This window comes from Geotrypetes seraphini, chromosome 12, assembly GCF_902459505.1.
Source record: "Geotrypetes seraphini chromosome 12, aGeoSer1.1, whole genome shotgun sequence".
Classification (NCBI taxonomy): Eukaryota; Metazoa; Chordata; class Amphibia; order Gymnophiona; family Dermophiidae; genus Geotrypetes; species Geotrypetes seraphini.
This window is the reverse complement of record NC_047095.1, coordinates 67,586,357-67,723,726: the sequence shown is the minus strand read 5'-3', so window position 1 is coordinate 67,723,726 and position 137,370 is coordinate 67,586,357. Positions and strand designations below refer to the sequence as shown.

Sequence of the window (137,370 nt, the reverse complement as noted above, 5' to 3'; positions counted from 1 at the left end):
TAGCAATTAATGACAATACAGATTTAAGGGGGGTATAATACAACAGGAAAGCTAGTATAGTTTTAAAGGGACAGTATGAGGTAGAATTTCCCTATTGTGCAGTTTCTAAAGTGAGACAATCTACTGCTATCAATGGTGTTAAAGAAGGTCTATTTAGTGAGGCTATGAGGTGGAGAGTCGTTATAGTCCATCATTGGGTGATTGAACTGTGCACTTGGTGCAGTATAGATTATAGGGCGGTTTGAGGGCGTACTGGTCAGTTTTCTTGGGTGAATATGGTGTCAAAGAGATCTGCCTGTAGATTTTTTTCAGAATGTGAGGTAGTTTGGTTCAGATCTGATGGTTTTATTTATTTATTTCGATTTCTATCCTGTCCTCCCAGTAGCTCAGAATGGGTTACAAGCCAACATTCACAGTGGAATACATTTGGACAGTACAGCGGAATACATCTGTGGGGAGGTTGTTCTGAAACTTTGCACCGATATATGTAAACGTAATGTAGGTACATTTGTGTTTGAGGCCTTTCGTTGGGGGATAGTTCAACTGAAGTTTACTAAGATTTCTGTTCAAGGTGGGCTATAAGGGACTGAATAAGTCCGAGTGGTGTTGCAGAATTTCCATGGAGGATGCGGAAGATTATATATGATACCTTGAAGTTTTTTCTGTTTGAGGTAGGTAGAGATTGGAATGTATTTTTTCAGCTTGAAGATGAGTCTGATTGCAGTGTTTTGAACTAGTTGTAGTTTGCAGGCCAATGTTGTGTTGATACCTATGTAGAGGAAGTTGCAGTAGTCATAAAGACAGGACTGACTTGTAGCTTTTCGGGAGCTGGGGGAGGAGTTAAAACCTTTTGTAAGGACTGTAGCCTTTTCAGAAGTACTGCCTTCGGAAAGAGTACAAAATACTGAGAACTTTAATAGGTGACTCGGAGCCTGGTGTCACTGAGAAGCCTTTAGGTACATAGGATGATGGGGCAACACATGGAAAAGCAAAAGCCTATACAGTATTGTCATGATGGGCAGCATTTTACTATGGCAGGAAAAAGAATCCTTGCTGAGAAATTTAGGCAATCACATTTCTAGGCATTTAAACTAGAAGGTGGGGGTGGCATACAGATGCAGGCCACCCCAGCAAAAAAACAGATAACACAGTAATAAAGATAGCAATGTACTGTCATGCTCCCCTATGTAATTTCCTATCACGTCATGATTACATTACATTACATTACATTAGGGATTTCTATTCCGCCATTACCTTGCAGTTCAAGGCGGATTACAAAAGGTTAATTTAAATAAAAAACAGAGTTACAATGATTAGCTAGAGAGGTAAGTTGTAGATCTTTTAAACATTTAACGGGTTGTTGAGGGTGAGGTGGTTTGTAAAAGAATTAATAGGTGGTCATAGTGGAGGTTCTTTTGTTATTATTAGTGCAGTGATGGGTAGATCAGATGTCAGTTTTAGAGTTACAAAGAGGTCGTGATGTTATTGCTGCTTCAGGAATTTCTTGAAAAGTGTGGTTTTTATTTCTTTTCTGAACGTCCTATAGTCTGGGGTGGTCATCAGAAGGTTGGAGATCTGGTTGTCTAGCCTTGCGGCTTGAGTGGCTAGGAGGCCGTCGTGTAGTTTTGTCCTTTTTACTTCCTTGATTGGGGGTGGTATGAATGGGGAGTGCGTTTTTCTGTGTCTGGTAGTGGGTGCTTGGATAAAAAATGTACCCACCATGTTATGTTTTATTATGTATGTAAACTTGTAACCCATTCTGAGAGTGCTGAGAGTAGGTCAGTGCAACGGATGGCCACCAGGATGGTCTCGGGGCTCAAGGATCTATCGTACGAGGAAAGGCTGAAAAATTTGTGGCTGTACTCACTCGAGGAATGTAGGGAGAGAGGAGACATGATTGAGACGTTTAAGTATATTACCTGCCGTATCGAGATGGAAGAAGAGATTCTCTTACTCAAAGGACCCTCGGCCACAAGAGGGCATCCACTCAAACTCAGGGGCGGGAAATTTCATGGCGACACCAGGAAATATTTCTTCATCCTTCACTAAAAGGATTTGACAAAATAGAGCAAGAAACATCGTTATTCATATTGTCAAATGTGACTCGGACAAGAGGTCATGGACTGAAACTGAGGGGCACCAGGCCCAGGACAAATATTAGGAAGTTCTGTTTCGCACAACGAGTGGTGGACGCTTGGAACGCTCTCCCTGAGGAGGTCGTGATGGAGAACAGCATTCTGGGTTTCAAGAGCAAGTTGGATGCACACCTTCTTGCAAATCACATTGGGGGATACGAGTAAACAAGGTTTCTCATCAGGGAACACCTGGCTTGGCCTCCGCGGGTGCGGGTCGCCGGACTGGATGGACCTAGAGTCTGATCCGGCGAAGCCATTTCTTATGTTCTTATGTTCCTTGGAACGAGCTCCCGGTGCAGGTGATCGAGGCAAACAGCATGCAAGAATTTAAGAGCAAATGGGATGCCCATGTGGGATCCCTTAGATGGTTAAGCCAAGGGAACCTGTCACCAGGAGTGGGATCCCTAGGATAGTAGACTTGGGGGTGGGTCAGTATAGTGGGCAGACTTGATGGGCTATGGCTCTTATCTGCCGTCATCTTCTATGTTTCTATGTTTTCTATGTTCTGAGCTCTTCTGGGAGGACAGGATATAAATCCAAAGAAAGAAAGAAATGTGGTCCTATTTTTGCAGTTAATCTAGTTGATAAAGTGCTAATTCCAACCCTGGAGGGCCCCCAAAATAGCCAGTTTTCAGTTCAGTGCTTACTGGTTATTTTCAGTGACACTCACCAATGAAGTGCTGCTGACTATTAGTTAGCCCCAAGCAGGTGATTTAATTGGCCAGTTCAGGGGTTCATGTTCACTGAGACACACAAATAAAAACATTCTCTTGTAACCGAATAATACACTTACCTGAAAATTTAGCAAAGAAAGTCACACCCAGGTTGAACACACATTTGTTGCATATTCAAAAAAAAGGTCTTTGCTTTAATTGGGTGGATTTGGAAAAAAACTGGAAATATTCCAACTTTCTTAGTGACCAGACCACACTAGTTCTGAACCTGCAGGTTATGTCTATCAACCAGTGGATGGAGACGGAGAAACAAAGTAGTTCTGTGTGATTCTCATCTTAAAGGCACCATGCAGCCTTAGAATGCTCAGTATTTCTCTGCCTCCAGTGGATGGGGCCAATTGACTTGCAGCTCCTGGACTGTGTCTGAGAAGTTTCTGATCCAGTTTCTTAACACAGAGGACCTCTAATCAGAAAATAATGGGTATACATTGAAGGAACTAAGGCTAGTACTGGGCAGGCTTGTACGGTCTGTGTCCCGTATATGGACATTCAGTTAGGCTGGAGCGAGCTTTGATGGAGACTCCAGTAGATGGAACCTAAACACACTAACAGGCAGGGCACTGGGTTTCTGGCCCAGAAATATCTACGAAAAGGACTATTTAAATTAAATTAATTTATGGAACATGTATGGTTGGGCAGACTGGATGGACCGTTCAGGTCTTTATCTCCCATCATTTACTATGTTACAAAGTACCATAGGTTGCAAAGATATTTTGGGTGTTTAAGTGCTTTATAAATGAGCCCTTTTATCACTTTGAATATCGAAGCCAAGAACTGGAAGGTAAAAGTGATCTTTATTTTCTGTACTCCAGCTCAGACTATGTTTTGAGTCAGCTAGTCTGAAGACATGATGGGATTGCCGCGGTGTCTCCTCTTTCTCCAGCCTGGTCAGTCGGAGAGGAAGCTCAGCTGCTTACAGCTGTTGTTGAATCAGCCCTGTTACAAAAGGCACCTATGCATGATGGAAAGTAAACATATGGTACAGAGAACCCCAGGTCAGGGACAGGTGGGGAGAACACAGGCCCTGGAGGCGCTGTCCTGTGTTCAGCTTAGCTTGTGGATGTTGCTGTTCGCCATTAGGAGAGAGACAGGGGCATGCTTGCTAAGAGCACTCTTCTGGGGTTGGGAGAGCTCTCTTCCCGAGAGCACTATGTGCATGTAGACTTTGGGCTCCTTTTACGAAGGTGCGCTAGTGGTTTTAGCGTGCGATTAGCGCATACTACATTGCCCTGCGCCTCACGCTAACGCCTCCATAGAGCTAGCGTTAGTATTTTCCATGTAGCGCGGGGTTAGCGCACGCGGCATTGTAACGCGCGCTAAAACCGCTATTGCACCTTCGTAAAAAGAGCCCTTTGAGTTCCCGGATGATCCAGTGGGGAATAAGCACCAGCTGGCCCGCTTGCTCTGCCTGTTGTCCCTGCCTGCGCTGTTCCACCTAAGGATATCTTCCAGCTGTGAGCAGTAAAAGTGTAGTCACCAAACCCCAACCTATTGCATGTAAAAATGATTATATATAGAAAGAAAACACTCCGTTTAAAAGAGCTATAATCATCTGTGCCAATTTCTCAGGGGAACCAATTCAAGCTTGTAGCAGTTTCAATAAATTTCTGAGTATTAAATTTCAATCAGTATATAAATAGTTGTTTATCACATTTTTCAGATCTCGGAAGTGAATCGATATTTCATGCCGCTAAAGATGTTACTCATTAAATCTTCATCGATCCAGTTTTCTATTGTAATTCTTCTGTATCTCATATAAAATCAAACTATTTTCACTTTATAACATAGGGGAGTCTTTTGCTGTTTAACGATATGGAAGGACTACAGATATACACTCATGGAGCCTGTGGCAATTGCCAGTGGTGTTCGCAGACAACATACAGAAAAGAAAATAACTATTACAAAAATCTATTGCTACTACTTATCATTTCTATAGCATTGCTAGATGTACATAACACTGTACATTAAACATGTGAGAGACAGTCCTTGCTCCACAGAGTTTACAATTGTAACAGGTCGAGCGGTCACCTCCTATCACTTCATCACCACCAAACTCCTCTAGTCTTATTTTCCTTCAACCACCAGGTTCTTCTACATACTTCACTAACCTAAGCTCTTCTAAAAACACAACCACACTCCCCTGTTCAATGTGGCCACCAAAGATCGCTCCAGTCTCCACTAGTCCCTCTGGCGCCACTGGGTCCTCTTCAACCCTCACAGGACTCCTGGGTCTTCTGGCTGCTTCCGGTACTATTACCAATCTCTCCACTGGTTGCCACCGATCCTTCTGCCAGCCACTCACTAGGCACCAACAGACAGAATACTGCCGGTATATTGGTCCCCAATGGACCCTCTTGGTCACTCAGATACTCTCCACCAATCACTGCTGGTTGTCAGGCTTGAGCACTCTCTGGTCAGTCTAATATCTATTGGTCAGGGGCTGGTCAAGATCAGTCTTACTGAGGGTTAGGCTTTTGCCAGTATTTCTCCCGTTGAGGGTTGCCTGAGCTCCAGAAGATTCTTCTGGAGGGCTTGTCTTCAATTCCCTTTTTCACTCAGGGTGAGTAGAGAACTCCCAGATGTTTTTACAATATCAATATGCAAATGAGCTCCTTCTCCTGTTGCTGAGACTTCCCTCTGCTGGCCATTGAAGGGATACATACCCCATCACAACAATCTAATCAAAACAGGACAAATAAGGGATTCAGGATTAGCATTTTAAAAATCTAAAAATACTAAAAACCCACATCTTAATTGGCCTAATTCACTATAAAGATGTCAAAAAACAAGAAAAGTGTGATAAATCACACCATACCAAGCCTCAGCTACTGGATATTAACAAAGACTTGCAAAACAGATGTATCTTACTGCACTGGGAAGCAAAATGTATATGTTTGTGTTAGGAAACCATGCATGACTCAAACAGAAGGTAACTGCATTAGCCTCAGTAGATGTAATGTAATGTAATGTAATTTATTTCTTATATACCGCTACATCCGTTAGGTTCAAAGCGGTTACAGAAAATATACATTAAAAATTATGAGCAAGAAAGGCACTTTGAAATTCCCTCACTGTCCCGAAGGCTCACAATCTAACTAAAGTGCCTAGAGATTAGTAAAGAAGTGAAGAGTTCAGAAAAAGGAAAAAATAAGAAAGAAAACATTCTAACAGGAATGTATTGAATTAAGTATTATGGAAGATAGAGGAGAGGAGAGAAAGAAATAGTTTGATAGTTAATAAGGTTGATAGTCCCAGGAAGCCTTGTCTCCTCCAATGTGATGGTCTAAAGCCAGTTCAGTTAAGTCCATATGAATAAATCCATTCAACTATGTCGAGAGCCGCTAGGGTGGCCAATGCCAGGATTACTTTTTTCCATTATATTTATAGTTTAACATAAATAAAAGAAACATGAACTTCCAAACTAAAATCAGGTTCAAGAACGGGTGCTTTAAGATTAGTGATGAAAAATCGACAGAACAAGTTCTGAGAGTGATACCCAAGAGGCATCATCCCCAACTGACACTTGGAATTTCAGTGTTTGAGAACTCAGGTCCTTACCATTTGGGGATCTTCAGGATAGTGAGAAAATATATCTTTCCCTGAGATGCACAAAGCCTTTTGCCAGGAACAGTAACAGAAAAGGCCATCCTACCTCACCACTAGTGGCCAGAGAAGGCATTGGAGGATGGCTGCAGTGGAGGTCAGGCGATTTAAAATATGATCTTGATCAGGAATCTCAAAGTCCCTCCTCGAGGGCCGCAATCCAGTTGGGTTTTCAGGATTTCCCCAATGAATATGCATTGAAAGCAATGCATGCACATAGATCTCATGCATATTCATTGGGGAAATCCTGAAAACCCGACTGGATTGCGGCCCTCGAGCAGGGACTTTGAGACCCCTGATCTTGATGAAGAATTTATGCTGAAAATTTAGAAGGTAATTTTCAAAGGGATTCCTGATGGTAAAAAGAAAACCATTTTATCCCCATAAATTGGCTCTCTAAAAACTGCCTGCCTTTGTTGAATTGAAGGGAAAATTGACTGGTATATGTAGATAGTATCACCACGTGTGTTTTTATGCATTGATTGGCTAAGCCAGGGGTGTCCAATGTCGGTCCTCGAGGGCCGCAATCCAGTCGGGTTTTCAGGATTTCCCCAATGAATATGCATGAGATCTATGTGCATGCACTGCTTTCAATGCATATTCATTGGGGAAATCCTGAAAACCCGACTGGATTGCGGCCCTCGAGGACCGACATTGGACACCCCTGGGCTAAGCCAAGACACTGTTAGCCAAATACATCCTAGATCAGTGATTCCCAACCCTGTCCTGGAGGACCACCAGGCCAATTGGGTTTTCAGGCTAGCCCTAATGAATATGCATGAGAGAGATTTGCATATGATGGAAGTGATAGGCATGCAAATTTGCTTCATGCATATTCATTAGGGCTAGCCTGAAAACCCAATTGGCCTGGTGTTCCTCCAGGACAGGGTTGGGAACCACTGTCCTAGATAATAGCTGCTTACCCTTTCAAATAGTACTGAGATTAGGAGATAATTGCATGAAACGAGTAAGATTTAAAGCACACTGGAGAAAAGGCCTTTTTAGCCAGTGCCTGTTGATTGAAAAATGCCATAAAACCCAGCAGTGTTGAAGTGCCTACCGATGCCTAAATAAAATACGGCTAGGGAGCCTCTTTAAGCCGCAGAACACCAAAGTAGGCATGGCCAACGCCAAGAGTGGCATTATGCGGCTATGTAGCTACAATTCCTGGCAAGATAGGCGGCTGATACTTATCTGGATTGGCCACTCTTGAAAACAGGTTACTGGTCTTAATGCTTATGTTCTTATGCAGTGCTACTGGCAACCGTGTTTTTCAGATTGCATATACAATTGTGCATGCATCCACATGTGTACTGAAATGTAATTCTGGGCATTAAACACTCATATTAATTTATAGAATACATTCCAGTATATACTTTGATGTATACGCTTGCAATCTAGTGAGTGCTGATACCCATCTGCTATAATAAAACCCTTAGCGCGCATGTGCAGTTGAAACTTCGTGCGGCCATGATCCCTGACCCGTGGCTCCGTGTTGCCACACGCGCAGTAGGAGCCTTCTGTGGTTTGAGACGCGTGCGGCGGTTTCCCTAGCAATGTTCCTGCCCCGATCTCCGACGCCGGCTGACTTCTGACGATGCCTCTCCTTCTCACCCCCGGACCATGAGCGGCAGTAGCCGCGGGGTATTTGCTAGGCCAGCCCACTTCGATAATGCGAAGCGTGCCGGCCTAGCAAAAGCCCCGAGGCTGCCCGGCCTAGCGGATGCTGGACAGTGAGCAGGTAAGGGAGAAGGGGTGCTGCTGGACAGGGGGGAGGTAAAAGTAAGGGAGAAGGGAAGACAGACAGGGGGCAGAGAGAAAGAAAAAAAAGAAAGAAATGCCTAAGTCTAGCATCCGTTAATGTAATGGGCTAAAAAACTACCGGTAGTTTGTAAATAATCTGGCACTTTACTTTTGGTTCAGCACCTTTCCATCAGATCCATCTTTCTTTTTTTATTTTTATTAATGCTCTTCATGGCAGAAAAAAGCTGTGGGTCCCTATGCTGGCAGTAAAGGGAAGAAACTTCTTAAGACACTCATGCAATAGTGCTTGTATCCCTGACCTCTGTTTTTTTATCTGTTATGGACTTGGTCTTGTAAGACTGTATGTATTATAAGCTGCGCATGTGAATTGTGAGCCGCTTTGGTAAAAAAAGCGGATTATAAATGCTTTAAATAAATAAACAGGCATGATATCCTCATCGGCTAATCATTTACTCCTCCTCAGATCTTGCATTACAGCTCTGCCATTGTGCTCAGCTTTCTCGTCTTCTGCATCAGCTCTGAATAGCTAATAGCTTCATTAGCATGGATTTAAATGTGCCGTGGAAGCACTGTTCATCTGGCCTTGTCTTTCTTTTTATTTCGTCCCCGTTCATGGTTCTGGTTCCAGCTTGATCCAGAACTGTTCCTGGAGTGTGGCGCAGTGGTTAGAGCTAGAGCTAGAGCCTTAGCACCCTGGGATTTTGGTTCAAACCCACGCTGCTCCTTGTGACCCTGGGCAAATCACTTAAACCCCCCCCCCCCATTGCCCCAGGTACATTAGATAGATTATGAGCCCGCTGGGACAGATAGGGAAAAATGCTTGAGTACCCAAATAAACTCATATAAACTGTTTTGAGCTCTCCTGGGAGAAAATTGAATAAATCAATCAAATTATCTCCTGGTTTTCTGTCTTGTACCTGGTTGCTCCACTGTTGCCTGATTCCTGATTCAAGCCTAACTCCAGTGTAGAAGTTCTGGGCCTAGCCTCCTAGGTACACTGCCACTACAGGGTGCAAATGCACTCCTCACCAGGAGGAGGACCACAATCCCCCCCCCTTTCCTTCAGAGCATGTTTGGAAGAAGAAACCCCCCCCCCTCTCCACAGTTATAATTGACATCATATCATTAGAACGGGTCAATCCATTCTTGATTTTACCCTTTGTAAGCATAGATTTCTTGGAAAACTCAATGAGACAATCAAAATGCAAGTCTATGTATGCAACAGAGAGAAGACCAGAACTGTTGTTGTTCCTGTGACTTAGATTCAATGGCACTGACTCTAGGAGCCTGTGGATGACCGTGGGTGGTGAGCACTAGAGGGAAGAATAGGATGGAGACAGTGGGAAACCCAAGGAAATCTGCAGGATGGGGCCAAAAAAGTCATTACTACCACAGGGAAGGGAGGGGATAGATCAAAAGTGAATGGGGATGGGAATCAGATTATGTCCTTCTGTACACGTCAACTCAGAAACTTGACTTCAACAACTCAGCTTTAAAAAAAAAATTGAAAGAGGAACTCACCTTGATCAAAACTGATGCATGTGTTTGGTAACTTTGTCAATGAAGGAGACCACTGATAAACTGGTTAGAATATTTGTTGATTTTTTTTCAAGTATTATGGCAGAGTATAAGATCCACCCAGCTAGTCTCATCTATGTGACTGATAATGCAGCCAATACACTGTCTAGTCACATTATTATGACCACTTGCTAATATCCAGAATAACCACCACTGGCAGCACGGACGGCAGCTAGACACTGTGGGAGTGACTCAATAAGATGCTGGGTGGCTGCTAGAGGTATGTGGAGCCATGCAGACTGCAGTGTATCCGACAGTTGATGACGGGTTGCATGGTGGTGGATCCAGTCATCGAACCTGTCGATCAAGGGGGTTCCAAATGTGCTGAATTGAGTTAAGGTCTGGGAAATTCGGAGGCCAGGGAAGTGGCTGGAAGTCTCGGTCGTGCTCTACAAACCACTCGTTAACAATTCTGGTGGTGTGACATGTTGCATTGTCCTATTGAAAGATCCTGTCGGCTATAGGGAAGACCGTCAACATGTACAGGTGCACTTGATCAGCAAGGATGGAGAGATACCCATATCGGTTGAGAGTGTCTTCCAGAGGTATCAAGGGACCCAGATCATACCAAGAAAACATTCTCTAGAAGACCATAATGCTGCCGCCACCAGCTTGTGTACATCCATTGGTTGCTGTGAGTTTGTTCTTGGTGGTTTCATGCCTTAAGCACCAACGTCCATCCATTCGATGGAGCTCAAAATGTGATTCATCAGAGAAGGCAACCCGTTGTTAGTCGGTGCAAGTCCATTGTCGGTACTACTGTGCAAATTGCAGCTGTTTTTTTGCGATGAACCCTCATGAGCATGGGTGCAGTCACCAGCCATCTGCTCTGGAGCCCCATTCGCAACAGGGTTCACTGCACAGTTGTTTTGGACACACATCTGGAAGCTCCCTTGTTCATTTAGATGGTGAGTTACTCCATGGTAGCATGCCAATCAGCCCATGCCAACTTTTACAGCCAATGTTCGGTTGACAAAAAGATTCCATTCATCCACTTGTAGTACACTTTAACCACAGCAGCCCGTGAACAGTTCACAAACTCCACCGTTTCCGAAATGCTGCCGCCCATGGTCCGGTAGCCAATGATCATGCCTTTTTCAGTGTCTGATAGATCACGCTTTTCCCCCATGACAGTCACGGTTATTGGCAACTTGCTGAGATCCCACCTTATAGGCCCACGAAGTCTGCACACAACACGTGCATTTGTTCTTTGGCTGTGTGTCCCTGATGTCAGAGATAGAGGGGTTGGTCATAATAATGGCCTAGATTCACTAAAGTCACTGATCTGGGTGATCCGTGGCCAAGTCTTGCCGGGCGACCGACCCACTAAAGAGTCCCCATGCAAATTATCTGATTGGATGCATACCCCAAGGATCACTGCAGAGCGATTGCGATGCACGCGCAGACCATCTCAGTCATAATTTGGTATCCCAAGCAGCCCTTTATGATAAATAATTTCAAACTTTACTGCTCTCAGCTTACTCTTATATAAACTTTAGAACAGTATTTTTCAACCTTTTTACACCTGTGGACCAGCAGAAATAAAAGAATTATTCTGTGGACCGGCGGTTGAAGAACGGGGCTAAGTCGTGGGCCAGACCCCGCCCATCTCTACCCAATCTCCACCCAGACCCCGCCCCCATAATAGTACTAATTGCACCTTGCACGTCCCGTGCCTCATCTGGAAGCCTTCCCTCTGACGTTGCAACGTCAGAGAGAAGGTTTCCGGTTCAGGCGCAGGATGCCCATAGGAGCCACTGCCCGTGGCTTTGTGCACTGAATCAGTTAGGAAGAGGGAGCTGGCTCGAAGATAACGCTGCATCGATCGCACCGTGGACCGGCGGCTGAAGAACACTGTGTTGGGCCTGATGCACGTGCTGGCCCTGTGGTCTGGCAGGAAATTTCTGTGGACCGGCACTGGTCATTGGACCGTGGTTGAAGAGCACTGCTTTAGAATACAATTGAAAATCTATCTATTTTATAAATACTTGACCAACTAATTCTCTTCATTCCATGTATTATGATTATTATTAGTCATTTTTTGTAAACCGCGTTAAACTAATGGTTACGCAGTTAACAAGTATAATGTTATGTTATGTTATCCGCGCATGCGTTTGGTCTTCAAGGTGAAAACAAAGGGGAGGGGTAGCTACAGTACTCGCTGGCCAAAAAGAATTTAAAAAAAGAAAAGTTTCTAATTTTTAAACGCTTTCAGAGAATGAGCAGTGTGTGAGAGGCTAGGTTTTTGGGTAGAGTGGGTGCAAGGAGCTGTGAATATGGGACACAGTGAATATGTTACTGTGTTTAGGGGTACAGTGATGTTTTGGTTGTTTAGAGGGTTATTGGGGTACTAGATGTATTAGGGACAGAACATGCCATAGTGCAGCCCCGCTTTAAACCCCTGGGTTAAAATCACGGGCTCGCAGAGAGCAGGGTGCTTTTTGCACAAGGGAGCTGTTTTATGTTGATGGTTTTATTTTTGATACTGGGATTTCAGGGCGACAGAGAGCAGGACAGTCAGCAAGGACGTGAGACACTGGTCCAGTCCGTGTTCCTTCTTCTGTTTAGTGATTCAAGGTCTTCTTTTTTTGTTCCCTTCCTCTTTTTGTGTTTTTTTCTTCTTCTACTATAAAAATTGTAACTTTTCCCTCCTGCCATCACTTCTCATGTTTGTCCTAGAATAAAATCACTTATGATATTATGTCCCTTTCACAACCTATGCTTTTATAAATTGTACATCGCTTAGCAAACTAAATAAGCGATTCATCAAATACTAATACACTTGAAACTTGAATCGCTGCCTTCCTACTTATGCAGGCAATTTCCCCTCATTTGCATGTGCGGATCGGACCGGAGATTGATCGCACAGCTGTTTAGTGAATTGGGCCGGGAAACGATCGCAAAACCATCGGTACACGAACGGTAAGTATAGCGAATCGAGGCCAATGTGATTTGACCATGTATGATAGCAGCTTTTCAAGATGAGGTCTGAATAGGTTGCGCAGGGCATGATCTCAATCGCATATTATCTCACGGACTCCAGCCATCAAAAACTGAAGTTGATCCTCAGCAATATTACTTACATTGGGGTGTTTTTTTTTTATTTTTTTAAAAAGGGTGATACAATGCCATAAACAGGCTGCAAAGACTAAGGGTTCCTTTTAGGTGCGCTAGCGGTTTTAGCACACACTAAAATGCCGTGCACGCTAGCCGCTACCACCTCCTTTTAAGCAGGCAGTAGTGTTTTGGCTAGCGCACAGTAATCGTGTGCATGCACTAAAAGCGCTACTACACCTTTGTAAGAGGAGCCCCATAAGCAGATCCTGCTGTATTCAAGGTGGTTAAAAGCTACAGCCTCAGCACCTTGAGGTTATGAGTTCAAACCCACGCTGCTCCTTGTGACACTGGACAAGACACTTAATGCCCTCATTGTCCCAGGTACATTAGATAGTGTGAGACCCCCAAGACAGACAGGGAAAAATGCTTGAGTACCTGAATAAATTCATGTAAACCATTCTGGGCTCCCCTGGGAGAACAGTATAGAAAATTGAATAAATAAATAGTGTGAAAAGCTTCAGCCTCTGATAACCAAAGCTGGTATTGTGACATCATAATGCCTCAATCCACCAATGACTATGAGCCAACCTCATGAGTGATGTCACAATGGCTTGATTGTCCTATACTTGGCTCACTTTTACTACATTATGATTTCTAGAGTAGCTTAGTGGTTAAAGCTACAGCCTCAGCACCCTGAGGTTGTGGGTTCAAACCCACGCTGCTCCTTGTGACCTTGAGTAAGTCACTTAATCCCCCCATTGCCCCAGGTACATTAGATAGATTGGGAGGGAAAAATGCTTGAGTACCTGAATAAACTCATGTAAACCCCTGGGAGAACAGTATAGAATATTGAAATAGTGTGAAAAGTTTCAGCCTCTGGTAAACAGAGTTGGTATTGTGACATCACAATGCCTCATTCCACCAATAAGAGCCAACCTCATGAGTGATGTCACAATGGCTTCATTGTCCTATACTTGGCTCACTTTTAATATATTATGATTTCTAGAGTGGATCAGTGGTTAAAGCAACAGCCTCAGCACCCTGAGGTTGTGGGTTCAAACCCACGCTGTTCCTTGTGACCTTGGGTAAGTCACTTAATCCCTCCATTGCCCCAGATACATTAGCTAGATTGTGAGCCCAACAGGACAGACAGGGGAAAATGTTCAAGTATCTGAATAAATTCATGTAAACTGTTCTGAGCTCCCCTGGGAGAACAGACAGGGGTGTCCAACCTTATGGCTTCCCTGGGCCGCACTGGCCAAAAAAAAAATGTTTCTGGGGCCGCGCAAATGCTGCAGCAAGACAGAGGAGGGAGCCGGCAACATAGTAAACACCCAGGGGCAGCAGAGGAAAACACTCCATCACCCTCGACCGGGGCCACACAAAATACTTCACGGGGCCGCAGGTTGGACACCCCTGGACTATAGAAAATTGAATAAATTAAAAAAAAAATAGACTTGGAGGCAGATTAAAAAAAAAAAAAAAAAGATTTATTTACAAGTCAGGAAACGACTTCTGTGACTGAACTAAATACAGACATATCAAACTCAGACAAGGAATTCTCATCTCTTACTACCAATTTGCAACACTGATATGTGTTGCCTGCTCCCTGCTTCGAACTCCTGTCACCAGCACATCATCAGAACATGCTTTCCAGTTTCAGGATGAACTATCAAGGAACGTAAAATAGATCTGAATTCTGGCTCTTTAGATGTTTTTTAAAATTATTTTTATATATAGTTTGAAATGGTTGTTTTGTCACAGCCTGTGTTAATAAATATGTTTTTCCTGCCTATTAAACACAATTATGCCTATTGTGTTCAATTTTAACAAGTTATAGCAGGGGTCTCAAAGTCCCTCCTTGAGGGCCTCAATCCAGTCGGGTTTTCAGGATTTCCTCAATGAATATGCATGAGATCTTTGTGCATGCACTGCTTTCAATGCATATCCATTGGGGAAATCCTGAAAACCCGATTGGATTTTGGCCCTCGAGGACCGGAGTTGCCCACCCCTGCCCTATGTGTCCAGGGAGGGGCAATTTGCATTGTTTCCGGCATCCCCAGTCAGTCTTATGGCACTGGCAACCCAAGAATGGAGAACAAACTGCTATCAAGTGTATTTAATTACCAAACCTCAAACACCCAAGGTATTACTTTTTTAATTTTTCATAACCTAGCTGGGGTGATGTGTTCATTATCGGTATTGGTAAATTGTCAAATGTACAAATCTTTTTAATTGTAATTCACTCTTTAATTTCAGGCTCTCTAGAGCAGTAGTTCCCAACCCTGTCCTGGAGGACCACCAGGCCAGTCGGGTTTTCAGGATAGCGCTAATGAATATGCATGGAGCAGGTTTGCATGCCTGTCACTTCCATTATATGCAAATCTCTCTCATGCTTATTCATTAGGGTTATCCCGAAAACCCGACTGGACTGGTGGTCCTCCAGGACAAAGTTGGGAACCAGTGCTCTAGACCAGGGTTGCCCAAGTCTGGTCCTCAAGATCTACTGGTAGGCCAGGTTTTCAGGATATCCACAATGAATATGCATGAGAGAGATTTGCCTGCACTGCCTTCTTGGTATGCAAATCTCTCTCTCATGCATATTCATTGTGGATATCCTGAAAACCTGGCCTGCCAGTAGATCTCGAGGACCGGACTTGGGCAGCCTTTCTCTAGACCAGTGATTCCCAACCCTGTCCTGGAGGAACACCAGGCCAATCGGGTTTTCAGGCTAGCTCTAATGAATATGCATGAGAGAGATTTGCATATGATGGAAGTGATAGGCATGCAAATTTGCTTCATGCATATTCATTAGGGCTAGCCTGAAAACCCAATTGGCCTGGTGTTCCTCCAGGACAGGGTTGGGAACCACTGCGCTTAACCTCACCGAGGTCCTCCTTCATTCTATCTAGCATCCCTCAATGTGGGCGCGCACTAGGAAATATACGGTAGCAGAAGAGCGGCTCCGGCAGGCCCCCCTATTCGGCGGAATGCGGTAAGCGCCGGGCCAGCCATCAGCCGCTCATTTGCCCGCAGTGTTTGCATGAGGCAGGTGGAAGGGGATCGCGGGAGGGACAAGGAGCCCGGCCCCAGCCCGATCGATGGGCGCAGCTGCATCTGCCATGCTCGCAAGCGGACCTTCCCCCCCGTCCCGAGCGCTGTGAGCGGCAGGGGATGGAGGGCTTCTGGGCCGACCCCCTCAAGGACCTGGAGAGCAAGGTGGGCAGGAAGCCCCCCGAGGGACTGCTGCGATGGCTGCGGGAGGACCCTGCCCAGCTGCAGGGAGAAAGCCCTGCCCTGCTGGGGGAGAGCGGGAGCCAGCAGGGCCTGGGAGCCAAGATCAAGGCGTTAAAGTTGGAGCTGGTGAGTCTCTGGCCCCGAGAGCTTCCAGGGAGGTGAAGTGAAGGTCGCCACTATACCAGGTGCCAGATATAATGAAGGGACAACTAAATCTTGCTATTAGCAGAATTTGATCATTAAAGCTTGCATCCCCCCCCCCATCACCCTAAGATAGCAGAAAATCAAGGTTCAATTTGGCATAAAACTGGGGAGTATTTTCATGGGTTTGGACTGCCTGCACCAAGGCTTTTCCTACTCTCTAGTAGTCTGAAGGGGGGAAAAATGTAGTATTTGACAGGACATGTTAGTGAAAGTGACTCTGCTGCATCACCTGCATCCAGGATAAAGCCTCACCTGGGCGGTGCTGCTCTTTTGAACTTGTTTCCAAAAGCCAAGTAATGCAGCATTGAGAGGTTCTGTGCTATCACGAAAAAGCTTGCATCTCTCTGTTTGCTTTTCCGCCTTCTGCTGGTAAAAAATAAGATTTGGGATGATTACTGGGTCTTAAAAACTGGCACATTTATGACTGCTGAAAGGCTGCTTTGCATGGTCTTGTAGGCATGTTATTGACTGGGTGTCAAAAGACCTCCTCTGAACCCTGGGCGGTGGTCTGTACCCTCCTGACACTATGTCCCTCTTCTGGTGGGAAATGCGAATCCACAGTGTGTCCGGCTTGGACACAGCCTGTCATGGGAGTTTGCATGGTTTCTGCAAAAGAACGCCGTCAATACTGCAGTAAAGATGAAACAGGGCTAGCCCAATTTTGGGAAGAGCTTGGAATGCCTCTTCATTCTGCCACTTGTCTGCAGCAAAGCAAGCAGGGCCTGATTTGTCCAGGGATTTTCCGTAGGTGCTGAATTCTCTATTTAATCCCTCTTTCCAAATCCCCATCCGATGACCCACTATGTCGCTTGCAGCCTTTCACCCCCTCATTTCGCTTTCTCTCTGTCCAGCCTTCAGCAGTAGGGTTGAACCAAGGGTGTCTGATGTCCAGGAGCAAGGGAGGGCAACCACAGTCTTTGAGGTCCACAACCCGGCCAAGTTTTCCACAATGACTATGTATACAATGTAGTGTCCCTCCCCCCATTGGGGAAAGGTGGGATATGGCAGTGGTTGAGCACGTTCGGTTTTATTTAAGCTTTGGACTGGCCTGGGAATGGGTAGAGCGGGGTATTCAGACCCTGTATTAGGAGTCCAGAGGCCAATCTCTAATGAATATGTAAATCTCTCTCATGCCTATTCATTAGGGATATCCTGAACACCCAGCTGGCCTGGTGACTCATTTGAGTACTCGGATGGCGGTGTTGGGTGTGGGGGAAGGGAAGCAGGAAAGTCAAATCCCGCTGCCCTAGGCAAATGCCTATTTTGCTTAGTGGCAGGGCTTGTTCTTACTGGTCAGTGAAGGGACACCCCAATCCCTAATTTGCCTGTGTGAAAATAACCTCCTCGGTCCAGGTGACAGTAAGCACAGGCTTCCATAGCATGACCACTTTGAATCCGGATACTGTGCTGTTTTCCAGATAATTTCTGGCAGCAAGATCCACTAGTGCAGTCTATTCACAGGCAGTTTTGAAGGTGCAGTTTTGCAAATTAGCTACCAAGTTAGATTCTGGGTTGTTAGGAAAGACTAGGCAGTCGCCTAAGGCAGCAAAAAGCAGCTGCAGTAAAAGCAAAGCAAAACAAAAGATTTTGATAGCCAAACAAACTCAAAGGATCAACATGTACTTTTACCTGCGGAGAGAGTGGGCATTTTAACGAGCTTATTATCTGGGTAAATGACCCTTATTATTTATATGTGACAGGGAAATATACATTTCCAAAACAAATGACTTTGGAGACTGATATTACTGAGGTAGACTTTATTGGAATAAAGTAGTCAATAAAACATCCACAACTTAATATATAGAACCCTACACGGACCGTGTTTCGACATAAAAGTCTTCCTCAGAGGTCTAAGTGTGGTTTCCTCACAAATAAGTGAAAAAAGCTACATCCAGTAGGAGCTGGTCCTTTATCGTGCAAAGATTTTGCGCTTTCAATCATCAGTTTGTCCACACAGCTGAGGAAGAGCAGCGGCGCAGGAAGCACTCCCGCGTGCCCTGTGCTTTCTCTCAACCCGCGGGACAGGGGTAGGGTGTAAGGCTGAAGGTTCTCCCAGGGCCCCTATAACCTTGCACCCGCTCTGGAAAATACTCACTTTCAGGCAGAAATAGAGCTCTTGAAAATTGTCCAAGACATAGGCCAGTGTATCGCAAACTGTGTGCCCCGGCAGATTCCAGGTGTGTCGCGAGATGCCGGCACCGGCTGACTGCTTACGGGACGTGCTTCTTCTTATTTAGATTTTAGGAAATTACTGAAGATTCAATTATTTAATAGGCTGACATCGTAATGGCTTTCTTTACCTTTTCTTTTATTTCAACCATGTTTGCATTCTATTCTTATGTTTCTTATCTGCATGATTTGCATTTTCATCTTGATCAATTTTATTGAAATGTTTGTACCTTTTATTCTGATCAATTTTATGGAAATGTATGTACTGCCTTTTATTGTATTTTATCGCGATTTTTACTGAAAATGTATGTATGTATTGTTTTTCTCATGCTGTGAGCCGCTTAGAACCTCCCCGGTATGGCAGCATATAAATAAATAATAATTATTACACTTCTCCCTCGTTATTCGCGGGGGATACGGGCAGAGCCGGACAGCGAATGGCGAAAAACCGCGATTATCCAGCTCTGACCCACCCCCACCTCCCTGCCGCCTTCCCGGCCTTACCTGGTGGTCTAGAGGGCTTTCGGGGCAGGAGTGATATTCCTACCCTCCTGCCCTGTGCAGATCGCCATCAGGAAATGGCTGTAGGGAGTTCCCGACTTAGTCTCGAGAGACTACGGGAACTCCCAGCAGCCATTTCCTCATGGCGATCTGCACGGGGCAGGAGCGTAGGAAGATCGCTCCTGTCCCAAAAGCCCTCTAGACTACCAGGTAAGGCCGGGAAGGCGGCAGGGAGGAAAAAAAGATGGATTTTTTTACATTTTTTAATTTTCCCCCTCCCCAGAAAAAAAATCACGATTATGTGAAATCGCGAGTGCAGAAACCGCGAATGGGGAGGGGGAAGTGTATTATTATCTTGTGGCAAGAGGCATGTCCTGTAGAAAGCCAGCTCCTCTGCTCCTTCTCACCTCTCCTTCTGCAGCACCCCCCACCGGCGGTAATGGGAGGCTCAGGGCCATGGCATGTGCAGATGTCGACACGTGACATCACATTGACGTCCGAGCATTTCTGGGCGCCCTCCAGCTGCAGCCGTGAGATTAGTGTGCCACTCCTTTAAAAGTTTGCAACACACCGACACAGGCACATGTTTGGGAGGAATACCGGAGGGTGGGGTTGAAGCGTGGCACACCCTTACGTGCTTGCATCCAGATTTCCTAAAGTCTGCAGGGAATAGTGAAAATGCAGAAGTCGGAACCAACCAGCAAGTTGTAGGCGATTGAACTTGTGAGTTAACGTCTGAAAATTCACACCAGAAACCACCCAGACGTGCAAGAAGTGCAGCGGACTTTTCCCGAGTTGTTTATCAATTTCAAGTACTTTTGATTGAAACATGCAAAAAAATGTATAACAAAGTACATCGTACGAGTATTGCATTTTCAGTGTGATAATTGTGAAAAAATTATTTCAAGAAACAAGTACTCGATAGATGTGAAGTCTATTGGTGAAAAATATCTGTAGACTATACACAATTTTTTTTTCTTAATCTTTATTCATTTTTATTAATTTTTACAACAAGTGTATCAATAAATTGACAATTGAAATTAAGTACATCACTTGAATTTCTTTCATATTTAACAGTAATACATAAAATTTAACCCCTTCCCTCCCACCCTTACCATAACATATGTAATATTTTTTTTAAAACATATACAATAAGTGAAATACAGAGTAAATTAATCATTTTACAATATAGACATTACTTAAAATTCTTAAAAATTCATACTTAATACCCTCCCCTCACCCACCAAAATTTTTCCAACCATTTCCAACCTTATTTACCTCCCATCCCTCCCCCACCCCCCCCTGGATGTGCATATTATCTTATGACAAACCATAACTATAGAGATTCTACAAAGGACGTCAATGGGCCCCGAATTAATTTTAAATTTTCATTATTCCCTAATATGTCAGCATTCATTTTCTCATATTTATATATTAGACATAAACTTGCCCACCAAAATGTAAAGTTGAGGCGATCCCAATTTTTCCAGTTTCGTGTAATCAATTGTATAGCTGCACTTGTCATAATTGAAAAGAGACGTCTTTTATGTTTATCTAGGGGATCTTTAATATGCAAAATAGTTTCAAGTTCAAGTTTCAAGTTTATTTTTGACTTATTGAATCGCTTAATTTAATTTGCTAAGCGATTTACAGATAAAAAAAAGGTAAGTACATCAGATTAATTATAATACATAGGTTTGACACACTATCATACAAAATAATAAATAATGTCATACAAACTAACAGATACATGGGGGAAGAAGGGTTAGAACTACAATTGTATGTATAAAAGAGAACATAAATAGTAAAAACAACAGGTAGGGTAGATATTGGGGAAATAAAAAAAGGAAAAAATTTAATAATTATTATTTCATAAGTTAAAGGAATCTCAGAATTTAAAATATTGTTTATTTCATTTTCCACATAATCGCCCATTGCGCGCCACTCTGCTTGTTTCAAGCCATTCTCAGGTTTTCTGCTCAAAGACGCGTGCATTGTTTTGCTCATATTCTTATCTTTGCTCCCTACATCGTCCGGACCCCTGAGGAAGGCGGTGTCGCCAAAACGCGGACCGTGTAGGGTCCGTCAGGACAATCGTGCATGTATTACTAATTCAAACTTGTATTTGTATTTTTATTGTGAAGAGCGAATGAAATCTTCTTTCAGGACATCCACAGTCTGTTGTTTTTATCTTTGCAAAACATTTTTCCCATGACATTCTACGACATGCCCTCTTACCCCCCTCTCCCAAAAATATGAGAGTGCAGAATCTTTGTGAAGAACCCTCGTACACGCACGCTGCTTCAGCTGTATGCAAAGCCATTGTAAGCATATTCAATAAGGATATACTGGAAGCTAGAGGGTTTGTGGCCCTCGAAGACTGTCCTTGGATACTCCAGCAGCACACATGGCCTTACCGTGGTGGGACTCTGAAGAAGGGCAGCAGACAAGCCATACTCGATGAATAATTAAAAGATGGCTTAGCAAACACAAGGTGTACAACAAGTCTGATGTGTATAGCTTTGTTACACTGAAAACCAAGACTGGATCAGTATTTTTGAGTTAAATTAAGAGAGGTGGCAACCTTAGCAGCAAGTCGGACAACCCCAAGACCCTATAAAGCAGGGGTCTCAAAGTCCCTCCTCGAGGGCCGCAATCCAGTCGGGTTTTCAGGATTTCCCCAATGAATATGCATCAGATCTATGTGCATGTACTGCTTTCAATGCATATTCATTGGGGAAATCCTGAAAACCCGACTGGATTGCGGCCTTCAAGGAGGGACTTTGAGATCCCTGCTATAAAGCTAGTACAGAGTCTCTTGTGAGACAGATGGGCAGTCTCCACTTATCTGTAATGAGCATTTGGGCGGTATGAAGAGCTGTCTTTTCAGGCAGCCGGTGAAAGGGAGGGGGGTGCTATTATTATTTTTGCAAAGATTAAAAGGACAGTGGATTTAATATACCTCCTTCTATGGGTACAAGCAGAGTGGTTTACCTATATCAGGGGTAGGCAATTCCGGTTGTCGAGAGCTGAAGCCAGATGAGGTTTTCAGGATATCCACAATCAATCAGATTTTAAGGGCAAATGGGATGCCCATGTGGGATCCTTAAGAGGGTGGAGTTAAGGATGGGTCATTAGGAGAGGAATCTCCAGGAGAGCAGACTCAGGGGGGTGGGTCTGTGAAGTGGGCAGACTTGATGGGCTAAGGCCCTTATCTGCCGTCATTTTTCTATGGGGTTTTTTTTTTCTATGTTTCTAATATGCATGAGATAGATTTGCATCTCAAGGAGGCAGTGCATGCAAATCCATCTCATACATATTCATTGTGGATATGCTGAAAACCTGACCTGGCTCCGGCTCTCAAGAACCAGAATTGACTACCCCTGGGTTCTTCCTCTGTCCCCAACGGGCTGATAATTTGAATTTTGTGCCTGGGGCAATAGAGGGTTAAGTGGAAATTGAACCCAGTTCCTCAGGTTCTGAGGCCACTGCACTAACCATGAGGATGGGCAAAATAGACGGGCCATTTGGCCATGTTTCTGTGTTTCTTAAAAGTATGCTTCTTGATCTTGCTGCAGGATGCCTGGCTCCACAGAGGTTGCAAAGGCTCAGTGGCCACATCCCACAGTTCACGTTTTCCCACTATTTTAGGTTTGTATTCATCAGGGACTGGAGTTTTGTTTGTGGCAGCTGGGAATGTTTGCGTATCTCTGTACCACAGCATTTCACCCCCTATTCAGAAGCAAATAACCCATCTAGAGAATGACACGGGGACAAATTTTTCCCTGTCTCCGCGGGAACTCATTTTCCCATCCCGTCTGGTGTGAGTTCTTTTCCTGTCCCTGCCCCAATCCTGCAAGCTCTGTCCTCATCTGTACAAGCCTCAAACAGTTTAAAAATATGTTTTGAGGCTTGGTTAAAGCAGAGCTTAAAGGAACGGGACATGGACAGTGACAAAAGTCACAGGGACGGGAAAATTGAGTTCCTGCAGGGACAGGGAAAAATTTGTCCCCATATCATTCTCTAAACCTACCTTATCCCACAAGGACCTTCTCATGTCCATTTACCATCTCTGCATAAGAACATCACCATCCAGGCTCAGAGAGTTTCGTATTTTTAGCCAAGCATCCATAAAACAGAGGATCTCTAATTAGAAAACAAAAGAAGTAAATTAAAGAACTAAGGCCGGTATTGGACAGACCTGCACGGTCTGTGTTCCATATATGGTGATTCGGTGTAGGGTGGGCTGGGGAGGGCATCAATGGGAACTCCAGTAATATGGAACAGGAGGATGTTATTGGCCAGACTTTACGGTAGATGTCCTGCAAACAACGGGATGGTTGGATAGGCTGGAGTGAGCTTGGACGGCAACTTCAGCATTTGGAACCTAGGACAATACCAGGTGGACTTTATAGTCTATGACCCAGAAATATCAAAGAAAAGACAAGTTAATCTAATCATGTATTTTTGAATGAGTATAACTTATGGGCAGACTGGATGGACCGTTCAGATCTTTATCTGCCGTCATTTACTATGTTACCTGGCAGAAACCCAAAGAGTAGCAACATTCCAGAGCTGAGATTGTGATGTCATAATGCCTCATTCCACCAATGCCTAAGAGCCAACCTCAGCAGTGATGTCACAATGGCTTGATTAGATGGCAACGTCAGCATTTGGAACCTAGGACAATACCAGGTGGACTTTATAGTCTATGACCCAGAAATATCAAAGAAGAGACAAGTTCATCCAATCATGTATTTTTGAATGAGTATAACTTATGGACCGTTCAGGTCTTTATCAGCCGTCATACACTATGTTATTTATGAATATATCCAGCCTTTTTCCCCAGGTATTTCACTTAATACATCCTGGCCCTGCTCTTCCAGTCCAGTAAAAGTCTTTGATAGACCAGAATCGGGACCACTCTCAGGCTGCTAACAGAGATATCAGGGAGGTCCCATTCTCAGTGAATACACCACATGGACTAAAAGGATTCTGGCTTCATAGGCACTTTCAGGCTCAGGTTTATTTGAAAGTTGATAATATCGCTTATAATACTTCTAAGCGATGTACATTTTAAAAATTCAATATTACAAATTAAGAACATAGACAAGCTCAAATAATGACCGACATGATGCAAGACTTTGCTCGTTTAGAACAGTCACTACACGCCCGCAGCGTCAGAGAGAGAAGAGCCATCGTCTCAGTTGTGATGATGAGACACGTGTACTTGTATTGCAAAACATTGCTTGTATATCAAGTTAAATTTTAATGAAATGTTTTGCTTGTCTTGCAAAACACTTGCAAACCAAGTTACTTGCAATCCAAGGTTTTACTGTATTTATAATTTCAGCTGCTGTCCAGCCTGAACACACCCCAGGTTAGATGAAAGGACGTACCAGCCACAACCCCACATTTGGCATGTAAAGGAGAGCGTAATTATGCTTCGTATCTTGAATAACCTGTCGTGGATTTATGTCTTATGGATATAATTATAATGAATGAGTCTCAAATTATTACTCTGTAATCCACTTAGTATTTGACAGTATTAATCAGTCACCTCTCTCCTTGTCTTTGACCCAGTTTAGGGGTCAGTTTTCAGGGACATGGAGAGACTACAGAACCCCTTTATAAACGCGGCTTTAATTTTACCAGACATCCTTCAGCTGGTGAAAGTTGAGGAACTCTGCCAGTTTTCTCTATGCACTTCTCCCTCCGTATTTGGGGTTTCAGCACTCGCGGTTTTGCTTATTCGCGATTTTTCGTATGCTGACTCCTTCCCCAAAATTACGTCTTGAGTAAAGTACTGTATCGATAAAAAGTTTGGCACTTCCCAGCTTTCACCCATTGGGGAGGAGCTGATGGTGTCTCCAGATCCGTGGAGTGGGGCCATGCCGTGGACTCCTCCTCCCGGTTGTCCGCCGATGGAGGCAGAGTGCTATATTCTTCGGGATGTGTCCATGAGCATCCGCCGTCCACCGAGAGCAGTGCAGCCCGGTGATGGATTCTTCTATCTCTGTACATCTTCTGCCTGGAAGCGATGAGTCAGGGCTGCAGCAGCTGGAAAGCCCGAGCTGTTATCTGTCCCGTCTGGACTTTTGCCGTTGGGATTATTTAAAATATGCTGAGGCAACAGAGCTGCTTTAGGAAATTGGATTTCTGTCAGATTTATTTGATCTTTTTTTTTCCAGTTTGTGAATTATTTTAAATTTTATTCCATTGTTTTGACCCCTATTCTTTTTTTTTTTTTTTTTTTCCTTTATCAAGTTTTCATCATTAACAGTTTTACAGATAATAATAAAGAAAGGAAAGATTACAGAAAAATAAAACATTTCCAATATAATTCACTATCTCCTCTAGCCCACATCATGGGAGAATATATCCTGATATAACTATCCGATACATTCAAACATAATCATGATAAAAAAAAAATCCAATATTTATGGTGCATCATAAATCTAAACTCCAAAATACTATTAAAATCAGATGGCGGCCTTACAAGTTTCATGAAGTTGTAAAAATTGTTCCAATTGGATAGAATCCCAGTATCCATATTCACTTTCTTTAAATTTAACTAAGCTTTTACATAGAAACTTCAAATAAAATGTGGCTCCCAACGCCAACACCCTTGATTTCAAAGCTAAAAAAGCTTTTCTTCTCAATTGTGTGGCTTGGGCCACATCTGGAAAGATCAATACATTATCTCCACGGAATTTAAGAAGCTTATTCTGAAAATAAGCTTTCATAAATAAAGATTTATCTATCTCTCTTGCACATGTTATCAGTAGGGTAGATCTAGTTTGGATTATATCCTGTGTGTCTTCCAGGAAACCGATTAGATCAAACTCTATCTGTTCCAACTGATCTATGCCCAAATCTGCAGGAATTTTCTTTTTCTGTGGGATATAATATAGATTTGTTTTGGGCAATTTCTCTGCATCGGCCAGCCCCAATACTTCCTTAAAATATTTCCGAATTAAAATTTCTGGGGATAATAAGTGAGTTTTTGGGAAATTGACCAATCGTAAGTTTTTTGTCCTTAACATGTTTTCCATTTTCTCAAAGTTCGTATGTGTAATATGAAAATCTTTAACAGCTGATGAAGATGCCGCTTGCAATGCAACTACATGAGATTCTGTTGTTGTAATATGTTTTTCCATAATCTTCAAATTTGAATCAACATTTTCCAACTTATTAACTACTTCCTGTAAAAATTTTACATTTTGTGTCACCACTGACATTAATAACCCCTCCACTCTAGTATTAAAATTTAGGCGACCTTCAAAAAATAGGTGGTATGCATGGTGGGCGTGGCTTCGTGGTAGGCGCCTTGTTACAGAACCACTGCTCTTAAGCGTGCTAACTTTTAGTTTTGCCTAGAGCTGGCCTATTTCTTGGGCGCCTCCAAAATAGGTGCCGCTGGGCGTGATTCACTGCAAAGCACCCAATTTGACTTGAATCGCGCTGAACGGTGCCTATTTCGACGCCTGATTTTTGGGCGCTTCTTATAGAATTTGCCCCTGCATGTCAATATTGTCTGAGAGGATTTCATGTCCTTGGGGGAGGTTTAATGCCACTTTCCTTTGGTTTCAAGCATAATAGTTCTGCAACTTTTGAGACGGAGCGGGAGGTTATGGGCCTACTACAGGTCCTAGCGGGAAAAACCAGGAATGTTGTTCTTGGCGTAAATATCATCATTGCGACATATTTTTGTGATGCTATTTACATGTGCGGACGAGCGCCGACTCTTTATTTTGCTCAAGACGTGTGCACAGCACTGGCTGCTCTTAGCGCAGAACCTTGCACATGTGTCTGACGGTCTTAGCCTGATTAGCGCACAAGCTCTGCGCACTTTGAATTTGCATATGATTAGCTTACCGGCTCGACCTACACAACTTTCTTGCTAAGTTTGCGTTAAAAGCCATGTGCTCGGCCATTCACACATGGCTCTAATGTGTTGCTTTTTGCATCTCCTCCCTTGTGTTGTGACTTCTTGAGATTTGGGATTTTTTTTTTTCTCCTGGTCAATGCTGATCCTGCCAAATATGAAAGCCCTTATTTTCTAACTTCTGATACTCTATCTTTGTGCTCCATCTTTATTAAAATGTTTTCTTGCATATTGTGTTGCCACTTTAGCCTTTCCTTATAGGGCTCTTCAGCAGGGAGAAGATATGATGATGATAATAATAATAATAATAATAATTTATTTCTTATATACCGCCAAAGCCGTAGAAGTTCGAGGCAGTTTACAATAAAGAAGGGCTGGACAATCAGCGAATGGGTACAATCAGAGAAAGGGTACAGTCAGCAAATACAATCGGTGAATGGGAACAATCCGTAAAATAGATACAATTAATAGATGTAAGTAGGGGAGTTGGTACAATATAAGGGGTTAGGAGGGAGGAGAAAGGAGATCTAGGGGGCAAGGGTAGGGAAGGGGTCTTGGGCTACACATCGGTTCAATAGATTTGTTTTTAATAATTTTCTGCAGTTTAGGTAGGATGAGGAGCGCGAGAAAATAGTGCACAGCCAGTGATTTAGATGACCTGCTTGGAAGGCTAGAGTTCTGTTCAGGTGTCTTTTGTAACGGCAGGCTTTTAGAGTTGGATGGCTGAAGAGATGAGGCTTTGCGAGTGGGTCTGGATGGACGATCCATGGTAAAGTGGGGGACCATGTGTAAGGGGGCCGAACCATGGATGGATTTGTAGCAGAGGTCTATGAAATACTGAGTGGCGTGGAAAGGGTAGATGTGAATTGCTTTTTGCACTTTCCAAAAATACTAGGACTAGAGGACATGGGGTGGAGCTACTAGGTAGTAGATTTAAAACAAACCAGAGAAAATACTTTTTCACACAACGTGTAAATAAACTCTGGAATTCATTACTGGAGAATGTGGTGAAATCAGTTAGCTTAGCGGGGTTTAAAAAAGGGTTGACTAATTTCCTAAAAGAGAAGTCCATAGGCCATTTATGGAGGTGGCTTTGGGGAAATCCACTGCTTATTCCTAGGATAAGCAGCAAAACATCTGTGTTACCACTTGGAATCCAGCTAAGTACTTGGGACCCGGGTTGGCCACAGTTGGAAACAGGATATTGGGCTTGATGGACCTTCGGTCTGTCCCAGTATCGCAATTTGTATGTTCTTATTTATTGGGATTTGTTAACCGTCTTTTCATGAAGAGATTCACCCAAAGCGGCTTTCAGTACTAAAGGGCTCCTTTTACGAAGGTGCGCTAGCGCTTTTATTGCACGCACCGGATTAGCACGCGCCAGCCGAAAATCTACCGCCTGCTCAAAAGGAGGCGGTAGCAGCTAGCACACCTTCGTAAAAGGAGCCCTAAATGTCCTGGCAGGCTCACAGTCTAACTGGGGTACCCGGGGTAATGGAGGTTAAATGACTTGCCCAGAGCCGCAGGCTGGGGTCAAATTCACAACCTCGGGGTGTGGAGTAGAGGTCTGCACGGGAACGGGGATCGCAGGAATCCCCCCTAACCCACAGGACTCCCACGGGGATGGAAGGCTTTGGAAGCAGGGTTCGTCCATAGAATATAATGGACACATCAGCCTTAGTAAAAGAGGGGGTTTATAAGTTAATTACCTGAACAGAAAACAAAAAAAGGTTCCACCACAGAGATTCCACAAGGAAAACAGCAGCACAAACACGAAAGAAACTGTGGAATTGATGATCCTGTCAGAAGTAATTGATGATTTTTATGGGGGATGGGTGGGGGCGGAGAGGATCCTGGCGGGGATGGGTGGGGGCGGAGAGGATCCTGACAGGGACGGGTGGGGACGGAGAGGATCCTGACGGGGACGGGTGGGGGTGGAGAGGATCCTGACGGGGACGGGTGGGGGCGGAGAGGATCCTGGCGGGGACGGGTGGGGATGGAGAGGATCCTGGCGGAGATGGAGAGGATCCTGGCGGGGATGGGTGGGGGCGGAGAGGATCCTGACAGGGACGGGTGGGGACGGAGAGGATCCTGACGGGGATGGGTGGGGGTGGAGAGGATCCTGACGGGGACGGGTGGGGGCGGAGAGGATCCTGACGGGGACGGGTGGGGGCGGAGAGGATCCTGACGGGGACGGGTGGGGATGGAGAGGATCCTGGCGGAGATGGAGAGGATCCTGGCGGGGACGGGTGGGGATGGGTGGGATTTCTGTCCCAGCGCAACTCTCTTGTGCGGAGGCAGCAGCTCTAACCACTAGGCCATTCTTATTCTTGCTGTACGTTGCCTTGAATGAAATTCTTCAAAAAAAGCAGTAAATAAATCCTAATCAATAAAATTCTGGGTTGGGTTGCCATGAGGGTTGGGGGTAGGGGTGGGGGGCAGAGCTGCCAAGAGGGTGAGAATTTTCAGAGGGAGATTTAAACTAAAACTAAATGACTATAGTTTCACAAGATCACACAGATTGTTCCCATGAACTTACCACACTAAACACAGAAAAGCTTCCAGAGTCCTTGGAATAGTACTAGACTTCACTGACTCTTACGAACCTCAAACGTCCAATCTTTGGGGGGAGGGGGGAAAAACCTTTTACAGCTTAAAGCAACTAAGACTGATCAAACCTTACTTCGACTGCCATGCCTTTGCAATATCCTAATACAGCTAGACCAGTGGTCCCGGAGGACCATCAGCCAGTTGGGTTTTCGGGATAGCGCTAATGAATATGCATGAGAGAGATTTGCATATAATGGAGATGATAGGCATGCAAATCTACCCCGTGAGTGATTCATTAGGACTATCCTGAAAACCTGACTGGCTGATGGTCCTCCAGAACAGAGTTGGGGGACCACTGAACTAGATTACTGCAATTCACTCTAAGCTGGCATAAACTCTGCCCTAATGCACCAAAACACTGCAATCAGATTGATCTTTGGCCTAAAAAAATACACACTATCCCTGACTATTATTGCAAATTACACTCACTACCTAAAAGCACTAGAATTATATTCAAACTATCCTGCATCATGTTCCACACAACAGAACAATTAAGTCTTTTCTCCAAATCCTTCTTCACATCACCTAGAATCAACAACACATAAGAACTGATCGTTCCCTCTTCCAAAGGAGTCAAATATAAACATATATTGAACACCCTTTTTACCTATATAGCTACAAGAATCTGGAATGGCCTTCCTACAATATTGAGAACTGAGTCAACTACCTCCATCTTTCGGGAAAAAAAAAATGAAAAGTCCTCGCAACCCATCAACTCAACCTCCCATCCAATCTAAGAATTACATACATCAACTTACCTATGATTGTCCTCATCTCATTAACAGATTGTGCAATAAAACATCTCGGAAAACCAAACCCACTGACTATACAATCCTTTATTCAAACTAAATACTTTTTATCAATATTTTACTGCCTCAATTTATTTTTTTTCCCTTCTGTGAACATGCGAGCCCCCAGATGTAATCTTTTGTGTGTGGTGGGGGGGGGGGTTGCCTAGTCATTTTTTGGGGTTCCAGGTTCATGCCTCGGAAACCAGCTGGAAATAAAATTAAACAATAGCCAGGTGGTATAGAAAAGTTATATAATATAATATAGAAATAAGCGTATTACAAATATAGAGCATAATTTGGATACAAAGCAGCTTCTGTGTGTTTGTATAAGGAAAACTTGTCTATCCTTCTGTAAATGGCTGAGGAGGGGAGGGGAGAGAGAGCAGGGAGAGTATGTCTTGCCTGAATGAATGAAGTGTGTGTCTGAATGGGTGGGTGTATAGGTGTGAAGAGGCTGAAGGAGGAAGAGAAGAAAAGTGAGCAGAGAGGGTATGTTTATCTTTTATAAATTTGAATTCCCTGTTCCACTTGGTTTCTGTGACTCTCTTTTGAAATGCTTCTCCATGCCCCCCTTCCCCCTACTACTTTCCCCTTCCTCTTTCATCTGTCGCCTTGAACCTGCATAGGTATGTGCACTCACAAATGGAAGATTAGATTATGAGCTGGTTGAAAGACAGAAAACAGAGAGTAGGTTTAAATGGTCAATATTCTCAATGGAGAATGGTAAATAGTGGGGTTCCTCAGGGGTCTGTGCTAGGACTGCTGCTTTTGGACATATTTATCAATGATCTAGAGATGGGAATAACTGGTGAAGTAATTAAATTTGCTGATGACACAAAGTTAAAATCACAAGAGGATTGTGAAAATTTTGTAAGAGGACCTTGTGAGACTGGGCATCAAAATGGTTGATGATGTTTAATGTGAGCATGTGGGAAAGAGGAACCCAAACTATAGCTACATGATGCAGGATTTCATGTCTGGAGTCTCTGTCCAGGAAAAGGAGGTATGACTCTCTCTTGAAATTAGGGTCCATGGAGTCAGGCTGTCTAGGTTCTTATAGGTTCTTGTATTCAAGCACCTGCATGGAATAGTCTCCCAGAAGAGGTGGTGGAAGCAAAGACTGTGTCTGAATTCAAAAGGGTCTGGGATAGGCCCGTGGGATCTGTCGGAGAGAGAAAGAGATAATTGTTACTGCGGATGGGCAACTAGATGGGTCATTTGGCCTTTATCTGCTGTCATGTTTCTATAACCATAAAGCTCTATGACCTCACAATGCAGGTGTAAAGAGCCTTAGCCTATAGGAAGAGGAGATGCAAATGTTAAGAGCCTTAGCCAATAGGGAGAGGAGGAGATAGTGGATGCTGTGGATGGGCCATTTGGCCTTTATCTGCCATCATGTTTCTATAACCATAAAGCTCTATGACCTCACAATGCAGGTGTAAAGAGCCTTAGCCTATAGGAAGAGGAGATGCAAATGTTAAGAGCCTTAGCCAATAGGGAGAGGAGGAGATAGTGGATGCTGTGGATGGGCCATTTGGCCTTTATCTGCCATCATGTTTCTATAACCATAAAGCTCTATGACATCACAATGCAGGTGTAAAGAGCCTTAGCCGATAGGAAGAGGAGATGCAAATGTTAAGAGCCTTAGCCAATAGGGAGAGGAGGAGATAGTAGATGCTGTGGATGGGCCATTTGACCTTTATCTGCCATCATGGTTCTATGTTACCATGTCTTTTGAAAGTCCAGGGCTTGAAGGATCCTCCCAAGCACTAAGCAAAAAGTCCAGAAGGTAGGAGGCCTCTGGTCTGCTTGCAGTGGCATTTCCAAGGTTCAGATTGTTTAATATCCCAGGAACCTTTTCTGATACTCTGGGCAGGCCAGCGCAAATGCTAACAATACCTTCTTGTAATTACTGTAACCATAAATTTATGATAATGTAACTAATTCCCCATATTACTATATGGGCCCTCTTAGCTATAAATCAGCTTGAACCTATACAGTAGTGGTTCCCAACCCTGTCCTGGGACCAATCGGGTTGTCAGGCTAGCCCTAATGAATATGCATGAGAGAGATTTGCATATAATGGAAGTGAGAGGCATGCAAATCTGCTCCATGCATGTTCATTAGGGCTATCCTGAAAACCCGATTGGTCCCAGGACAGGGTTGGGAACCACTGCTAAATAGGACAAGTGCAATATAGAAATTCAGATTAGATGTAGAGAGCGCCCCTAGCCCTGCCCCTCTTCACCTGGCCTTATCCATCCTTAACCCACAGCTCCACCTCAGCACACCGTGATGTTGCTGTCCATGGTGCCAGCATCTGTCTCCCTTTCCAGCATCATCCGGAGATACCTTGATCAAACCTCATCTCCTGCTGCTGTGGGACCGGTCCCGCAGCTCTTATTACGAGACTGGTCCAAAGTAGCAGGAGATGAGGTTTTATTAAGGCTTCTCCTGTTGATACTGGAAGGGGAGGCTGCTCAGCGGGAAATCCCAGCTCCCTAGCAGGAGTCTGGGAGATGACCTGCAAAAGGGGATGGATTGGATGGGATTTGATAGACCACCTTTCTGTGGTTTACAATCAAACTGGCTTTCAAGAGGGGAGAGGAAAAAGAGGCGTGGGAGATGCTGTCAAGAGTAATAAGGTGAAATGATGAGGGGAGTAGGTGATGGGTTTGTGTAGGGGTGAGAAAGCCAATGAAGAAGGCATTCGAGGCTATAAAGCTTCCCTGGTCCCTCTTATAAACATAGAATAGGAACAAAGGCTTAGTAAATCATTCTTTGAGTGCTGTAAAATCTGAGCTTCAGTTTCAAAGTATTAGAATATTTTAAGTTAGGATTTTATTTAGTTTCAAAATTCTCTTTATTATCCTGGTCCTTTGTGAGCCCTGAAAGGAACTTATCTAGAAAGTAGTTCCCTCCCAGGGGTGTCACTCTGCAGTATGTTATCTTATGACTGTATGTTTAACTTTGACCTGTTCCACAGATGTAGCCGCCCATGTCATATCTCCTAACAGAATAAGCCCCTTTCTGAACACAGTCAAGAAGTTTGTTCCATGTTGGAGGTGCTCGAACACTCGCAGCCCCCACAGACCTGGCTCCTATGTTGGTTTATATACTGTATCCACAAAAGAACTATATGGTGATTTTTATACCCAATGCCTGACCCAAAAGACAAAGTCAAAGTGCTAATTGTCTTTTTCAAACCAAAGGCTACAGTCCCATGGTCATCTCTAGGAAAACTGCAATTGCTTATAACACATACCTGAAAGGCAGTATAATGCCACTGGAATGATAGCACAAAGTGGGCAACTCTTGGAGGAAATATTTTTCACAGAGAGAGTGGTGAAGAGAGGTAATTTGGAAAGGTAGGGGACAATCCAGAGGATCTCTGGTAATTAAACAGGCACTAGGGCAGTCTGCATGGAGTGGTAGTAAAGATTGCAACATAAACAATATTAGCAACTCACTTCTTAGCATTGCAACAGGAAGCGAAACGAAACAAAAAAACTATACAAAAAGAGAGATTACCACTGAAAAATAGCTGGAAAGCAATGACCAAAAACGCTTGCAATCCAAGTAACAAAGCTCATGATCTGCAAGCCCTGATCTTAGAGGCAGACCTGGATATTGTTGCTATCACAGAGACATGGTTCAGTGAATAACATGGATGGGATGCAAACATACCAGGATATAATCTTTTTAGGAAGGACAGAGATGGTCAAAAGTGGAGGATTAGCTCTCTATGTAAAGATCGATATCAAAGTGACTGAAATGCAAGGGACCAGGGGAGAGGAAGAAGCGATATGGATCGCTCTGAAAAGAGAAGATGGAACTTCTATCTACATGGGTGTAGTCTGCTGACCTCCGACTCAATCGCAGAAAATTGATAAAGATCTGATTGCAGATATCCAAAAGTCTGGAAAAAGAAGAGATGCTGCTTGCTGTTGGGATATTCCAACTTGCCGGATGCGGACTGGAAAGTTCCATCTGCGGCATTCGAAAGAAGTAGGGAGATTGTGGATGCCTTTCAAGAGGCCCTGCTCAGACAAATGGTGACAGAACCCACGAGGGAAAAAGCGATATTGGATCTGGTCCTCACAAATGGGGAGAGTATCTCTAATGTTCGAGTGGGTGCCCACCTGGGAAGTAGCGATCATCAAACGGTTTGGTTTGATATAACAGCTAAAGTGGAGAGCGGCCGCACGATACTTAAAGTCCTAGATTTCAAACGTACGGACTTTAATAAAATGGAAGAATACCTGAGGAAAGAGCTGTTAGGATAAGAGGAGTGGAAAGACAGTGGCCTAAGCTGAAAGGAGCAATAAAAATGGCTACGAACCTTTATGTGAAGAAAATAAATAAAAAGAGAAAAAGGAAACCGATATGGTTCTCCAACCTAGTGGCTGAGAAAATAAAGTCGAAAAAGTTGGCATTCATGAAATATAACAGAAAGAAGCCAAGAGAGAGATACGTCTGGAAAAAGTGTAGGCAGAAGAGCAAATGGCTAAAAAAGTGAAAAAGGGAGACAAAGATTTTTTCAGATATATTAGTGAAAGGAGAAAGACGAAAAATGGAATTGCGAAACTAAAAGATGCTATGAACTGATATGTGGAGAGTGATGAGGAGAAAGCAAACGTGCTAAACAAATACTTCTGTTCTGTGTTCATGGAAGAAAATCCTGGAGAAGGACCGAGATTGTCTGGCAAAGTTACACGAGAAAATGGAATAGATTCTGCGCCGTTCAAGGAGGAAAGTGTTTATGAACAACTTGAAGGTGGACAAAGCGATGGGACCGAATGGGATCCATCCCAGGCTAATGAGAGAGTTCAGAGAGGTTCTGGCGGGTCCTATTAAAGATTTGTTCAACCAATCTTTGGAGACGGGAGTGGTTCCTGGAGATTGGAGAAGAGCAGATGTGGTCCCTATTCACAAAAGTCACAGAGATGAAGCAGGAAACTACAGGCCGGTGAGCCTCACTTCAGTTGTTGGAAAAATAATGGAAGTGTTGTTGAAAGAAAGGATAGTGAACTTCCTAGAATTTAATGGGTTACAGGATCTGAGGCAACATGGCTTTACTAAAGGTAAATCATGCCAAACGAACCTGATTGAATTTTTTGATTGGGTACCATAGAATTGGATCAAGGACAAATGCTAGATGTCATTTACTTAGATTTCAGCAAAGTCTTTGACACGGTTCCTCATAGGAGGCTCTTGAATAAACTTGACAGGCTGAAGTTAGGACCTAAAGTGGTGAACTGGGTTAGAAACTGGTTGAAGGTCAGATGCCAGAAGGTGGTGGTTAATGGAATTTGTTTGGAGAAAGGAAAGGTGAGTAGTGGAGTCCCTCAGGGTTCGGTGCTGGGGCCAATCCTGTTCAATATGTTTGTGAATGACTTTGCTGAAGGGTTAGAAGGAAAGGTTTGCTTTTTTGCAGATGATACCAAGATTTGTAACAGAGTAGACACTGAATAGGGACTGGAAAACATGAAATAGGATCTGCAAAAGTTAGAGGAATGGTCTAATATCTGGCAACTAAAATTCAAAGCAAAGAAATGCAGAGTAATGCATGTGGGAATTAGTAATCGGAAGGAGCCGTATGTGCTGGGAGGTGAGAGGCTGATATACACGGACGGGGAGAGGGACCTTGGAGTGATAGTGTCTGAAGATCTAAAGGCTAAGAAACAGTATGACAAGGTGGTGGCTGTTGCCAGAAGGATGCTTGGCTGTATAAAGAGAAGCGTAATCAGTAGAAGAAAGAAGATGTTGATGCCCCTGTACAAGTCGTTGGTGAGGCCCCACTTGTAGTATTGTGTTCAGTTTTGGAGACCATCTGGCAAAGGACATAAGAAGACTTGAAGTGGTCCAGAGGCGGGCGACAAAAATGGTAGGAGGTTTGTGCCAAAAGACGTATGAGGCATGAGTACCTAGTTTGGATATCCTTTCCTGTTGTTTCAATAAGTCAAATTTGAGAAGGCAATGCAACCGTCTCCAGTCACAGCTCCTGATGACGCCATTGAGCGAAACACAGGCCTGTGTCAGCGTGAAAATCTTTCTGAAAGTTGGTATCGAACAGATTATTATTTATCATGTTTGATGATTGTGTTATCACAAAAGACGGAGTGAAGACTGGATTTTCATCAGTTATATTTAAACTGAACCTTGGATATGTGATACGAAAGACATTAGCAAGAGCATTCTTATCACCAACTTTGGATATTCAAGGAGAGTTTTGGGTCTTTTGGGTCAGGGAGAGATCAGTGGGGGAGGGGGGACAGTATTTCACTAGGTCAGATCAATAACCTTATAGTTAGGACACTGAAAAAAACCTTCAGCACCACCAAGAAACATAAGCTATTTAAAATGAAAATCACCCACTTTTGAGACTAAAACAGTGGGACATAGTAGAGATGGTTTCCTTGGCCACTAGCAGATGTGGTCCTTCTGTGATTGATCTCCATGAGCTTATTCACCCTTTGTTAAGCACATCACTCTCTCCTCGGCTCCACCCATTTTAATTTGCAACCCTTTATAGCCTCTGAAAACAAACACCAGTCAATTTGCTTGTATATTCAGGCTACATCATCTTTGGCTCGTTTCCCACGGAGTTGATAACAGGCACGTAGCTCTGAAAAGCTGATCAGAGAAGGGTATTAGCCAGGTGGCTGCAGACCTCACAAAATACTACAGCCAGATTGATTTGTCGTGCAAAAAGGTTTTTACAGTATTGGCTTCCATGCCGTAGGACAGGGGTGTCAAAGTCCCTCCTCGAGGGCCGCAGTCCAGTTGGGTTTTCAGGATTTCCCCAATGAATATGCATGAGATCTATGTGCATGCACTGCTTTCAATGCATATTCATTGGGGAAATCCTGAAAACCCAACTGGATTGCGGCCCTCAAGGAGGAACTTTGACACCCCTGCCTTAGGATCTCAGCCCATTCTGAGGACACACCAAACCAATCAGGTTTTCAAGATAACCACAGTGAATATGCAGGAGAAAGAGATTATGGGGCTCGTTAAAGGTCATTGGTATAAGGCGTCCCAGCTTTGGAATTCACTCCCCATCTATCTCAGAGAAGGAGCTATACTAGGAAAATTTAAAATGGCCCTTAAAACCTCTTTTTAAGGATGCAATTGAAACCTGATTTTGTTTTTTATCCGACCTTAGACCATCCTTCAAAATTTATCACAACCAAATTAATGTGAATTTTTCTTTACAATATTGTAGCTCTTCCCTTCCACCCCTCATGTACCAGTAAGTCATTGTGCTAATAAGTCACTGTCTATGGAATGTTATCTAAGTATTTTGACTTTTTGGAATAATTTACTTGTATTTTTTATGAATGTACTGTACCCGATTTAGTATGTACAGCGCATATCCTATTTTCACGAACGTTGCTCCAAAGTTCAAGCAAAAAACGAAACTGCTCCTACCATACCACAAACATTTGGAATTCCTCAAGGTTCAATCTTATCTCCTCTACTTTTCAACTTATTTCTATCTCCACTTCTTACTTTGGCGCAATCTATAGGATTTACTATCTACGCTTATGCCGACGCAATGGTCAGACCTCACTTGGAATACTGCGTCCAACATTGGTCTCCCTACCTAAAGAAGGATATAAAACTGCTGGAGAGGGTGCAGAGACGAGCAACTAAACTAGTGAAGGGTATGGAGAAACTGGTATATGAGGATCGACTTAAAACACTGGGATTGTTCTCCCTTGAGAAAAGGAGACTGCGGGGGGATATGATCGAGACCTTCAAAATACTGAAAGGAATCGACAAAATAGAGCAGAGAAGATTATTTACATTGTCCAATTTGACACGGACAAGAGGACATGAAATGAAGCTAAGGGGGGACAAGTTCAGGACTAATGTCAGGAAGTTCTGCTTCACACAGAGAGTGGTGGACATCTGGAATACTCTCCCAGGGGAGATTATTGCGGAATCGACAGTCCCAGGCTTCAAAAGCAAACTAGATGCATATCTCCTTGAGAAAGGCATATAAAGATATGGTGGCTATAAATAAACCAGGTGTATACCTGGCGGGGCCTCCGCGTGTGCGGATCGCCGGACTTGATGGACCGAAGGTCTGATCCGGAGATGGCGCTTCTTATGTTCTTATGTTCTTATGACATACAACTCCTTCACCCAATCAATACTACTAACGCTTCAGACATAATCGAAATAAACAATAAATTAAATATCATAAGCGATTGGTTACATTCAAACAAACTCTCACTTAATATCGATAAATCTTGTGGACTTCTTTTTCCCATCAAAACATCTGAATCTTTATTAGGAGCAATCTCAATGAAATCTTTACCTTTACAAATGCTAACTAAAATAAAACTTCTCGGCGTCATCTTCGACAGAGAACTATCTTTTCACGACCATATAAGTTCGGTCGTTAAAATTTGCTATTTTAAACTTCGGATTATTCGATCACTCTGTCCTATCCTAAATACTGACTCAATCAACATCTTGACCCATTCCCTAGTCATTTCCCACTTAGACTACTGTAACTCCCTCCTTAACGGACTCCCTCAAAAAGAACTACGACGACTCCAATTAATACAAAATTCCGCAATAAAATTAATATACAAAAGAGGTAAATTTGAACATGTCACTCCCCTTCTTAAAGAGGCCCATTGGCTTCCCATCATTCATCGCATCACCTACAAAATCATCCTACTCTCTTTTAAAATTAAACTTCTCCATCAACCACTATTCCTTGACAAACTACTAATTCCACAAAGTTCCCCCCGTATATTAAGATCCACCGACCAAAAACTCTTGTTTATTCCCTCTTTAAAAGAATTCTACTACACCCGAAAAACCAACTTCGCAGTAACTGCCCCCACACTATGGAATTCTCTCCCACAATTTCTACGGGACGAACAAAATCTAATCAAATTCAAGTCTGGCTTAAAGACTTTCTTATTTCAAGATGCTTTCAATTGAACCTAGATCACTCTTGTTCACCTTTCAAATCTTCTCTTTTTTGTCTCTTTCTTTTTCTACCTCTTACTGCGAATAAGTACTTGCTTCAACAATGCCACCCTATCCCTAACGTCCTATCCCTTCCCCACCCCCCCTTTTTCACTAAATTTTGTAACTTCTCCCCTCCTCCCCTCACTTTCCTCACTGTCCAGTTTGTCTAGTCTATGTCATCTATGTTCACTCTATTTTATAACATTTTTAGCCTCTACAAAACATTGTTAACCGGCCAGATATTCGCTTGATGGTCGGGATATTAAAAACTAATAAACTTGGAAACTTGGCATAGAAGGTTTTTTTATAAGCGTTTTTATTAAATTTTAAATAAACTGTAATAATCAAAACTTTAAAACGTCCAAACTCCGGTCTAAGTCGGCACTTGGATGTCTTAATAACGGTGACATCCAAGTGCCGATAAAACCAACTTTCTGGCCGTGCAGCAGAACTTCTAAGCTGCTGTGTGTTCAGAGTGCAAAGGGGCGTGTTGGGAGGTGTGTTATGGGCGGGGAGGGAACATTGACACTGTCAGACCTGTTTGAGTTGCGTCTTAAGTTCCACAAAGGTGCCCAAACTGACAAAAAGACCACTGGAGGATTTAAGGCATGACCCCCCCCCTTTATTCCCCCAGTAGTCATGACCCCCTCCCACCACACAGAGTGAGACCCCCCAAAAAAAACATCGGCTTCCCATCAGCTGATCATGGCAGAAGGAATCCCCATCACCTGAGATGGATTTAGGGATTCCTCATTGCTCAGCTGATTGGGATGCCCCCTGCCAGGATCAGCAGAGTCACGGAGCCCTACACCCCTCCCCCTGACATCCCGATATCCATCTGACATCCCCCCGATATCTCCTACCTCCCCTGACATTCCCTGACATCTCTGCCCCCCCACCCCCACATCCCTCCAACATTCCTGGGCCCCCCTCCCACATCCCCAGAGTCCCCCCATACCTTCGGAAGAGCAAACGGCAGGAGGGAAGCTCACTCCCTCCTGCCTACAGAGCCGCATGCTGCAAATGACAGGGCTTCCCCCTCCCACTGCATCTTGGGATGCAGTGGGAGGGGCCAAAGGCCCTGATTGGCTCAAAATCACAATGTCTAAATCCGTCCTCCTTTTTCTGGACCAATATGATAAGCCCGTGCACTCACAGAACCACAATTGAAGCTACAGTTCAGGAGGGTGTCCCAGGCATCCAGCTCTCTTTCTATGAAAAAATATTCCCTAACATTGGTTTTGAGCCTCTCCTCCTGGGCAGGCTATGCTGCCTCAGTTTCTTTGGGTAAACCTTTGGAAATGTCTTTAGCTTTCATAGCTTTAGATCAGCTTCACATAGCATCTGATAATTTAATGCAAAATGGTTTTCCTTTGCTATTGATAAAAAGTGTTTAAATGCTTCCTGTGACCTGCAGCCCAGCCCTATTCCCCAGGGAACCAAGTAAAATGAAGGCTTTTGTGCTAATTTGATTTTCCTGATGGACAAATTGCTTTTGCCGAATCAATACGCTGCCAGCATGGGATTCCGATAAGGATTGCTATCATCCTGGCTCTGACTTACTTGGCTGCAGTAGAGCAGCTAAGTACCCAGCTTCCAGAGAAAAGCTTCTTTCTCAGTAGATGTAGTTGAACTGCCCACTACGGTCAGGATTCTCAACCGTGCTGAAAAGCGATGGTCTGCTAATGTAGCCATTTTGATAGCGAATTGAAAAAAAAACGAGACTTCTAAAAAAATCACGCATTCAAATAAGGTCGGCGGACAGCAGCGAAGATTCTCTAAATTTGCATGTGCCCATTGCTGGTGATAGCGATAGGCACATGTACAGAAGAAAAAAACAAGTAACCCTCCCCCCCCCAAACACAAGAACAGTGGGAGAGGGGAGGTGTTTGCTGCCGCTGCAGGGGAGGGGTATTGTGCAGCATGGAGAGAGAATGATCATCCCTCCCCCTGCATCACAACACGGCTTTCTAGCAGTTTTTGACACTGTCATATCTGTACCGGCACCCTTGGACAAGTCGCTTATTTTTATCGGCAAAAGCCATCGCTACTTTTTAAAAATGGCTTGGCTTTTTTTTTTTTTAAATCCACTGAAATGGGCTCATTTCAGTGTTGAAGAGCCCATTTGCATATCATTGTCGGAGACTGCTAGAACGCTCGCGATTGACCGAAATAATCTGTTTTGATAATCCGCCACTAAAAAGCGTACAGACGTTAAAGTTTTGAGAATCTGGGCCCATGTTCTCTGAGCCTTCTTATTCACAGCCTGCAGAGACTATTGCCAGGGTCTGGGGGAGATCACGCATGCTATTACCGGCACAGATCTGTGGGTGCATTGTTTTCTTTGCCAGCAATGAAAGCAGAGCTGCTGCTGTAGTTACCATGTTGGCCTCCAATAGTTCCCCAGGGAGATCGTTCCAAGCATCCGTCACCCTTTTTGTGAAGATATATTTGTGTGTATTACTCTGCCTTGTTCTATGGCCACTACTGAATTTCTCTCCCTCTCATAAGGACTGCTGTACTGGGTCGGACCAAAGGACCATCAAGTCTAGTATCCTGTTTCTAATAGTGGCCTAATCAAGCCACAAGTACCACGTGACCTACCCTAAGGAATAAGCAGTGACTTTCCCTAGGTCTACCTAAATAACAGATTATGGACTTTGCATCCAGGAGTTTTTTCTTTTTTTTTTTTAAATCCAGCTATGCTAACTTCTTTTAACCCATCCTCCAGCAGCAAATTCCAGAGCCTAACTCTGTTGAGTGAAAAAATATTTTCCCCAGCTCAGTTCATGATGTTTCCCCTAGTCTTTGTAATTTTTGAAATAGAAAAAAAACAACCCAATTTATGTTTACCTGTTCCATTCCACTCATGATTTTATAGACGTCTATTATTAATATGAGACTCATTCCATCCCCTTAATCATTTTGGTCGCCCTTCTTTGAACTTTTTCTAGTTATGCTATATCTTTTTTGAGTTGTGGTATGGTAACCAGAATTGCATATGATACTCAGGATGCAGTTGCACCTTGAAGCAATACAGAGGCATTATAATACATATTTATCATTCTTTTCCTATTAATTCCTGCCACCCCACACTGGGCAGAAGATTTCAGTGTATTGTCCACGATGACACTTGGATCTTTTTCTTGGGTGCTGACACCTAAGGTAGATCCAAGCATCAAGTAACAATGATTTGGGTTATTCTTCTGTCCACATTAAATTTCATCTACCTTCTGAATGCTCAGTCTTCCAATTTGCTAAGGTTCTCCTGCAATTTCTCACAGTCTACATGCGATGTAACAACTTTTGAATAGTTTTGCGTCATCTGCGGATTTGATGATCACGTCACTCAAAATTCCATTTTCCAGGAGAGATTCCTGTGGCACTCCATTATTCTTTTTGAAAATGCTTCCATAGCTTTTCAGTGATTTTGGTTACTCCGGCATGTTAGTTGGACCGAGCGTTCCTCAGACGCCGAAACACAGTGCTGTGTCGGGTCCACAGCTTTTGCTTGTGTCCTTTTCTGAAATAAACAAGTTGGTTCTTCATCAGTGATCTTCAGTGGAGTGTTCCCACTTCCTTTTGCGCTGTTTTATACCCGTGGGTTCTCTGTCCTGTTGGACTTTTTGGTGTTGACTGGCACTCCACTATTCACCATCCCCCATTGAGAAATTTAACTCTGCTCTGTCTTTTCTCTTGTAGGCAGTTCCTAGTCCACCAGAGAACATTGCCTCCAATCCCAAGGCTTTCTAATTGATTCAGGAATCTCTCGTGAAGGACTAAAAATCCAGATACACTACATCAGTGTTTTTCAACCGCTGTTCCGCGGCACACTAGTGTGCCGCGAGATGTTGCCTGGTGTGCCGTACGGTCAGGGCCGCCATCAGGGCAGTACCACCAGTCTAGGGAGAAGGGCGGTCCGCCCCACGTGGACAGGAGAGAGCTGGACAGTGAACCCGCGGAATTCAATACATCTCGAGCCGCAAGGCTCGTCTTCTGTTCCTGCCTGCCCTGCCGCGCACAAATAGCCGATCGCAAGCGTTCCCCGATGTCAGCGCTGACGTCGGAGGGAGGGCTTAAGCAAAGCCTGCCCTCCGACGTCAGCGCTGACGTCGGAGAATACTTCCGTTCGGCTATTTGTGTGCGGCAGGGCAGGCAGGAAGCAGAAGACAAGCCTCGCGGCTTGAGCTTCGTTTTGCTGAGAAAGTTGCAAAGATGGGCTGGGAGGCAAACACGGAACACAAAAGGGGGGAGGGAGTGCGTTTTGGACACAAGGCATGAACTTGGGAGAGAGGAAGGGAGGGAAAGAGATGCTGAGGTGGGGGAGGGAATGGGTTTTTGGACACAGAAGGCATGGACTTGGGAGAGAGGAAGGGAGGGAAAGAGATGCTGAGGTGGGGGAGGGAATGCGTTTTTGGACACAGAAGAAATGGACTTGGGAGAGAGGAAGGGAAGGAAAGAGATGCTGAGGTGGGGGAGGGAATGCGTTTTTGGACACAGAAGAAATGGACTTGGGAGAGAGGAAGGGAAGGAAAGAGATGCTGAGGTGGGGGAGGGAATGGGTTTTTGGACACAGAAGAAATGGACTTGGGAGAGAGGAAGGGAGGGAAAGATGCTGAGGTGGGGGGAGGGCGGTCTGCCCCACCCCGGGATTACGTCCCAAGGGGGTGCACAGCTGGCCACCCTCCAGTGTTGTCCCTAGGCCGGCAAACTGCGGCTCTTTAGCCACTTGAGTGCCACCGCCGCCAACGGTGTTGTTGGCGGTGGCAGCATTATAAAATACTTTCTTTGTGTTTATTTGATTCCTATTCAAGAGAATTACTTTATATATAGTCAATATAGGCACAGAGTTAAATTTTTTAACATTTTCTAATGGTGGTGTGCCTCGTGATTTTTTTCATGAAACAAGTGTGCCTTTGCCCAAAAAAGGTTGAAAAACACTGCACTACATCAACCCACATGTTTATTAACACTTTTAAAAAATGTAGCAGATTAGTGAGATTTTTCCGTGGCTGAATCCATGTTGACTCATCCCATGTGTTCAGTCATTTTGTTCTTTATAATAGTTTCTGTCATTCCCCCACACTGCTCGCCGGTCTGTAGTTTCATTCTAATCTGGAGTTGTGTGCCGTCCTGGGTCCCGAGAGGAACTAGTGGGGAATGGGATAGATACACGCCAGCCTTGAGACAAACAATCTTTTATTTCTATAAACTTAAAATAAAATACATTTTGAAACGCATGAATAAAAGTCCTATAAGCGTAATGTCTTTATTGTGAAAAGATCTAGTTGATGACCCGACACGGTCCGTGTTTCGGCCTCCAAGTGAAGGCCTGCCTCAGGGGTGTGTTTAGGCCGAAACACGGACTGTTTCAGGTCATCGACTGGATCCTTTCACAATAAGGACATTATGTTTGTAGAACTTTATATTCATGTGTTTCTACATGTATTTTATTTTACGTTTATAGAAATAAAAGATTGTTTGTCTCAAGGCTGACGGGTTCTATCCCACTGCCCACTTGTTCTCTTTCTGTTGGATTTTTCGTAGAGTTTCTGTTCCCTTTCCTTTGTTCTACATTTGCTCCCGAGAGGAACTGCCACTATTGATTAGCCAGCATTAGAGGTGTCTCATTTGCACTTTAGCGGTCCCGTATTGATGAACTGCTGCTGGAAAGCCAGCTGAACCGGAAAACCCTTTTTCATTTACACCTGGCTTCCAAAAGGCAGATGTATGCACTGCGGAACCCTCTCTCTGCTGTATTTGAAACGACCTCGACCTCTATTTAAAGACAATAAAAGCATGATTTCTCCTGTTTAAAATTCTCCTACTGTTGTTTGATCCTTTGTGCTGACTCAACACAAAGATCCCTCCGATGTACCAAAAAGCATGTGGCATCCGAGTTCACGTGCATCATTCTTGTGACCCACTTAGATTGTGGTGATAATGCGTGATAGAAAATTGATAAATCGGTCAATAAAGCTTTAGATAATTCTTCCAAGATCTGGCAAGCTGCAGAAAATCCAGTTTTCTGAGGCAAACTAGTTCCTTTTAAACGCTTTAATTTAGCCATTCCAGAGGTTGAGATTCTGACGACTGTTATCTCATTTCTGAGAAAATATTATTGTTTCAGCTTTATCCCACTGTGCTTTCTACGAGGGCTGATGGAAAAGTAATTAGACTGCCTCTGTTTTTCTTTCCAAGAAGTAGACGTGGCAGCGCCGTGCTGGTTCTTGTGAAGCTCGTACATTGACGTTTCTGAACCTGCAGTTGGGCTGCTGCATTCTTCATTGTTAGGTTACAGCGAGAGGAAGAACTTTGTACGTTTCGTCATGGCAGATGAGGAAGACGTGTCTGTGAGAGTACGCCAGAGATACGTGATTGAATTCCGTGTTAAACTTGGAAAGTGCAAAGTGATGCATGTCGGTAACAAAAATCATATGCACGAATACAGGATGTCCAGTGCTATACTTGGAGAGACCCCCCCAGGAAAGAGACTTGGGAGTACTTGGAGACAAGTCAATGAAACCGTCTGCGCAATGTGCGGCAGCGGCGAAAAGGGCAAACAGAATGCTAGGAATGATTAAGAAGGGGATCACAAACAGATCTGAGAGGGTTATCATGCCGCTGTACCGGGCCATGGTACGCCCCCACCTGGAATACTGCATCCAACACTGTTCGCCGTACATGAAAAAGGACATGGTACTACTCAAAAAGAGTCCAGAGAAGAGCGACAAAAATGGTTAAGGGACTGGAGGAGTTGCCATACAATGAAAGGCTAGAGAAACTGGGCCTCTTCTTCCTTGAAAAGAGGAGACTGAGAGAGGACATGATCGAAACACTCAAGATATTGAAGGGAATTGACTTAGTAGAGAAAGAGAGATTGTTCACCCTCTCCAAGGTAGGGGGAACGAGAGGGCACTCTCTAAAGTTAAAAAGGGATGGATTCCGTACAAACGTAAGGAAGTTCTTTTTCACCCAGAGAGTGGTAGAAAACTGGAACGCTCTTCCGGAGGTTGTTATAGGGGAAAACACCCTCCAGGGATTCAAGACAAAGTTAGACAAGAATGTACCCAGGTAAGGCTAGACCAGAACATACCCAAGTAAGGCTAGTCTCAGTTAGGGCAATGGTCTTTGACCTGGGGACCACCGTGTGAGCGGACTGCTGGGCACAATAGATCACTGGTCTGACCCAGCAGCGGAATTTCTTAAGTTCTTGAAATGTTACAGCAAAGAATACGGTGGTGGAACAATTAGCTGTTCCCTTCAGATGATTAAGCCGCAGCGCTAAAAGCAGTAAATCATTTTGAAACGCTGCAAAAAATTTATTGAAAGTGAAGGACGCTACTTTGAAAAAGAAAATGTTCAGATTCTGTGGAGTCATCTGATTCTGAATAAAGAAAACCAGTCTCATTACTTTTAAATCAACCATTGTATATGTCTATTAAAATGCTTGATGTGCTTCAATTTCCGACTAGAGGATCTTAGCGGTTTACAATACAGCTAAAACAGCATGGAATAAAGAAGGAATGCCCCTTTTAACTTTAGAGAGCACCTTCTCGTTCTCTCTACCTTGGAGAGAACCTTGGAGACAACCTGTCTTTATCTACTAAGTCTATTCTCTTCATTATCTTGAATGTTTTGATCATGTCCCCTCTGTCTCCTCTTTTCAAGGGAGAAGAGGCCCAGTTTCTCCAACTCTCACTGTACGGCAACTCCTCCAGTCCCTTAACCATCTTAGCCGCTCTTCTCTGGAACCTTTCGAGTAGTACCATGTCCTTCTTCATGTATGGTGACCAGTGATGGATGCAGTATTCCAGGTGAAGGTGTGCCATGGTCCGGTACAGCGGCATGATAACCTTCTCCGATCTGCTCGCGATCCCCTTCTTAATCATTCCTAGCATTCTGTTCGCCCTTTTCACCGTCGCCACGCATTGCGCGGACGGCTTCATTGACTTGTCGTCCAGTACTTCCAAGTCTCTTTCTTGGGGGATCTCTTCAAGTACCGCACCGAACATCCTGTATTCGTTATAAGATTTTTGTATACATGTATAAGACGGTAATTAGAAGTGATAGATCCAAGAAGTAGTGAGCCGTCTGCTACTTGTGACCTGGATTGGCCCCTACTGGGAGCAGGATACTGGGCTTGATGGACCATCAATTAGACCCAGTATGGCTGTTCTTAGCTTCTTATATGCTGCCACTCCATTCTCGCTCACTTTTCATTTTCTCTTGGCAAATGGCTAAAAAAAAATCACCCTTGATTATAATTGCCACATAACAGCATGGAGATGGTAGCCAAAGCAAGTCGTCCAATTAACCACATTCATCTTCCTGATTTCTGGTTTGGCCTGAAGCAAAATCCTCTGCCCTTTGCTGTAGCTTCATTTGTAATCCAGGTCTGCCGTGAAACGGGCAAGACAGCTGCTGCTCCCGCCTGGAGCCTCGATCACAACAACAAATGACTCTCAGTTCACTGCTGTTCAAATAAATACACAGGCTGACCTCCAGGCCTGTACCATTCTGCTCCTGAACCAGTGCAAAGGCTAGAAATTAAATACGCAGCCCAAGCGGCACTGCTTGAATGAAATGCCCTTCTGGATGGAAGCCTATTCACTTCATGCTCCAGGGGAGAGTGCCTACGAGAGGAATCTGTAGACAGATGGCCCCCAAAAGGGGGTCAAGCACCATTTGGATGGTTTATTCACTAAACTGATAGGGACTGAGGGAAATACGGAGGGCGTGGGGCTGAGTAAAGGAGGGATGGTCAGTTGGCATGTGTAGCTTCTCTCCATCTGCCAGAAAGAGTTTTCTATGTATAATAATAGACCTGTAGCAAATGACAGCAAATGTCCAAATGGTCTTGTTCTGGGCATTTGGGACCTGGACAAAATTTTGGTCGAAAATGTGGTATAAAGATGAACGTTCTGGCGATCTGGACGAACAATAGCCTGGATGATTTTAAAAAATAAATAAAATAAATATTCTAGACCAGGGGTTCCCACACTTTTTTGACTCGCGAGCTACTTTTAAAATGACCAAGTCAAAATGATCTACCAACAATAAAATTTTAAAAAAACACAACGCACACTGTACGCATAGAATTGTTAATTATCATTCCTATTCCGGGGTTTTTTTCAAAGAGGTCAAAGCAGATGACTCTATGCATTGTCACCTCAGTAACAACCATACAAAAATAGACAAATACCCACCCCCCCTCCCTTTTTACTAAACCACGATAGCAGTTTTTAGCGCAGGGACCTGCGCTGAATGCCCAGCGCTGCTCTCGACGCTCATAGGCTTCCTGCGCTAAAAACCACTATTGCAGTTTAGTAAAAGGGGACCATATTGTAAAATATAGACAGCAGATATAAATTCAGACACATTTTGATCACTAAATTTAAAATAAAATCATTTTTCCTACCTTGCCTGGTGATTTCATGAGTCTCTGGTTGCACTTTCTTCTTCTGACTGTGCATCCAATCTTTCTTTCAGCCTGTATGCTTCCTCTTCTCCACACCTCATTCCCTCCCCAACTTTTTCTTCCTCTCTCCCTGACCATTTCTTTCTTTCTCTCTTCATGCCCCCTTTCTTTTTTTCTGTTTCTCTTCTTTCCTTCTGTCTCTCTGCCTGCCCCCTTTCTTTCTTTCTCCCTGCCCTTCCCCAAACCACTGCCGCTGCCATCGGGGAACAGGACCCAAATGCCACCAATGGATAACAGGCCCCGACGCCGACGCCGCCCCACGCTGTCTCTGCTTCGGGCCGATCAATCTTCCTCTCCCCGACATCAATTCTGCTGTCGGAGAGGAAGTTCCGCCCAGCCAGTGATTGGCTGGCCCGAACTTCCTCTCCGACGGCAGAATTGACGTCGGGGAGAGGAAGATTGATCGGCCCGATAGATCGACTCACTTTGCCTTGGCGAGCTACCGGTCGATCGCGATCGACCTATTGGGCACCCCTGTTCTAGACGTATTTTTAAAAATTGGGCATTTTCCCACTGCCGACTTTGAGCGTCTAGCCCATACGTCCGAATCGGACTTAGACGTTTGTTTTGATTATGCCCCTCCACTTGCGTTAATCCTTGGTGGGGGGGGGGGGTTGTTTCCCTCTGAACATTCTGCGCAGATTAACACCAGCACTAGCATCAAGTTCCGGGCACCGGCCCACGAGGAACATGGGAGGGATTATTCATCTGGAGAGGGAGGCTGGCTCTTCTAAACACTGTAACCAGGGGCAGTGCCAGCATTCGACCGAAGCAATTCGCCTGCTGACACGATCCCCTCACCCTCTTCCCGCCCACCATCACCATCAAGCGGAGAAGCCAGTGCTCTGGAAGCAGTTCTTGCTCCCCTTCCTTGTTTGTGCCTTGTGTAGTCATGTCCAGCCACAGGGTGTTTAAGAGCTCTGAAATGTGGGCCCATAGATCCTCCCCCTTCTTTTCCCCGGTCATCGCACAGATTCTGAGAATTAAATAAGCGCAATTGCCCGGCAGCCCCGATATCGTTACTGTGCACATTTTCTTGTGTTTTGCTTCCTAGCATTATAGGTGAATTAAAAAAGCCAAATAAAAGGAATGAATAAATACTTAAATACTTCCCACCTCCAGAGCACCTCTTTTCCTAGCCACTCCCAACTCTCTGCATGCCATCCTTTTACTCCCACCATCTCTCTTCATCTCTCTTAACCTTGCAAGCCTGTTTCTCTTCCCCTCCTGTCCTCCGTACTGTTCTCTGCCTCTACTCAGCTCCTGCAAGGTTTACATTTGATTCCTTTGATCACCCACATTTCATTAAAAAAAACAAAACACGTTGACTCCCTCCTTTCCCCCTTCCTATGGTGTGCAGTATTCTTTGTTCTTCTTATGTTCTTAACATAAGAACATAATAAGCGCCATCTCCGGATCAGACCCTCGGTCCATCAAGTCCGGCGATCCGCACACGCGGAGGCCCTGCCAGGTATACACCTGGCTTATTTTATAGTCCTGTTATCGATAGCATGGGCCCATTCATACCACATTAACACAGAACACTCATTAACATCATCACACCATCAATATAAGAAATTATAAGACAACGGAGAAAAATAAACCTCAAGTGTGAGAGGCCGGGACTACACAAGTACCCGAGTCTACTCACATCATCACTGGTTTATAAAAAAACTCCGTGTACATTTAAATCAATACTTTTTCAATCACACTCAATAATTTCTTAGGAGTTTTCAAAGAATTTTTTCAAAAGTGTTTCAGAGTAATGTGTAAAGACATATTCATGGCATGAACCAGATCCCAGGCTAATCATAAACAGTACGAGGGCTACAGCTCAACTAAACAGGTGTGTGCAATTGTTGAGGCATGGAATTATGGAACACAAGAGTGAGAACAAGCAACAACTCATCTGGAAAAACGGAGTATATCAAAACGATTCTCAGTCCTTCATCCCGACAGAAAAGTCCTTCTGTTTCGCCTAAAAGGCTACTTCAGGGGGGAAATCCAATGTCCAAAAAATCCTGCTTCTTCCAACGCCACCGATATAATGCTGGCTCCTCTCAAGAGTACTATCTTGAGAGGAGCCAGCATTATATCGGTGGCGTTGGAAGAAGCAGGATTTTTTGGACATTGGATTTCCCCCCTGAAGTAGCCTTTTAGGCGAAACAGAAGGACTTTTCTGTCGGGATGAAGGACTGAGAATCGCTTTGATATACTCCGTTTTTCCAGATGAGTTGTTGCTTGTTCTCACTCTTGTGTTCCATAATTCCATGCCTCAACAATTGCACACACCTGTTTAGTTGAGCTGTAGCCCTCGTACTGTTTATGATTAGCCTGGGATCTGGTTCATGCCATGAATATGTCTTTACACATTACTCTGAAACACTTTTGAAAAAATTCTTTGAAAACTCCTAAGAAATTATTGAGTGTGATTGAAAAAGTATTGATTTAAATGTACACGGAGTTTTTTTATAAACCAGTGATGATGTGAGTAGACTCGGGTACTTGTGTAGTCCCGGCCTCTCACACTTGAGGTTTATTTTTCTCCGTTGTCTTATAATTTCTTATATTGATGGTGTGATGATGTTAATGAGTGTTCTGTGTTAATGTGGTATGAATGGGCCCATGCTATCGATAACAGTGTTATCAATACGTTTTTTTGTTATATAGTTTGATTTATACGATTGAATTCCCACATATATTTGGTTATTTTATAGTCCACCATATCCTTATATGCCTCTCTTAAGGAGATATGCATCTAGTTTGCTCTTGAAGCCTAGGACGGTCGATTCCGCAATAATCTCCTCTGGGAGGGCATTCCAGGTGTCAACCACTCTCTGAGTGAAGCAGAACTTCCTGACATTAGTCCTGAACCTGTCCCCCCTTAGCTTCATTACATGTCCTCTAGTCCGTGTCAAATTGGACAATGTAAATAATCTTCTCTGCTCTATTTTGTCGATTCCTTTCAGTATTTTGAAGGTCTCGATCATATCCCCACGCAGTCTCCTTTTCTCAAGGGAGAATAATCCTAGTGTTATAAGTCTGTCCTCGTATTCCAGTTTCTCCATACCCTTCACTAGTTTAGTTTCTCGTCTCTGCACCCTCTCCAGCAGTTTTATATCCTTCTTTAGGTAGGGAGACCAATGTTGGACGCAGTATTCCAAGTGTGGTCTGACCATTGCCCTATAAAGCGGCATTATAACTTTCTCCGATCTACTCGAGATTCCTTTCTTTATCATGCCCAACATTCTATTTCAATGATATTGATCTTTCTTATTCCCACTCTCCCGGAAGGCTAACGCAAAGGCCACTAGCACGGGCTGAGCTGTGTGTGTGTGGGAGAAGGGGGGGGGGGGGTTATTAGTGTATAGGGGATGCTTTGAATTTGAAAAGATATAATATTCTCTGCTGCTCCCCTTTCCCAAGCCCCTCCTTTTCTTCTTTCCCTCTCCTCTCATTCACTCTCTCATTTATTTATTTACTCAAGTTTCTGTACCATTCTCCTAGGGGAGCTCAGAATGGTTTATGTGAATTTATTCAGGTACTCAAGCATTTTTCCCTGTCTGTCCTGGTGGGCTCACAAACTATCTAATGTACCTGGGGCAATGGGGGGATTAAGTGAATTGCACTGAGATTTGGGACCTGATCCCTCATGCATCTGATGCTAAAGATACTCTTGCTGTGAGATGTTACATTTTTAACATTTTCTCGTGTGTTTACACTGTGGCAGTGATTGAGTCTCTACAAACCCTGTGGATTGTTCTGTGGGCAGATGAGTCTTTTGTGGGCTGGGTTTAAGGAACTGCTGACTCCTATATGGTGGGTTTCAGGGAGTTGCTCTACAGATAACAACATCTTCGCTTGGTTAGCAGACGCTGCATCATGTGAGCAGGAATGTGCTGGCAGGCAGGGTTTTCGAATGTTTTAGTCACCAGTAAAGTGCAGGTCTCTCCCTTCTGAATTGTTAACACTGTTGGCTGTAATAGGAACATAAGAATAGCTGTACTGGGTCAGACTAATGGTCTGTCAAGCCCAGTAGCCCGTTACTAGTACCTGGCCAAAACCCAAAGAGTAGCAACATTCCAGCATCTCAAAGAATGGCAAGATTCCTGAACCCTAATGAGAGCAACATTCCATTCAGAATCCTAAAGAGTTACAAAAGATTCCGGAACCCTAAAGAGTAGCAACATTCCATTCAGAATCCTAAAGAGTAACAAAAGATTCCGGAACCCCAAAGAGTAGCAACATTCCATTCAGAATCCTAAAGAGTAACAAAAGATTCTGGAACCCTAAAGAGTAGCAACATTCCATTCAGAATCTTAAAGAGTAACAAAAGATTCCGGAACCCCAAAGAGTAGCAACATTCCATTCAGAATCTTAAAGAGTAACAAAAGATTCCGGAACCCCAAAGAGTAGCAACATTCCATTCAGAATCTTAAAGAGTAACAAAAGATTCTGGAACCCCAAAGAGTAGCAACATTCCATTCAGAATCTTAAAGAGTAACAAAAGATTCCGGAACCCCAAAGAGTAGCAACATTCCATTCAGAATCTTAAAGAGTAACAAAAGATTCCGGAACCCCAAAGAGTAGCAACATTCCTTGCTACCAATCCAGGGCAAGCAGTGGCTTCCCTCATGTCTTTCTCAATAACAGACTATGGACTTTTCCTCCAGGAATTTGTCCAAACCTTTCTTAAAATCAGACATAACAGTGAGGAATTTTCTTTAGGAAAGCAAAGAAAGGGATTCCCACTGGCCAAACTCTAGGGCCCTACATCTTAAACATTTTTTCTATAGTCAGACAATGGGGAAAAAAAAACCAACTTCAGTGCACCAGGCCCTCTGAGGGGACAACAGGACTAAGGATGTTGTCTGGATTTCCTCTTCATCCAGAAAACTAAAGTATGAATCAGATTGCCTGACGTGATCTCCATTTCTCAGTCACAAGGAGACCAGATGCTTTAAGATCTTGGATACTCGGTGAGTCGAGTGGGGTACTCTTCTGCATGAACCTATATTGTGGGATTTCTAGGTGTTCTTTTTGGTGCAGTCAGCGAGTCCCTTGCCTACTGTGCCCGCGATCGGAGTTCAAATCCCACATTTGGCTATCCATCCAGTTGTGCTAAGTAAATGCGTATCTGGCCTTAGCTAAGGGGTAAAGATGACTAGGGGAAAGCAACAGGAAACCATCCATGCGTGCAGGAGAATCCTCCAGAATCTTTCCAGGCTGTGATCTCTTTTATGTGAGCAGCAATTAAAACCCCCAAAAAGATTTTTATGACTGAGCTAGAGGGAGCTCATAGGTTTTGCTCCCTACTTTCCTCTGGTCTGTCTGAATTTCGACGTTGCAGACTGCTTTAATTTCCATTTTGCGGGTGCTCGAGGCTGCCGTGGACAAAGTCCGTCCAGGTTTGTAGACCGTGGCAGAGCACCTGAGAAGCATGTACAAGTCTATAATTAACCGCTTCTCCCTGACCAATAGCAGGGCCAGCTTTTTGGGCTTTCTTTGCAAATCCAAGAGGAAGGAGAAGGGGAATTGGAGACACTTAAAAATAACCTTGTGGAAAAGACCGCAGACAGCAGATGATAATATAACCCCATGCAAACGCTGCTCTGCTTGGGAGCGTCCTTTGGTGATGAGAGCACCGGGGATCGAGGCTGGTCACAGACTGTGTTTAGCTTAAGCTGTTGCTAGGTATTGAAGACAGGCCACTGGGAGAAGCCTTCACATCAGGCTGTAATTCCTTAGCACTGAATTTGCTGGAGAAGGAGCAGCTCACGCTTTTATTCCTAAATTGTCTTTTTTCTCTTTGCATTTTACATTTTTTTATAATTGTAAAATCAGGCCATTTTAGAAGCTGAAGGTACATCTAACCAAAGCTCCTTTCAAAGATTGATTGGTTGTGAGCAGAATTCTCTCTATATGACTTCATGTGAGTCAGCCTTTAGTAACATTTAACAGGTTGAAAAGGTGACGGCGAAAGCTAGAAGGATGCTAGGATGGATAGGGAGAGGTCTGGCCAGTAGGAAAAAGGAGGTATTGATGCCCCTGTATAAGACTTTGGTGAGACCTCATTTAGAATATTGTGTACAATTATGGATTCCAAACCTTCAAAAAGATATAAAAAGGATGGAGTCAGTCCAGAGGAAGGCTACTGAAATGGTGTGTAGTCTTCGTCATAAGGTGTATGGGGACAGACAAAGATCTCACTCTGTATACTTTGGAGGAAAGGCGGGAGAGGGGAGATATAATAGAGATGTTTAAATACCTACGTAATGTAAATGTGCATGAGTCGAGTCTCTTTCATTTGAAAGGAAACTCTGCAATGAGAGGGCATAGGATGAAGTTAAGAGGTGGTAGGCTCCGGAGTAATCTGAGGAAATACTTTTTTACGGAAAGGGTGGTAGATGCGTGGAACAGTCTCCCGGAAGAGGTAGTGAAGACAGAGACTGTCTCAATTCAAAAGAGCCTGGGATAGACACGTGGGATCTCTCAGAGAGAGAAAGAGATAATGGTTACTGCGGATGGGCAGACTGGATGGGCCATTTGGCCTTTATCTGCCATCATGTTCCTGTGTAACACTGTATATATTTGTCAAACTACCAATGTTAACAGTTTTCAAAATATAGTTCTTATTTAGAAGATGAAAGATTTTAGGTTCTTCCTTTTCCAATAGTCATAAACTTTTTCCAAATTTATAGTAATTCCAGTGGCCAAATGTAGTTTTCCCCCTCCCCCTGCCCCCCAGGTCTATCCATCTCCCACTGCAATTATAACAGTCTCTCTCCCTTTCCCACTCCTGCTGGTTCCAACATCTCTTCTTCCTCTCCCTCTCACCCCCCTCTCCTGTGGTTACTCCTTTCTCCACTCCTGCTGGCTCTAGCATTTCTTCTTCCCACAGAAGACAAACGCAAATAGGGATGGAAGTGTGGCAGACCCTGAACGATTTTTAGTGGATTGAGATGGCTAGACTAAAGGTAGACAAAGCGATGGGGCCGGATGGTGTACATCCAAGGGCATTGAAGGTTACCAGATATCCAGATTTGCCCAGACATGTCCTCAGTAGAGGGGGGGGGGGGGTCAGTAGAGTGGGCAGACCTGATGGGCTATGTCCCTTATCTGCCTTCATCTTCTATGTTTCTATGTCCTCCTTTTAGAGGGCATGTCCGGGCAGCTTTACAAAACCCAGCACTTTATCCAGGTTTTGAAAAGCTTCCAGCTAGGACCACCAGCGCATGCGCAGATGCCGCCCCGACAAGTGAACAGATTGAGGGGGTGGAATGTGGTATGTCCGGATTGTAGTTCTGTAAAATCTTGTAACCCTAAGCTTAGGGAAGCTGTTTGACTATACAGTGGTACCTCGGTTTACGAGTGCACCGGTTTGCGAGTGTTTTGCAAGACGAGCAAAACATTCGCAAAATCAGCGCCTCGGAAACCGAACGCGCCTCGATTTGTGAGCGCCCCCCCGCGAACCGGCACCCCCCCTCCCGCGATCCGGCACCCCCCCCCCTGCTGCCATCGGGCACCCCCCCCCCCGCCGTGATCGGGCACCCTCCCGCCGCGACCTGAAGTCCCCCAGAGCCCTCTTCTTACTTTAATGTAGCACCGGCATGTCGGCCTCCTCTTCTGTGCTGGCCTTGAGCATGTGCGCATGCTCTAGGCCTGCGAGTTCACGTTCTAGCACAATATATATATATTTTGAATTCATAGTCTGCCTAACCATGTCATCCACGATCCCCTCCTCTCCCTTATTGATCCAACATACTTGTCCCAAGCGGCCTTGAATGCCGATGCACTCTTTGTCTCTACCACCTCCACCAGGAGGCCGTTCCACGCATGCACACCTCGTTGTGTGAAAAAGGCCCTGTGCCGGCACCGAAAAGGCTGCACGGTTTTGGGAAAAGGTATCGCTGAAAGCTCTGGCCTGAAGAAGGGAGGGGGCATGCATTACCACAAATGTTTCTGCCCCAGGGCCTCACAATTTGTGTTCTAGCACAATTTAGGAAGAATGTCGCATGGAACATATCTAGAGTTAAATGCCTTTCTCACACTTTCTCGCATTAATTTACCGCTGGGATAATAGTTGGAAGTGATTAGACATCTTTGTGTTGGGTGCATTGTTACCTTTGTTTTCTTGTTGAATCTGTAATCCAGAGAGAAGAGCTAAACTGGCTCTGGGGAATCTGCATTTTTAGGGTGTTTACAGGATTGCGCAGGCTGGCAAGTCATAAGCATCTCAGGGCTGCTTGGTACATTTTTCTACAGGAAAAGCGAAACCGGCATGTCTTGGCAGTTTTAACTTCTGGAATTTTCCACAAATCTCTCCTAGTTTCACTGAACAAAGAATTGCTTGGTATGCATAGGAAGGCAAGGGTGGTGTCTCTTCAACCAGTGATAAAGGTCTTTATTAAGCAAATAATAGGCCCAACAAGGATCCCTGTTTCGGCGTATGAAGACTCCTTCCTCAGGGGACAGCATACTGTGTTGGGACTATTATTTGCTTAATAAAGACCTTTATCACTGGTTGAAAAGACACCACCTTTGCCTTTCTTTGTTTGACTGTCCTTTTTCGAAGGCGAGGTGCTCTTCTGTTGGCCTACTTGGAATGCATAGGAACATCTGATAGTGTTTCTATGGCATTTTTGACTTTGCCAGGTACTTCCAACTGGACCAGCTGTTGTTGGAAATGGGATACTGGGCTAGATGAACCCATGGGCTGAGCATCTCGTGTTCTTCTTAAGTCTTGCCCAATGGGAAAGTCTGATTTCTGGATTCTACGAATGCCCTAGTGAGAGCTCCCCTCAGTGTGGCTGACCTGGCAATCCTCAAAATGGACTCGGGCATCATTTTTTTTAGAAATAGGTGGTCGTATGGCCACCAGAATTCAGAAGCAGTAGGGTAGACATCAGTTGCATAAAGGCAGTCAGAAAAATTGATCTGGCCATTGGTCCATATCAAGAGGTGATAGCTAAGAATTGGCAGGCTGTTAATTTCATCGCTTGCAAGGCTGGCCCAAGATGTCCAGTGCCCTAGGCAAACCTTAGGCATGCTCAGTTATGCCTACTGTTCACCTGGCGTAAATAATTTAACCTAAATATTGGCATGCCAGTTCAGGTTTACCCTAGTATGTTTTAATGGCATCTTGTTGCCCATTGTAACACTGGCATTTGGGGCACAGCATGAGTCTACCTAACTAGAGGCACCATTACAGAGTTGCCCCCTTAATACATTCACTGTCCTTAAGCACAAGCTGTACTTTGTAAGGCAGCTTCAGAAGTGTTAGCGTGAATGTACATCGTCTGCTAGTTGAGGAAACATCAATCTACAAACTCTGAAGGACAGTCCTGCCCTTTACAGCCACACTGACCTCCAGTCCTACCAGGGACCTCCAATCCCATCATCTCTTCCCTGACAAACCTTCTAATCCCTCCCCTCTGGATTTATGAGCTGAATTAATTCCCACTTCTTTCACCTTCAGTTTGATCCTCCAGTCCTGCTGACCTCACAATAGTGAGAAGGTAAAAGTGTGGAGTCCATTGTCTGTGAGCACAGGTTCACAGGCTACCACCTCTCATGTGGAGGCCTGCAGTGGTGTTCGAATGGGGCGATGTGGACCGACTTAGTCCCTTCACTTACTACCTTTCTAATGACACTGAAGCCAGATCTACAAGGAGCAGATAGGGAGATCGATTTTTCACTCTGTCAAAAATGACAAAGACTAGGGGGACACTCGATGAAGTTACAAGGAAATACTTTTAAAACCAATAGGAGGAAATATTTTTTTTCTCTCGGAGAATAGTTAAGCTCTGGAACGCGTTGCCAGAGGATGTGATAAGAGCGGATAGCGTAGCTGATTTTAAGAAAGGTTTGGACAAGTTCCTGGAGGAAAAGTCCATAGTCTGTTATTGAGAAAGACATGGGGGAAGCCACTGCTTGCCCTGGATCGGCAGCATGGAATGTTGCTACTATTTGGGGTTCCGGAATCTTTTGTTACTCTTTAGGATTCTGAATGGAATATTGCTACTCCTTGGGTTTTGGCCACCGTGCGAATGAGCTACTGGGCTCGATGGACCCAGTAAGGCTATTCTTATGTTCTTATGAGAGTGAAAGTCAAAGGTTTGAGCCAGAAGGATTGTGGGAATCAAATCAAAGGTGTGCTTGAGGTTGGGGGGTGTGAAGGATGGGAAAGTGGAGGTCTGGGAAGGGTGTATTTGAAAGTGTTGGAGTAGAGAGAAATTGGAGGTCTGGGGGAGGGGGAGAGGGAGAGGGAGGGCAGCCTGGTACAAAGAAGTGCCTCAGACAAGAAAAGCCTAACTCCATCCCTGGAAAAGGCTGCAGTCTGTCCTACTGCTCCTGTGTATCTCATAACTCACAGACTTTCTGCTAGGGTCACTGAGCACCAGTGTTTACATCCGTTGAGCAGAATTTCAACCAGGAAACATTCATTCCGTTTATGAGAATGCTGAGAATATTTGCTGACCTTCCCACGGGAAAGCCAAGCCCTTTCTGCTAGTCTCTGTATAACCCCCTCCCCCCCCCTCCCAGGCTAGAGGGTCCACTGACTGTCAGGGCCGAGTCCTGACTCACGTGGCCTCTCAGGCTCGAGAAGGTTCTCCAGCGTAGGGGAACAGCTTCACTCTGATTTCAGCAAAGTCTTTCAGCCCAGTCCTGCTGTTCCAGGAATATATCTCTACCGTGAAACTTCTACACTAACGATTCAACACGAATCTCCATGTGACCTCCATCAGTAGCAGTCTCGACAGATGCTGGGCCTCTGAGCCACGTCTTCATCCTCCCTGGGATTTGGGCTCTCGGTTCTTGGAGGCTCCCTGCTCAAGAAACTGGGACTGTTCTCCCTTGAGAAGAGGAGGCTGCGAGGGGACATGATCGAGACGTTCAAAATACTGAAAGGCATCGATAAAATAGAGCAGGAAATTAAATTATTTACCGTATTTGCCAGTGTATAAGACGACTGGGCGTATAAGACGACCCCCCCAACTTTTACAGTTAAAATATAGAGTTTGTTATATACTCGCCATATAAGACTACCCCTTCTTCCGCACACCTTCTGCACAACAAATAAAACTTAAAAGAACATCAGAATTTATTTCAACAATTTTAATTAATTCACTAAAGCTGAATAGAACAATAAACCCATGGGAGCTGCCATGCTATTTGTTTTCTAAACTGTTAACCAAACTGAAACTGTCAATGATAGAAGGAAGATAACACATAGAGGGAGAGAGCAAGTGCCGGGCAAGTCCCTAGCAAGTTTGCTGGCATGACAGTTTCCCTTTAAAAGCCTTCAAAAGCCTCCTGTTCGCCCCCGCAACTTCCTTAAGGGCTAGACTCCACACACGGCCGCATGTGCGAGAGACGTAGTAAAGAGAAAAGGGGTGGGGCCAGAGCGCCGCTGCTTCCCGCTGCGCAGGATGAAGGAGCTGGCACCCTTGTCACACTGATGTCCCGCCATGGCCCCGCTGATGTCCCGGCAGGTTTACTAGTACCGTAAGTACCGTAAGGAAGTAAGGAAGGAGATGTTAGGGCATGTAAAGTAAGGGCATGTAAACAGTACCCGGCGTATAAGACGACCCCCGACTTTGGGGAGGATTTTAAGGTACTGAAAAGTCGTCTTATACGCCGGCAAATACGGTACATTGTCCAACGTGACACGGACAAGAGGACGTGGTTTGAAGCTAAGGGGGGACAAGTCCAGGACAAATGTCAGGAAGTTCTGCTTCACGCAGCGAGTGGTGGACACCTGGAATGCTCTCCCAGAGGAGGTTATTAAGGAATCCACTGTTCTAGGATTCAAAGGCAAATTAGATGCACATCTCCTTACGAGAGGCATAGAGGGATATGGGTGACTAAAACTACATCAGGTGTATACCTGACTGGGCCTCCGCGTGTGCGGATCGCCGGACTCGATGGACCGTGGGTCTGATCCGGAGATGGCAGTTCTTATGTTCTTATATGTTGCTTCCAGTGTTGCCTTGAAATGAGCACTGGTTAAGAAGGCCTCTCCTTCCACCCCTTCAGTCACTTAAGGAGCAATTTTATAATGGCACATAATAATAATAATAACTTTATTCTTTTATAGCGCCATAACCAAAAGTTCTAGGCGGTTTACACTAAAAAGAGCTGGACAATCGGCGAAATACAATAATACAGTAAAAAATACAAATATGTGTGCTAAGCTGTTATTATAGAGCACTAGCTTAACCCGGAACCGGTGCAACGTACGTTTCGACACCCTCGGTGAGACCAGCACCTGGTGTAACTAAATGCAACCGGAATGCTCGTTAACTTAATAAGCTACGAGTGTAACTAGGAGCCGTGTCTACAGTTATTAGATGTCCGGATCTCCCCGGACATGTCCTCCTTTTGAGGACATGTCCTGGGGTCCAGACGGCTTTTCAGAACCCGGCACTTTGCCCAAGTTTTGAAAAGCCCCCTTTAAATTGCGTCGGGCGGGAGGAAATCCATGCATGTGTGGATGCCACGCGATGACGTCACGCAGCATCCACGCATGCACGGATTTTCTCCTGCAACTGGGGCGTGGCTAGGGCAGGACTGTGGTGTAATGGGGCAGGGATGGGTGGAACTGGGTGGGCCTGGAGCTGAGTTTAGGGGTCCGGATTTTACTATAATAAAATCTAGCAACCCTAGCCATGCCCATGTATAGACCCCATTGCCCTTAATACTTTAGCATGTACATGTGCCCCTATAGAATAGCACGTATAAAGTCGCCCTGTTGGCAGTTGGTTGAACTATTGGACCCTCTCAAATTATTCACCACATCTGTCACCTCCCTCTTCTATGTTTGAAGCTGTAGATTAAGGAGTGAAGAGCTTATGTGTACGACAGAAGAGCGGGACTTGGGTGGGATTGAATGTGATGATCTTAAGGTGGCCAAACAGCTTAAAAAGGTGACAGTGAAAGCTAGAAGGATGCTAGGATGGATAGGGAGAGGTATGGCCAGTAGGAAAAAGGAGGTATTGATGCCCCTGTATAAGGCTCTAGTGAGACCTCATTTAGAATATTGTGTACAATTCTGGAGGCCTCACCTTCAAAAAGATATAAAAAAGATGGAGTCTGTCCAGAGGAAGGCTACTAAAATGGTGCGTGGTCTTCATCATAAGGCGTATGGGGACAAGATCTCAATCTGTATACTTTAGAGCAGGGTTGCCCAAGTCCGGTCCTCGAGATCTACTGGCATGCCAGGTTTTCTGGATATCCACAATGAATAGGCATGAGAGAGATTTACCTGCACTGCCTTCTTGGTATGCAAATCTCTCTCATGCATGTTCATTATGGATATCCAGAAAACCTGGCATGCCAGTAGATCTCGAGGACCGGACTTGGGCAGCCCTGCTTTAGAGGAAAGGTGGGAGAGGGGAGATATGATAGAGACGTTTAAATACCTACGTGAGTCGAGTCTCTTTCATTTGAAAGAAAACTCTGCGATGAGAAGGCATAGGATGAAGTTAAGAGGTGATAGGCTCTGGAGTAATCTGAGGAAATACTTTTTTATGGAAAGGGTGGTAGATGCCTGGTATAGTCTCCAAGAAGAGGTGGTGGAGACAGAGACTGTCTCAATTGAAAAGGGCCTGGGATAGGCAGGTGGGATCTCTCAGAGAGAGAAAGAGATAACGGTTACTGCGGATGGGCCATTTGGCCTTTATCTGCCATCATGTTTCTATGTTTCTTAATAACCTGGGTTATTAAGATAAGTGCCTGACACTACAAAGCTATATTTTTGGACAGTATTATATTTCCAAGCTGGTTTTCCTGATGCTCATTTCTTATGAGAGATTTTGAGAATTAATCATTATCTTATATTGATATACATAAGAATTATAAAAAATTCATTCACATAAAAATTATAAAATATTATTTAAATAATTTATATACAGGGGTTTTTGACCTGTGATGAAAACCAACCCCAATTGGTTACGATCTATTTGATTGCAGTCCAGGGGTTTTTTGAGGTCTTTTCTCCTCTGTTTTAAATGCACATTATATGCAACAATTAGTGTTCCACATTATTTGTTAATCTTAGGATTTTTTTGGACACTTGATTACGTTTCCACTTTTTTCTTCAGTTGATACTGCTTTAATCATCTTGTCATCACTCTCTTCTTTCTAGCCAGCATCTGTCCTCTCTCTGTCTTCCATGCAGCATCAGCCCCTTCCATCCACTGTCTGCCCTCTCTCTCCCTCTTCCATCCACTGTCTGCCCTCCCTCTCTCTCTCTCTTTGCTCCTTCCATCCACTGTCTGCCCTCTCTCTCTGCCCCTTCCATCCAGTCCGCCCTCTCCCCGTTCCATATGGCATCTTCCATTTTTCTATGCTCCTTCCATAAACTGTCTATCCTGTGCCTCTTCTCTCCTTTGTACGTGATTGATTTCTTCTCTGCCACCTCTCCATTTTTCTCTCTCTGTCACCACCCCCTCCCCTATGCTCTGACATCTCTCTTTTCTCCTTTCTTTCCTTCCCAACCCACGGTCTAGCATCTTCCCTTCCCTGATTCCCTAGTATCTCTCTCCTTTCATTTTCTTCCATTTTTCCTCCCGCTCCATGCTCTGGCATCTCCTCCTTCCTTTCTCCCTTCCTTTTCCCTTGGTCTGGCATACCTTCCTCCTTCCCTCCATGCCCTGGCATCTCGTACTCCTTCTCTTCCCTCCATGCCCTGGCATCTCTTCCATTCCCTCCCTCATCTTCCTTCTCCCTCTCTTTCTCCATCCAGTTGAGTGCAACAATTCTCTCCCCCTCTGCTCCCTTTCCTCCTTCTGTCAGCCAAGGCCTAGTGTCATGAACTTCTTCGGGCAGCAGCAGCATTCACAATTTCACTGCTGTTGTCGGCTTCAGGCCTTCTTCTCTATCAGGTCCTGCCTTCATGGACACAGGGAGTAGGCAGGACCTGGCAGAGAGGAAGGCCTGAAGCCAGCAACAGCAGCGAATTGTAAACGCTGTTGCTGCCCGAAGAAAGTAATGGCGCCAAGCCTTGGAGCACCCGGGGCAGACCGCTTCTCTCCCCCCCCCCCCCTGCCGAACCCCTGCTGACCCTTCTATCTTAATCTCCCATGCGAACCCCACTGACTCTTCCACTGTGAGACAACCGACCAACAAACCTCCCTCCAGCAGTGGCACTCTAAACAGGCTGCTTCGCGGGTTTCTTCTGCTGGTGATTCCCTCTGCTGTGTCATTGACAGTGGCACAGCAGAGGGAATCACCGGCAGGAGAAAGCCGCGAAGCAGTTTGTTTAGAGTGTTGCGGCTGCCGATGCTGCTGTCGGTCGGTCATTTCGCGGTGGGAGGGTCGGCTGGGTTAGCATGGGAGGGAGAGATAGGAGGGTCGGGAGGCCCGGGGCAACGATGCTGCTGCTAGCGAATCCAGCAAAGGTGAGGCCCTAAAGCACCACACCGACGGGCCCCCCCCTGACCATTTCAGGCCCTAGGCCCATACCTACTTGGCCTACCCTTCAATCCGGCCCTGCCCAAACCCCTCTTTGTTCTGTTTGTTTTAATTAGATTATAAGCTCTTTTGAGAAGGTATTGTCTCTTGCATGTTTAACGTAGAAATGATAAGTAGTAGCAGTGGTAGTTTGTAGGTGCCACCTGCAGGCATAAGGGCTATTGGTATGGCGTACAGTTGGGTCCAGTAAGTTTTAGGTAGGTTTTGAAAGGCTCACTATACAATATAAGGGGGTTATGGCGAGATGTGCACTTGGGACCTTTAGGTGACATTCACTGCAGCACCCCCTCTAAGGTGCGCCATTGCTCTGCTGGGATGTCTGTGTGGCTGACCCCTCCTACATCCCAATGGTGATCTGTGCATTTTTCTTTTGGATGTGTTTGTTTTCAAAAATGGTCAAAAAAGATAGACGCACCTCTAGAAATGATCATTTGTGTGTGTGTGTGTGGGGGGTAATGGACCTTTTGTAGTTTCAAAAATGACCATTTTTCTCTACCCGTTTTTTGGGCGAACTTCTGAAACATCTAAATTTAGATTTAGACATCCATATTGAAAATGCCCTTCTACACCTGGCAATTTTAGTAAAAATTTGGTTTACAGTATTTTCATTGGATTAATTATTAAAAAATGAAAACTAGCAAAGTAATTATTCCCCAGGAAAGAAGAATATAAAAGTTTTAAACTAAATAATGTCCTAGATGGGGTGGGGGGGAATCACAGTTTTCTCAAAAGGAAGCAGCTCTTTTTCACTCTGTACCTGTGTTTTGTCTCGGCAGGCCTACCTCAGAGCTATAGATGTGAAGATCCTGCATCAACTGGTGACCATCAATGAAGGCATCGAGGCAGTGAAATGGCTTCTCGAGGAGAAAGGAACTCTGACCAGTCGCTGCAGTAGCCTGACCAGCAGCCAGTATAGCCTGATCGAAAGTCAGGAGACTTCCAGGCGAGGGAGCTGGAATAGTTTTCAGGATCCCAACGACAAACTGGACAGCATCTCTATTGGGAGCTACTTGGACACTCTTGCCGACGAAATGGATGAATACTGCCAGAGCACTTCTGAGTCGATAATGGCTGCTTCTACTCATCAGGGCCTTTCTGCGGCCAAAGCTGAGCAAGACAGAGCAGCCTTCTCTAGGTCAATCACTCCGTTCTCCAAGATGGAGCAAGGAAAAGGCAAAGTGCCTGAGGACTACCTTCGAGCAGAGTCCAGCTTGACCATGCCCATTGTAGACCAGGAAGCCGCAGAGAGCACCAGAGTCATCGAGCAGCAGCGCCCAGAGCCATCTCCTGTGGCTAACGGTTTCTTGGGCAAGCAAACACCAGAAGACAAATTGTCCACAGTGGAAAAGCAGAATGAGGACAGCCATAAAGTGGCTTCGCACAAGAGCAGCAAAGTGGAGTCCGACCAATATAAACTGAATAACCAAATTCATCTGGAATATGATACCCATTGGCGCTGGGTTCAGTCTCAGGATGATGTGACTTTCTTGTAACTGTTGACCAGGTGTCCCTGCACTGGCTTATTCTTGGGTGTGACCTGAGTGATGCTGTATCAAACCCTCCGTGCAGTGTTTGAAGTCCATCTTTGCTGCTTGTGTGCTTGTAAGATTGCAGCTCTCTCAAGTTGGTTACAGTGAACGTACTTACAGTTGATGAAGAGCGCCAAACAGGCTTATTTTGTTAGCCAAATGGAATTGGGCAAATACGAGTAATATACATTTTTAGCACTTTTATACAAATTGATGCCGAATGCAGAAGGTAGTGCAATGGGCTGAAAACCAGGTAAACCAGAGTTCAAATCCCACTGTTGCTCCTTGTGATCTTGGGCAAGTCATTCAACCCTCCATGGTAAACCTAGTGCGCCTGGGTAGATGTGTGGAATAGTCTCCCAGTAAAGGTGGTGGAAGACACTGTCTGAATTCAAGAAAGCATGGGACAGGCACATGGGGATCTCTTAGGGAGAGGAGGAGATAGTGGATGCTGCCGATGGGCACCGAAGATGGGCCATTTGGCCTTTATCTGCCATCATGTTTCTATAACCATAAAGCTCTATGACCTCACAATGCAAGTGTTAAGAGCCTTAGCCTATAGGAAGAGGAGATGCAAATGTTAAGAGCCTTAGCCAATAGGGAGAGGAGGAGATAGTGGATGCTGCGGATGGGCCATTTGGCCTTTATCTGCCATCATGTTTCTATAACCATAAAGCTCTATGACCTCACAATGCAAGTGTTAAGAGCCTTAGCCTATAGGAAGAGGAGATGCAAATGTGAAGAGCCTTAGCCAATAGGGAGAGGAGGAGATAGTGGATGCTGTGGATGGGCCATTTGGCCTTTATCTGCCATCATGTTTCTATAACCATAAAACTCTATGACCTCACAATGCAAGTGTTAAGAGCCTTAGCCTATAGGAAGAGGAGATGCAAATGTTAAGAGCTTTAGCCAATAGGGAGAGGAGGAGATAGTGGATGCTGCGGATGGGCCATTTGGCCTTTATCTGCCATCATGCTTCTATGAATGTTACTGACTTGTGCTACTACTGAAAAAGGCTTAAACCAATTCCAAAATTCTTTCCCCTTTTCAATTATTGTACTTTGAAACATGCATCAGCCACTTTGTGAATGGGAAATCTTTTCAGTGGCTTTGGTGGTTGATATATGTGATGTATGCCACATAGGAGAAAGAATGGAACAAGGGCTGGTAAAGAGAGATACCTAGAGCGAAACTAGCTTCTTCTCTTTCAGACAGAGTCACACATGACACTTGGATTGGAATTAAGCCAAAGAGTGACGAAGGGACTTGTTTAAGGTCACATAGAGAGTCAGTAGCACGACAGGATTTGAACTCCGGACAGTTCAGGCACTCTCCTAATTCACCTGCATTTTTCTAACTATGGTACCAGTATTGGAGATAATGTGTTTATGTATCTCACCTGCTGTTGCTAAGAAATATGCCACTTGGAGAAGATTGCCAAAATCTTCTCACCTCATGCTATCCGTTTCTGTCCTGGTGGCAATGTATTTGGGAACAATAGCAATCAGGAATCTTTGCGAAGGACCTTCCTCTTAAGACAGAAATCTGTCCTAGCACTAATTCCTAAAGGAAAGTGGAGTGGAGTGTGGCAAACTGCAAAGGAATCAGATGCAGGATGGCTTTCCATTATGCTTGCTAAATATTAATATATTTGTAGACTAACTCTGCTTATGTGCACCCTTTGTATATGGGTGATGAGGAAAATAATATATTTTGAAGACTGTATTTTTTGCTTATTGACTTGGGAGTGCCAGTGTTTGGAATTTAATATATATATTTATACAAAAGAAATGTGTGTGTATATATATATATTGTCATCTTGTTTTTGCTTGTAGGGATACATATCACCTTTCCAGAAGTACTGCAGCTGCTTGTAATACTTTTAGGCCCCAGTGGGGGCACTAGACATTGTCTTTCCTATCTGATAGGGGGCAGCACTGACAGTGGACACGCCCCCTCCTCATGATTTTTCCATGGCAGCTTCCTCAGTGCAGTGTTCCTTCTTCCGTTTAATTGATGGCTCATTTGCCCCTCACTAAATTTCCTGGACTTGTAGGTGACTCCTCATCTGCTTTCCATATCGCTCTTCATTTTAATAGACATGGAGTTCAATTTTGCACAGACCCCCACGTTCTATATATGGCACTGTGATTTCAGCACCGAAAATTGAGCACGGATTTGATGTGCATGTATTCTAAGTAGCTTACAAGCTATTAACTAGCAATTAATTGATAGCAACAATCCAGCTATTGCAGTTAATTGACAATGATTGAGATTTGGGCATGCTATTCTGTTACTGCAGATATCTGTATACCCTAGCGTGCAACTCAAAAGAGGGTGTGGCCAGGGGAAGGGTTCTTCCGGAGTCTGTCATAGGGGAAAACACCCTCCAGGGATTCAAGGCAAAGCTAGATAAGTTCCTGCTGAATACGGACGTAAGCAGGTAAGGCTAGTCTCAGTTGGGCGCTGGTCTTTGACCAGAGGGCCACCACGTGAGCGGACTGCTGGGCATGATGTACCACTCGTCTGACCCAGCAGCGGCAATACTTATGTTCTTAGGAGTGTTCTGAAAAGTTGTGCATGGGGTTATGGCAGGGGTGGGCAACTCCAGTCCTCGAGGGCCGTAATCCAGTCGGGTTTTCAGGATTTCCCCAGTGAATATGCATGAGATCTATTTGCATGCACTGCTTTCAATGCATATTTATTGGGGAAATCCTGAAAACCCGACTGGATTCTGGCCCTCCGGGGACCCACCCCTGGGGTATGGAATAGCTCCATTTCCATGCACAAATGCTAGATTTCAGCTGGCATAAATACTGGCTCCCAACTTTTGATGTAGGAGTCACTTCTAAGCATTTTTCGAGGGATGAACACAGAGGATTTAGAATCAGAAAATAATATTAAATATTGAACTAAGGCCAGTACTGGGCAGTCTGTGTCTGCATATGCAGTTTGGTGGAGGATGGGCTGGGGAGGGCTTCAATGGCTGGGAGGGTGTAGATGGGCTGGAGTAAGTGTTAACTGAGATTTCGGCAGTTGGAACCCAAGCAGAGCTTTTGAATCTTGCCCAGAAATAGCTAAGAAGAAAAAATAAAAAAATTTAAATTGAATCAGGTTGGGCAGACTGGATGGACCATTTGGGTCTTTATCTGCCGTCATCTACTATGTTATGTTACTATGTTTGGTGTTCCGTCCAGAGCACTGTTTAAAGACTAGTGTTCTGCACTGATTTTTCTGCATCATTTATAGAATTTCTCTTGGAATGTAGAAATATCCAGGTTAGGACATTCTTTTCTGAGATGCATGTGCATTTCCGGCATGTATACAACGTGCAATTAAACTCTGTAATTTGTTGCTGGAGACTGTGGTGAAATCAGTTAGCTTAGCAGGGTTTAAAAAAAGGCTTGGATAACTTCCTAAAAGAGAAGCCAATAGGCCATTATTGAGATGGCTTGGAGAAATCCACTGCTTTTTCCTAGGATAAGCAGCATAGAATCTGTTTTACTACTTGGGATCTAGCTAGGGACTTGGGACCTGGGTTGGCCACTGTTGCAAACAGGATACTGGGCTTGATGGACCTTCTGTCTGTCCCAGTACATCAGTTCTTATGTTCTTATGTGCATTGAGGGCAGCCAATTAACAAATATAGACGAATAAAAGGTCAATAGAAAAAGTCATCAGCTTACTTGGTATTTCGAACCATTCATGTGTTAGAGTTGGCATTTACATATGTATGTCAGCAATTTTGTAAACCTACATACGTGAATGCTGCTAAGCTACAGTCTTCAGGAGTTATCAATTTGGAGGATGAAATAAACAATGAGGGATTAGAGAATATCTCCCTTAATCCTTCCTGTCCAGGGCTGGCAGAAACAAACACTTCTGAGAAATCTAGATGTGCCAGAGAGCATCCCACTTTGTACACATGCATTTTCTTTGTGAAATTTTGACCTGCTTAGGCCACGCCCCCAATACACCCCCCCTTGTTGCAATTTCTACCTATTCTGTGTACGGCAACTAAAATTGTATATAAAAATTTGGCTGCATATCTAAATTGCCTCTTAATTGTTCAATGAGGCAATCAACGCTGATAATTAGCCTCTAAAATGCACTTATTAATTACCGGTAGAATTTATGCACACAATGTTCTAAGTGCATTCTGTAAAGTAGTGCGCGCAAATTAATGCGTGGATCTGTAAAAAAAGGGCATGGGTGGGCCATGGGCGTTCCTATAAATTACACGCACTTTTAATAGAATATGCCTGATCTCCGCAGAATTTAGGCGTGGGCATTTACTCCAGCTTTTAGTTGTCATAAACGGTTGTACCTACGTGTTAGTCGTGGTGCTGGCTGCTACGCGTCTTCTGCAAAATGCGCCTACCTTTTAAGCACGGTTTATAGAATAAGGCTACGTGATATTTTTAGGCGCCATATATATATAGAATCTTGCGCATTGTGGACACCCACGTGTAATGAGCCCTTTCTATCGTCCAATAAGAAATATGATCTCGCACAAACTTACCGATTGCAACGCCAGCGTGCATGCCCCTTCAATGGAGACTCTTACTAAAAAGATGGCAGCGCATGCGTATTTGTTTGATTCCATGCGAGTGTCTGGCGTTGCTTCCAAATTATTTATCACTCCCCAAAATGATTTTTTTGTTTATTTTACGTTATTTGTAAGGAACAATCGTCGTTCTAACATTTGACATTCTGAATATTTATTAAATCGGTGAAACTCCATAAAATACACGGCAGCATGCATGCCACATTGTCACAAGTAAACGTCACCCAGGCTACCAACAACTGCTAATGGTTGTAAAAATTTAAAAAGAGACCCAACGTGTATTGTAAACGTTGGAATCTAATGAATATTTCAACGATTCTGCCTTTTTATCCCATGCCCTTTCTGTCATCACCATTTACACGTGCAAATGCCGGATTTTTCCTTGTGCAAATCAGGAATAAATCTAAAATAAGGGCCAAAACCATATCTCCCCGTTTCCACGTTGCTCATCTCGCTCCTATCATTAATGCGACTTTGAATTGCTTCCGAGGCAGGAATCTGAATCTCAGGGCTTTGTGTTATTGGTCTCTGTGGTACCATATGGCAGAGTTCAGATAGTTAACCCGACAAGGAGCAGCAGGCTATAAGACTGACATTCTGGGCAGGGGTGTAGCTCCTTTCCAATTATGTTTTAAACAGCTTTTATGATGTTCAGAGTTTTCCAAAGAAACAAAAAAACAACGTGGAGAAATAATGTTTCTGAGATGGACTTTATTAATATTAAAATAATATTAAAACTTGGCCTGTAACCCTGATATCTGGCCGAAGGCCCACACCAAATCCAGCGCTGCATCCAAATGTACCTGCACCTGGTCAAGGTACAAGAGGATATCGTCCGCAAAAAGTCTGATTTAGCATTCGAACACCCCCCCCAACTACTATACCCTGAACATCACCCGTCTGTCGGATTGTGATGGCTAGGGGCTCCTTAGCGAGTAGAAATAGCAACGGTGAGAGAGGGCATCCCTGCCAAGTGCCCCATTCGAGTTGAAAACTGTCCGTCAGAGTGCCATTGACCAGTCGGGCTCGGGAATACGGGTTTGTTGACCTCTTCTGGTTGCATTGATCTTCATGTATGTGTTCTCTGTATCATTTTCAATAAAAAGACATTTTTTTAAAAAAAACCCTCAAACTTGGCAAACCACATAAAAACCTCTAGGACGCAGTCCGCTGAAAAGCTTTGGACCCTGGACCCAACACGGTCCAGTTTTCTGACTGGCATTTTTATCCAGGTATCTTTACCATAGGACTTCCTAGGGACCCCTGAAGAAGACATTCTGTCGAAACACAGACCGTGTTGGGTCCAGGGTCCAAAGCTTTTCAGCGGACTGCGTCCTAAAGGTTTTTCTGTGGTTTGCTGAGTTTTAATATTATTTTAATATTAATAAAGTCCATCTCAGGAACATCATTTCTCCACATTGGTTTTAGTTTCGTCTTGGATTTGTGGAGATCATTGGGTCAATTCTCTTGTTTTCGTTCAGAGTTTTACAACATGACAGCCAAGAAATAAAGTACATTTATAATGAAGCAATAAAGAATCTGTAATAATGTATGGCTGTGGCATTGCAGTTGCTGTATCCCATATGGTATATTTGTAGGAACATTAAACATAATCGTATATTTGAATGAGTCAGCTAGTCAGGTATTTGGAGAAAAGATAGGTGTTTAGCTGTTTTCTAAAATGTCTGTAAGAAACAGCTGAGCAGCAATGATCGAAATTCTTTTTCATGAGAAGCTGCCTGAGATGCGAAAGAGTGATTTAGGAATTTCTTGCTTTTGCAACCTTTTACAGAAGGGAAATTGAACAGAGCATGAGTTTTTCTGCATTTGTGCGTAGCTATGGAAAAACAGCCAGATAAGTAGGAGCTGCACCATATAAAACCTTGTAACAAAAACAGTCCAACTTGAATATGATAAGCCTTTTTTTGACTTTAAAAATTAATATTGTGTATTTCCTGATGTTACAAGGGATACCCGGAAAAGGAGGAAAGTGTTTCTTCTTCGGAAACTTGGAGCATTATCCTTCAGAGTTCCCTTGTAAATGTTAAGTAAATACCAGTTAGTGCATTGCTTTCTTCCAACCAACCCATAAGTATTCTGTCAATGCAGTGACGTTTCGTTACCCTCCAACTGCTTCTGCAATTGGTCAAGATGAAGTTGTTCTCCAAATAATGAGTCTCCTTGACTCAGGCTAGATAGTTTTGCTTGTACTTAGTATATTCTGGTCGTAAGCAATCTTGTTTCTGTAACTTTGAGCCCCACTTTTGTGGATTTGGGTGAAAAAGTGAAAAATTATCTTATCTAAAGGTATTTTTCTTTTTCTGTTATAAAAGCCCTGAGGTTGTGGGTTCAAACTCACACTGCTCCTTGTGACCTTGGGCAAGTCACTTAATCCCCCCCCCCCATTGCCCCAGCTACATTAGAGAGATTGTGAGCCCACCAGGGAAAAATGCTTGAGTACCTGAATAAATTCATATAAAATGTTCTGGGCTCCCCTGGGAGAACCGTATAGAAAATTGAATGAATAAATAGTGTGAAAAGTTTCAGCCTCTGGTAACCAGAGCTGGTATTGTGACATCACAATGCCTCATTCCACCAATAAGAGCCAACCTCATCAGTGATGTCACAATGGCTTGATTGTCCTATACTTGGCCCATTTTTAGTACATTTTGATTTCTAGAGTGGTGCAGTGGTTAAAGCTACAGCCTCAGCACCCTGAGGTTGTGGGTTAAGAACATAAGCAGTGCCTCCGCCGGGTCAGACCATAGGTCCATCCTGCCCAGCAGTCCGCTCCCGCGGCGGCCCAAACAGGTCACGACCTGTCTGAATCACCAGAAGGGGCCCCCTTGCCACCTTGGTTTCCCATTGAGTCCTATCTTCCCATCGAAGTCCTAACCCTCCGGTCTTGCACATGCACGACCTGGTTGGGTTTCTATACCTGTGTTACATCCCAGCACCTCTCTCAGTATCCCACGATCCCTTTATCCCTCAGGAATCCATCCAATCCCTGTTTGAACCCACGCTGCTCCTTGTGACCTTGGGTAAGTCACTTAGTCCCCCCATTGCCCCAGGTACATGAGATAGATTGTGTGTGAGTCCACCAGGACAGACAGGGAAAACTGCTTGAGTACCTGATTAAATGCATGTAGACCGTTCTGAGTTCCCTTGGGAGAATGGTATAGAAAACTGAGTAAATAAATACATTTAAAGGATTACTAACAAGGTGTGAGCTAAATCCCAAAGCTCCTTGTTTTCTGGATCCATATGATGTCGATCTCTCTGTTGTAGTCTCATAGGCCGCACCCTTGAGTACACACCCAGACTATAAATGGAGCCCATCGCTTAATCTATTCATGACATGCAGAAAATGTAGACACAGCACATTCAGAAATACAGTTAACCCTTTCAGGACCATAAGGATCGTAGGCCAATTTTTGTGGTTTTGACGACATTTTTATGGTAAAAAGTGCTTGCAGATGCCAAAAAATTGATTTTTTTTGTGAAATATCATTATTTTTTTTAAAAAAATCAAACTTCTGGCTTATGGACAGTGTGGCAAGTGAATCTTCTCGTCAATCTGGCAACGACGCTAATGAATGAATGTCGGAACCAGTTTGTTTACATAAAGGCAGTATCATATGGAATCCGTACATATGAAATTTAGAACTGTAGACTATCCCAATCAAAATTTATAGGATTTTAAAGTTATGGGACAAATATGTCCCTTGGTCCTGAAAGGGTTAAGGGTTAAAAATAGCAGCAGGCTCCAGTGGTTCTGACTTGCAAGCCTCAAGCAGCCTTTACTTCCTCAGTAAACAAGGCCTTTTCCTTATCGAGCCAGTGTACCGTGCCCAGCTCTGAAGCCTTCTCATGAGCAAGATCTGTTCCCATGGCCTTGCGAAAGCTGGGGGATATAGAGGAGACATCCCCAAGTGCCTCTCACTGCTGCAACTGAAGAAAGACAAGGAGTCTGGTGTCTTTGGGATTAGCAGAGCTGAGTGTACTTGAGAGGGAAGCCCAGATGAAGCTAGACTGACTGGCTTCCAAAGGATGGAGTGATTTCTCTGTGGTTCACTGCCCGGCTTCAAAGCTCCACCAGCTTGCATCTTGAAATAGATAGCAGGCTGTTCTTTTTTGGTATTTCTAAACTCTGTATTTTAATAGTCAGGTCAGGATAACTTAAATTAGATGGAGCCTCTAGGTCACTTTGAGGATAATTTTCAGGACTTTGTAGAAAAAGAACTGAGACCGCTGTATAGCCTGTACTAAAAAGCATATTTGCAAATGATCTCCCATCCTTAGGATGGGGAAGGGACATTACAGCAGACATTTTGGCCCTGGAGGACAATGTGATGTAGTGGTTAGAGCAAGAGCCTCAGCACTGAGGTTGTGGGTTCAAACCCTGTGCTGCTCCCTGTGACCTGGGCAAGTCACTTAATCCTCCACTGCCCCAGATACATTAGATCAGTGTTTCTCAACCTTTTCAAGCCAAGTACCCCCTGAGTACCCCCCGCCCAAACCCCACCACTGACCTGCCCAAACTCTGCTCCTGACTCCACCCCCATAATAATAATATGAATTGTAATGGAATTTCTTCCATCCATTTTTCATATACACACTCAATATAATCTGATTAATTATTAATACATAATGGTAACCACAAAATTAAAAAAAAAACACAAAGCACACACTGTTCGCAGAGAAAATGTTAATGATCATTTATCTCTTGAGTGTTGGAGCATTTGCCACGCTGGCTCACGCTAAAACCCTCTAGCACAGCTTGATGAAAGGGGCCCTTAATGAAGCCTATTCGAAAGCATTGGGGGTATCCAGGTACCAGCAGTACCCTCAGAGCTGGTGCCTATCTACTGCAATTATTTATTTCGGATGGCACAGAGTTTGGGAATACTGTGGGAACAAAGCTATATGGCAAAGTCCTGATTTGTAGCCCTCTGGCTGCAGCGTGACATTTGATCCTCCCTCGGAAGCGATTGTGCCCCCAACGTGACCTGCTCGTTTTGAGCTGATCCGGTGCTTTGGTGCTTCCACAGTAGCCTCAGTTTGCAGGCTGGCACAATTAGGCAGGGGATTTCAACTTTTAGGGAAAGGGTATGGGGTTTGATATGCTGCTGCCTTTCTGTGGTTACAATCAAAGCAGTTCACGTAATATATACAGGGACTTATTTGGTACCTGGAGTGACTAGCCCAGGGAGCTGCAGTGAGAATCTACTACTGTTCATTATTTCTACAGCACAAGCAGACGTCCGCAGCGCTGTACAGTCATGAAGAAAACAGTCCCTGCTCGAAAGAGCTTACACTCTAAACAGACAAGACAGACAAACAGGATAGCATGGATCCAATTAAGAGGAAGGGTTAATCTTCTGGCTGGGTTGGAGGGCAGAGGGGAGTACAGGACCATCAAGCCATTGTGACATCACTGATGAGGTTGGCTCTTATTGGTGGAATGAGGCATTATGACATCACAAGCTCAGCTCTGCTTCCCAAAGACTGAAACTCTTCACATTACCACTACTACTAACAATTATTTCTATAGCGCTACCAGACGCACGCAGTGCTGTACAGAGTCACAAAGAAGACAGTCCCTGCTCCAAAGAGCTTACAATCTAAACAGACAAGACAGATAAACAGGATGTCATGGATACAGTTAAGGGAGATAGTTAATCTGCTGGCTGGGTTGGAGGGCAGAGGGGAGTGCAGGACAATGAAGCCATTGTGACATCACTGAGGAGGTTGACTCTTAAGAACATAAGAATTGCCGCTGCTGGGTCAGACCAGTGGTCCATCATGCCCAGCAGTCCGCTCATGTGGCGGCCCTCTGGTCAAAGACCAGCTTCCCTACCAGCAGGAACTTGTCTAACTTTGTCTTGAATCCCTGGAGGGTGTTTTCCCCTATAACAGCCTCCAGAAGAGCTTTCCAGTTTTCTACCACTCTCTGGGTGAAGAAGAACTTCCTTACGTTTGTACGGAATCTATCCCCTTTCATCTTTAGAGAGTGCCCTCTTGTTCTCCCTACCTTGGAGAGGATGAACAACCTGTCCTTATCTAAGTCTATTCCCTTCAGTACCTTGAATGTTTCGATCATGTCCCCTCTCAATCTCCTCTGCTCGAGGGAGAAAAGGCCCAGTTTCTCTAATCTTTCACTGTACGGCAACTCCTCCAGCCCTTTAACCATCTTAGTCGCTCTTGTCTGGACCCTTCCGAGTAGTACCGTGTCCTTCATGTACGGTGACCAGTGCTGGACTCAGTATTCCATGTGCGGGTGAACTATGGCCCGGTACAGCGGCATGATAACCTTCTCCGATCTATTTGTGATCCCCTTCTTTATTATTCCTAGCATTCTGTTCGCCCTTTTCACCGCCGCCGCACATTGTGCGGACGGCTTCATCGACTCACAAAGAAGACGGTCACAAAGAAGATGGTCCCTGCTCAAAGAGCTTACAATCTAAACAGACAAACAGGATGTCATGGATACAGTTAAGTGGAGCGGTTAATCTGCTGGCTGGGTTGGACATTGTGACATCACTGATGAGGTTGGCTGTTATTGGTAGAATGAGGCATTATGACATCACCATCTCAGCTCTGCTTCCCAAAGACTGAAACCCTTCACACTACTGCTATGAATTATTTCTATAGCGCTACCAGACGCACTCAGCGCTGTACAGAGTCACAAAGAAGACAGTCCCTGCTCCAAAGAGCTAACAATTGAAACAGGCAAGACAGACAAACAGGATGTCAAGGATACAGTTAAGGGGAACAGTTCATCAGCTGGCTGGGTTGGAGGGCAGAGGGGAGTTGGGTTATGGATTGAAGGCTATGTTAAAAAGGTGGGTTCTTAGTTGCTTTTAAACAAGGGCAGGGGACTGGCAGACAAACTCAGTTTATTCCAGACATAAGGGGCAGCTAGATGAAAAGCATGAAGTCTGGAATTAGTAGTGGAGGACAAGGGTGCAGCTAAGAGCAGCTGATCTGAGGAACCGAGTTCTCTGGGAGGTGTATAATCAAATCCAGGTCCCCTGCACTAACTGTTATCCACTCCTGAGAGCCCACCCTGTCATTCCGCAATCATGCTGCTGCCAGGGTTAGTCATACCTACAGATGAAAGTTGGACGAGAGCTCCAAAGCCTTCCAGCAGCCAGGTTGGGCCTTCTTGAACTGGGCTGACCCAGTACATTTTCAACCAGTGACGTTTGTGTTATAGAAAACCTATTTGGTGCGCCTAGCTAGCTATGTAACAAGAAGTTCCATCCAAAAGTAAAGACCATTAATTTTGGGACATGTGTGTTCACAATAATTCCCACATACATGTGCACCTGAAAACCCCCCTCCCCTGACATACACTGAACATTTGGCATGAATAGAAAATCACAAGCCTTCTCTTCTTTTGGAAAGTGAGCTCAAAGCTGCCACCTGGAAGCCAACTTTCAAAGACATTTACATACGCGAATTGTCCATGGAAACTTCCCTCTCACGGGGCTGCTAAAGATTCATAATGAGACCCCACTAGGCATTCCCCTGCAATTGACTTTCATGTCACAGCCCACTTATAATCCAACCAAACACCTGCCCTTCCAGAATGATTCTGCAAAAAAAAGATCATTAGATCTTTCAGTGGCTGGAAGGATCTAATGGGTTTTTGTTTTTTTTAAATACTGCAACTATTTGCCTTCTCTCCTCTCCTCAAGATACTGCTGCAGGAGTTTAGGTCTCCAGCACAGAAAATAAGTCAGGTTTTCAGAATAGCCCTAATGATATACATGAGATAGATTTGCATACAATGGAAGTAGTAGTACCCATTCAGATCTATCTCATGCTTATAAGAAACATAAGAAATGCCTCCACTGGGTCAGACCCGAGGTCCATCGCGCCCAGCAGTCCGCTCACGCGGCGGCCCAACAGGTCCAGGACCTGTGCAGTAAATTTCTATCTATACCCCTCTATCCCCTTTTCCAGCAGGAATTTGTCCAAACCTTTCTTAAACCCCAGTACTGTACTCTGCCCTATAACTTCCTCTGGAATTGTATTCATTAGAGACATCCTGAAAAGCCGACCTCTTTATGGCACTCAAGGTATGAACTCCTGCACACCTATCTGCCTAATTGTTAAGCCAGCCCTGCCATTCTCAAGTGTGTTTTGAACCACTGGAAAATAAACGTGCAGAGTGAACATGTATATGCCACATAATGTGCATGTTACGTTCTGTGAAAGTGGATGTCATTTGGAGGTTTGTGCCGATTTAGACGGGATTTTAAACGTATTTCCATTTCAATTATGAACCCCTTAGCCTATAGGAAGAGGAGATGCAAATGTTAAGAGCCTTAGCCAATCGGGAGAGTAGTGGATGTTGCAGATGGGCAGACTAGATGGGCCATTTGGCCTTTATCTGCTATCAAGTTTCTATAACCATAAAGCTCTATGACCTCACAATGCAAGTGTAAAGAGCTTTAGCCAATAGGGAGAGGAGATGCAAATGTTAAGAGCCTTAGCCAATAGGGAGAGGAGGAGATATCGGATGCTGCGGATGGACATTAGGTCTTTATCTGCCATCAAGTTTGTATGTTTCTATGTTAAAGGCAGTGTAGCCGATGCTGGACAGACTTCTACTGTCTACGTCCCATATGCGAGAAAAAGGATCAAGAGCAATTGTAAGTATTTTATTCCATGTTCAAATTGATTGAGCACAGACCTTACCTTTCTCAGAGGGGAGGGGGGGGGGGAAAGGAAATTTTCTACTGAAACTTAGCAAGTAAAATGAATAATTACTGGGTTGTTGGCTTGCACAGGCTGGATGGACTACACCGGTCTTTATCTGCCGTAATTTACTATGTTACTATGTTCCCGTGTGAATTTTTTCCCATTATATTCTTACAGGCCATGGACATTAACGCGAATGGACGCTGGCAGGAATGATGTTTTGCAATATGTGACTGTATTTTGAAGTGTACACAAGGTATTTTCCAAAGTAGGTATAGATGAGCACAGGTACGTTGTCTTTGAAAATTGGTACAAAGACCATTGGTAAAAATTACATACAACGCAGTCAGAAAATCAGTCGTAACTACAAAATCTGTGCTAGTCTTTCAACCGTGAGAAGAATGCAAAGTTTTGTGTCTGTAACAGTTTAATTTCTTATTCTGCAGATCTCTTCCTGCTGAAAAAAAAACCAACCCAAAATGAAGTTTCAATAATGAGCATTTCTATTTCTGTGAAAATGTTTGCGATGACAATTTCATCTAGGGGACCTCTGCCAGAGGGTTCAAAAAGTGCTTTGTTTGATTATCCAGCCAACGAACAAGATATTTGCAATGGCCGTCTTCGGAGGGGAAAACAAGCGGCAGCATAGTTAAGATCATCAACCCGCCGGCTGCACAAAAGCCTTCTTGTCTCTGCTTAATTGAATGAGAAGTGGAATGGATCGTTTCTGCATCCTGAGGGCAGAAGGAATGCCAAGCACACATGGAAAAGGTCCCACCTCCCTGCCACGCAATTCTTTGCAGGTTGCTTGTGTTGAGCTAATGCCCTCTCTGAGTATCCCTGGGTGGGAAGTCGCAGCAAGCAGTGAGATCAATGGGCTCCTTGTGCAGACCCAGCTCCTTCTGCCCGACGCATGGACACGCACACACCCTCACCCACGCACATACCCGGACCACAACGTGTAGCCAAAGCTATGCCATGCAGTAGCATTAAGGCATGCTGGTCACCTTCAACTCTCCATTGTCACACACTATGTATATTTCCAGCTTTTCGACTTTCAAGTTTATTTTATTTTGATATGCGGCCTATCGACCTGTCTAAGCAGTGTACATACAGAATTAAAAGATTAACATAGTTGTTGAGGGATTTAATCAACACATATAATAGACATAGACATGGTACATGAGATGAGGGAGGAGGGATAGAAACATGACGGCAGATAAAGGCCAAATGGCCCATCCAGTCTGCCCCTCCACAGTAACCATTATCTCTTTCTCTTTCTGAGAGATTCCACGTGCCCATCCCAGGCCCTCTTGAATTCAGACACAGTCTAGTTACATTGGAATATTAATATTAAAAATAATAAAGGAAGTGAGTCAATTGGAAGGGAGACTGTGTCTGAGCAGAATGGTAAAAATTGTAGGAAAATTAAGTATCGAAAGCATCTTTAAATAGAAAAGCTTTAAGATGGAATTTAAAGTTACTTATATGTATAACTAGAGAATGATGGGGGGGGGGGAATTTGTCCCTGTCCCCATGAGCTCGGCCCCATCCCGCCAGCTCAGTCCCTGCCCCATCCCCGCAAGCCATCTGATCCCATCCGCACAAGCCTCAAATAGTTATGACTTTATACTGAACTTATTTAATTAAAGTAGAAACATAGAACATAGAAACATAGAAATAGACGGCAGATAAGGGCCACGGCCCATCCAGTCTGCCCACCCTAATGACTCTCCCCTACTTTTCTCTGTGACGAGATCCCACGTAACGATCCCATTTCGTCTTAAAATCAGGCTCGCTGCTTGCCTCGATCACCTGAAGTGGAAGACTATTCCAGCGATCAACCACTCTTTCGGTGAAAAACTATTTCCTGGTGTCACCTTGCAGTTTCCCGCCCCTGATTTTCCACGGATGCCCTCTTGTACTGGCAGATCACCCGGCTTTGCCCGGGATTTTCTTTATTTCGTGGACATCTTCATTTTTAGCTCAAGAATGGCCTTCTCTATGGGGCTGAACTTGAACTTAAACGGCATCGGGAGTGTCAGTTTTCAGCCCAGCGACCCTGAAAACTATGGATTAGACACTAATATGCGACTTTTTCGATTGTTTTTACATGTCACCCCCCCCTTCCCACCCCCCGCAGTATTTGTTTCCAGATAGTAAGTGATATGTATACCAAGTTTGGTTGAAATTGCTCCATGCGTTTCAGAGTTATGCTGGAACATGCATACAAAGATTCAAAAATATCACTCCAAAACAAAAGCACCACACAAGCCAAGGAAGCTAGCTTATTCCTTAGGCGAAAGAAAAGCCTCAGACAAACGGAGAGGTGGACCCACACTCTTCCACCCAAGCATCATAGGCAAAAAAACTTTTGCACACGTTTAAAGTTAGCAGGTGGGAGCAAAAAATAGCCAAGAGTGATTCATGGTAAAAACCACTGAACACAAACAGGCCAGGCCGACGATCGTTTCGTGGCCGGTAACCACTGCTTCAGGGCCTTAGCGCCAAATCCAGGCTATCAGTACGCAGATCCTAACTGCTGAAAGAGTGGGTGGAAGAGTGTGGGTCCAGCTCTCCGTTTGTCTGAGGCTTTTCTTTCGCTTAAGTAATAAGCTGACTTTCTTGGCTTGTCTGGTGCTTTTGTTTTGGAGTGATATTTTTGAATCTTTGTATTAAACTTCCCTCCATTCCTCCCTGGTTTTTGTGGAACATACATACATACACACATCCGATTTTAGACAGATAGATAGATTGAGAGTGGCATGGCAAGGATCTGAGTTACTACTATTTATTTATTTAAAAGATTTCTTAATCGCCTATAACAGTGGTCTCAAACTCAAATCCTTTGCAGGGCCACATTTTAGATTTGTAGGTACTTGGAGGGCCTCAGAAAAAATAGTTAATGTTTATTAAAGAAATGACAATTTTGCATGAGGTAAAACTCTTTATAGTTTATAAATCTTTCCTTTTGGCTAAGTCTTAATCATAATATTGTCATTTATAGCTAAAGAGACATTTGATCAAGAAACTCTTTTATTTGACTTTTGTGATTATGATAAACATACCGAGGGCCTCAAAATAGGACCTGGGGGCCGCAAGTTTGAGACCACTGAGTTAAGGGGAACGGTTAATCTGCTGGCTGGGTTGGAGGGCAGAGGGAAGAACAGGACAATCAAGCCATTGTGACATCACTGATGAGGCTGGCTCTTATTGGTGGAATGAGGCATTATGACATCACAATCTCAGCTCTGCTTCCCAAAGACAAACAGGATGTCATGGTTACAGTTTAGCCAGTGGTCTCCAACTCCAACCCTTTGCAGGGCCACATTTTGGATTTGGAGGTACTTGGAGGGCCTCAGAAAAAAATAGTTAATGGCTTATTAAAGAAATGACAATTTTGCATGAAGTAAAACTCTTTATAGCTTATAAATCTTTCCTTTTGGCTAAGTCTTAATAATAATATTGTCATTTATAGCTAAAGAGACATTTGATCAAGAAACTGTTTTATTTTGCTTTTGTGATTATGATAAATATACCGAGGGCCTCAAAATAGGACCTGGGGGCCGCGAGTTTGAGACCACTGGCCTATAACTAGGCAGTTTTACAAAAGACAATCATATAAAATAAAAAACATATAACACATGTTATACATGCAATGAGAACAATTCCTTCATATCAGCCATATTTTACAGCACTCAGCGTATCAATACAGGAACATTCAAAATCCTGGAAAAAAAAAGCGTTTATTCAATTGCTTCTACAAATAATGTAGTTTTCAGACATTTTGTAAATGTCTGAAAATCTACAAGAGCTCTTAGCGGTTCAGCCAACTTATTCCACAGCGTTAGTCCCATGAAAGAACTAGCGGAAGACCTAGGGCTCTTTTTATGAAGGTGCGTTAGGGCCTTAAAGAGCGCTACATTGCCACGCTTGCTAGCCGCTACCGCCTCCTTTTAAGCAGGCGGTAGATTTTCAGCTAGCGTGCACTAATCTTCTGCGTTCACTAAAACCGGTAGCGCGCCTTCGTAAAAGGAACCCCTAGTGCTCTCATAGTGCGCTGCTGAGAAACCTGTCAGCGATAATCGCACTGCCCCCTCAGATCGCAGTGCTCTGAGGGGCCTATAAAGTACCACAGCCTGTGACAAATAATATGGGATCCCTTGGTGGGTGACCTTGAACACCAATACTATTGTATTAAAAAGAATACGTGATCATACAGGCAGCCAATGAAGTTGGGGGGTTTTTCACCATTTTTATTGATCATATTTTCAAAAGAAACAGCACTTGCATGCATCAGGAAATAGAATTCAATTGCTACCATAATTTAACAAGAAAAGAAAACATTTTTCAGAATATTCTGATCCAAATTGAAACCATAGAATTCCCTATTAGCCCACAATATAATGAGAGGAAATTTCGGAAAAGAGACATCAATAAAGCATAAATCAGGGGACCTAGACAGAATATCAATTATAACTTCCTTTTTCTCCTAACACCTAAGTGTCTACATTCAACTCCCTCACATCCTCCCTTGGAACCGTTACCACACGTTTGTTTTCCAAAAAAGCTTTTAGCTGTTTCGGGTCATAGAAAAGGTATCTATTCATTTCAAAAATAATTAAACATTTACATGGAAAACGCAAATGAAAAGACGCCCCTTTAGCTAACACCTGGGGGCAAAGTAGCAAAAACGGTTCATAGACAAAGGCGCGCGCCGACAACTGAGCACACGACGGAGGCCCGCGCCGAAGAAAATTACTGTTTTTAGGGGCTCCGACGGGGGGTTTTGTTGGGGAGCACCCCCAGTTTACTTAATACAAATCGCGCCGGCATTGTGGGGGGTTTGGGGGGGTTGTAACTCCCCACATTTTACTGTAATCTTAACTTTTTCCCTAAAAACAGGGAAAAAGTGAAGTTTTCAGTAAAATGTGGGGTGTTACAACCCCCCAAACTCCCCACAACGCCCCCACAACGTGGCGCGATCTGTATTAAGTAAAGTGGGAGGGGGGGTTCCCTCCCACGCCCCCCCCCCCACGTTGGAGCCCTAAAAACAGTAATTTTCTTCGGCGCATGCCTCCGCGCTGCGCTCAATTGTCTGCTCGCGCCTTTGTCCTGGCGCGCTTTTGACCTGACACTGCAAAAACTGTTTTCTTTTTTCTTGTCTGTCAACGCACAAATCAGGAAAAATGACATTTTTTTTTAACCACAGGGTTGTACAGTCGAACTTTCTCAGACCACAAATCACCCGTGCAGCAATTTATCATTTCTATAGCGCTGAAAGGCGTACTCAGCGCAGTACATTTAAGATTCAATAGACGGTCCCTGCTCAGAAGAGCTTACAATCTAATTTGGATAGACAGACATAGGACATCTCAGGGCTGGGGAGTTTCTGGTAGAAGGAATGATACAATGGGTATAGGCATCTTATAGGTATCATTATCCTGAAATGGATTATGGCTGCTATACCAGGGATCAAGTTACTTTGTAAAATTTCTCAGGTTCTAATTGCAACTTTCACAGATGCAGCTACCTGGATCTGACACTCTAGGCAGCATCTCCATCAGCCGATAGGTAAAAAGGAAAAGGTCATGCATTTGATATAAACCAACTTTCTGTGGTACAGCCACAGCGATTTTTATATTTGCTACATACACTGTTCCTACTGGGCTTACAGTCGAAGTTTTGTAGCTGGAACATGGAGGGTTAAGTGACTTGGCCAGGGTCACAATGAGATCCAGTTCTTAAGCCACTGCACTAACCACTGGGCTACTCCATCCTGTAAACTTGAGATCCTTCATGTGGTTGGTATTATTCAGGTATGACCCAGAAGCATTTGATAGACTGCGTTGGAGATAATGTCTATTCTTCTTCTTTTGGGCAGAAAGCTTTTAAAAGTTGGTGCTCACATTTCCACGCTGACGTGCGCTGAAAGACCTCAGTAGGATTTGCTGAGATAGGACCGAATTCTTACTACATGAGCTCATGGTAAGGTCTCTCCTTTAATCTGTCTCCTGTCAGCCCTGAGGAATTTTTGTTCTCCTTAGACAAAGTCTGTTCTTCACCGAGTTTGGCCGCTGTCCCTCCTTCTGGGTGGAGACATTCACGCTGTCCGTGCAAGTGAATCGCCGCTCTCTCTGTACCTCGTGCTTTGGGGTCTGCTGCAGCACAAGCAAATAATACCAACCTAATGGGACCATCAATAATCTCAGTGTAATTTGCTTGTATCCAGAGCCTATTTCCAAAGCTTTTAGTTGGTGATATGGCCATCGAATGCAAGGCAGTGTTAAATATGTGGGGGCCCAGCGCAGAAATTTGAAAGGGAGGCACCCACTAGCCACCAGCAGACTTAGGTAGGCATGGGGCTCCCTAGAATGTGGGGGCCCAGGACAGCTGCTGCATTTGTACCCCTCCCCCCACATACACACCAGTCCTCATCAAATGCTATCTTGGAGGCAAAAATGCCCTAAGGTGGGATGTGCTAAAGCGTCCTTTGTTAATTTTGGCATCTGCATAAGTGCGAGGTAATTATATTTTTGTAAATTTTGTGGGAGGAGCACATTGGGGTGGAGAGTAGGCGTGGACATGCTAATCAGCTAGTGCACTGACTTTACCACCACACTAACGTGTATCCATGATGAGCCCTGAGGCCCGGATTCTCACCTACAAAACAGGCACCTGCCACATGTCAATCTCCGAGAGGCACCACTTCAACAATCGCCTTGCAATGCCTAAGTTTACCATGCATATTCTCCGCCCCCTAACCAAGCCTACTTTTCAGGTAAGCATTCATAGGTGTCACTAGGTTCCACATAACGTTTAATTGATTAATTTTTTAAATTAAAAAAAAGATTAAACATCAATGACGTGGTCAAATACCATGCCACTTAATCTTGTTAATTTAATTTGGGCTGTGTGTGGAATTTTCTTAGGTGTCCATGATTAGGTGCACATAGCAATGCCTATATAGGTGCCGTTGGGCTCTATATAGGGGAAAATTCTATAAACGGTGTCCTGATTGTAGGCAGCGGTAGGTATACTAGCACTGTTTAATCAGCCAATCGGGAGGCACATTTTCCAAAAAAAAAAAAAGAACCCAAGGTAGGCTGCCTACATTGTAGGCATTACATTACATTACAAAGTACTTGTTAACCTCATTACCAAAAGTTCTATGCGGTTTACAAAAAGTTATTAATTATAATAATTTTTTATAAACCACATAGAACTTTTGGTAATGCGGTTACGGGTGCAGGGAGGCGCCTGTTCGCCCTCTCCAAGGTAGGGAAAACGAGAGGGCACTCTCTAAAGTTGAAAGGGGATAGATTCCGTACAAATGTAAGGAAGTTCTTCTTCACCCACAGAGTGGTACAAAACTGGAACGCTCTTCGAGAGTCTGTTATAGGGGAAAACACCCTCCAGGGTTTCAAGACAAAGTTAGACAGGTTCCTGCTAAACTGGTGAGACTAGACTCATTTGGACCACTGGTCTGACCCAGCAGCGGTAATTCTTATGTTCTCCAAGGTAGAGAGAACGAGAGGGCACTCTCTAAAGTTAAAAGGGGATAGATTCCATGCAAACATAAGGAAGTTCTTCTTCACTCAGAGAGTGGTAGAAATCTGGAACGCTTTTCCAGAGTCTGTTATAGGGGAAAACACCCTCCAGGGTTTCAAGACAAAGTTGGACAAGTTCCTGCTAAACTGGAATGTACGCAGGTGAGACTGGACTCATTTAGAGCACTGGTCTTGACCTAGGGGCCGCCGCATGAGAGGACTGCTGGGCAGGATGGACCATGGTCTGACCCAGCAGCGGCAATTCTTATGTTCTTATGATTAAATCCACAACAGTGAAAGTTAGTTATGAGCTGACTCTTCGTGTTTCTTTTCTACATTATCTATCTCATAATTTAATGCTCATCATATATGTTCGTTTTTCAACTGGCATTCTACAGTATTAGAAATTATAGATTTATTAAGCACGGGAGAACTAGGGTTACCCTATGGCTCCAGAAAAAGGAGGATGGATTGAGACATTACTTTCAATGGACGTAAAAGCCAGATGGCCCAATCCGTCCTCCTTTTTCTGGAGCCATAGGGTAACCCTAGACCCGAGTCCTTTTCAATAAAGATTTTTCATTTTGAGTTAGGCCCATTTCTCAGCTTCACTATGCCATGGATTCATCATTCCAGCAATATTACACATGGTACTTTTGGATTATAAAGTAATAATAAGCAATGACATTTAGCATTTGAAATGTTTATATTCCTTTGAACTTTAATAACCCAGAATGAAATTTGCTGAGTCGGCTTCCTTGTTCCTCAGCTTCTGGCTGGTTCCAGTAGTTTTTGTCCCTGCCCACAGCTCCGTCTACTCCCAGGGATGTGGCATTTTATACAAGTTCAAAGGACCGGCAGAACACATTATGTATGTCTAAATAAACTTGGCATGGCATTTTGTGGCATTAAGAACTCCTCTGCTTTGTTCCAGAAACGAAAATAAACTTGCAGAGAGAGTGAGCTGCCATGCCTGTCGAGGAAAAGAAGCAAGCACTGCTGGCAGCAAAGGAGAAATCTTGAGAAATGAGAAGGACACGGTCCAACGGAGACCCAGCCAGACTTGGTTATTCTTTCACTGCATTGAACTTGTTACCAGACCTCCTTGCGGTGGCATAGGCAAATGGCCAGTTTTGGATGGTCCTGAGCCCACAGTGGGTTGGCATGAAATGTTATCTCTACTCCTGAACTCCCCCATTCTCCTTCATCCCAATTAAAAAGATAAATACCTGAGCAGACGGGGATCCCGAAGCTCTGACAGCTGAAGCTCTCCTCCTTTGGCAGCCAGAACTCTTCCAAGCCTGACAGTTAGTAGCAGTGTCTCCCCAAAACCTGAGAATGCACAGGGGTGGGGGGGGGGGGAGACAGGAGGCAGCAGAGTAGCTTGGAAACACTGCTGCTGGTTGCTGAGCTTGGAAGGAGTTCTGTCCACCAGAGGAAATCTTTAGCTGGCAGGGGTTGGGGAGCCCCACTAGGCACAGCAAGAGTGGGCCAATTTGGGTGGGCCCTGCCCACCCAGGCCCACCCATTGTTCTGCCACTGTCTCCTTGTCTATTCCAGTAAGCACTACCTTCAAACTCTCAATAATTAATATATGGGTCACTTTAGAATCATTGCATAGCCTCAAGAAGACTCTATGACTCAATGACTCGACATGTACATGTTTCGGCCAACAGGCCTGCCTCAGGAGTCTTGAGAATCACGAATGATGATATACAAAGAATGCTACCACTCACATAGATTTGACCAAAATGCCAATAAGGAACGTTTGGCTTGTGAATTCAACTGTTAGCAACTAGTGCCGAACATCTCGCTGCTAAAAAAAAAGCCAGTCATTGAGTCATAGAGTTGTTTGAATGTACCATTGTGACATTGGAGGAATAAAGATCTTCACATTATCAGATGAGCTGGAGGACACTTTTTTAGTGTACATCATTCTGATCTGGACAATTCCATTTTGGTTTCTTTGTATTTGTGTCTGTGGTTTTGTTTCCCCCTGGTTTTTTCTTTCCATAGCCTCAAGAAGAACATTTTGACACTGGCATTCACACTTGTAGAACTCAGACACGTGTAAATGAGTTTCAAGTTTATTTAAGATCTATTTTACCGCCTAATCAGACTTCTAGGTGATGTACATTGATAATTATATAAGGTACATTTGAAAAATAAAAAAGAACATCTGAACTAGGAAAATGCTATAAACCCTACTCTTCAAAAAATACATAAAACCAAAATGACGCAACCAATAATGTTCCAAATTCCTCCTGCATTACCAACTACTCCTTAGCAAATTAGAAAATGTTCAAACTATTCCTTAAGTACTTCTTAATATCTTATCAACATGTACTTCTTAAGATCTTAACAATTCTTATGTAATCCGCCTTGAACCGCAAGGTAAGGGCAGAATAGAAATCACTAATGTAATGTAATTTCTTCTCTTTGAGCCAATAACTCGAAAGCACAGACATTCTACCCTTAATCTATATCTCTCTGACATGATCACTGATTAGAAATCTTATTGTAAACCGCACTGAATCCTTGTCGAAACTAGTGATATAGAAGAAAATGTAAGAAATGAAACAAGAAATAGCTTTATAATATAACAATAGAGTGTATTATTAATATATGTTTGCTAACAAATGAATGATGTTAATTATTGCAATGTAATAATATATAGAACCAGTAGGGGGACATTTATATTAATGCTGTATGCATATACTGTGTGATGTAGGATTATGCAGTGTCAGCGAGGGAGAGGCATTCTTGGGATAGTTTCTGAAACTGTGTGAACACAATGCCTCCAGTCTCAGCAATATTAACTAGGGGCTTTTGTACGTGTGGAGGGCATGTCTGTAGCAAAAACTAAAGGGATGAAAAGTGCAAAAAAGCACCGAACGTACAACAAAAAAAGCACAATTGTCCTTGAAATCTGGAATGCAGGACACTTTAATTGACATGGCCCATGTTTTGACTGGAAGCCTGCATCAGGGATCAGAATAAATTGTGTGTCTTTGCACTAGTTCAGGCATGGATGAAAAATGTCACATGATTGAGCTCATTTTCAGATAAGGAGTGTTAAGCTGATAACACTTCAACCAGGTTGGATGGCTGAGAGAGAGAGTGTAAACCAAAGAGAATTGACCTCGAAAAATCCACAGAGAAAAAAGTCCAAAAGAAAACACTGTGGAATGACAATGATCCTGAGATGGACTTTAATTAAAGAATCAAAGTTCCAATTATACAATAAAAGAATCCACATACAAATCAAAAGGACCTAGTCCACTAATGGCGCAGGACCCAACATGGTCTGTGTTTCGACAAGATGTCTTCTTCAGGGGTCCCTAAAAGTCCTATGATGATGAATACATGGAAGAACTAGTATGTGGAGAGACAAACGCTGCGAGAGGGAGAGTGCGGCACACTGGTTAAAGCTACAGCCTCAGCCCCCCTGAGGTTGTGGGTTCAAACCCACACTGCTCCTTGTGACCCTGGGCAAGTCACTTAATCCCCCCCCCATTGCCCCAGGTACATTAGAGAGATTGTGAGCCCACCAGGAAAGACAGGGGAAAATGCTCGAGTAACTGAATAAATTCATGTAAACCACTCTGAGCTCCCCTGAATACATTTTCATGTGACACTGATGTTTTTGTGCGCCAGAAGTAGGGCAAAGACACTCTATTTATTCTGACCCCTGACGCAGGACCATGTCGGGTCGTTTCAATTAAAGTGTCCTATATTCCATTTCTCAAGGCCATTTCTCTTTTCGTCATATGTTTGAGGGCATGACTGTAACAGGACATCTAGAATTAGGTGTCCAGAGAGTACTATGTCCCTTTACAGAATACTGGTGTAACCAGGCATCAATGTGAATAATTTTACATGCGATCACTTAAGCCAACTGAACAGCTGATGTAAGTATGAGCACCTAAGCCCCAACGGTACTCACACAACTTACAGAATTCTATAAGTTACATGCAAAAGTGAGAGTCTATGTCCTATGCATGCTCCGCCCCTGACTACACCCCCTTGAAATATGCACCATGTAAGTCGTGTGGGTATTTGGCAAATAGCATGCTGCCATTTACACACATAGGTGCATGTTCTAAATGTTTACATCTACTGTATAATGCACATGTTAGCACAATTAGCCATTTTGGGCATCGGTAGCTGATACACTTTGATGCTAAACCGGTTTAGCATTGATTGTTAATTGACAGAGATGCTTAAATACCTACATAGCGTAAACGCGCATGAATCGAGTCTCTTTCATTTGAAAGGAAGTTCTGGAATGAGAGGGCATAGGATGAAGTGAAGAGCCTTAGCTAATAGGGAGAGGAGATGCAAATGTGAATAGCCTTAGCCAATAGGGAGAGGAGATGCAAATGTGAATAGCCTTAGCCAATAGGGAGAGGAGATGCAAATGTTAAGAGCCTTAGCCAATAGAGAGAGGAGGAGATAGTGGATGCTGTGGATGCTATGATCTCACAATGCAAGTGTTAAGAGTCTTAGCCAATAGGAAGAGGAGATGCAAATGTGAAGAGCCTTAGCCAATAGAGAGAGGAGGAGATAGTGGATGCTGCGGATGGGCCATTTGGCTTTTATCTGCCGTTATGTTTCTATAATTTCTTTATAATGTCACTGGGGTACTAATAGTTAATATTAGTGGAAGTCAGAAAAATATTAGAGTTCAAACAAAAGAACTGTCTTCTCATTCAAATTGGTAGCCAAACTTCAGGATTGCAACCGTCACGTTTGAAAGTCACTCAGAGGTATAGAGTTCTTCAAGAAGAGAGTTGCGCCCTCTAGTGATGAACCAAAGTATACTTTTCAGTCGTTGCAACTTTATTAGTGCTGGTTACGCTCCAAGTTTGATTACAAAAATAAATAAATAAATAAATGTCTTTACAGTCTTTCAAACACTTGTATGAAAATACTTTGTTTTTTCTTATCTTTACAAATCTTTTCAAATGAACATCGCTCTGTGAGAAAATTGAGAGCAGCTTGATAATTCAGTTTATAACAGGTTCGGGGTCTCTACGTGGCCCCGTTTCGATTCCTTCTTCAGGAGACCCTATTATATGTAAACTGAAAAACCTTTTCAATGCTGATAGAATGCTTCAAGTTTGCGATGTGGTAACATCGTCAAAAGAACGCTGTCGGTGTTGAGAATTTAAACTGTCAGAGAAAACATAGCATCAGCTGTCCGGTTTAAAAGAGTACAGTTATGTTTCTATAGCCATAAAGCTCTATGACCTCACAATGCAAGTGTTAAGAGCCTTAGCCAATAGGAAGAGGAGATGCAAATGTGAAGAGCCTTAACCAATAGGGAGAGGAAGAGATAGTGGATGCTGCAGATGGGCCATTTGGCCTTTATCTGCCATCATGTTTCTATGTTTCTATAACCATAAAGCTCTATGACCTCACAATGCAGGTGTAAAGAGCCTTAGCCAATAGGGAGAGGAGATGCAAATGTTAAGAGCCTTAGCCAATAGGGAGAGGAGGAGATAGTGGATGCTGCAGATGGGCCATTAGGTCTTTATCTGCCATCAAGTTTGAACGTTTCTATGTTAAAGGCATGGTGAGTTTTGAGCATATGGGCCTGAACCATTTACGCCTTATGTTATTGTAAATTTAGATAAAAGAAAATCAAGAACAAAGGTCAACAACCGGGTCCAAAAAGGCTGAATCCAGTCCTCATTTCACATGCTATGTGTAGGCAAGTCTCGGCTGGCTAAGTAGACTTCTTGGCTCTCATGAATTCTCTTTCTCCCGCAGCTGTTGAAGGAAAGATTGACAGTTTCAGGCCTCAAACACCGCCTGTCAACTACAAATTAATGACAGAAAAATTGACAGCTGCAAAACTTAGTTCGTTTGGAATTTGTCAGGCTCCACTGCTCGCGCTTGATAAGCGGAGGACTGGAGAGAGCTCCGACGTGAATCTTGGCGCGGATCCAGAACTGATCTCCCTCAGCTTTTTTAAGTGGTGAATGCAACAATTCCATTCATGCTCTGGGAAGATTTGAAATTTCCAAGCTTTCAACTCGAGTTGATCTGCTGTCCCTGGTTTGAAATGTACATTTGGTTGAGATATGGGCTTCAGGTTTGTGGCTGCTTTAGGATAATGTGACCTTGTTGTCCCTGTGGACTTGGCTTGTCTTCTGGTTCTTTGCTCCCCTGACGATGCCCTTTTGCAGCAAAGGTAAAAATAAACAGAGTAGATCTTGGTGCCCATAGTGAGAGGAACTCATTTTCAGCCCCCCAATTTTAACTGAGAACGTGCTTAGTTACCCAGATAAAATCATCTGAAAACTGCTGCAGCCAACAGAACCTATCTACATAGATTTTTTTTTAGAGCACTAAGATTAAAAACATTTTTTCAGGATCAAGCCATAAGTAATTCTGGGGATGATAATGAATTACCCAAAGGGTTAAAAGTTAGCTCTAAGTGGGTTCCTCCGGAACATGATGTAACATGATGGCAGGTAAAGGCCAAATGGCCCATCCAAGCTGCCCACCCGCAGTAAGCATTATCTCTTTCTCTCTCTGAGAGATTCCATGTGCCTATCCCAGGCCTTCTTGAATTCTGTGTCCATCACTTCTCCCGGGAGAACTCTTATTACTGTTAAAAAAAAAACCTTTCTCCTATTTCATCATCACAATAATTCACATTACAGTCTTTTTATAATGAACACACATACATATGGGTGTCTTAAACACCACACCTCTTTGTAACTAACTGTAATTCTGTAGCACTGCCAGATACACCCTGCTTTTAATCTTTATCCATGAAATGTTACATTTAGCAGAATGTAGCTTGGTTTGGCTGTATGAGCTCTTTATTCCCTCAGAGTATGATCCACCCCAGTTCCTTCTTGGTAAACAAAGGCCCCAGGCAGTGAAAGAAAAAGAATCACCTTTTTTTTAAACCACCTATCGTGCTTTTAATTTTAAGAATACGCATGATAATATTTCATTACATAAGAACATAAGCAATGCCTCCACTGGGTCAGACCCGAGGTCCATCGTGCCCAGCAGTCCGCTCACGCGGCGGCCCAACAGGTCCAGGACCTGTGCAGTAATCCTCTATCTATACCCCTCTATCCCCTTTTCCAGCAGGAAATTGTCCAATCCTTTCTTAAACCCCAGTACCGTACGCTGCCCTATAACGCCCTCTGGAAGCGCATTCCAGGTGTCCACCACACGTTGGGTAAAGAAGAACTTCCTAGCATTCGTTTTGAATCTGTCCCCTTTCAACTTTTCCGAATGCCCTCTTGTTCTTTTATTATTCGAAAGTTTGAAGAATCTGTCCCTCTCTACTCTCTCTATGCCTTTCATGATCTTATAAGTCTCTATCATATCCCCTCTAAGTCTCCGCTTTTCCAGGGAAAAGAGACCCAGTTTCTCCAATCTTTCTCTATCTATCTATCTCTCTCCCTTTCTCTCTCTCTCTCTTTCTGTCTCTCTCCCTTTCTCTCTCTCTTTCTATCTCTCTCTCTATTTCTCTCTGTCTCCCTTTCTCTCTCTATGCCTTTCATGATCTTGTAAGTCTCTATCATATCCCCTCTAAGTCTCCTCTTCTCCAGGGAAAAGAGACCCAGTTTCTCCAATCTCTCAGCGTATGAAAGGTTTTCCATCCCTTTTATCAGACGCGTCGCTCTCCTCTGAACCCTCTTGAGTAACGCCATATCCTTCTTAAGGTACGGCGACCAATATTGGACGCAGTACTCCAGATGCGGACGCACCATCGCCCGAGACAACGGCAGGATAACTTCTTTCATCCTGGTTGTAATACCCTTCTTGATTATGCCTAGCATTTTGTTTGCCTTCTTAGCAGCTGCTGCGCACTGTGCCGTCAGCTTCATTGTCATGTCCACCATTACCCCCAAGTCCCTTTCTTGGGTACTCTCACTCAATAACATCCCTCCCATCGTATAGTTGTTCCTCGGGTTTCTGCTTCCCACATGTAATACTTTACATTTCTCAACATTGAACTTCGTCTGCCATCTCGTCGCCCATTCCCCTAGTTTGTTCAAGTCCCTTTGCAATTCTTCGCATTCCTCTTTAGTCCAAGCTCACAAGTAAAGACAGCTCTTGAACTATGATAAGATGAGAGTGAAAGTATAGAGGGAGGAGAGTGTATCGTGGATAGAAGTACGGGGGAGATATGATACCTTAAACTTACGGCCTCTTTTACAAAGCTACGCGGCAACAGCCCCGGAGCCCTTTACATCTCTATGGGCTTTGGGGGCCGTTAGCGCAGCGCAGCCGCTAGCGTGGCTTTGTAAAAGAGGCCGTTAATCCTGTATCTAATCGGAGGCCAAAGAGGTAAAGAACTTTCAAATGTTCTAACTAAAAAAGATTAGTCTAGCATCTGTATTTTGAAACAACTGCAACCTAGTGAGAACCTTTTCAGATGCTCTACAGTAAATATAGTAGAATTGCAGTAATCCAAATATGGCAATAATATCGATCAACAAAGTAGATCTTATAACTCTCAATTGTCAAAGATGGAAAAAGAATAATTTTAACAGCATTTTGATATTTATTTAATTATTCAATTTTCTATATCAGAATGGTTTACATGAATTTATTCAGGTACTCAAACATTTTTCCCTGTCTGTCCTGGCGGGCCCACAATCTATCTAATGAACCTGGGGCAATGGGAGGATTAAGTGACTTGCCCAGGGTCACAAGGGGCAGCGTGGGTTTGGACCCACAACCCCATGGCGCTGAGGCTGTAGCTTTAACCACTGCTCCACATGCTCAAAATCCAGGATTACACCTAAGACTCTAGATGCATTATCTACTCTCAAAACTTCACCAGATATTAACGTTACTTGCGCCAGAAGACGTATGAGGAGAGACTGGAAGCCCTGAATATGTATACCCTAGAGGAAAGGAGAGACAGGGGAGATATGATTCAGACGTTCAAATACTTAAAGGGTATTAACGTAGAACAAAATCTTTTCCAGAGAAAGGAAAATGGTAAAACCAGAGGACATAATTTGAGGTTGAGGGGTGGTAGATTCTGGGGCAATGTTAGGAAATTCTACTTTACGGAGAGGGTGGTGGATGCCTGGAATGCGCTCCCGAGAGAGGTGGTGGAGAGGAAAACTGTGACTGAGTTCAAAGAAGCGTGGGATGAACACAGAAGATTTAGAATCAGAAAATAAGATTAAATACTGAACTAAGGCCAGTACTGGGCAGACTTGCACGGTCTGTGTCTGTATATGGCCGTTTGGTGGAGGATGGGCGGGGAGGGCTTCAATGGCTGGGAGGGTGTAGATGGGCTGGAGTAAGTCTTAACAGAGATTTCGGCAGTTGGAACCCAAGCACAGTACCGGGTAAAGCTTTGGATTCTCGCCCAGAAATAGCTAAGAAGAAAAAAAAAAAAAATTTAAATTGAATCAGGTTGGGCAGACTGGATGGACCATTCGGGTCTTTATCTGCCGTCATCTACTATGTTACTATGTTACTACTGAATGAAAGACACAATGGAGCAAGAGAACTTACAGTAAACTGAAAAGAGGACAGAGAGAGAGAGAGAGAGAGAAAGACAAAAACAGGGAATGAAAAAAAGACACATGAGCATACACTTGAGCTGATGACAGCAAAAGTTGGCGAAAACCATGTTATTATTTGAGAAGGGTTATTAATAACTCATCTGCATAATATATCCGGTGACCCCGCTGAACTTCTCTAGCTGTAATATGCCTCCCACACAAGTTGACATATTGATAACATCTGGATTTTTCTGGTGTATAATTAATTCACTTGTATATAGGACATGTTTGTCAACCTAGAAGCCTTTGTACTGAATCTGAAATATTTACCAGTAATAAAATCTAAAGAAAGAGCTTTTAGCTATATTTTATAAGTGGCCAACAATAATTTTCCACAGGGACAACCACCCTTCCCATCAATTAAACTGCTTAGTCATTATTGGTACCAAAGGTGGAGATGGAGAATCTGAAGTAAGAGTTAATTTATTGCAGAGATGGAGCAATGTGGGAACTAAACTGAGGCAGTTAGGCAGTGGCTCCATAGTCCTGCTTTTTTAAGAACATAAGAAGTTGCCTCCGCTGAGGCAGACCAGAGGTCCATCTCGCCCAGCGGTCCGCTCCCGCGGCGGCCCATCAGGCCTATTGCCTGAGCTGTGGTCCCTGACTATTTCTATAACCTACCTCTACTCCTATCTGTACCCCTCAATCCCTTTGTCCTCTAGGAACCTGTCCAAACCTTCTTTGAAGCCCTGTACCGTGCTCCTGCTTACCACAGCTTCCGGAAGCTCGTTCCATGTATCCACCACCCTCTGGGTGAAAAAGAACTTCCTAGCGTTTGTTTTAAACCTGTCCCCTTTCAATTTCTCCGAGTGCCCCCTTGTACTTGTGGTTCCCCATAATTTGAAAAATCTGTCCCTGTCTACTTTCTCTATGCCCTTCAGGATCTTGAAGGTTTCTATCATGTCTCCCCTAAGTCTCCGCTTCTCCAGGGAGAACAGCCCTAGTTTTTTCAATCTGTCAGTATATGAGAGGTTTTCCATGACCTTTATTAGCTTAGTTGCTCTTCTCTGGACTCCCTCAAGTACTGCCATGTCCTTCCTGAGGTACGGCGACCAGTACTGGACGCAGTATTCCAGATGCGGGCGCACCATTGCACGATAAAGTGGCAGGATGGCTTCCTTCGTCCTGGTCGTGATACACTTTTTGATGATACCCAAAATTTTTATTTTGTTTACTTTTTGCATGATAAGAACATAAGAATTGCCGCTGCTGGGTCAGACCAGTGGTCCATCGTGCCCAGCAGTCCACTCACGCGGTGGCCCCCAGGTCAAAGACCAGTGCTCTAAATCAGTCCAGCCTCACCTGCTTACGTTCCAGTTTAGCAGGAACTTGTCCAACTTTGTCTTGAATCCCTGGAGGGTGTTTCCCCCTATAACAGGCTCCGAAAGAGCGTTCCAGTTTTCCGCCACTCATGCTCAATCAGTCAAACTGCATCAAACAAAAAGTGACCCAGCCCAGCAGCCCATTCTCACGGTGGCCAATCCAGGTCACTAATACCTGTCCAAAACCCAAGGAGTAGCAACATTCCATTCAGAATCCCAAAGAGTAACAAAAGACACACAGCTCCTGATTGGTAAGGCCCGACTTAGTGCAGGAAGAGGCGGTCGGAGCACACAGCGAGTGATTTCCTGCACTCGCCGGCGCTCCGGCTGCTCTCTCCTGCCTCTCCCGCTGCCCTCCCCAGTCTCCCCTACGAAAAACCATTTCTGGCTGAAATTTAAATGTAAACCCGGCCCTCCACACCTAAGTACGCCCACGCTTGGCCTACCACATGTCTAATAAAGTTTGTCTGGAACATAGAAACATGGTGGCAGGTAAAGGCCAAATGGCCCATTTAGTCTGCCCATCCGTAGGCCGTGATAGGCCAGAGCACGTTACAGGGCTTCAAAGAAGGTTTGGATAGGTTCCTAGAGGATAAGGGGATTGAGGGGTACAGATAGGAGTTGAGGTAGGTTATAGGAAGAGTCAGGGACCATTGCACAGGTGATAAGCCTGAGGGGCCGTCGCGGGAGCGGACCGCTGGGCGGGATGGACCTCTGGTCTGACCCAGCGGAGGCAAATTCTTATGTTCTTATGATCTCTCTGAGAGATCTCACATGCCTATCCCAGGCATAGTATGGGCTATAGTATTATTAGGCCTATTTTTAATAGTAAGGGCTCCTTTTACGAAGCTGTGTTAGGGCATTAACGTGCAGAATAGTGTACGCTACATTGCCGTGCACGCTAGGCGCTAATGCCAGCATTGAGCTGGCATTAGTTCTAGCCCCGTAGCGCACGGTGTAGTACGCAGTAATATCCTGCGTGCGCTAAAAACGCTAGCGCATCTTAGTAAAACTCTCAAGAAACCTGAAATTACATTTATCCGGCATCTACCAATCTCCATGGGTAGGGGACACGTTCTCTTATTACAGGACTGTTCGTGTTCCTGGACGGACTTTCCAAAACCCGTCACTTTGTCTGGTTTTGGAAAGCCCCGACGAGCTTCGGCTGCATCTGGAGGGCCTCTGAGCATGCGCGGATGATATCACACCCATCTGTGCATGCTCGAGGCCCTCCAGACATGGTCAGAGCTTGCCGGGGAAGAAGACGAGGCTTTGAGGGGGCCGGGCAGAGTGGGACAGGACTTGAGGCAGAACTGGGCGGGGCTGTAGACGGAACAAGGCAGGAATGGGGGTGGAACGGGGTGGGGGCCGTCCATCCGGGTTTGTGAGGCTCCAAATATGGTAACCCTACCCATGGTTGACGGTTAACTGAGAGTCTACTGTAGTCGGTGTTGGCTCTGGCACACACATATACAGAGCACGGATACACAGCTATGGGTCCGGTGGATCTGTTATGACTTGCCGCCTCCCTTTGCCAGCAGTCTTCGGCCGTTGGCCCTCTCCTGCGGTTGATCATCTTTGGCCAATGTTGGACTGACATCAAGGGATCATCTCGGCCATTATATCCAATTGTTGCCTATAATTGTACTGAGTCCAATTAGCCCACTTCAGCTTCATTTTTCCCACATATTTTGCTTTTCTTTCCCATCCCTTTTTCTTCTTTCATAGCACAGATTGTGATCCCATCTGGGACACGTGTAGGGAATATCTATGCCTTATTACAAAGCAGACATAGGGAATATCTATGCCTTATTACGAAGTTATGGTTTTTCTTGTCTAATATTTATATTTTCCTTTGATGGATTCCTTCTGTACATCGCCTAGAATCGCAAGGCATTGTGCGGTATACAAATAAAGACTTACTTTCTGTTGTACAGACACAAGCACACAGATGTGTACATGCATACACATACACAGGCAAAGGCATCGGAAAGAATTTCATGAATCAAGGTCTACATGCCTTTCCCACTTGTTCGTCCTTTGAAAGTGTGGGAGCAGAAACTGTGGTTGCTAGGAGTCTTTTTAAAATGTTGCCAATTTATTCTTAACCTCTTTTAAATGTAGGAATCGCCCTTTTGTCATGTTCCCAATGAACATTGCCCGGAGGAGGATTACAGTACAAATTTGGAGATGATAAATATTCTGTTACATTCTCTTCCCCGTGTTTGACAAGAAGGAACAGCTGCATCTGTTCTTGACTAAAGAGCTTTAGTTATCAACGTAGTCTAGGAAGCCAATATCACACTTGAAAGCCATGTCAGAATTGTATGAATCGCAGACCCTTGCTAATTTGCCTCTGTTTATCCTGTACTGGGGATTTTCAGTCCTTTGGCGTGCCAAAATGTTTCCAAACTTCACTCTCCAGGGACTGACGAGGCCATGTGGCTTCAAGTTATTGACCTCCTCCAAGATCGGCCAAGTCGAGACCAGGCTTGGGAATGTTACCAATTGCCGTGCTGGGAGTCAGATTCTGGGAAAGTGCATCACAGCCCGACCCTCCTAGGAGAAAAGTCTTCTTGTGTGTGTCTCTTGGGGCTAAAACTCTCAACTGTTCCACATGTCTGAAATGCTTCTGCTCAGGCAGAAAACCTAGATTGCATTTCCTCTATCCCTGAAATGTCTTCAGTGGTCTTCTTTACATTTAATAATTCTTGACTATTTTAATATGTTCATTTAGAAAGACTTGAAGTAGCTTGAATTCAACAGGCTCCTGGAGACAGAGGAAGACTTAGAATAGCAAGTGAAGAGGGGGAGGGGGGCATGTTTGCATATTAAAAAACATTTATTTCTGTTTTACTTTAGTTCAGTGGTTCCCAAACCTGTCCTGGGGGACCCCCAGCCAGTCAGGTTTTCAAGATATCCCTAATGAATATGCATGAGAGAGATTTGCATATAATGGAAGTGACAGGTATGCAAATCTCTCTCATGCATATTCATTAGGGATATCTTGAAAACCTGACTGGCTGGGGGTCCCCCAGGACAGGTTTGGGAACCACTGCTTTAGTCAAAGTTGGTTTTTTTAAAAAAAATTTCTTTTGTGCCCCATTAATTTATACGATCTGTTTTAGAGGGAATGAGATCTTGGTGATTGGTGCTCTCGAAAGGGAGCAGTGGGAGAGGAAGAGAGAAAATGCAGATAAGATCTCCAGCAGGAGAGGGAGGGAGAAGGGAGGACAGGGAGAATCCGAGGAAAAGAGAAGGAAGGGTTATCGAGGAAGAAGAAAAAGAGGAGGAGGATTGAGGGGAATTGGGAATCTGGGATCAAGATATGGGGAAGAGATGATCTAGTTACACTCTGTACTAGAGAATGATACAGGGTTAACCATGGGGCGGGATGGGGATAGAGACCATGGGGCGGGGACGGAAACAGAGCCTATGGGTATTAGATGGGGACAGAGCCCATGGGCACGGGGTGGGGATGGGGACTAGAAATAGAGCCCACGTGGATAGGGACAAACTTTGTCTCCATGTCATTCTCTAAAAATTGAGATTACCGTATTTTCACGCATATAACGCGCGCGTTATACGCGTTTTTACCTACCGCGCATACCCCTCACGCGTTATACGCGTGAGCGCGGTATACAAAAGTTTTTCTACATAGTTTCCACCCCGCCCGATGCCCGATTCACCCCCCCCAGCAGGACCGCTCGCACCCCCACCCCGAACGACCGCTCGCACGCGCTCCCACCCGCACCCATGATCGGAGCAAGAGGGAGGCCAAGCCCTCTTGCCCGGCCGACTCCCCGACAATATTGGGCCAGGAGGGAGCCCAAACCCTCCTGGCCACGGTGACCCCCTACCCCCACCCCGCACTACATTACGGGCAGGAGGGATCCCAGGCCCTCCTGCCCTCGACGCAAACCCCCCTCCCTCCCTCCAACGACCGCCCCCCCCAAGAACCTCCGACCGCCCCCCAGCCGACCCGCGACCCCCTTGGCCGACCCCCACCACACCCCCACCCCCCTTCCCCGTACCTTTGCTAGTTGGCCGGACAGACGGGAGCCAAACCCGCCTGTCCGGCAGGCAGCCAACGACGGAATGAGGTCGGATTGGCCCATCCGTCCCAAAGCTCCGCCTACTGGTGGGGCCTAAGGCGCGTGGGCCAATCAGAATAGGCCCTGGAGCCTTAGGTCCCACCTGGGGTGTGGCCTGAGGCACATGGGCCCAACCCGACCATGTGCCTCAGGCCATTCTGCTGTTGATTTTGCCCGAAAAAAGCATAACAAAATGGCGCTTCTATTTAAACTAGATGCCGCCGATTTTTCAGCCAATAGAATCCATGTTAACGTCAAACTAAATGACGTGTTCTAAGCCATCGCCATTTTGAATATATTATGACGTATGAAACTTTGAATCAACGATCGCCATTTTGAATATTTAATACATCCAAAGATGTTTATTAAATGCCCCTCGATAATTTTAAATAATGCTAGTCCTTCAAAAGTGCTGTTATAAATAAAAACGCTAAATTCAAAAAGACACTCATTTTTCTAAATTTCGATTGTTTAAGCTATTGCATACACTATAAAACATAGTAAGTCAGCTGTTTGAAAAAGTAGATTTTATGACTGTCTTCAACTAACATATGTGTATTTAATATTATGAAATAGATGTATATTGATAGTTCAGTGAAAAAATTATAAAGACATTATTAATATTTGTTTGAATGAATAAATCAAGTTGAAATCAAATTTAAAAGAAAACATGCCAATCAATCTGATTATTTAAACCATCAGGTTCCAACGATCTTAATTTTGAAATCCATAGTTGTTCTCGTCTCATTAGAATCTTATTGCGATCTCCTCCTCTAAATGATTTCATGACATGATCAATAACCCAACATTTTAACTCATGGAATTCATGCTTGAACTCCTTACAATGGGTTACTAATGGTGCCTCCGTTTTTACACGTTTTAAATTGGACCGATGTTCATTAAGTCTGATTTTGAGACTTCTGATTGTTTTTCCAACGTATACCTTGCCACATGGACATATTAGAAGATAAACAATATGTGTACTATTGCAATTGGTAAAGAAGTTAACATAATATTGTTTTTTATCACGTGGATTAATGAAGTTGTCAGATTGTATCATAATTTTACAATTGATACATTTTCCGCATTTATAATGTCCTTTCAAAACAGGTTGTTTAATTGTGGTAGATTTCAATTCCGATGGACTTATCAATTCTTTCAGGTTCCTTCCACGTGAATATGCACTTCTTAAATTGATGTTTTTAAAAATATCCATAGTTTGCATAATTTTCCAATGCTTCTTGATCACATATGAAATCCTCGGACTCGCATTGGTGTACTTAGAGACAAAAGTACAGACGTCTTCTTGTTTATTTTCTTTAGAAACAGAATCCAATAGTAAATCTCTATTATTAAATCTTGCCCTTTTATATGCTGTGTTTAAATTCTTCTTACTGTAACCTCTAGCCAAAAATTTTTCTTTCAAAGTTTTAGACTGTGATTTGAACTCTTCATTGGAACTACAAATCCGTTTGTACCTTAAAAACTGAGAAAAAGGTATACTGGTCTTACATCCTTGCGGATGACAGCTAGATGAGTGCAATAAAGTATTGCGATCTGTGCTTTTATGATGAACTCTAGTCTCGAATCCATCTTCTGTTTGAACAATATTGATATCCAAAAAATTTATGTTATTATATGAATATGTTTGTGTGAATTGAATGTTATCATTACAGGTGTTTAACCAAGCGAAGAAATTTTAGAATTCATCCACAGAACCTGACCATAAAAGAAAAATGTCATCTATAAATCTGTGCCAAGATTTTATTCTGTTACTGAAAGGAGATGACTTTATCCATTCATTTTCAAAATCATTCATAAAAAGACAAGCTATGGACGGTGCAAAGGTAGATCCCATAGCAACTCCCGATAGTTGAATATAAAGTTAAAGCATACATAAAAAATCTTTCTTAAAAAATTAAAAATCAAGGGTTTTTGACCAGTGATGATACCCACCCCAAAAACTTTGTGGCTTTATTGATCACATTTATGGGGTATTTTGAGGTCTTTTTTCCCTTGTTTAGAAATACACATTATATAATTAAGTGTTCCTATATTTTTTGTTAGTTTTACTTTATTTGGTCACTTAAATTGATTTTTCCATTACATTGCTAGGATTAGGTTTACAGCATGATTATGGGAAGAGTGTGGCGCAGTGGTTAAAGCTACGGCCTCTGATAACCAGAGCTGGTTTTGTGACATCACAATGCCTCATTCCACCAATAAGAGCCAACCTCATCAGTGATGTCACAATGGCTTGATTATCCTATACTTGGCTTACTTTTACTACATTTTGATTTCTAGAGTGGTGCAGTGGTTAAAGCTACAGCCTCAGCACCCTGAGGTTGTGGGTTCAAACCCACACTACACCTTATGACCTGGGCAAGTCACTTAATCCCCGCAGGCCCCATCCCTCCTTATCTTTCTGCCTAAACCCGCCTCCCCCCCCCTCCAGCCATTCTCTATTTCGGTGGATAACGCTATCCTCCTCCATGTCTTGTCGGCTCACAACCTTGGGGTGACCTTTGACTCCTTGCTCTCCTTCTCTGCTCAAATCCAACAGACCACCAAATCTTATCGCTTCCTCCTCTATAACATTACCAAAATCCGTCCTCTTCTTTCTAAACACATGTCAAAAACCCTTGTCCACACTCTCGTCACCTCGCACTTAGACTACTGCAACGTACTTCTCTCGGGCCTCCCGCGCACCCGTTTCTCACCTCTTCAGTCCGTTCAAAATGCTGCTGTGTGACTCATATTCCGTGAGAGCCGCTACTCTCACATTACCCCTCTCCTCAAGTCGCTTCATTGGCTCCCCGTCCATCTCCGAAAACACTTTAAACTCCTCTGGCTGACTTACAAGTGCGTTAATTCTGAAGCCCCTCCCCCCCCCCCCAATATCTATCACATCTCTTTCTATGCTCCTACCTGTGATGTTCGTCGGGCAAGCCCCTCTTATCTGTAACCTTCTCTTCCACTGCAAACTCCAGACTCTGTCCCTTCTTTCTTGCAGCACCGTATGCCTGGAACAGGCTGCCTGAATCAATACGTCGTGCTCTGTCCCTGGCAATGTTCAAATCCAAGCTAAAAGCCAACTTTTTGAATCTGTTTTCAACTCTTCTGCTGTCAGATCCCTAGACCCACTGCATCATTTCCTCTACCATAATCTCCCCAACCCTGAAATGTCCCGTCTAAATTAGATTGTAAGCTCTTCTGAGCAGGGACTGTCTATCGTATTTTAAAATGTCAGATACCTAGACCCACTGTATCATTTCCTCTACCATAATCTCCCCAACCCTGAAATGTCCCGTCTAAATTAGATTGTAAGCTCTTCTGAGCATGGACCATCTATTGTATGTTAAAATGTCAGATACCTAGACCCACTGCATCATTTCCTCTACCATAATCTCCCCAACCCTGAAATGTCCTGTCTAAATTAGATTGTAAGCTCTTCTGAGCAGGGACTGTCTATCGTATTTTAAAATGTCAGATACCTAGACCCACTGCATCATTTCCTCTACCATAATCTCCCCAACCCCGAAATGTCTCGTCTAAATTAGATTGTAAGATCTTCTGAGAAGGGACCGTCTATTGTATGTTAAAATGTCAGATACCTAGTCCCACTGCATCATTTCCTCTACCATAATCTCCCCAACCCTGAAATGTCCTGTCTAAATTAGATTGTAAGCTCTTCTGAGCAGGGACTGTCTATCGTATTTTAAAATGTCAGATACCTAGACCCACTGCATCATTTCCTCTACCATAATCTCCCCAACCCCAAAATGTCCTGTCTAATTAGATTGTAAGCTCTTCTGAGCATGGACCGTCTATTGTATGTTAAAATGTCAGATACCTAGACCCACTGCATCATTTCCTCTACCATAATCTCCCCAACCCTGAAATGTCCTGTCTAAATTAGATTGTAAGCTCTTCTGAGCAGGGACTGTCTATCGTATTTTAAAATGTCAGATACCTAGACCCACTGCATCATTTCCTCTACCATAATCTCCCCAACCCTGAAAAGTCCCGTCTAAATTAGATTGTAAGCTCTTCTGAGCAGGGACCGTCTATTGTATGTTAAAATGTCAGATCCATAGATCCACTGCATCATTTCCTCTACCATAATCTCCCCAACCCTGAAATGTCCTGTCTAAATTAGATTGTAAGCTCTTCTGAGCAGGGACTGTCTATCGTATTTTAAAATGTCAGATACCTAGACCCACTGCATCATTTCCTCTACCATAATCTCCCCAACCCCGAAATGTCCCGTCTAAATTAGATTGTAAGCTCTTCTGAGCAGGGACCGTCTATTGTATGTTAAAATATCAGATACCTAGACCCACTGCATCATTTCCTCTACCATAATCTCCCCAACCCCGAAATGTCCTGTCTAATTAGATTGTAAGCTCTTCTGAGCAGGGACTGTCTATCGTATTTTAAAATGTCAGATACCTAGACCCACTGCATCATTTCCTCTACCATAATCTCCCCAACCCTGAAAAGTCCCGTCTAAATTAGATTGTAAGCTCTTCTGAGCAGGGACTGTCTATCGTATTTTTAAATGTCAGATACCTAGACCCACTGCATCATTTCCTCTACCATAATCTCCCCAACCCTGAAATGTCCCGTCTAAATTAGATTGTAAGCTCTTCTGAGCAGGGACTGTCTATCGTATTTTAAAATGTCAGATCCATAGACCCACTGCATCATTTCCTCTACCATAATCTCCCCAACCCCGTAATGTCCCGTCTAAATTAGATTGTAAGCTCTTCTGAGCAGGGACCGTCTATTGTATGTTAAAATATCAGATACCTAGACCCACTGCATCATTTCCTCTACCATAATCTCCCCAACCCCGAAATGTCCTGTCTAATTAGATTGTAAGCTCTTCTGAGCAGGGACTGTCTATCGTATTTTAAAATGTCAGGTACCTAGACCCACTGCATCATTTCTTCTACCATAATCTCCCCAACCCTAAAATGTCCCGTCTAAATTAGATTGTAAGCTCTTCTGAGAAGGGACCGTCTATTGTATGTTAAAATGTCAGATACCTAGTCCCACTGCATCATTTCCTCTACCATAATCTCCCCAACCCTGAAATGTCCTGTCTAAATTAGATTGTAAGCTCTTCTGAGCAGGGACTGTCTATCGTATTTTAAAATGTCAGATACCTAGACTCACTGCATCATTTCCTCTACCATAATCTCCCCAACCCCGAAATGTCCTGTCTAAATTAGATTGTAAGCTCTTCTGAGCAGGGACTGTCTATCGTATTTTAAAATGTCAGATACCTAGACCCACTGCATCATTTCCTCTACCATAATCTCCCCAACCCCGAAATGTCTCGTCTAAATTAGATTGTAAGCTCTTCTGAGCAGGGACCGTCTATTGTATGTTAAAATGTCAGATCCATAGATCCACTGCATCATTTCCTCTACCATAATCTCCCCAACCCTGAAATGTCCTGTCTAAATTAGATTGTAAGCTCTTCTGAGCAGGGACTGTCTATCGTATTTTAAAATGTCAGATCCATAGACCCACTGCATCATTTCCTCTACCATAATCTCCCCAACCCCGTAATGTCCCGTCTAAATTAGATTGTAAGCTCTTCTGAGCAGGGACCGTCTATTGTATGTTAAAATGTACAACACTGCATACACCTTTCAGCGCTTTAGAAATAGTAAATAGTAGTAGTAATATTGTCTCTAAACCTCACTTCATATCAGCCTCTGAGGTTTTTCATTTTTATTTAAATTCTGGCTGTCTTTCTTCTCTAGTTTAGCCTTTCCAGTTTTAATTAAAGGCGCTTGACTTCACTGAGACCTGTGGGATGCTGCTGAGCGGACTCAGAGCTGCAGCAATGAATCCTCGTGCGTTCTGCCGTCGCTTTATGAATTTCAGAGAGTAACAGGGTGCCTTTATCTTTTATTTACACGGCTTGTTGAAGTGCAATAATTAACAAAGCAGCTGCTCCAGTAATGCAAAGAGCAAAGGTGGTTACTTTTATATAAAACCTGGCAAGAGAATTCATCACGTGGCAGAAAGAAGTTTAGCTTGCAAAATCTCTCTGACTATGTTACATGTATTATATTGAGGCCCAGTGGACTATGGAAACTTTTTATATGAGGGGGTTTAATGAATGTATCAGCTTTTTTACCAGCATTGCACAAGGTGGCGCGTTTAGGAGGCTTGACAAGCGCTTCCAAAGGAAAGGAGGGAGAGAGAGTTTAAGGAGCTAGCCCAAGGGTACTGGGGGTCTGTCTTGTGCTCATAGGTGAGCCAGTGGGTGCATGGTTAATGTGACCATACGTCCCATTTTGAACCGGACTGTCCCGTTTTTAGATCCCCTGTCCCGTTGTCCCCACACACAGCTTCGGGACGCCGAAATGTCCCGTTTTCAGAGGCAGCGTCCCAAAGCTGTGCACGGGGACAACGGAGCAGGCGATCGCTTCTCCCTCCCTGCCGCGCCAAAGCCAGCCTCCCTCCCTCCCACGCCCGAAGCCTGGCCTACTGCCGATTCAACAACCCCCCTCCCGGTCCGCCGCCACTGCTTGCCGCCCGCTGCAACTGAAGAAAAGGAAGGTTTAGGCGCCGACCCACAAGCCGTCTTCCCGACGTCAATTCTGACGTCGGAGAGAAGTTCCGGGCCAGTCACGATTGGCTGGACTTGTCCGGGGAAAACCGGACATCTGGTAACCCTACCCTAGGTGGTCATAATTTCCTCATTCTTAACTGTGACTGATGCTGTGGTCATATCTAATGGCTACTGATAAGCTCCCTAAATGTCTTTTCCCTAAAACTCTTCATTTTATGTTTATTGAAAAATCTTTATATATCGCTTAAATAGCCAAAAAAAGGATCAAAGCGGTTATCAACATAATTTTTTTTTTTTTTTTATATCATTTTTATTAAGGAGTCAACAAGAGAAACAGGAGCGACACAATGAACAAATACGCAAACGTGAGTAATAATACAATGGCCACCAACACTAGCAGATATGATACGAGTAATACATAACAAGAGGAGGAGCCTTACATCACCCACTGGACATGTGCCTAAAAGCAGAACTCGTGCAGAGACTGAAGAGTGTGGGCTCGCTATGCAGAAGAAAAAATTCAAAAGATCCCCCACATAGGAAGGTCTAACAGCAGAGTCATCCCGGTTCTCCCCGCCGGCCACTTGTATTGTCCATTTTTAAAATCAAAGTAATGAAAAGAACATTTAAAGTAAAGAAAAAGAAAAAAATATATACCGTATTTGCCGGCGTATAAGACGACTGGGCGTATAAGACGACCCCCCAACTTTTACAGTTAAAATATAGAGTTTGTTATATACTCGCCGTATAAGACTACCCCTTCTTCCGCACACCTTCTGCACAACCTTCTGCCTGCCTGTCCCCCCCTTGAAGGTCTGCACCCCCCGAAGGCCTGCACCCCCCCGAAGGCCTGTCCCCCCCCTTGTAGGCCTGTCCCCCCCCTTGTAGGCCTGTCCCCCCTTGAAGTCCTGCCTGCCTGCCTTTCCCCCCCTTGAAGGCCTGTCCCCCCTTGAAGGCCTGCCTTCCTGCCTGTCACCCCCTCCCCCTTGAAAGCCTGCCTGCCTGCCCGCCCGCCCCACCCTGAAGGCCTGATGCCCCGACCCACCCCGAAGGACCGCTCGCCCCCCTGGCCTCCCCGCACCACCTATGAAGCAGCCGCAGCAGGATCGCGAAGTCAGCGTCAGCGATCCCTGCGCTGCTTCCTGCGCCACGGTCCCGCCCCTCCTCTGACGTCAGAGGAGGGGCGGGATCGCTGACGCTGACTTCGCGATCCTGCTGCGGACTGCTTCACAGGTGGTGCAGGAAGGTCAGTGGGGCGAGCGGTCCTTCGGGGGTGGGGTGGGATTGAACGGCAAGGCCGGGAGCACCCCCTTAGGGCTGGCACCCGGGGCGCACCGCCCCCTCCGCCCCCCCCTTGGTACGCCACTGCATGTAAACAGTACCCGGCGTATAAGACGACCCCCGACTTTGGGGAGGATTTTAAGGTACTGAAAAGTCGTCTTATACGCCGGCAAATACGGTACATTTCTAATGCATAATTATATAACATTCTAAAGTGATTTAAAAAAATTCTTTTTAAGAAAAATTAAACAATCAATTAATTAATTTTTTTAAAATTAATCTTTATTCATTTTTAAAACTCACAATAAGTGTAACATATAATACAATCATTTATACTTCAATATCACTTAATATATCATCAAATTCTAACTCCCTTATACCCAACAGTTATTCCTAAGCAAAAGAAATCATAAAATATTCCCACCCACCCCCACCCCACCCTGCACGTGTATGAACAAAAGGGAAAAAAATTAATATTTATTCTATGCAATAATTTCAATCTTTACAGTATCTTGTTAATGGCTCCCAAATAACCTAAAATTTCTTAAAATTTCCCTGCTGTATAGCAATTATCCTTTCCATTTTGAATATGTGGCATAAAGAGTCCCACCAAAGCTATAATTTAGCCTATCCCAATTTTTCCAGTTATTCGGAATCTGTCGTATGGCAACTCCTGTCATAATGAGTAGAAGCTTATTGTTATTAGAGGATATTTGGCTTTTAGCCCTCATTGACATACCAAACAATACGGTGTCATAGGATAATGCCACTGGATTTTCTAACAAACTATTTATATGACCCCATTTTCATTTCCAAAACGCAAGTATCAATGGACAATAGAATAACAAATGATCTAATATCCCAGCTTCAAGATGACAGTGCCAGCATCTATTAGACTTAGAGCTATCTAACTTCTGTAAACGATCCGGGGTCCAAAATGCTCTTTGTAACAGAAAAAAAACAAGTTTGTCTCATAGATACCGACACTGTACATCTCATCCTCCAAGACCAAATACGTGGCCATTAAGATGCAGTAATTTGATGTTTGATCTCAATGCTCCAAATGTCCAGAAGACCAGTTTTTTGTTTCTTATTTAAAAATCCAGATATTAATTTACACCACTGAGCGGCCTGGTGTCCCAGGAAGTCCACCTGAAAGCATAAGAGCGGCAAACTATACTGATTACTGTCCTGGGGCAATTAATGAATGAATGCAGCTTGAAGTCCCGAATTCACATCCCGTCAGCGTGAGAAGGCCAATTGCAAATAATGTGCCTTTAAATGTCTTTTAGAATTTAGGAAAGATTCTTGCTTTCTGAATCCTGTAGGTAAACTATTCCATAGGGTTGGAATTTCTAGTTGATGCCAGATGAGCCTTTGAAATACTCTGTTATCATTCAATGATCTTAATAATCGCCTAGGTGCGTAGAATAACACTAACCCCCCTCTTTTATGAACGCATAGCGTGGGTTTTAGCGCCAGCAGGGGCGGTAACTGCTCCGACGCTCATAGAATTCTTATGAGCGTCGGAGCAGTTCCTAAAACCTGCGCTTTGCGTTCCTAAAAGATGGGGGTAAGGTAGAAAGATATAGAGAAGGGCTGCCCAAGTCCGGTCCTCGAGATCTACTGGCAGGCCGGGTTTTCAGGATATCCACCATGAATAGGCATGAGAGAGATTTGCCTGCACTGCCTTCTTGGTCTGCGAATCTCTCTCATGCATATTCATTGTGGAGATCCTGAAAACCCGGCCAGTAGATCTCGAGGACCGGAGAATGATACATCAAAATCTTAAATTTAATGCTAAATCCCCTTAGTAACCAATGGAATTTCAAGTACAAAGGAGTCACATGATCTCGCCTATGTGCATGACCTATGCGAGATCTACTCAGCTGCTAATATTCCCCCTTCAAGGTCATATTGTCATGACTCCATCGGAAGATAGCAGAGCCAAATAAACTCATTTGTTTAATCATTGATTGCTTCGGTGCCTTCTTAAAATCTCTCATTGCGCTCTTTTGGAAGAAAATGTTGAGTGGATGGTGTTTTGATGTTTCCCATTTCTAAATACAAATCGAGTCCACCTTCCCGGTGTTTCCTTCAGCCCTGCAGAACACACAGTGCTCCTACCAGTCCTTTTTGACATAATGATATGTACAGTATAATCTCGTTATAACAGACTGGCTTATAACGGAACCTCGCCTATAGCAGACGAGGTCCGCTGGTTCTGGCCATGCGCTATTATAGACATACAGAAAATCATCGCATATAGCGGACTCGCATATAACGGACTTTCGGATATAACGGGCAACTAATTTGGTCCCCAGAGCTGCTTTTACCTGTAGTTTTCTTCGGCTATAACAGACATGCAGGCTCCGCCTTCAAGGCGCGTGGCGTGCCGGTGATATAGTATCCAAATGCAGCCCAGAAGAATATGACAGAGTATTTTTCTTTCCAGGTCAGTGCGACATAATGCAACCCTGTCTTTGAGGACCCCCAGGCCAGTCGGGTTTTCAGGATAGCCCTAATGAATATGCAGGAGAGAGATCTGCATATAATGGAAACATATAAACATAGAGCATGACAGCAGAAAAGGGCCGACGGCCCAACAAGTCTGCCCACTCAAGAACCCTCCCTCCCTCGAGAATCCATCTATTAAGCATTCCTCTTGAGCGACCCCACCAGTCTGCCCCATCGTCCCTTGAAGTCGAGCGTGTTACTGGCCTCGACTACCTGACGTGGAAGACCATTCCATCGATCAATTACCCTTTCGGTGAAGAAGTATTTCCTGGTGTCCCCATGAAATCTTCCCCCTCTGAGCTTTAGTGGATGCCCTCTTGTCGCCGTGGGACCGGTAAGAAAAAAGATTTCTTCCTCCACTTCAATGCGACCTGTGATGTATTTGAATGTTTCTATCATGTCCCCCCTTTCTCTGCGCTCCTTGAGAGAATATAAGCGCAGTCTGCTCAAACGTTCCTCATATGGGAGATCTTTAAGTCCTGAGACCATCCTGGTGGCCATCCGCTGAATTGACTCCATTCTCTTCACATCCTTTTGATAATGTGGCCTCCAAAACGGAACACAGTACTCCAGGTGAGGTCCCACCATGGAGATTTGCATGCATGCAAATCTGCTCCATGCATATTCATTAGGGCTGTCCTGAAAACCCGGCTGGCCTGGGGGTCCTCAAGGACAGGGTTGGGAATCCCTGCTTTAGAACATCTTTTAGTGTTCTGGTTTTGCAATCGTTTCGTGCCGTACCAACGTTATGCTGAGTTTTGTTATTGATTGTTGCCGATACGCTTGTGCAGTGACTGTTGTTCATTGATTGAACGTTGTTTCAAGTTGACCTAAATAAAGTTTTTAAAAAATGCAACTCAGGATATAATGGACTCTGGATATAATGGACCATGTTACCAGGTCCCTTGAAGTCTGTTATAACGAGATTATACTGTAGTGCTAAAAAGTAAACACAGCACTGCAGAGATGCAGAGAGGAGACAGTTGCCCTCAGTGGATCTTACAATCCGTTCAACAGAGAGAGACAGATTAAGCATGGAAACTTGCATTTTGAAGTAAGTCAGAGTCCTGAGCGGTGGCGTAGCTGTGAGTGGGCCTGGGTGGGCCCATGCCCACCCACAGTGGACTCAGGCCTACCAAGTAGCAGTACAACTATAAAGTAGCTGATGGGGATCCCCAAACCCAGCCAGCTAAAAACTCCCCAAACCTCTCGCATCCCTTTAAAAAGCTGATCTTTGCCGGCAGCAACCAGCGTGAATGACGCATGCTACTCGTGCAAACCCCACAGCCTTCCTTCTGACACACTCTGCCTCTGCGGAAACAGGAAGCTGTGTGAGCGTGCATGAGTCAGGCTGCCCACTGACAGCAAAGATCAGCAGTGGCGGAAGGGTAGAGTGGGGGAAAGGACTGGACCGGATCGCTTTGCCTCACCTGGGTGGGAGAGGCAGAGATGGGATCTTCTGCCTGCCCAACTGGGGGCCTGACTATGACCCTGGTCGAGGGCCCATATGTTAGTTTGTCTCCATCTCCCTTTCACCCAGTAAGAATTGGTTCGATCATAGTGTAGTCTAATGAGAAATTCAATTAGTTATCCTGTTCAAAGGCTACTGAGTTACCCATGGTGCCCTAGGAGGAATGCTATCGGCCTCTCTGTCAATGATCAAATGGCCTTTGAAGGTGGGAAGGAGGGAGGGAAGCCCATCAGGTCAGCTGAGGATTTACACATTGTTGGGTTCTCTGGAAGGAGTATTTGCTGGTCCTGCATCAGAACACCATCTCCATTAAGGGGGTCATTTATCTTTCCCTCCCACTCTCTCTACCCCACCATGTTTTTTGCATCTTTAAATGCAGGGCTGTGCTGGCTGCCCACCAAACCTTCGACTGACTCCTCCACTATTCTACTGATATTAGGTTTTACATTTATTTATTTTATTTGTCCTGGATCCAAAAGTGCAGGTAAATATAAGCTATATCCAGGGCACGATATTTATATCTCTGTTTATATGTTTATATTTATGAATTTAAAATATTTCTAACCTGCACAATCCCAGTGTACTTGATAACTTACAATAAATAGAACAGTCATATTAAAACATCAATTTAAAATACACAAAATAACACTCCAGTGGAGGCTGACGACAGCATCGACAGATCCCAATCTGAACCTTTAAATCCTGGTGTCCGTTTTCAAATACTTCTCTGCTTTTAAAAAACGACTTTAACTGTTGACCTTCATTCAAGGACAAGCATTTTGCCACCCTGCTTGTGGACTGTGATGGAGAAAGAAAAGATTTTAACTTCAGAAAGCCCCCGAAACTGACAGCTTCCGGCATCCTATGAAAACACCAAATGTGGGATTACTAAGGAACGCCCATAAAAGGCTAATGGCATCCAGGCCTTACTCTCTGGAGCAAGAGAGAGATGACTGACTTCCCATATTAAGTATTTCGTTGTATGTCACCATACTGGGATAGACCAGGGGGAGGCAATTCCGGTCCTTGAGAGCCGGAGCCAGGTCAGGTTTTCAGGATCTCCACAATCAATTTGCATGAGATAGATTCGCATCTCAAGGAGGCGGTGCATGCAAATCCATCTCATTCATATTCATGGTGGATATGCTGAAAACCTGACCTGGCTCCGGTTCTCGAGGACTGGAATTGCCTCCCCCTGGGATAAACCAAAGGTTTATTGAGCCCAGTGGCCAATATGCAAACTAAAGTCATAAGAACGTATGGATAGCCTTACTGGGTCAGACCAATGGTCCATCTAGCTCAGTGGTTCCCAACCCTGTCCTGGAGGACCCCCAGGCCAGTCGGGTTTTCAGGATAGCCCTAATGAATATGCATGAGAGAGATCTGCATATAATGGAGGTGCCAGGCATGCAAATCTAATCCATGCATATTCATTAGGGCTATCCTGAAAACCCAACTGGCCTAGAGGTCCTCCAGGACAGGGTTGGGAACCACTGATCTAGCTCAGTAGCCCATCCTCATGGTGGCCAATCCAGGTCACCTGGCAAAACCCCAAAGAGTGGCAACATTCTATGCCAAAAGTCCCTTAAGATTGCTAGCTATATGCTAGGCTAGGCTAATATTTACTTATCATTTTTATGATTATTATTATTGATGTTATTACAGGGATCTCAAAGCAATCCAGTCGGGCTTTCAGGATTTCCCCAATGAATATACATTGAAAGCAGTGCATGCACATAGATCTCATGCATGTTCATAGGGGAAATCCCGAAAACCCGACTGGATTGCGGCCCTCGAAGCGGGACTTTGAGACCCCGGCGAGCGCGGATCGTAACAGCACTTAACACTGGATGCCCTTTACTGAATCTGGCCCTATGGGAGTATGGCCGGTGTTCTTTATTGAGGGGACACACACAGGGAATGTACTACGAGGGGCCGCTGAAAAGTTCTCAGCCCATCTAGGGCTATACACTTAGTTCAGTGATTTTCCAAGGCTTTCATTCCATATTTTTCCCTGCTAGGGAGGGAGTATTTTATAGATCTCAATCATATCTCCCTGAGCTGTCTCTTGTCTAGGCTGAAAAGCCCTAGTTGCTTTTTAGTTTTTCTTCATAGGGAAGTCATTCACTGCTTATTCCTAGGATAAGCAGCACAGAATCTGTTTTATTACTTGGGATCTAGCTAAGTACTTGGGACCTGCTGGAAACAGGATACTGGGCTTGATGGACCATCGGTCTGTCCCAGAATGGTAATTCTTATATGAGGTAAGTATAGGATGATCAAACCATTATGACATCACTGGTGAGGTTGGCTCTTAGGCATTGGTGGAATGAGGCATTATGACATCACAATCTCAGCTCTGGAATATTGCTATTAATCGGGTTTCTGCCAGGTACTTGTGACTAGGTTGCCCACTGTTGGACACAGGATACTGGGCTTGATGGACCTTTGGTCTGTCCCAGTACAGCAGTTCTTATGTTCTTATATGAGCCAAGTATAGGACAGTCAACCAATTGTGACATCACTGGTGAGGTTGGCTCTTAGGCATTGGTGGATTGAGGCATTATGACATCACAATCTCAGCTCTGGAATGTTGCTACTATTTGAGTTTCTGCCAGGTACTTGGGACCTGGGTTGTCCACTGTTGGAAATAGGATACCGGGCTTGACGGACCTCCGGTCTGTTCCGGTACAGCAATTCTTATGTTCTTCTGAGTGGAATGGCTTGACATCTGCTGCCCAATGTGCGGCTAGGGCAAAAAAGCCAACAGCATGCTAGGAATTATTAGGAAAGGGATGGTAAATAAGACCGGGAATATTATACAGTACTCCCCCGAAATTCGCGGGGGTTCCGTTCCAGGAACCCCCTCGAATCTTGAAAAACCGCGAATATATTTTTTCATGGGGGAGACTGGAGAGAGCAGCCGGAGCTCTGGCGAGTGAAGGAAATCACTCGCTGTACGCTCCGACCACCTCTAAAGTCGGGCCTTACCAATCAGGAGCTGCGTGTCAAAGCAGGAAGAGGCGGTCGGAGCAGACAGCGAGTGATTTCCTTCACTTTGCTCCGACTGCTCTCTCCTGCCTCTCCAGCTGTCCTCTTCTGGTCGGCAGTCGCGATCGGAAAATACCGCGAATGACTGGGACCATGAACTGCCGACCGCCAATGACCGGGGGAACACTGTAATGCCTCTGTATCGCTCCATGGTGCGAGTATTAGGCACAGTTTTGGTCACTGTTTCTCAAAAAAGATATAGTGGAATTAGAAAAAGTTCAAAGAAGAGAGACCAGAATGATAAAAGGGATGGAACTCATCTTGAATGACGAAAGACTAAAGAGGTCAGGGCTCTTTAAGGGGGGATATGACAAGGTCAACATAACAGGTAAGAATGAATCGATTTTTCACCCTCTCCAAAAGTACAAAAACCAGAGGATAGTCAATCAAATTACATGGGAATACTTTTAAAACAAATAGGAGGAAATATTTTTTTACTGATAGAATAGTTGCACTCTGAAACTCATTGACACAGGAGGTAGTTATAGAGGTTAGCGTAGCTAGGTTTAAGAAAGGTTTGGACAAATTCCTGGAGGAAAAGTCCACAGTCTGCTATTGAGACAGACATGGGGATGCCACTGCTTGCCCTGGATCAGTCTCATGGAATGTTGCTACTATTTGGGTTTCTGCCAGTTATTGTGACCTGGATTGGCCACTGTTGGAAACAGGAGACTGGACTAGTTGACCATTGGTTTGACTCAATATGGCATTTCTTAGATTCTTATGTTCCTATGAATCACTTGTTTCCCGTTTCCCAAAATGCTAGGACTAAGCGACATGCAATGAAGCTACTAAGTAGTAAATTTAAACGGGAGAAAATATTTCTTCACTTAGCTGTTGGATCAGTGCAAAGCATTCAGCGCGTTGGCTGGCACTAAAAACCTCTTGCACGTTTTGTAAACGTGTGGGGGAGGGGGAGGGTAAACTCTGGAAGTCATTGCCAGAGAATATGGTAAAAGCAGTTAGCTTAGCAGGGATTTAAAAAGGATTGAATAATTTCCTTTAAAAAAAATAGTCAATAAGCCATTATTACGATGGACTTGGGAAAACCCACTGGTTTTTGCCAGAATATGCAGCATAAATTCTGTTCTTTTGGGAACTTGCCATTGTTGCACCTTCTCTTTTTTGAGAACTCGCCTGTCTCAGTATTTTCTTATGTTCACTAATTTGTGCTGGTTTAGCATAGATCCCATTTTATATAACTGGGGTTAACGGTAAAATAAAGGAATGAGAAATGTTTCTAGAAATCAAAATCATTGTTATATAGGACAATCAAGCCATTGTGACATCACTGATGAGGCTGGCTCTTATTGGTGGAATGAGGCATTATGACATCACAATCTCAGCTCTGGTTATCTAACTTATGCTGCTTTAGCCCAGGTCCCATTTCATGCAGGGGATAGACTTAGAGGTCCTTTTACAAAGCCACGCTAGTGGTTTTATCGCATGAACCGGATTAGCGTGCGCTATAGCACGCGCTAGCCGTAAATCTACTGCCTGCTCAAAAGGAGGCGGTAGCGGCTGGCGCATGTGGCAATCTAGTGCGTGCTATTCCGCGTGTTAAGGCCCTAGCACAGTTTTGTAAAAGGAGCCCTTAGTAGATAAAGACAGGTTGTTCACCCTCTCCAAGGTAGAGAGAACGAGAGGGCACTCGCTAAAGTTGAAAGGGGATAGATTCCATATGAATGTAAGGAAGTTCTTCTTCACCCAGAGAGGTAGAAAACTGGAATGCTCTTCCGGAGTTTGTCATAGGGGAAAACACCCTTCAGGGATTCAAGACAAAGTTGGACAAGTTCCTGCTAAACCGGAACGTACGCAGGTAAGGCTAGACTAAAATAGGGTCACCGTACATGAAGTAGGACACAGTACTACTCGAAAGGGTTCAGAGAAAGCGACTAAAATGGTTAAGGGGCTGGAGGAGTTGCCGTACAGTGAGAGAATAGAGAAGCTGGGCCTCTTCTTCCTTGAAAAGAGGAGACTGAAAGGGGACATGATTGAAACCTTCAAGATAATGAAGAGAATAGACTTAGTAGATAAAGACAGGTTGTTCACCCTCTCCAAGGTAGGGAGAACGAGAAGGAACTCTCTAAAGTTGAAAGGGGATAGTTTCCGTACAAACGTAAGGAAGTTCTTCTTCACCCAGAGAGTGGTGGAAAACTGGAACGCTCTTCTGGAGTTTGTCAAAGGGGAAAACACCCTCCAGGAATTCAAGACAAAGTTGGACAAATTCCTGCTGAACCGGAACGTACGCAGGTAGGGTTGATCTCAGTTAGGGCTCTGAGGGCCCCCTCAGGAGTGGACTGCTGGGCACAATGGACCACTGGTCTGACCCAGCAGCGGCATTTCTTATGTTCTTACTAATGAGGTTGACAATACAATGTCTTAAGGGTAGCCTACATTCATAAGAACATAAGAAGTTGCCTCCACTGGGTCAGACCAGAGGTCTATCTCGCCCAGCGGTCCGCTCCCGCGGCGGCCCATCAGGTCTGTGACCTGTGAAGTGGTTTCAGACCACTTCTATAACCTACCTCAAGTTTTATCTGCACCCCTCTTGAATTGCAGGACAGTTTCACAGATTATGGCTCCCACCTGACTCTTTCACAGTCAGGCAAATCTAGTTTGCATCTCGGGAATTGGAGTGTGAATTCTGGTGCTTCAAAAGAGAGGTCTGTACCTCCGAAAGCTATTGTTTGCACAGTGTCTCATGATAGCATCTGTTTCCTTCTCATTTGTGGGTTTATTCAACTCTGCTGCTTTAGCAGTGGGGAGCAGCTGGAAGTGCGGTTTCCAATCATTCCGGAGACTGGCAATCAAAATGCTTTTTATCAACTCCGGTCATGGTGGCTCTGGAAGGTCAATAGGTCTAGGTAGATTGATGAATGGCCACCAAGAGGCTCTCAGAGGAGCTATGTTGAGTTCGTAGCAGTAAATGGGAGAGACTGAGGTCATACTCCGCATATCCTGGCTTAGGAATGCAGTTCATTACTGTCACGACATGCACAAAACTAACCCGTTTGGAAATATTGTGTGCAAGTGGAACCCAGTAGCATATACTGCCTACAAGGTCATTGTAAGGTCAGGCTTGTATCTTCTACTTTCATGCTGGAAGGGGCATAATGAAGTGATGAGTCACTACGCGTTGACATTAGATGACTCAGCACTAGTGTGACATCACGTGAGGGTACTTGGTCTTTGAAATGCAGAAGGGGGTGAGAATGCAGCTCTTCACACCACGATCTGACAAGTTTTCAAAATGTCCACAATATTCACAAGATAAATTTGCACATAGTGGATCTCCAATGTATGTAAATATCTCTCCTGCATATTCTTGGTAGATATCTAGAAAACTCACCTGTAACTAAGACATGAGGGAAGCCTCTGCTTGCCCTGGATCAGTAGCATGGAATATTGCTACTCTTTGGGATTCCGGAATTTTGCTATTCCTTGGGATTCTGTATGGAATGTTGCTACTCTTTGGGTTTTGGTCAGGTACTAGTGACCTGGATTACCTAGAACAGGCTACTGGGCTTGATGGACCATTGGTCTGACCCAGTATGGCAGCTCTTATGTTCTTTTGCGAGCCAAATATAGGGCAATCAAGGCATTGTAACATCACTGCTGAGGTTGGCTGAGACATTATGACATCATAATCTTAGCTCTGGAATGTTGCTCTCATTGGGGTTCCGGAAACTTGCTATTCTTTGAGATGCTGGAATGTTGCTACTCTTTTGGGTTTCGGCCAGGTATTAGTGATCTGGATTACCTACCATTAGAACAGGCTACTGGGCTTGATGGACCATTGATCTGACCCACTAAGACTATTCTTATGTTCTTATGCTGGAGATCAATAGGATGAGTTTGGGCATACAAACATGACGGCAGCTAAAGGCCAAATGGCCCATCCAGTCTGCCTATCTACAGCCTCTATGGTCTCCTGCTCTCTCTATGAGATCCCACGTACCTGTCCCATGTTTTCTTAAATTCAGACACAGTCTTTGTCTCTATCACTTCTACCGGGAGACTATTCCATGTATCTACACCCCTCCCTCCGTATTCACAGGGGTTAGAGGCAGAGCCCGCCCGCGAATATGGAAAAATGGCGAATAACTTTTCTAGGTACTTGCCCAGACTCAGAACTCAGTTATGTCCTCTCACTTTTCTGGAATGCAGCGGCCAGTGAAAATCACGTGGTGCGTGTGTCTCTCGGCTTCAAGGAAGCCAATGAAGGGATCTTTTACTTTTCTTCCCGGGAAGGAAAAGAAGGGGGTTTACTGTTTACAAACAAGGCGGAGTGTCTGGGGTGTACTGTAATGCAGTGGTTCCCCAACCCTGTCCTGGAGGACCACCAGGCCAATCGGGTTTTCAGGCTAGCCCTAATGAATATGCATGAGAGAGATTTGCATATAATGGACGTGACAGGCATGCAAATCCGCTACATGCCTATTCATTAGGACTAGCCTGAAAACCCGATTGGCCTGGTGGTCCTCCAGGACAGGGTTGGGAACCACTGCTGCAATGTAATGAATCCATAAGATAAAGACAGTCTAATCAATTTAGCCAGCGACCCACAAATGGGGAGTAGAGTTATGAAGTAGCAGATACAGAGAGCAAGAATCGATTCATTTTGTTCATTTTCTTGATTGCTCTCCTGGTAATGAAATACTGCGAGAAAGTCTACACTGGCTACCCTGAGCCAGGTCAGTCCTGACAGGCTGATCCACTTCTGGATTCTTCCATTGCATCTGTACTGATTTAACTCCAGTTTTGTTCGAAATTGAGAACTTCAACTTCACAGATGCAGTAGGGCAGGGGTGTCAAAGTCCCTCCTGGAGGGCCGCAATCCAGTCGGGTTTTCAGGATTTCCCCAATGAATATGCATGAGATCTATTTGCATGCACTGCTTTCATTGTATGCTAATAGATCTCATGCATATTCATTGGGGAAATCCCGAAAACCCGACTGGATTGCGGCCCTGCAGGAGGGACTTTGACACCCCTGCTGTAGGGGGAAACCAGAACTCGATCAGAACTGACCTGGGTCAGGGAGCCTATCGAAACCAGTCACTATGAGGTTTCTACTCTAGCCCCCCCCCGTCACCTGGAACAGATTGAACAAGTCCTGGGTCTTCCCCATTGTATTTTTTGGATTTGTAGTTACATCTGTTGAAAAAAAAAAAAAAATCAAAAGTAGTGCAAGTTCACAGATTGATTTGTTTTGTTATCTAGCATGGAATGGATCGTTTGATCTAATGGGTTGGTTTTTTTTTTTTTGGGGGGGGGGGGTTCGCATCCTTAATGTTGAAATCTGATTTGACCTGGTATATTGACATTTTATATCGGGGGATAATAATGATGTTGTCTAGTTATGTCTATGTTATATGTGGAAATTGCAGGGAATGTAAGATTTTATGTATTGTATGTGATATGCAAACCACATAGTTGTATGCAGTATATAAATTTTTAAATAAATAAAAAGACCGGAAAACCTTGCAGTTCTATGCGGTTTGCTAAAGACTAAAACGAAACACAGCAATTAGAAAAATAAGATGAAAATTAATTGCCTAAAAATTTAGAAAACAGTTTCTCCTATATTCTAAATAAGAAAATGAAACAGCGAATAACTGCTTAAAATCCTTGTCTCAAATTGCAGCCTGATATGAAAGCATATGTTCATGGTACCATTACCCATTCCGAGAGAGACTTTTTGGACAGTCCTGGATTTCTGCCAGCCTCATCCTGGTGCATTATGGGACCTGCAGCACTAATTCCAATGCATAGAATCATTGACCATAAATACTACACTCCTTTGGGATGTAAGTTTAAAACTTGTAAAAAGTCTCCCTTCTGGAATGGGTAACTTGGCAGCTGTGTAAATGAACGGAGTCCAAGTCAGTCCAGCAAAAAGAAAAGTGCTACCAATTCTCTTGGTGACCTTGAAAGAGTCACTTTCCTCCCTCCCTGAATCTCAGCAATTGGCAACAGAACCAAAAGAAGGGAGGTCCAACCTCGTCTGCAGTAAAAAAAACCAGCCAGGAACAAACAAACCAAAACTGCAGATATGTACAACGATGTAGGCGAATTTTATTGTGACAAGCAAACTATATATAGAAACCTTTTTACCAAACGGGGGACCCAACACGGTCCGTGTTTTGGACAACCTTCATCAGGGGTCCATGGTAGATAAAGGAAAAAACATATGTCACAACAAATATTGAAAAAGATAATATAAAACCAAACAGATGATGTGTCACGCCGAGAGTCTCTGCAAATAGTAAAAATCTCAGCAATTGGGCCAATTCTGATCATCTTTCTGTCCCCTCCGTTTCCGGAGCAGTGACGTTGCTGAGGCCTAAGCTGAATGAATGCCTCTTCGTACAGTCGTCTGTGCAGAGTTAGTGCAAATGTTCCTTGGACGAGGGGGGGTGCTGAAAAGTTCTCAGCCCAACCAAGAAAAGAATGACCTGGATATGGTTCGATCCATGACCTGAAACAATGTCAACAATTTTGTTTCTGCAGATTGGCACTGGATGAAATAAGATAACGCTCTTTTCAGCTACGGTGGCGGAGAACTTTTCAGCAGCCCCTCAGACTGTTAAGTCTGGGACTTGGCTTGTCGTGTGCAAAACAGCCCTTCTCCTGCTAGACACAGAACAGAACAAATAATAAAAATGTGGGTAAACCCAAAAAGAGCACAGACACAGCGTGGACAGAAGAGGGCGCCCTGAGCCCATTGTACTTCCTGATCCCATAGTGCACTTTCCCATTTAGAAACAAAGACACAGTGTTTTGTATTTATTTATTACCTTGCTTTTCTTTTTAGGTTTGTGCCTACCTCTCCCGAAAGCAGTAGTGTTTGACTACTCGTCAACCAAAAAAAAGAGCCATTTTATCTAAATGTTTGACCCAAGATTTACAAAGAACCGCCATGGGTAGAGAAGGAGTTTGAGATATAATTTTTAATGTGATATGGGTATATATGCTTTTAACACAAAAAAACCAAAACTTCAGGTACTTATAGTACTTCTGCCTGGGCAGAAACAGGAAGTTCTGACTAGAGGGCAGGACACGGCAGAGGAAAGGCTTCCGGGTCAGCAGCAGCCAGCTGTAGGAATCACTGCCGTTAACCCTTTGAGGCAAGAGAAGTGCGGGAGATACAGCGACCACAGGAGGTAAAATAATTGGCAAGGGAGACAGCAATGGCGGCTCCACAAATGAGTTGAATGCGTCTGTCATTCTGAGAAGAGCCCCAGCCGCATATTCAAAGAGCCGCATGTGGCTCGCGAGCCCTGGGTTGCTGAGCCCTGCCCTAGGGTGCCACCACACAAGATTCAACCTCTACAGGATGCCAGCCACAGTGTTGTGGGTTTGGAAACATGGTAAAGTGGTTAGCAAAAGAAGAAACCTCAGAGTGTCATCGGTGTAAATAAGAACATAAGAATTGCCGCTGCTGGGTCAGACCAGTGGTCCATCGTGTCCAGCAGTCTGCTCACGCGGCGGCCCTCTGGCCTAAGACCAGCACCTTAATTGAGACCAGCCCTAACAGCGCAAGTTCTTGTTCAGCAGGAACTTGTCTAACTTTGTCTTGAATCCCTGAAGGGTGTTTCCCCCTATAACAACCTCTGAAAGAGCATTCCAGTTTTCTACCACTCTCTGGGTGAAGAAGAATTTCCTTACGTTTGTATGGAATCTATCCCCTTTCAACTTTTGAAGCACTTACAAATACAATCAATAGTCCCCCAAGGAAGATTTTTTGAGGCATTTTAGAAAGGCCGCCCCTCTCAGAAAATGGACATGTGAGTCTCTGCACGTCTCCTCTGGATTTTAGAACGGGATCTGCGGACTTACAACAACCTGTTCTAAAATACATGAGAAATGAACGTCCAAGAGTGGGAGACTTCCAGGATGACTCCCAAATTACGAACAGAGAAAACAAGGGACAAGGACAGCTTTGTGGCAGCGGCGGAACCTCCGCGTTTTAAAAAGGTCATCCATGTGGAGAAATAGCCTCGTGCAGTTGCTCCCATATCTGTTCCTGGCCAGTCAGGTTTTCAGGATATGCACAATGAATATTCATGAGAGAGATTTGCATGCAAATCTCTCTCATGAATATTCATTGTGCATATCCTGATAACCTGACTAGCTGGGGAGCTTCCAGGCCAGTCATCAGAAGGAGAAAAGATAAGTCTTTAGCATACATTCTCCTGAAGATGTAATAGTCCATTACATAGATAACAGGGGAAGCAAATCCACAAAATACAAGGTAACAAATCTGGGTGGAATTGTCCAATCAGAAAGGTGCACAAATAAAAGGGTCTTTCAACTCATCTGATTGATCTTTATTCATCCAAAGTAACTCGACCCGACATGTACATGCTTTGGCCCTACGGCCTGCGTCAGGAGTCTTGAAGATCTTTGGGTATAGGAACAATAATGTGAACCACTTGAAATGCCGTTTGTATCAAAACGCCTTCGTACCGCAGCCTGCAAGGCATTTCAAGTGGTTCACATTATTGTTCATATACCCAAAGATCTTCAAGACTCATATTGTTCATATACCCAAGACTCCTGACGCAGGCCGTAAGGCCGAAACATGTACATGTCGGGTTGAGTTACTTTGGATGAATAAAGATCAATCAGATGAGTTGAAAGACACTTTTATTTGTGCACCTTTCTGATTGGACAATTCCACCCAGATTTGTTATAGTCCATTACATCACACTGGTGGCTTCTACATCACACTGGTGGCTTCTAATACCTTTCAGTTCTAGGCAGTTTACAACAAGAATTGGCCTGGGCATTTCCAGGGATCTGTGGAGGGTCGATCAGGTTTAGTTAGATCATTTGACACATTTCTTGAATAGAAAAGTTGTAAGTTCTTTCCTGAATGTTTTGTAGTTGGGCGTCATAGTCAGCAGATTGGAGAGATGGCGGTCCAGTTTCGCTGCTCTGGTGGCTAATAGTCCGTCGTATATTTTTTTGCTTTGTATACCTTTGATTGGGGGTTGGGAAGTGTGCATGAGTTCTCCTTGTGCTGGATGTGGTTTTCCTGATTAGGCGGTTGCTCAGATAGTTTGTTCCGTTTCCATTTAGGGCTTTGAATAGGGTGCAGTAGAATTTGTATTGTATGCATGCTGGTACTGGGAGCCAGTGTGAATCTCGGAGAGCGGTGGTAATGTCATATTTTTTCAGCGAGTAAATCAGTCTAAGAGCTGTATTTTGGACTGTTTGTAATTGTTTTAGCATGTTGGTTGGGCATGACAGGTATAGGATGTTACAGTAGTCCAGGAGTCCTAGGATTAGTGCTTGCCGGTCTGTTCTGGTGGATATTTCATTCCGTCTTTCCTTGATTCAGTAGTCCTTGAATATCATCCCAAGGTCCAGGAAGTTGAGATCCTCGCATTACATTAGAGATTTCTATTCTGCCATTGCCTTGCGGTTCAAGGCGAATTACAAAAGAATTTCCAAAAAAATGTATTACAAGAGGAAGATATCTGGTAATTTCTGGAGGAGATAAAGAGTGGATGAGGCTGCTTTGGGGAATTGAGAAGGTATTGGGAAAAGGTATTGGGAAGGAGATAGTGGTATAAAATCGTTTGCAGGAATTTCTGGAAAAGTAGGGTCTTTATTCTGTTGTATAAAAGTGTCTGGGCTTTCTAGAGCAGGAGCAATGGGGTGGGTGAATGTGAAAATGTCACTTAAGCCTGGTACTCTTCATCCTGAATGGAATAAAATTAATTGAACTCCTTTAAAGGACACCAGTCTTTCAGTTTGCTTTTCTAGCTGTGTTCATGTATCGTGTCTGTGGTTGTTTCCTGGATACCTGACACATGGCCCAGTTTCAGGAGAGATAAATTGGGTCACTGTTTATATTTATTGACCTCTCTTGGAGAAGCTCAGGGTAGTGTATAACTTTTTTCTGTAGATACTCTGGGTATATTCCCTCTCTGTCCTGATGAACTCACAATCTATTTATGGTACCTGGAGCGATGGAGGGTTGGGTGACTTGCCCAAGGTCACAGGGAGTAGCACTGGGATTGGACCTCCAACCTCAGGGTATTGAGGCAACAGCTCCAACCACTGGGCCATGTGTTGTTATTTGTTACCCTCTCCTTAGTGTGATTTCACATGGATGAAACATGACAACCCTCCCCACCCATACACACACACTCCCCTTCATTGGGCTTTCAATAAAGTTCAGAAAAATCTCCCTCCTGAAATCATTTTATGATTTAAGTAACCTTTTAAGATCTTAGCCTGCTATCAGTGAGAAAGCAATTCTGTTTTCTGCTGGTATCATCGCTGCTGACGATTCCAAGCAGGCAAATGGAATAAACGTCTTACCACTTTCATCTCTAGCTCACCCTCCTACCAAACTTTCAGGAAATCAATCAAATCCTATCTCTTTGACAAATTCCTCTGACTCCCCCCCCCCCCCCCCCCCGCCTTGTAACCCTGCCTTGCAGTTCCGACATACCTCTGGATTCCCTGACCACTCCCTACTTGCTAAGCTATGCTGACTGACTTATTTGTAACATCACTGTCTATGTACAGTCTCTTACTCTGTTAAACGCTCTGAACTGTTATGGTACTGCGGTATGCAAAAATAAAGTTATTATTATTATTATTATCACATTTCAGCGCCATCTTCAGGAAGTATACGTGCCTGACGACTTGCTCCTGCTTGCATTGTTTCATTTGACCTGTAGGTGCCACACAAGTGCAGGATAACAAGGTTAAGTGGAATTAACCTAATTAACCAGTTGTACATTGAAACAATACATACCGGGTGCAATGCCATCAATGCCACCCTAGTAAACAAAATGCATCTTTCCAGGTTAACTTGCTTAATATATTTAAATGCCCTGCACATTTTTTCAAATGAATAGCCCAGTGGCTCAGGGTACATAAGGGCTGGAGAAATGACGGATAACTCCATTTGGAGGCAAGTGCTGGCATGTTGGCATTTCTTGCTCAGCCTGAACCTGTGGTTGCCTCGCATAACCCACCACCAGCTTCAGCTAATGAACACTTCTTACAGCTGTAAATCCTAATTATGTTGCATTTGTATCTCCATAATTATTCCTGTAATTACAGCTGTACTTAGCATGGCTGTGCACAGGGTACCCTCTCCATTGTAGGAAGTGCTCCACTTAGGCGATGGATGCTATAATTAGAAGTAATTAACAGTTACAGGAAGCAATTAGGATAGTGGAAGTCACGTTGCATCTGGGAGACTTTTTAAATTTTTCTTCTTACAGTATTCTGGGGTTCATAATTATCTTGTGTCAGTTGGTGAAAGAGAACTACAGATCCCAGAATCCTTTAGGATAGAAAAATGGATCAGATGATATTACATAGTAACATAGTAAATGATGGTAAATAAAGACCTGAACGGTCCATCCAGTCTGCCCATAAGTTATATGATTAGATGAATTTGTCTCTTCTTTGATATTTCTGGGCCGTAGACTGTAAAGTCTGGTATTGTCCTAGGTTCCAAATGCTGAAGTTGCCGTCCAAGCTCACTCCAGCCTATCCAACCATCCCGTTGTTTGCAGGACATCTACCGTAAAGTCTGGCCAGTAACATCCTTCTGTTCCATATTAGTGGAGTTCCCATCGATGCCCACCCCAGCCCACCCTACATCGAATCACCATATATGGAACACAGACCGTGCAGGTCTGTCCAATACCGGCCTTAGTTCTAATCTAATCTAATCTTCTATTTGTGCGTCACTCATACCTATGCAGGCTCAAGGCGACTTAAAGGGAGGGGAGAGGGAGAGAGGGATGGGATAGAAGAAGATAGGTACGAAGGGGAAGAGGAAGTAGGAGAGAAATGGAAATTAGGAGAGAAGGAGAGGATGAAGGAGATTAAGTGTCGAATAGATGGGTCTTCAATTTTCTCCGGAATATGGTCTAGCTAGGCTCTGTTCTGGTTGGTTCTGTAAGGTCATTCCAAGTCTTCACTCCTAGAAAGGTAAGCATGGAGTGGAAAACTCGTATATACTGAAGATTTTTTTGTAGATAGGAGATTTAGTAGTATCCTGTTGAGAAGTAGACCATGCCATTGAGAAAAGCTGGATGAGTGGAGCCACTGAATTTCCATAAAGTATGCGGTGAATGATGCATGACATTTTGAAAGTTATTCGTGTTGGGATGGGTAGCCAGTGCAGTTGTTTGATGTCGGCTGTGACCGAGTCGTATTTTCTCAGGTTGAAGATTAGTCTTACGGCAGTGTTTTGGACGAGTTGCATTTTATGGATTAGAGCAGTGTTGATTCCCATAGTTCTGTACTTTACATTCTTCATTTTCTAATTAGAGATCCTCTATTTTTATTCCATGCTTTTTTTGAATTCCATCACCATTTTCCTCTCCACCACTTCCCTCAGGAGGGCATTCCAGGCATCTACCACCCTCTCCGTGAAGAAGAATTTCCTGGCATTTGATTCACTCCTGCCCTTGGAGCTCTTGTATTATAGGGTGTGTAGGGAAAATTTTAGGGGTCAATATTCAGTCAAAAACCAACAAAATCCTAATATACATTACATTACAATACAGATTTCTATTCCGCTTGTGCCTTGCGGTTCTAAGCGGATTACATTGGGAGATAGCTGGATATTTCCAGGAAGTTATATTACATTGAAGATAGCAGGACATTTCTTTGAAATTTCATTACATTGGAAGGTAGTTGGTTTCAAGTTACATAGTCTGGTTTCAGGTTATAGTTTGTGACAAAGAGAAGAAGATTCCAGCATGATGGGTTTCAGGTTAGGTTAACTGAATATGTTTTTATTTATTTTCGGAATGCAGTCAATAGGTTGGATATGGAGGGGTCAAGTTTCGCTGCTTTAGTAGCTATAAGTGCCACCAGCAACCATAAGGGCTATTGGGGTGTGAGACAGGTGGGTATAGTAGATTTGGGGGGAGTTTTGTAGGGATCACCATACATTAGACGGGGTTATGGTGAGATATATATCTGGCAAAAAAAAACACAAAAAATTAAACTGTACCAGCTTGAATCAAAAAGATAACATCCAAAGTAAAGCTGCAGAAAGTCCCCAAATTTCAACAATTACATCTGAATACATAAATGTCAATTATTGTTCATTGTACAGTACATCCTAGCTGTGGATTTATGTGTGAAAAGAGGGGAAAAGACCTCAGATACCCTTCAAATCATGTCAAACTGCACAATGCTGATCAAATGAATGGGACATTTCTTTAATCGTCAGTCTTTAAAAAAATCCTCATTTTTTCCTTTTCTGTTCGTTTTTTCAATTGTTTATACATTATAATAAATAGCACAATTTGCAAATTTTTAATAAAACCAAAGGAAAGACTTACGGCCTCTTTTACAAAGCCGTGCTAGCGACTGCCACGTGGCAACAGCCCCGAAGCCCTTTAAATCTCTATGGGCTTCGGGGCCGTTAGCGCAGCAGGGCAACTAGGCCTGGTAAAAGAGGCCGTTAGCATAGTTGGGGAAAAGATCCTGATATATATCTGGAACATTTTCTGTGAATGTTGCAGGTTTCTGGGTCTCACTGCGTCTTTGTCAGGTAGAAATCGACGTTTCAGCCACCCTGCTGTGGCTTTCTTCAGGGTATGCTCTGAAGTCTGCAGAGTGGCTTTGGAAATAGTGGGTTCACTGACCTGATTGGAAACAGGGCAGTCCACCAATTTGAATTTTGGCGGGAAAGTCAGTTGGTCAGAAATTTGAATTTTGGCGGGAAAGTCCATAGAATGGCAAAGTCTCTGGTGAGTTTAAGATGTTCTCCCCATGAAGCTGGGTTACATGCTCTCTCAGGGTTTCCACAGCTGCCATTGTGCTTGTTGCAGGTTTCTGGGTCTCGCTGCGCCTTTGTCAGGTAGAAACCGACGTTTTAGCCATCATTTTGTGGCTTTCTTCAGGGTATGCTCTGAAGTCTGCAGAGTGACTTTGGAAATAGTGGGTTCGCTGACCTGATTGGAAACAGGGCAGTCCACCAATTTGAATTTTAGCGGGAAAGTCAGTTGGTCAGAAATTTGAATTTTGACAGGAAAGTCAGTTGATCACAAATTTGAATTCTGCTGGGAAAATCAGTCGGTCTCTTCGTTTCCCATAGAATGGGAAAGTCTCTGGTGAGTTTAAGATGTTCTCCCCATGAAGCTGGGTTACATGCTCTCTCAGGGTTTCCACAGCTGCCATTGTGCTTGTTGCAGGTTTCCAGGTCTCGCTGCGTCTTTGTCAGGTAGAAACCGACGTTTTAGCCATCATTTTGTGGCTTTCTTCAGGGTATGCTCTGATGTCTGCAGAGTGACTTTGGAAATAGTGGGTTCGCTGACCTGATTGGAAACAGGGCAGTCCACCAGTTTGAATTTTGGCGGGAAAGTCAGTTGGTCAGAAATTTGAATTTTGGCGGGAAAGTCCATAGAATGGGAAAGTCTCTGGTGAGTTTAAGATGTTCTCCCCATGAAGCTGGGTTACATGCTCTCTCAGGGTTTCCACAGCTGCCATTGTGCTTGTTGCAGGTTTCCAGGTCTCGCTGCGTCTTTGTCAGGTAGAAACCGACGTTTTAGCCATCATTTTGTGGCTTTCTTCAGGGTATGCTCTGATGTCTGCAGAGTGACTTTGGAAATAGTGGGTTCGCTGACCTGATTGGAAACAGGGCAGTCCACCAATTTGAATTTTAGCGGGAAAGTCAGTTGGTCAGAAATTTGAATTTTGACAGGAAAGTCAGTTGATCACAAATTTGAATTCTGCTGGGAAAATCAGTCGGTCTCTTCATTTCCCATAGAATGGGAAAGTCTCTGGTGAGTTTAAGATGTTCTCCCCATGAAGCTGGGTTACATGCTCTCTCAGGGTTTCCACAGCTGCCATTGTGCTTGTTGCAGGTTTCCAGGTCTCGCTGCGTCTTTGTCAGGTAGAAACCGACGTTTTAGCCATCATTTTGTGGCTTTCTTCAGGGTATGCTCTGATGTCTGCAGAGTGACTTTGGAAATAGTGGGTTCGCTGACCTGATTGGAAACAGGGCAGTCCACCAGTTTGAATTTTGGCGGGAAAGTCAGTTGGTCAGAAATTTGAATTTTGGCGGGAAAGTCCATAGAATGGCAAAGTCTCTGGTGAGTTTAAGATGTTCTCCCCATGAAGCTGGGTTACATGCTCTCTCAGGGTTTCCACAGCTGCCATTGTGCTTGTTGCAGGTTTCTGGGTCTCGCTGCAGACTTCAGAGCCCTAAGAAAGCCACAGCATGGTGGCTAAAACGTTGGTTTCTACCTGACAAAGGCGCGGCGAGACCCAGAAACCTGCAACAAGCACGCCAGCTGCGGAAACCCTGAAAGAACATTTTATGTGAAGTTCACAGCAGTGCCCTTTAACATACCCTTTCTCCACCCCCCTGCTCTGTTGGTATGTCTGTGTGGCCAGTCCATTACAAGGCCGGCCCCTCCTACATCTAAATGGTGCCTATTTGGATGTTTCTAACTTGGACCTTTTATGGGGTTGAAAATGGCAAAAAACAATATACACATCCTGGTGGCCTAGACATTTTGACAGCCAAGACGTCCAAGTAGGGGATTTTCAGGGGGGAAAAAATTATTTGGACATCCCGTTCGAAAATGGTTATTTCTCCAACTCCGATTTTGCAGCTTTGTGAGAAACAACCAAAGTCAGACTTCACATTACATGCTAAACGGTTTTCGTGAATCCACCCGTAGCCCACCCAGAAAGAAAAGTCCTGCCTGCGGACCTCGTTTTTAATATCCCCCCTCACATGGGCTGCGTGTATGTCTCGTATTTTAATGCCCCAACCTATATGTGCTGCCTGCGTCCAATGGTTTTTTTGAACACTTCCTCTCACACGTGATCCCTGCGGGGCAGGAAATGGTCCAGCGAGCAGCGTTCCTAAACAGCCATTTTACCAGACTTCTGATATTCCTTCTCACATCATCCCAACCAGTGGCGTAGTAAGAGGGATGGTCCGCCCTGGGCGCCATCTTCCTCAGGGCGCCGCCAATCCTCCTCCGCTCCGTCCACCTTCCCACGTACCTTTTTAACATTGGCGTGAGCAGCCATCGACCCGCTGCCCGTGTTGGCTTCGGCGCTTTCTGATGTCACTTTCGAGACCCGCGCCCAGAAAGTGACATCAGAGAGCGCACCAAAGCCGACGTGGGCAGTAAATTGGTGGCTGCTGGCGCCAAAGTTAAAAAGTTACGGGGAATGAGCATGCATGTGCGGTGGGGAGGGGGCCGGGGAGGAGGGCGTGGAGGGACACCCCCCCGGGACGCCGCTCACTCTTGCTACGCCACGGGTCCTAACCTACTTCTGCCGCTTTGCCCCTCTCAGATAATTAGCACATTTGCCGTGTTCCAGTCTGCAGCTACCCAAAAATCTGTCCCACCAGCTGCTTGCTTGCAGTGTGCATAGTGCGCTTCTTGAGCAAACGCTGCTGTGCCCTTACTGGATGTCAAATTCTCCCTCCAATCTACCCACCCACCTCCCATTCCTCTGTTTCTTAACCTATCAGACCAAAAGTCTCCCCCGCTTCATCTCATAACCCTAAATAAACCTGCTGGTCCCTCCAGGATTGATGAACTGCTGTATTAATCTCTTACAGAATGACACTGGGACAAATTTGTCCCCGTGAGTTCTATCCCTGCACCCTGCCCCGTCCCTGCAAGCTCTGTCCTCATCTGCACAAGCCTCGAGCGCTTTAAAATCTTAAGTGTCCGAGGCTCGCAGGGATAGGGACAGAACCTCGTGGGAATGGGACGGCGATGGAGACAGATCCCACGGGAACAAGGACAAATTTGTCCTCGTGTCATTTTCTATATCCCAGCTGCTGCTTTGTGGTCAGGCTTAGGTTTAGGCAGAATATAAATGAATTACAAACGAGAAAATCTGTTTATTAATACCATCTAAGCATCTCGCTCGCGACATCTTTGAAGTTGTACAAAAAAAAAAAAGAATTTCTAAACTTTGAACATCAGTTCCAGCTCTCTGTCGAAAGGAAGGCAAAGACTTCAAGAGCTTGCAGAAGACAAGTTGAATGTATCATGTACAAAGATTAGAATTGGGGTTATTTTTGGTAATGGTTATTGATTAAGAGCTAAATTGTATTTGGACGAGATCTGTGAATAATAATGACCTTTTCCTCTACCCAGCTTACCTAATCTCCCAGTTCTCTCTCAAAGAGTCCAACAAGAGCACTCGCAGAACAAACCTATTTAATTATCCCTCCTTGAAATCTTACCAATACAAAAGGTTTCTAGATAGAATGTTATCATTCCAGGCAGCTAGGCTGAACACATGGCTTGGAAAACCCATACTTGAGGCCACTACATACGCAGACTTTAGAAAATCCCTGAAAACTCGATTGTTACCCAACTCTTCCTCGCCACGACCCTCTTTCACACCTCGCCCCCCAATCCAAGGTCCGAAACTAACTTATACTTTCCACCTTGAATCTCATGTACTAACAAAATGTATCTTTATTGTAAACCGCTTCGAACTTCACGGTATAGCGGAATATAAGAAATAAATTATCATTAAATTATTATTACTTTCTTTCCTTTGTATAAGAGGAAGATAAAGGTTTCTACTTGATCTTTATGCTGAATTTCAGTGATTTTAGTCTGGTGAGTTTATACTTTATGAGGATAATTCAAAAGCTGGCACCACAATTTAAGTGTCTGGATGCCGCGTGCTAATTCTTCGACAGCTTCCGGCACCAAGATTCCGTCACAGAATACTAGTAAACTGCCATTAATTTGCCTACTTTTAAATGTGCCCACTTAACGCCATGACAATGGCAGACAAAAGCGCGAGCACCTAAATGTGGCAGTTAATGCGTATAATATAGGGTGGGGTTCTTTTACTAAGCTGTGCTAAAAAGTGGCCTCTTAGGTGGGTCTTTCCCATGCTCCAAGGCCGTTTTCAGTGCAGCTGGATGATTTTCCATGTTCCCAGTTAATGGCCATGCACTAATTTTGCCATTCACACCTGGCTAATAAAATAGATTAGCACTTGAGCTCTTACTGCCACCCTGTGGCGTACCTAGGGTATGTGACTCCCACAGCCGATCATTTTTTAACACCTCCCATATAAAAAGGGATCGGAGGAGCACCACCTAGGAGCTGCACCCGGGAAAGACTGCTCTCCCCCTCGGTACACCACTGCCTGAGGAAGGGGATTTTGGTCTCTGAAAGTTAGTAAAAAATGAGTCCAATAAAAAGATTACCTTATTTCCATTTTCTATTTATAAACATTTATCAGTACAGCTGCACTACTACTTTAAAGAAAAAATAAATATATTTCTACCTTTTGTTGTTTCTGCTTTAATCATCTTCTTCACTGTCTTCTTTTCCATCCAGTGTCTGTCCTCTCTCTCCCTTCCATGCAGCATCTGCCCTCTCTCATTGTCCCTTCCATCCGGTCTCCACCCTCTCCCCCTTCCATATGACATCTTCTCTCTATGTCCCTCCCATAAACTGTTTACCCTGTGCTCCTTCTCTCCTTTGTACATGATACATTTCAGCTTCACCCCGTCTCTATTTTTCTTTCTCTGTATCCACATCCATTCTCTATGTTCTGGCATCTTCTCCTTTCTTTTCTTCCTACCCAACCCCATGGTCTGACATCTGTTTCCTCCTTCCCTTCCCTCCCCCATGCCCTAGCATCTCTTTCCTCTCCTTCCCTTCCATCTATCCCTCCCTTTCCATGCTCTGGTATCGCCTCTCTTTCCTTTCCCTCCCTCCCTCCTTTCTCCCTGGTCTGGCATCTCTTTTCCTGTCCCTCTCCCCTATCTCCTGGCATCTTTTCCTCTCCCTCCATGGTTTGGCATCTCCTTTCCTTCCTTCCTTCCTTTCCCTCCATTCCTCCCTCCCTTCCTTCCCCATAGTCTAGCATCTCCTCTCCCTTCCCTAGTCTTCCTTCTCCCTCTCTCTCTCTTTGTCACTCCCCAGTCAGCAGCACAGCATTCAGAACTCACTGCTCTTGCCAGCATCAGGCCTTCCTCTCTGCTGGATCCTGCCTATTTCTAGTTTCCACAAAGGCAGGACCCAAAAGAGAGGAAGGCCCAATGCCGGCAGAGCAGTGAATTCTGAATGCTGCTGCTGCTGGAAGAAGTTGATGCCTGCCCTCGCTCGGAGCACCCTCTTATGGACTGCACCCGGGGAGGACTGCCTTCCCTGCCCCGCCCCCTTGGTCCACCACTGCCTGTATGTGCATGCAGTCACTGCGTGCTTCCATTTTCGTACATGTTTTTCTAAATATCTATTACCGTATTTTGTTTACTGCATTGGGAAGAACATTTTTTAAATGTGTCCATTAGTGCAGAGATCTAACGCAGACCTTTCTTAATCTACCCCTAAGCTGTCTCATACTCGTGCCATGTCCCATCATTCCTTTCTAAGTAGGATGGCCACTTACACAGCCTCATAATACAGGATAAGTGTATAGTAAAAACTGTAGCTTCCCTTAAACCCAGGTGGTCATAGCAGCAGGTTGGCTGCAAGGAGGTTTAGTAGGTAAAGGCAGATTTGTATGAGTTACGCTATTACAGCTGTTCTTAAGTCGGATTTGTATGTAACTCAGAACTTGAAGATTTTAAGATTCTGCTCCCAGCTGACAAAAGGGCCAACTGGCCCTACTAGTGTTCCCTCTTAAGGTACAGCATAAACAACCTCACACTGTTCTTAATGCGGCCATGAATCATTCCTGAATCTGCTACAGGAGAAGTGTAGAAGTCTCTGCCACTGGAAATACTGCTCAGTGAAATCAAATGAAGCCGGAACCGTGTTCTTAAGTCAGGCGAACATGTCCAGGGAAATCCGGACATCTGGAAACCCTATACCTGCATATATAGGGTTACCAGACGTCCGGATTTACCCAGACATGTCCGGACGGCTTTTCAAAACCTGGCACTTTGGGTTTTGAAAAGCTTCCAGCTCGGGCCGTCGTCGGCAGATCATCTGCGCATGCATGGATGTAACCCAGTGATGTCACATGCGCGCATGCATGTGATGTCATCATGCAACACATCATGTGTTACATGATGACATCAAATGCATGCACAGATGCCCTCCCGACGCGGCTCTGAGCACTTGAGGGGGGGCGGGGTGAGGGTGAGATTGAGGCGGAATGGTGCATGATGTGGGCGGAACAGAGTGGGGCTGGATGAAACTGAGCAGGGCTGGGGGGCGGGTCTATGGTAACCTTATGCATGTAAGATGTAAACTACTTTGATGGTAACCATGGCGATATGTCAGATCCCATGCCTTTTCCCTTCCAGATGTGTTTTGGTATTTGTAGTCCCACAATGCATTGGGGTATAAGTTCAAACACTAGAACAGGCCAAAGGCCTCCATCCAGAACCAGGTCACCAGGGCAGAGGCAGAAATGGCAGCGGGATGAGGCTTGCTCTCCATCCAGCAGGGTTGTGGTCTTGGTGAGGCTGGAACTTAGCCTGGCTTTGCATGAAACATAGTAGATGACGGCAGATAACGACCCGAATGGTCCATCCAGTCTGCCCAACCTGATTCAATTTAAATTTTTTTAATTTGTTCTTCTTAGCTATTTCTGGGCGAGAATCCAAAGCTTTACCCGGTACTGTGCTTGGGTTCCAACTGCCGAAATCTCTGTTAAGACTTACTCCAGCCCATCTACACCCTCCCAGCCATTGAAGCCCTCCCCTTCCCATCCTCCACCAAACGGCCATACACAGACACAGACCGTGCAAGTCTGCCCAGTAACTGGCCTAGTTCAATCTTTAATATTATTTTCTGATTCTAAATCTTCTGTGTTCATCCCACGCTTCTTTGAACTCAGTCACAGTTTTACTCTCCACCACCTCTCTCGGGAGCACATTCCAGGCATCCACCACCCTCTCCGTAAAGTAGAATTTCCTAACATTGCCCCT

At 44.2% G+C, this 137,370-nt stretch overlaps 1 protein-coding gene across 3 annotated transcripts; it reads left to right on the top strand.

Moving 5' to 3' along the window:
- Positions 1 to 15,889: 15,889 nt before the first annotated feature.
- LURAP1 (leucine rich adaptor protein 1) lies at positions 15,890 to 87,913 on the top strand. 3 transcript variants are annotated; one of them, XM_033917254.1, is made up of 3 exons: positions 15,890 to 16,234; positions 65,003 to 65,730; positions 87,519 to 87,913. In XM_033917254.1, exons 1-2 carry the CDS (start codon positions 16,046 to 16,048, stop codon positions 65,717 to 65,719), a joined length of 906 nt encoding a protein of 301 aa, XP_033773145.1. In that variant the 5' UTR covers positions 15,890 to 16,045; the 3' UTR covers positions 65,720 to 65,730; positions 87,519 to 87,913. The 3 variants fall into 3 exon arrangements, with proteins under 3 accessions (XP_033773145.1, XP_033773146.1, XP_033773144.1); XM_033917255.1 differs by lacking the exon at positions 87,519 to 87,913 and adding an exon at positions 79,212 to 79,285; XM_033917253.1 differs by lacking the exon at positions 87,519 to 87,913 and having other exon boundaries at positions 15,891 to 16,234; positions 65,003 to 66,214.
- Positions 87,914 to 137,370: the final 49,457 nt, after the last annotated feature.

Coding starts and splice junctions, on each gene's coding strand:
- LURAP1 (XM_033917254.1), top strand. CDS start 16,046: ATGGAGGGCTTCTGGGCCGACCCCCTCAAGGACCTGGAGAGCAAGGTG. Junction 16,235..65,002: donor AGGCGTTAAAGTTGGAGCTG/GTGAGTCTCTGG, acceptor TTGTCTCGGCAG/GCCTACCTCAGAGCTATAGA.